The 115,557-nt window shown below is 39.3% G+C and overlaps 4 protein-coding genes across 8 annotated transcripts in view; 1 reads left to right on the top strand and 3 right to left on the bottom strand.

Moving 5' to 3' along the window:
• Positions 1-39,482: 39,482 nt before the first annotated feature.
• On the bottom strand, positions 39,483-97,691 carry crppa (CDP-L-ribitol pyrophosphorylase A). Of its 4 annotated transcripts, none has more exons than XM_086312273.1 (10): positions 97,296-97,691; positions 95,073-95,346; positions 88,514-88,663; positions 82,019-82,123; positions 80,874-80,919; positions 78,810-78,907; positions 69,601-69,678; positions 69,411-69,503; positions 62,108-62,233; positions 39,483-40,176 (listed from the first exon to the last, which is right to left on the bottom strand). In XM_086312273.1, the coding sequence occupies exons 1-10, from the start codon at positions 97,529-97,531 to the stop codon at positions 40,081-40,083; spliced, it is 1,302 nt and encodes a 433-aa protein (XP_086168399.1). In that variant the 5' UTR covers positions 97,532-97,691; the 3' UTR covers positions 39,483-40,080. The 4 variants fall into 4 exon arrangements, 3 of the variants coding, with proteins under 3 accessions (XP_086168399.1, XP_086168397.1, XP_086168398.1); XM_086312271.1 differs by lacking the exon at positions 39,483-40,176 and adding an exon at positions 58,585-61,935; XR_015131559.1 differs by lacking the exon at positions 39,483-40,176 and adding an exon at positions 67,345-67,518 and having other exon boundaries at positions 62,122-62,233.
• Positions 97,692-98,529: 838 nt separating this feature from the next.
• On the bottom strand, positions 98,530-101,219 carry sostdc1a (sclerostin domain containing 1a). Its single transcript, XM_086310060.1, has 2 exons — positions 100,920-101,219; positions 98,530-99,575 (listed from the first exon to the last, which is right to left on the bottom strand). Exons 1-2 carry the CDS (start codon positions 101,122-101,124, stop codon positions 99,130-99,132), a joined length of 651 nt encoding a protein of 216 aa, XP_086166186.1. The 5' UTR covers positions 101,125-101,219; the 3' UTR covers positions 98,530-99,129.
• A 7,030-nt stretch (positions 101,220-108,249) lies between these two features.
• Positions 108,250-110,438, top strand: lrrc72 (leucine rich repeat containing 72). 2 transcript variants are annotated; one of them, XM_086312269.1, is made up of 7 exons: positions 108,250-108,297; positions 108,391-108,464; positions 108,565-108,634; positions 108,711-108,792; positions 109,505-109,618; positions 109,745-109,834; positions 109,917-110,438. In XM_086312269.1, the coding sequence occupies exons 1-7, from the start codon at positions 108,283-108,285 to the stop codon at positions 110,009-110,011; spliced, it is 540 nt and encodes a 179-aa protein (XP_086168395.1). In that variant the 5' UTR covers positions 108,250-108,282; the 3' UTR covers positions 110,012-110,438. The 2 variants fall into 2 exon arrangements, with proteins under 2 accessions (XP_086168395.1, XP_086168394.1); XM_086312268.1 differs by lacking the exon at positions 108,250-108,297 and having other exon boundaries at positions 108,344-108,464.
• Positions 110,439-111,446: 1,008 nt separating this feature from the next.
• ankmy2a (ankyrin repeat and MYND domain containing 2a) overlaps positions 111,447-115,557 on the bottom strand; it is a 6,454-nt gene continuing 2,343 nt past the window's right edge. The window contains exons 5-10 of the mRNA XM_086312267.1: positions 115,452-115,557; positions 114,854-115,068; positions 113,623-113,758; positions 113,303-113,431; positions 112,974-113,103; positions 111,447-112,374 (exon numbers count right to left, since the gene is read on the bottom strand). The exon at positions 115,452-115,557 is cut by the window's right edge and continues 55 nt beyond it. Of these exons, the coding sequence (XP_086168393.1) occupies positions 112,235-112,374; positions 112,974-113,103; positions 113,303-113,431; positions 113,623-113,758; positions 114,854-115,068; positions 115,452-115,557 (856 nt within the window). The 3' untranslated portion in view covers positions 111,447-112,234. The remainder of the gene's footprint in view (positions 112,375-112,973; positions 113,104-113,302; positions 113,432-113,622; positions 113,759-114,853; positions 115,069-115,451) is intronic.

Genomic DNA, 115,557 nt, shown 5'->3' with positions numbered 1-115,557 from the left:
CGGGTGGCCATCTTTTTTTCCTACAAGAAAACAGCCTTAATGGTTCATGGGTGGGGCTGGGGGAGGGAGAGGGAGGTCGTATGAGGGGAAGGGAGAGAGTGTGAAGAGAGATCGAAGGAGAGGTGTCAGGGGTTAACTCAGCGTGTCACCCCATCTTTGTCAAAAGTTGGTGGTAGCGGGCAGGATGCTTGTAGCATCCATTAAAGGTCACTTTAAACCATCACTATCACGATCATGTGATGTTAAGAGAGCTATTTTGTCACTGCGACGCAGACTTGCAACTTATTGGCAACAAATATGAAAAGTTTGGTTCCAAAATAAGTGTTTGAGTGAAAGGAAGGCTAACGTTTTGCCCATGCTAGACTTAGAATGACCACGGTTCCTTTTTAATGTAGTGTAACCAATCATTTTGTGAATGTGACTTTTTTTTGGAAATGGTGTTTATCTCATTTTGAAATGAAACACATCATTAAACCGATATGGATACATTTCGACTTTTGATACGAGGTCATGAAGGTCACGAATCTGCTTCCTGAAATAACAAACTTTATTCCACAATTTTTTTATCACCAATAATTGCCGTGGCAAATGTGGAAATGCTATTGTATACAATTTTAGATGCCAACACATTGTTTTTGTATAAACTATGCTTGTAACAAATTCTCTCTCTATATATATATATATACATTTATTTTTATTTATATATATATACATACATTTATTTTTATTTATATATATATATATACATACATACACATATATATATATATATATATATATATATATATATATATATATATATATATATATATATATATATATATATATATATATATATATATATATATATATGTATATATATATATATATATATATATATGTGTGTGTGTATGTATAATATTAGTATGTGGAGAGTATTCGAGTGTAGAAAAGGAAATGAACAGAAGGAAAGTTGTTCATAAATTCTTTGCTCCTAACATTAGTGTCTCTCTTTAAATTTGTTTGGCTATAAAAGAAAAGTCATTCTTTGTGAGAAGTAGGGGAAAAATAGCAGCTGGAAAACAGCTGTGAATGTGTCACTGGTTTCTTTTATTTTCTCTAATTATTCATATCCAGAGCTCAACTAAAGCTCAAATAAAATCAAATAAAATTCATTTATTTTTCTCCTGTCAACCTCATTTAAGACAGAAAGTCTTGGAAGAAAAAGATGAGACATAATAATGATTTGTAGCTGTATGGTATTGACCTAATGGGGGAATTATAAAAATGGTTCTATGCAATTAAATTTTCTTAGTCATGTAATTTAAAATGTAACATCTATTATGTAATGTAATCATATAATAGAATTAAATTGTAACTTAAGGGTTTTACATTTTCGGTGAAATACAGGTGAATAATCATCTGATAGATATCTCCTTTCCTTCCTACTTCTGTTTTCTAAAACTCAAAAGCACACTTGCACACTGCCCGCAGTATAAATGAAAAGAATACACAGTATAAATTAAATCAATATAATCTATAAAACAAAATTAAAAGTCAAAGCTGCTTCAGAGCTTTCATGGCTCGGCCAGGTTTTAGAGGGAGACGGTCATGATGACTCCACGCTCTGGGGATCCAGTCAGGCTGTGCCATGGGGCTCTGTGAGCCGCCTGAGAAAGGAAATTAATTCCTCTTTGAGGGAAAATTACTTTAACAGATAGCATGGCGGAGGCAGGCTGTAACTTTGCCGCTGTCGCTCCCCCCCAGTCCCTCCAAAGCCTCTGAAGGCAGCAGAGGCAGCGCAGCAGAGGAAAGGCACCTTAGGTGAGTGAGTGTCAAACTCTTCTACTGTTTATCTTACAAATTAAGGCTATTAGCAGGTTAGCCCAGGCTATATATTTGCTCAGGGTCTTGAGCAGGTATTAATACACACGTGTTTCCAATCCTATTGCTGGTCTCGCTGCACCGATGGCCTGTGGTGTGGGTGTTTTCAGTCGGTCCGAGTCTTTGGCCCTTGTGAGCTTTATGAGGCAAAATGTTCTAGTGTGTGAATAAGTGCGAGAGTGTTGGTGTGTAAAATAGGGATACACTCATAGTTAAAGCCGACATCTTTTATTGTTAAAAAAGAAGGATCAAAGAGTCTTATTGCCCTCATAAAAGCAATTAAATATTTCAGACATTTATATATATTTAATTAGCTTTTCTTTTTTTAAATTAAATGTAATCCCTGACACTGGTTACATATTGTGCCTTTAAGAGCACCGAACCCTAAAAGTAAACGTCATTAGTTTGTATTCAGTGAAGATTTTCAGTGTTGCATGATGGTTTAAATGCATTTTCAAATGTGTTTCAACTCTGAAATTAAAAAAAAAACCCCAACTCTTATTTGGAAATAAAAATGGCCCCATTTGATGATATTCTGAATACTGGCACAAACCGTGGTGCTGTAAATCCACCGCTACCTGTGTTGGCCTCCAAAAGCACATGTTTGTCTGACTTTTAATGTGATGACATGTGACATGACGTTTTAAGGTGAGTGTGTGTGTGTGTAAAGCATAAAAAGTTCAAAAGAAGAGGCTACCAAGAGGCTGTGTTTGCAATGATCTTAAAGCGGGGCTCGGGACAGCATGTTTTCTCTACAGTAGACAGAAACTGAAGGTAAAAGACCTGCTGCTCAACCTGTGGCTGTCAGTCAGTCCCACAGGCAGGACAGATTACAGCAACCACAGCTCAGTGCCACCGTCACCAAAACAAACATGCAACTACCACTTTACTCCTTTTCTTACACTAATTTAAGGAGTGTGTGATGGTGTTTAAAGTTAACATCGTCATTTGCTGCTAAATTACCAAACTTTGTCTAATTGCTGAAATGTTACCAGCCAGCAACAGTGAAAGTTCTGGCTTTAGCCAAAAGATAAAACAGTGAAAAAGTATATCTGCATTTCTTTAACATGTTATTAAAACTTCTAAGGGTTCTTTTTTTCTTCTTTTTCTTTTCTTGTAGGCAAAATACAAAACAGAGCAAAAATTAGAAGAAAAGAATAGAAGGAAGTTGTGTAGTTGGATTTAAAAGCCCCTGAGAGCCTGGAAGAGAAAAATCTCAACTGGAAATGCAAATAGGCCAATACAGAGGTACACGGATAAGCACACAAGCAATGATATGATCAAAAGCAAACAGAGCTAACAACAAAAATCCAACAGAGCCATAAAAGAAATAATGTGTTGAAAGTTTGTTATACGCATTAAAGAAATGAAAAAATGAGAGAAGGGTAACTGTATGTTTTCATATTTCCTTTATTCAGCATGTAAATTAGCCTTATATGGCACCTGGAAGTGAACAAAGATGTTTATATATTTGTTAATATGTAACAAATATGTCGTTATGGGGCTCACGTGTTCAAACACGAATTAGAAAAACACAGACGTAATAATGTAAAATATCTTTTTTAGGAAAAGTTATAATTGCTGCCTGTATGTCCACATGCAGCAACTTTAGAGTGTGTTACAAAACACTATATATTTATATACTGCATTTAAAAAGAAATCTGCTGGCACACCAGCTTACCAGACTTTATGATAAAACTAAATCCTTTCAGTTATTCTTGCTGCCACTTGCTGCACTCAAATCCCCAAATTTAACGGGCCCGGATGTGTAATATGCTTCACTACAGAAAAGCTTTGATGCCAGCTCTCTCGGCTTCGGAGTCTAATATGAGCATTTAAAAAGGCCCAGTGTATGCGTAATCAGTACTAAAGATTTTCCTCTTGTTTTAGTCTCCGGCTAATATGGAAACACTTCAGAGTGTATAACACTCAGTGAGCCTCTAAAGCGTGCAGCCAAGTACAGACGTGATAACTGAAGTGTCTTTGTAAATAAGTAGAAACCTGCAGAAGTTAGAACACTGATTTCTCCTGACCCAAGATGGAGTGAGTACAGTGATTTTTTTTTAAATAAATTGTATTATTATCTCTTTTAAAACAATTGCAAGCATTAAATGTGTTAGAAGACAAGCAATTTTCATGATTGTAATCAATAGAAAATCACTTTAAAATTAGTAGCAGCAAGTAGTTTTTACTCATTTTTGTCCGGCTCCTTAACTTGAACATATTTTTAGGACTCAGATTCTTAATAAGGAGACAATACTTAAATGTGCTACAGCTTCGTTGACAAATACCATATCACACTGAGCTGATTTTGTGAGTAATAACAGAACAGGGACAGTGGCTGTGTCGGGATGAATGTATGCGGGTGGTGTGGAAGCTGTCGTCGCTGCTCATTTCCTTTCAAGCTTCAGCCGCAGATTTACAGCAGTTGTCAGGAATATTGTCCGTATGCAGGATCGCGGGATGTCAGTGATATATGATGAAGAGAGACAGTAAAAGTTGTCTCCGTTTACAGCTCAATTGCATAAAGGGAACGGCAGCCCTCTCGGGGAGTGACAGTGAGACAGCATAAAGAAAAACCTGTGACGGCTTTAAAATCATTTTGTCATTTTCATCTGACTAACTCTGGCTTGAGATGGGCAAAGTACATTTGTGCTTTTACTCGCATGAGATTCGACACATTTCTGTTTACATGATGGGGAAAGAATGTTTTGTTTAAACTCTGAGAAGGAAGGTTTTTCTGCTTAAAATGCACTTGTTAAACATAAACCTTTTTACTTTCAAAGTATTTTTTTTAATATTACTGCTGCCGGGAACATTCGCACACTCCACTTTTTCCTGTTACTTTTGTTTTGTTTGAAAAAATGATTTGGCTCCTTTGACAAAAATGTACAAAATTAATCTGATAGATTCAAAACACAAGCTAAAAACAGGCTCATTTTCTCCCCCCGAAAAGGTGTTATTTCAAACATAACACAGCGCTGATGATAATGCCTCTGCCAAAAATGTGTCTCTAGAGTCTGTTATGCTCCTCTAATGGTGTCATCTAACTCACTTGCTGCTCTTAGGTGGCCATTTTCTGTGTCTGTAATGGCCGTGGACAGCCGGGGTGAGATCATCATCTATAATGGGGGGGTTGGTTGGAAATGCCTGGTGTGATGGTTCCCCTTTGCCTCCAGCTTGAAGGAATTGGAGCCTGAGTAGACGTGTGTGATGCTGTGCAGGGCCCCCGCACCCAGTCAGACCACACCTCAAACAGCCCGGGGTCGCCACACTAAAACCTCCATTTAGATCTGGACCCAGTACAACCGCCAAAACCAAAAGCGGCACCGGCTTCAGCCAGCCGCAGTGCTAAGCTCGTTTCCTCCCAGACTAAATTTGTAAACGCCCTCCTTCATTTCACCCCCTTCACACTCCTCACCATCTCCAAACGAGTGGGAATGGTTGCCAGGCGGGGAACAACTCCAGACTTCTCAATTTGTGAACCGGCCCATTAGTGATTTTTTATTTGTTCGATTTGATCGCCTGCCCACCTACCGCCCAACCAAAACCACCCTGCACACTACACTTCCTGCTCCACACTATAGCACATAATGCTGCAGGCCTGGTCCAGTCGCTGTGGAAGAGCTCTGGTCGTATTGCATCACTCCAGCATCCCTCTGATGGTCCAGCTTCAACATGCTGTTTCAATAAGGCAAATCATTCAGAAGAGTGAAGTCAACCTTTTATGATTTAACGGCTTCCTTCTCCCTTTGGGTTCTTGGGGGTTTCTGGACGATTCCCAGAGAATTTGTTCCGTCGACTTACCATACGGGGGACCGACTTGTTTTCTGACTAATGCAAGTCAACGTGTTAGGGCTGGTAAATCTCATTAACACCTAATCCAGTGCCATCGGTCTGATTTCTGCTCAGCATCATCATTATTTTCATAGTGGATCAATGATAGTTTCATTTACAACACTGTCTCTTAGAAGCTACGTTCATACAGGACTGATTTGCAACAGCTTTAGAAAAAAACTATTACATAACGCAGAAATGTTGTTCAATGAGTTGCAAAAATGTTGGTGTTGAACTTGTTTATGGGTGATGGATTTCATTTGCTTTCTTTCAAAATACCCTCCAGTGAAACATCCTTCACTACTCAGCTTTTGTACTTTTGTGCTCAGGCACTGGCACCTCTTGGATATAATTAGAAGGATAGTGTGGTTTAACAGGGAAAAATGTCCACAGCAACTTCAGCCAAAAAGATGATCTTTTCCTAACTTTAGTCTAATCTTTATTACCAAATCAGAAATGGATGGGTATGTATGCATTGGTAATGTCATCCAGTGAATCAACTCCCAGGTTGGTTATACTTGTACTTTAACCTGGTGCTCTAAAAGCAGGCTTAGATCACATTTTGAAGCTAATGATAATAAAGTGTAAAGTACGGCAACATTGCATTTGAATTTGAACCAATTTTTTTTCACTTCCAGTTGTGTAAGTAAGGTCAACATCAATTTTCATTTTGTCTTTATTTCAGCTGTTAAAGCATTTTTTTTGTTCTGTCCCGAGTAAACCTCTTGTGTAGGGTGTGTGGGTGTGGCTGTGATTGGCTGATGTCTTACCCTCCTGTTAGCTTTGTTGCACCTGTTAAGGTGGGACAAATAACACCAATATCATCATTAATACACTTTCTTCACATTATTTTTCTTTCTTCACATTTCAGTCTGACCAGATGTCTAATCAATCAAAATAACTGGAAACAGCTGTTTGAGTTTGAAGAGGAATTAGCTGCATTTTATTTTATACAGCCTGACAGTGCCCCACGTTCTTGTTTTGGTGGATATTTATCAATGAAAATAGCACAACGTTAGGAACAGAGAAATTACAACAAGAAAGTAAAAAAAGTGAGACTTATTTCATTAATATATTTGTACATTGTGATTAAAATATGTCTCTTTGAAAATCCTTTCATCTTTAGCATGTATCTTTGTAACATATGTCTGACATATTGTTCCTTGCATGAGTTGTTCTTTTTATCTTTCTTTGTCTTTTTTGTCGAATAATTAGATTTTGGTAAGTTTGTTTGTTGCAAAGGTACTACGTAATGGATGTCTGTGGGATTAAATGCCATTTTGCCATGTTTTTACAGCCGCACACTCTACTGGTGGTCTGAATAGTAAGAGCTCCGCATGTCTTTGCATTGTGATCAAAGCAAATTTGTTGGTTTAAGCTTTTGATCATGAGCATCTGCAACACTTTCAAGTGGTTTTAGTCTAGAAATAGAAAAATGCATGTAGAATAGCAAGATAGACTGCAACCATAGCATCAGTCTTAAAATCCAAACTGAATACGTTGCTAACATAGTTCAGTCACTTCTTGTGCTGTGATTATCAGCCGTATTATATTCACTTACACGTACGTGTCTTGTAGTTGTATTATCGGTGTGTTTGACTTTATATCCAGTGTGTAGACCACACTGTGTCTGATCCATCCTTACTACCAAATCTCTCCACACTGTGACCTGAGGACCTATAGGTCCTGCAGCCTTCCTGTCCATAAGGTCACAGGAAGTGCAGCAGGAGAACAGTGACCTCCACTGGTGGGTTATGAAAGTGATCTGCATACATATGAGTGTGATTTTCATGTTGAAACATGGCAATACAAAGATAAATGAATGTGTTTTTTCAACAACAAGACAACCAGCACTGTCTTAGTTTCCTGTGTTTGTGTAAACATGTGTTGCTTATACTGAGCTTTTCAATGTGAACCCAGTAGCAGTAAGCACTCACACTCCATGGGTGGCTGGCTTTTTTTCTCTCTCTGTAGCCTTTCCCCTTTTCTGCACTTTCAGGTGGCGTCTGGGCTGGTTCTACCTTGTGGTCTAACTGAGGGCAGAAAATATTATTTGGTGCAACTCTGGCCAAAACTAATCTATTTTTCCTCGTTGGGAGAAGAACGTTCCAGTTAAGTGAACAGTCACCTGAGATTTTTCCAACTACAGAGTCTCCCTCAGTTGATTTGAATTCAGTAAAATAAAGCCTTTAAAACCGAGCACTGTGATCTAAGCCCTGCTTCAGAGTCCTTTGAAAAACTCGCTTGTTTGTTTGATTTTGACAGAACAATCTAACCAAACGGACTCTGCAGCCACACATATGATATCTAATCAATGCATGTTGCTTGGCCAATATGATCAAGCCCTTTTTGGTAGCACCAAGTTACCCATGAACACCTTGGTTAGTGGTGTAGCATGGTTCAGTCAGTTCATGCAAACTTACCTCAGGCTCCCATAACAGAACCAACTACATCACTCTGATCCAGAGACTCCCGAGACTCGGGCAACTGGTGGGATTTTTTTTGTCTTTCTGTTCCTTTCCTGATGACAGACTAAAATATCTTACATGGTGGGTGTCACTCCTGAACCTACGGCATTTAGTTCATTTTAATCAAACTCTGGTTCATTTGTGCAGTAATCGCACTCGCACTGATTCCTAAGAATTGTTTATTTCTGCCAATGATTCATCATGAACTACAGTAAGGTTGATGCTCCCGTCACAAAACTCGCATCACCTCAAAAACGTTTTTCTTTTCCACTGAAGCAGATGTTGTTTTCAAACTCCATTGCATTATATTTCACACCTCAAACTTTCTGTAAACAATTAAACAAATTAAAGTAAACTGCAATAATTTACAGGTTGCAATAAAATAAACTGCTACCTCTTTTAAATAACAGGAAATAAAAACATTGTTATGGTGTAATATTTTACGTGTAGTTTTTTTTTTCTTTACTGTGTAATAATATTCCACATTACTATCAATTTTTTCAAAAAATGTCTCTCTGTGCAAAATAGGTTTAAAAACATAAACAACTGTGGGATACTGTTTGTCCGTGATTTGGACAGCCCAGCCCAGCCCCCCACTTTGGGAACCAATGGCTTAATTTAACAGTTCATTGTGGAGGTGGAGGCCTCTGACTCTGGTGTGGTTAGGCCCACACGGTAAGTTACATTCCTGCTCTTTCCTTTCACAACATCGGACTTCTGCTGAGCAAAGCAAAAATATTGGGACCTGCAAGCTGTCAGCTGTGGAGCGGAGGCATTGGTCAAATGTTGAAATCGTTCCTATCTGCAATCCGCCAGACAACTAAACTCCAGACAGGCAAGGTGGTCTCTGTTTTTTGGTCACTTCAGGTTTAACCTTACCTACTCCCCTGGTTCTTGCAGAATTAGACCTGATGCCCTCTTATGAAAGTTTTGTCCAGAGGCTAAACTTTTGGAACCTAAAGCAATCCTACCACCATTCCCACTGTCGCCAAAGTGCTTGCTCTGAGGGGGTCATCTGATTGTTGGGGTCTTCTGTTTTCTCTGTGTTCATTTAGTGTTTTTACCTTAAAATAAAAAAATGCCTTGAGGCAACTGCTGTTTATAAAAATAAACTTGGACAAATCTTCTAAGTCGGCTCATCTTTTGGTCTAAATAAACTTTCAACCTCCACTAAAACGAGTAACTTCCTAGTTCAACATGTTTACCAGTTACATAGACATTAGAGGACTTCAGTTAATTTCTTAGGTGTGGAGAGTCTTTCCTTTAGCCTTTAGAGCTATTCTGAGTTTGACCTCTGGGTTTCATCCTACAAATAATGGCGAGGACCTGGACGCTGCTTTATAATGTGTTTTTTTCCTAAATCCTTCTGTTTGGAGTTCACAGTTACCCTGGATCAAGTGCGCCAAACATACTACTACTACTTTGCCACCAGACCCTTTGAGACCTCCCTGGGCTACTGGAAAATACTCACCTGCAATCCTGAGCTGGCATGTTATGTTTTCACTTACCTGAAACTCAACAGCCTCCATACCCTCCACTGCTTCCTGTATTTCCTGAAAAAACTCCCTATTCTGCCTGTTCTGGGAAAAGAAAGAAAGAAAAAAGCTCAAGTACTCAAATCAAAATCGCTGCTAAAAAAAACCCTCAGTACTACTCTGGCCATAATTAATCCATTTCTCATCTCTGCTGTCTGGAAGAAGACCATTTCTGTTCTGTTAAAAGAGGCTCACCTGAGATCCCCCCCCCCCCCCTCCCCCTGATCTGAATTACAATAAAAGAAACCTTTTTGAAAGTCTGTGGTCTGGCTCATGCTTCAGAGTCCTTTGCAAAAGTTACCTGTATTGGTAGTGACACACATGGATCCAAATAGACATTAAAGAATATCAACTTGGACCATTCTTTTATGTTTATATAGAAAGGGGCTCTAATTTTAAGCTAGGTCTTGATATTTACACTTAACTCATTTCTAATCCAAATTAATAGACAGAAAATGCGGCATCGGCTAGTGAGCTCTGGTATTTTTTGTTGTGCACTATGCACGCTTCTCTAGAGAGAACAATATTTCGATTTCTGGCCCTGAGGAGTGGTGGAAAATATTCAGATCATTTACTTAAGTAAAAACACACCACCACTCATCTCAGATTCAACCTTGATAGCAACAAAATTAAAGTTCCTACAGGCACAATAGCCCCTGATAGTATTACAGTTCATTATTTTATCATTTAGACTGTTATTTTTCATGTACAGTTAACTGAATAAGATATTTCAACACAATAACACAGCAATATATGACCCACAATTGAGATTCTTATTCCCCTAGAATTAAATGGAATTTTATTACTTTTGTCAAATTCTGATATAATTATATTTACCTACAGATAGTTATCAGTAGCTACACTAGAATAAAGGGGTAACAATTCAAGTTTTTACAGGAAAGAATAAATAATTGTACTGCATTTCATTTTAAGAAGTCATTAACCAGGTGTTTTACAGGAAAGAAGAAACAAATTACCCCAAAGTTATTATCAGAGTGCAATCGGATAGTCAAAAATCATGCATTCCAAAATAATGCATAATTACAGAGGAAGAGTAGGAAGCTAAATCGATCCATAAGACAAAAACGACCTTATCTACAATGTGACGGGGAAATATTGTCGATTTTTACACTGAAACATATGGAAGTTATGACTTAAGTTACTTACATTACTTTTTTTTTTCTTTCCTATAAAACATCTGACATTTCTCATGCTATAAAGTTATTGACAGTCTCATTTGTGTCTGCAAAATCTGAATTGTTACCACTTTATTTGAGTATATCTACCAGTATTAAGTATAGGTATTTGTATGTAAATATATTTTAATATATTAGTCATGGACCGTACTTTAAACTACTACTGAAATGTGCAATTATCCATGAAAATGACTAAGCTGGCTGACGTTTCTTTTGTCTTTCGTTTATGTTTTCAGTTTTTTTGAATTGCTTTCCTTGTTTTTCTTTACACTGAATGGCCCAGCACATAATTTCATTGTATTTTGGGTATAACGATCATTAAAGCGTCTGGACTTCTTTAAGTTGCTTGAAGACGTTTCACCTCTCATCCAGGAAGCTTCTTCAGTTCTGATCCTGAATGGAACTGTTGAAATATTCTTGTCTGTATCCTACGTTCATTATTTATATAGATACCTGCCACTGTAGGCAACATGTCCAGTGTCTGTTGAAGACACTGAAGTTTAGATAGACTGAAACATTATAATTACTACATATTTTAGCATGTGAGAGCTTGTCGTCTCTGTCACAATAATATCAGTGAAATTAAAATGTGATCATAAGCCTAATCTTAAACCCATATTTTAAAAGTAAACGTTGGCTTATTCCACTATATATTTGATGTATTGGATTAGATCTTTTATAATACAATATTTATGTGAAGGTTGCCAATCACTAAAAGTGCAAATTGTTAGATGATTGTGAAGAGATATAAAACGTTCCTCCTCTGGCATCTCCTCTCCGTGTTCTGACTGAGCTGAAATTCCTCACTCTGCTCAGTTTACATCACAGATTGTTTTCTGCTGAAGGCATGTTTAAAAATTCAACACCGTTTGCTTGACATTTATCTGCCTGCAAATAAATAGCGTGTCTCCCCAGCAGCTCTTGAGTCAAGGGTTATTGCTGCTCGGTGTCAGTCTGATTTAACTCTTGCCCAATAGAAACCCCGTGACCTCTGCATATTTTGCACTCAGAGGGGTCACTGGCTGAGCCTCCCGGGAGCCGTTCTGCTCTCGGTCTCCTCTCACGCTGGGAAGTGGAGTTCCCAAGCATTTCCCCTGACTGTGGTCCAGAACAATCCCAAGTCGTCGCCCAATCAAGAGACTGGAGAAACAGCCTTTTAGCTTTGTGGACATGACGCATGGCCAGGACAATAGGAGGATACAGAGGCATGCTGTAAGGGTGCAAATACCAGCAGGGTTAAATAGGTTGTCATACAGCGTAGCATCGATTTCCTGAATTTTATGTGGTGACACTTTAAGCCAGCTGAGGTCCTCTTCATGTTTTGCCCTATTAAAAATGATGACCCATAAAAGAAACCCTGATAATATATAAAATGTGTTGCCCGTGGATCGTTTCCATGGGGAGTCACGCTATAAACTGACCAGAGCTGAGCCTTTCTGTTGCCTGCGTGTCGTGACATCTGTTGAAATCATAGCCCTGTATTCAACAGGACCCTGTCCTCGTCCTGTTTGCAGTTGCTGTGGAAACAGGGTAGTGTGCAGGAGGTAGTGCAGGGTTTGGTCCAAGCTCGCTGGGACTGAAGAGGAGGCGGCGGTTTGGACGGGATGGACTGCATTCAGTTCCAGGGCTTTCCAGAACCTCCCAGGGGCTTCATTAAAACAAAAGGAGGAGGCGGAGGAGGAGGAGGGACTTCCTGTTGGAATGCAAGAGACCAACCATGACCGCATAGGAACTGCAATGTTTAATGTGCACTGAAGGACTACACTCAACAGTAATATGGTATATATCTCTAAAGATAATGATACCTACTCTGAGCACAAACCTGCTGTAATACAGAAGTATAACAACTTTGACCTCTAGTGAGGAATAGTAAGGATTACATAATTATCAATTACACCTATTTCATCTAAATTTAAAGTCATACATAAACTAAATGCTGTGTTGGATATATATGTTGGCTCATAATCGTCTGTCTTTCTCCTTTTAAAGTAATCTCCTGGCACCTCATGCAGACTCATACGTCACCTTTTTTCACCTTTGAAGGCAGGGCTGATTAATAAACTTTTTGTCGTACAATATTTGCAAATTATTTAGCAGTTATTTTATTGTATGCTCACACACTGTTCACATGCTTTTTTTGTTGATTTAAAGCTGCTTCATCATAGCCGCTCTTAAAACTTAAAAAGGACCATTCTTTATTTGTTGTGTCACAAACCACAATCAGCTAATCGTTTCTTTACAATCTCTGTGAGTCTTTGGAAGAATTCAGTCATCAGCTTGAAGATAGTACACTGAACAGCAAATATTTATTTCAGTGTAGTTGTTATAGCAGTAACATGATACTAATTATCCTCTATAACGTTTGTCATTTTATAAACAAGAGTCATCGTTTGTCTAATGAAATGCTGTTAACATTGCATGGCCTTTGTTTACACTTTGTTTGCTTGAGAGATAAAAAGTCTGCCTCAGTGGCATCTGAGCCTAATAAATTCTGGTATTTTGCAGACAGGGAGCCAGGTCCAAAAATGAAACCAGCCATTGGAACACAATCCTGTTTGGGCCCAAGTCTTGGAAAGAGTTTTGTAGAATTCAAGTGAAATGTGACAGTACACTAAGTTTTCCACTAAGCCCTTGGCAACACTTTCTAATCCTGGGGCATTAAATTCTGCCATCCTGTTAGATGCTCCTGGTGTTGTAGGGAAACTAAGAAGATGTTAAGTAGTGCTCTGCCAAATGTAGACACTCATTGATACTGGGTCTATTTACATTAAGCCTTGATTTTACTCTGTTGTGGACTCGGACACAGACAGCTGGATGGCTGAGTAGTGATTCCTGTTATACTTCTTTGAAGTCCATTGTCTGGTGCAGCCTGCACGGTTGTTAGAGGGGTGGATGTGGGCTAAGATAAATGTTGGTGAGTTAAGCGACCATGATTTGTGTTTTGCACTTCATTTCACTGCTTTTTGCTTTTGTCATCACTTGCAGTTTATGTTTAGGTATCACAAAATACTTGGTTAGTTTGATTGGTTGAGTTAAAGTGTGGCCCTTCACAACATTAAACCTACAGGATGAAAAATAATCAGTACCCATCAAATTTAAATGGGATGCCTAGGGATCCTTTAAAGTACAAGCGTCCATAAGTGACAAGCAGAGAGTGAGTTACCTACCTCACTACAGCTCGCTTTTTGTTCACTACAGTGTGAGAATGAATGAGAACAGGCAGGGTGCGGTCACCTTGTTCCAGCGATTTCCTATAATTTATGTTCCAGTGCATTTGGTATCACAACATAGGGCTGCACAGAGGGGAACACACACATTTTAACAGTTTCTCTTTCTGCTTTTTTTCCACCTTCCACTGTGAGCTGGTTCAACTTAGACAGGTGCAACAGCCTGTAGCTGCAAGCCTTCACCAACCATAATTACCCGTTATACACTTTACATGCATTCTGAGGGTGTTCATGCTTTGTTGTCCTGCAGTATTGACCATGTCAGCTTGATAGCTTGATGAGTAGCTTGAGGGGGACAAAAAGGGATTTCATGTTGCTGTTTTCCAAAACAAAATGAGCCAGAAAGTGAGAGGCAGAAACATCAATACAGAGCATTATTTCATGATTCACTGGTGATGATAACTACATATACTCCCTGCAGATATTTTGTAGGACATTTGAGACAGAAAATGTTGCGTGCTTGTGCAAAATGTGATTACACAAAGCTTAAAATGACTCCATACTAAGCTAGAAAATGGTGAAAAGGAGAGGAGAGACAGAAAGGGAGAGAAGAAGAGAACAACACCTGGGGTTTGACAGTTGCGTTACTGCAGTTCATCATCCGGCAGGAAACAATGGGGATGTTGTCGGTCTGAAGCAACAGACTCACTCAGGAACCAGAGTGGGAAGCCTGCCACTTTGGATCCCAGATAGTTTTCCATAAAATTGATTTACGTCTCTATTTTTAAAGCTGCAATGTCAAGAAAGTGTAACAAGAAAAATAAAACGGTTCACAAGTCACACTGAAATTAAAAGCAGTACCATACCATACCATACCAACTTTATTTCTAAAGCACTTTAACATAAAACCAGAGTTTCACAAAGTGCTGTACATGTTAATAGCATACGTAAAGAAAATTAAAATGAGATACAATAAAATAAATAGATACAATAAATTGAAACATGTTAAAACAAATTGAGTCAACCCCTCTAATCAATGCCAAAGGCTTCAGCGAATAAATATGTTTTAAGAAGACTTTTAAATTCAGAGAGAGAAGAGGCCTGCCTAACATGCAAGGGCAGATCATTCCACAACTTTGGAGCAGCTACAGCAAAAGCACGATCACCTTTAAGCAGTGGGTGTAAAATGCCTCGGCCACCGTGACCTGACAATGTTCCTGCAAACCACTGCAAAACCATCAAGGCCTAAAAAAAAAAAATCCCATCACTGTGACAGAATTGGACATTTGGATAAAGACTGGTCTTGAACAAAAACTCACTGTTACTGTAATTTTGGATGTTCTGTGAAATGAATAAATAAACTCTGAATAAATAAACTCTTTAGTTTAAAATTCATTATGTGTGTTTGCTGCATGCTTCACAGCTATTTGCCAAGTATACAAACAGCTGCATACAATGAATTCCCTTTGAGGTAACTGTTTATTTTTACTTGTCCATCACCAGATAACTTTCTCAGCAATTTGTCCAAAATTCCGCTACATTCTACAAAGACCAAATTATTACAGTGCAAACACAGAGAGGAGGTACAGATTACATGTTGGTGTACACGACACATGCAAGATAGACTTGACTAATACTGTGAGGATAATGTGCTAATACACCATAAGACACCATGTGGATGAAAAAGCGTGCTAAATGCAATGTGAAAACAAATGTTCACCTGACTTTGCATGTGAAGTGAAGTACACTCTCACTGTTTCCATGGAAATTAAGAAGAGACATAGCAGCTGGTTGCTGATGCACATGCATCTTCATTAATTGATCATGAGCATGTGTGTGACTGGCTCTATAAAAGCAGAAGGTTTGGCATTTTGCTGGTCTGGAGCATTCAGGTGTATGGCTTTTTGCTTCTCGTCAATCTGGGAAAGGTTTAAATTTCCAAGAATTTGAAGTCTAGAAGGGAAAAAAGATTATTCACGAGTGGAAAACATTCAAGACAGTTGCCAGTCTTCCCAAGAGTGGATGTCCCTGATACTTCACCCCAAGGTCAGACTGTGCAATCCTCAGAGAAACTGCAAAAAACCCAGAGCTACAGCTCAGATTCTACAGGCCTCACTTGGCATGCTAAATGTTAAAGTTCATGACATAAAGCCCTTTTCTCTCTAAGAAGAACATAGCAATACATCTTAGATTTGCAAAGTGACATCTGAGCAAACCAAAAGACTTCTGGAACAATGTCCTTTGGGCACACAACACCAAACTGGAGATATCTGGACATAAAGCACAGCGTCACATCTGGTGAAAGCTATCAGTATATTAGCTGATAGGCTGCCTATCAACACAAACACCTCATATGATGATGATGGTGATGACGACTGGGGCACATTGCAGTCACTGAGTCAATCATGAACGTATTCTAGAGTCTAATCTGAGATGATATGTTTGACAGCCAAAGATTTATAAGTGAATAATGAGCATTAATACAGCAGCAAACAGAACAGCTGAAAAAGAAAAGAGTCAAGTCAGTGCAGTTTGACTCGACCGTTGTGTGAATGCCTGCAAAACTCAGTTAAGTGAGAGGCTGTCATGCAGAAAACCATAGTTGAAGTTAGTCCTCCCTTTTTTCAAATGTTGCTCTGACCCAACTTAATTATCACAGACATTTTGACTTGAAATGGACGGATGGGGAACTACAACCCTTTACTAAAAACATAATATCATAATCAGTTTGCTATCCAATCTTGAGTGTGGGCAACACAGAGACAGGTTACCTACCCCACAAAAAATGGGCACTCTACATCAGCTGATGGCTCAAATGATCTGCATCCAGTTAATGGACACTATTTAAGGCACCTACCAGCCGTTTCTGCTCATTTGCAGGCCGCTTTGCACCGCTACCCCAGCTCCTCATGTTTATGCTGTGTCCGACTTAACAGATGTCATCACTGTCGTCACCGAGGCCCGCTATGTTGCCGTAGATTGAAACAATCTTCTTTTGACTATCAAACTTTAAGGGCTTGGTTGGCGCGGACGGCTGGCATACAAAACGCACAACTCCAACACCCGAGAGCTAGGTTCGCCTCACTTGTGTGGTTAGATTCATGCAACAAAGTCACTATAAATTTTCTAGTTTATGTCTCCATTCCTATTGATTACTTACCCTGTCATTTACAGATATATGTTATCGTGGAAAATGGCCAAAAAGAAGTCCAACAATACAACAACAAAGAAACACAAAAAGTCAGATAGTTAGACAAACGTCAAAGTTAACCAAACATATCTGAAAGCAAAAAACAAAGGCGGACAGTTAAATTATTACCCAAACTATCCAATGTAAACATCCATCCTAGTTTACAGACCAACTTCCTGCTTCACGATCATGTATTATAATAAGGAATGACCGTACTGACAAGTGCAGTTGCTTTTGTTCTGTCTCCAAATGTGGTTAAAATGTGGTTTAGATATTCTAGCTAAACTTGGATTCATTACAACATACCTGATTGTCTGTTTGTGTTTCTTTTCCTGCTAAACCATGTTTCCAAAACTATGAAAACACAACATACGACCCAGTTTATAATGAACCAAAAACTATTATTATAGACAGTCTATTAGGAAAATTGCTAAAATTTTCACCCCTGAACCAGAGTGTGAAAGTTAAATGAACATTAGAAATATCACAAAGTGCAGCTGTTTGTGTGATCACAGGCTCCATTTTCTCTCCTAATGAAGTGTGTTACACAACCATGCCATGTTTATCTTCCACCTGATTGATCCTTTATAAAGCGCTGATTACATCCGACTAATTAGGGAGCGCTGAGTGGGAGGCAGATCGCACACATTCACACTCAAACTTGCAGGAACACACACAAAGTTTAAAGACAAAAGCACAAGTGCATGTGCAAACGCACACCGGCGCGCAGATTTATGAATTAACAAATAATGAAAAGTGCACAAGCGCTCACTCACACGTTGCATGGATATATTTGCACTGATTCCCTGCCTCAATCTCACACCCACACAAACACTAACATACACATTCCTTGATTCTAGTTCTCCTGGGATGTGTTTACATGCCACCATCACTTCGTGGTCTGGCGTGAGGCATCGAAAGTGATCAGAAGTGGGACCAACAAAAAGCCGGGCCAAGCCAGAGAGTAAATAAGTAATAAATCTATCCCACATCAGCGGAACGTTTCACTGTAAACACGCTCTTAAAAGCGAGCGTGTTGTGGCATCCCGTGCTGATGGGAAGATGGCCGACATTCCTGCTGCTCTCCACAAGAAAGAGCAGGCATAGAAAAAGAGCTGTGAGTTTACGGGGGTTTTGGCCAGTTTCTCCAGAGCATCTGGCCGCTTTAATCACAACAAAGCACAATCAGTCAACGTCAGAGAGATTGAGAGGAGGAGTGATGAGGGGGTTTGGTCCGGGACTTACAACGTGTGAGAAAGAAGGAGAGAGGAAGACAGGCTGTTGTGCCAGAAACTGTGTTGCAGCAAAAAATGTTTTCCTCTGGGATCCCTGCGATTATATTATAATGAGGGAAATTAATGTTCAGCCCACTGTAAACTGAAAGCTTCCACACATAACCAATGGATATGTGTGGTTTATAATAATATCAGAAAGGAGCATGTTTGCGATTTGTTCTGAGGAATCGATTCATCATTTTAATCACAGTTTGTGAAATGTACTCAAAATATTTTTTACTGTTTGAAAAGGGGCATGTTCTGTTTTTTTCTTCGTTTTTTTCCATGGTGACAAAATCAAAGCTCTGGGGAAACGTAAGGGGTAAACAAAATTTTGCACAATGATTTTTCCTGTTTAAAAATGAAAACCACTGATAATTCAGCTGAATTAAACATATTCTATTGAAACAGCACTATTAGTGTTTGCCGCTTCTGTCACATTAGTGAATGGTCGCCTTTTAACATAACCACCAGACAAAAGGAACAATTAGCCTTAGTTTGGAGCCACTTGATGAATCCAAGTCAATTATCCAGCTTTCTTGTGACCGTCTTTTGGTCTCTATCAACTCCTGAGAAAGACTTCTGACTCTTTAGTTGTGTCATATGACAGCTAGTGCCAAATTATTTAGTCTGCTGTGTGGCATGATGGATATCAGCTCATTTGACTCAACGTCGTATGAAAATGTTATGCAAAACATTTGCTATTTATTTAAACCCTAAATCACACGTTAACCATCTTAGTCGTGAAAATCCCCAGAACGTGAGCAAGGTTGAAGCTTTAACCAATGAACTAAATGTATTCAGTTAATTATACATCATTTATACTGGATCTGATAGCCTATCAACTTGTCAGGAATAGCCAGCTCTAGAGCTAAGTCACATATCTGAGAGCTGTTCGCCATTACGAGGATGTATTTCCCAGCTGGTTAGCAAGTGGTTCCTGTAAATCTGACTGCTGCACCAAAAACCTCCTTACGATTGTTTCGGTCGCTGGCAGGTTGCCATAGTCACCTGCAGTTTGCATGGAAAATACTGATTTTTCTGCAAACTCTCATCAATGACGGGTAATGTTCATGCCTTCAAAATAAAAGTTGTGCCTAAGCATTGATGTCAACTGTTTTCAAAAGTTGCAGCTTGTACTTTGTACTAAAAGTCTGTGTTTCTGGCTTGTGTAGCAGTGGCTGCTAGCGACCAAAGCTGTCCCGAGGAGGTTTTTACCAACTGGTTTGGGAATACAAATTTCCATAATGACCGGTGTCAATGACCAGTCTCTAGGCCTGCGTAGTTGTGGCCTTACTAGTCCTAAGCTGACCTTATGTTGACATACAAGTTCAAGGTCACATGACTGCAAAATCTCAAAAGTGGTTTTGTACATCCTTTTGTCCTTTGTTTTTTCTGGTTTAAGGCTTGAACTGGCCAATGTGCATCAATAATCATAAGGTTTGGTAGGTCTTGGAGGCACCTTGTGTGAGGTTGATCGCACACTTCTGAAAGTGGAAACAGAAATATATCATTGTGTACAGCCAGGCTGCTGAGACAAAGATTAAAAAGCTCATTCAATCAAGAACTTTACATGTAGATTGAAGTGAAAATGATTGATTCATTTAAGAAGCGATTAAAAAGAAATATAGACAGAAAGGTTTAAAAAAATGAAGTAATAAAGAAAATGAGCTCGTAATATTAGGCTATTAACCTACGTATTATATAAAGTTTGATCAAATACAGGACACAAGTCCAAAGTAAAGCAAAAAGAGATAAATAATAACAAATGATTGAGGGAAAAGAAAAGCCTTTATTCACAATATTATTTACTGTATATTTTTTTTCTGTAGTTTGTTTGTCTATTGTTGAATCATGCAGCCTTTGCAAGGAAAGATAAAAAACTCAGCTGACTATAAAAATGTTCTGTTATTCTGTTACGGGTCCGATGTTATTATTCATTTCTTATTTTTATTCTTTACAGTCTCCTCAAAATTCAGTTTTGCTGATTAAACAAGTGATGTTAAAAGAAACCCACAAACAGTTCAATGTTGTCCTTAAAATTGTATTACAGTGTTGCTGCTATTTAATATTTTAAACAATATCATACCATTTAATTTTTGTTGTGTTTCTTTTTTTGAATTCACTTGTACCAAAGCATATTTGCACCACTGAGTACATTTTATTTTATGACATTTCTTTGTAACTGTGAGTGAGACTGTTTAGCAAAATAAGAAAATCTTGACTTAATCTGTATATATACACTTGTTTAATTCTGCCTTTTGGAAATGTTCTGGCTGCGTTTTGCCTCTGTGCTGTAGACAGATTCAAGGGGTCACATATAAGCATAGCGATCATTTTACTGGTCAACATCAGGTCCATTTAATAGAGATGGAAAGAAGCTGGGATTTCTGGGGGAGTTGAAAACTGATCCCTCTCCCACTTGTAAAAGTTGCACACTTAACTGGACGCATGCAAGGAGGTGAAATTGATCGTAGAAGAGTGGGTGTGAAATATATGCGCAGCGCTCAGCCACCTGGAGGTGCACACACATGTGAGTGTGTGCGTGCGCATGCATAAAAACGTGAGTGACATCTAAGACACCTTGCAGGCTACACACACACACCGCTGAGAGCTGGAGGTGAAGCGAGGAGCAATAACCCCAATAACTTCTACGGCTCAAATTAGAGGTGCACTTTTAAAGGGGCCTCCCACGCAGCTATCACCACGTTCACTACTGAAGACCCTAATTATCAGCTTCGTGAGCCCTGAGTTCACTCCAGATACTGAACCTCATATGTCAACAGACAGGCGACCCCACGCCCCCACCCTTAAGAATGGGAACACTATCATAAAAGGCCTTGATGACATAAAACAAAGCGACTGACTTTGACGTGGGAGGAGATTTTAGCTCATTTGGGGTTTTTCAGAAAAGGGAACCAGCTCTGAATTGATCTCGTGCTTTACGGCCTCCCCCCCCCCCCCCCCCCCCACTAGGTTCCCTGGATTTATTTCTGCGTCTGTAGAGAAGGACATAAATCATCCTCGGACTCTCTTTCTTCTGCTCCCTCTTTCTTTTTTGCCCCCCTTCTTTCTCTCTGAAGCGAGGGATGTGGCTGTCTGCAGCACAGAGTCCGGCTCTCTCCCCTCCGGAAGAATTAGGCCCGCAGACATTACCACATTGTATTTTGCAGTGCATAGTTTTTCAAAAGGGGGAACCAGTCTTGGCTCCACCACAGTCCCAGTCCTGCGGGCCCCATGGGCCTCTTTCCCTCACTCTCTAATTAGATTAGCCGGGTCCCCAATCTGGCAACCCAGGGCTCCAATCTGGCAATCCGGCTACCTTTGCGGCGGAGCAATATCTGCTCTTAAGAGGAGGAAATGACCTAAATGTTGGTCAGTATGGTATTCTGTTACACCCAATGGTGTGCTGACAAAACAACTTGGGTAATGAAGACGTTAGAGGGCAAGGGAGAGAGAAGGGAAAAGAAAAAGGATTTACAGCCGAGCTCTATGAAAAGTGCTGGGCCAACCGAAGGCTTGTGGTTGGGACAGCCATTTTGGGAGGAGAGCTGGCAGCTGAGGGAGCCATCACAGGTCGGGTGTGTTCCAAAATAGCCAATTAGGTGCTTAGAAGCTGTTGCATATCAATAAATACCACCAGAGCATGTCGCTACTTGGAGGTGAACAGTCAATTCGCATGTGAAAAGCAAAAGTGGATCTTTTAGACAGGACGAATACTGAAGTCACTGAAATATTACCTTTCTGTCTGTCTTTTCTGTCTGCTCTTGCGCAAGTGCTTCAGCATCTTCAAGTGCCTGACCAGAAGGCCATAAAATATCACAGCAGCATCGGAAAGGAAGTCGTCAAGCCAAATGATGAAGCCAAAGTTAAAGCCAAGGGTATGAACAATTTAGGAGCCTGAAAGTCTTACAGGACACTGTATTTCTGTCAGTACGAATGCTTAACTCACTGCCAAAGGAGATGATTAAGAAATGTAAAGAAAACACGAAGTGAGTCTGTGCATAAAAAGAGGGGGGAAAACTGTTAAAAGCGAACGAGGACAGTCAAACAGCACAGAGCTTCCCGCAGCGAAACACATGTGCGGACAAGACTAATCCAGCAGTGCACTAAATTCCACAGACAGCCATCTAGATGGGACGTGACAGTATAAAACAGAAGAGAACGTCTGGAGATTTCACTGACAGGAAGTGAGTGCTGTGAATGATTTGGCCTCATAAATCATTTTTTGGGGAGAGATGCAGGGAGCTTCCAAAACCGGGAGTCTTTTTCATGCACAACTGATTAGTTGATCCCTCAAAAGGTGCTGCGCAGAACGGTGTTGTGTGTGCATGTTGCAGCTCCCACGCTATAACACAAATCAAGATGTTATGGCAGGTCGCGATGACTAACTTGCTGTTGTTGTGTTTGAGGTTTTCGTTGTGGAGAAAATAGTTAGAGTCATTCACCGTGGCCCGGAGGGAGCCGAGGGAGTCCTGAGTCGGAGAGACATGTTCATGGGAAAGATCAAGGGGGAATTTGTCTCTACGGTGTACTTAGTCTGTGAATGCATGTGTGTGTGTATGTGTGTGGGAGTGCAGCTGAGTTTGAAATTATGGCCGCAGTAATTCAGATAAATTTGAAAACAAATCATTTGTTCTTTGTTTGGGACAGCCATTCACAACAAGCTTCTGTTTTAGCTTCTTTTTAAAAAATTCTCTCTCTATAAAAGTTTCATATTGTGGTGGGTTTTGTTTTGTTTTAAGCGCAGAAAAAAAACTATATTTAGACACAAATGAACAACCCTGAGACGGACGGGTAAAAGCTTGTCGTTTGCCAGGTAGCACAGATTACAAGGAGAAGAAAGAGCCAGTTTTACAGGCAAATGTTAATCAGGACAATTCAAAAAGACATTGCCGTACAGCTCAGAGTAGATAGGATGCATCCAGATAGGATGATGAATGGAAATATACTGCTCTTTATGGTTGATGACATTGTGAACACTGGAAAGGCAGAAGTCTGAATGCTTTTAGTGGGAAGTTACCAAAACGACACTGCACCTTTACCAATCTAATTTCATTTGGATAGGTTTTGAAGAAAAAGAAATCAGTATATGTGTCTTTACATCTTTTATTGGGGTTACAAAAATAAGCACCTGATGGTCTGAAAGAGAAAAATAAAACCTATCTCCTCCTTTCATGGAGTTTTTAACACTATGACTATGTCACATTATGTCATATGTATTCCTTTTCTTCCAGATGTTATTACTGCAGCCACTGCTTTCATTCAGGCTTTCCTGTAGGACCAAATCTTGAAAGCTGCTATTTTGGGGCAATTTAAATTGGAAGGCCTTACAAAAATTAGCAGTTCTTGTCAAAAGTAGGAAAACTCTTTATTCCTAGTAGAGTAGGGATAGCGGGTGTCTGCTTCATCCGGTCTGGGTGAGGGGAGAATGGAGAGAGAAGCACTGAGGCACAATAAACAAACACTGGGCACACTGATTGGGCCAACCACAGATCAGAAACATGCCGTTTCTGAGGTGGAGAGCTATGGAAAGCAAGAACCAAGAAGAAAAAAAACACAAACAGCAGAACAGAGAGAAGACACAAAGTTAATGATACGGTAGTGTGCATCATTGGAGGTCCCCTGGAAACTGAGGTTAGGAAAGAAAGATTTACTCCTAGTCTTAAAAGTAAACACATCAAAAGAGCTGATTCAACAGGAAACAAGCAGGCCTGCAATCTCATGGTTTGTTTCAGATCAAACATGAAGTGAAGTTTTCTTTTGGTACAAATTCCACGCAAAGGCGCAGTGATGACACAAATATGGCTGTATTTTTGTTGCTCTGGGTGACAACGGCAGAAGTGAATAGAGATCTTGAGTTCCCTCAGACCTCTCTCTCTCTTGCCACGTCCTTCAGCTCTCTTGGTGGAGACCAAGGGTTTCCCAAGACAGCAAAGAGGTGTAATCTCACCAGCGTGTCCTGAGCCAAAATGGGGCCTCATCTCCCTAAGATATCCCTGAAACACCTGACCTAGGAGGCGCACAAGAGGCAGCCAAATCAGATACCTGAACCACCTCAAGTAGCTTCTTTTGACGTGGAGGAGTAGCAGGTTCTACTCTGAATCCTTCCCAAATGACTGAGCGCCTCATACCCTATGAAGAAATCTAATTTAGCCTGCTTGTATCAGCAATTTCATTCTTTCCATCACTCCCAGAGTGCCAAAGGTGAAAGTTGGAACGTAGATCAACCAGTAAATCAGCAGCTTCGCTTTCATGCTCAGCTCTCTGTTCACCACAACAGACCGGTACGGCATCTGTATCACTGCTGACTCTACATCAATCCATGTGTTAGTCTCGTGCTCCACTCTCCACTGACTCATGAACAAAACTCCAAGATAACAAACTCGTCCACCAGGTGGGCACTCTGGCCTTATCCAAGTGAAAACTGTGACCTCGGACTCGGAGGTGGTTTTGCTCCCATCTGTTTCACACTCCGCTGAAAACCACTCCAGCACAAGCTGGAGGTCATGGCTCAATAAAGTTAACAGAACCATATTCATCTGCAAAAAAGGAGAAATGATCTCTCGAACCCACCAAACCCAATACCCTCCACCCACAGGATACACCTAGAAGTTATGCCCAAGGTCATGAATAAAATGTTAAAATTTATTTCAAAAAACTATTGTGAAACAATAGCTTGATGCTATGAGATTTTCTCATAGACTATGGGGTTTTTATGATGCTACTGATAATAAGAAATTGAGGACTATATAACTGCTGCCAGTTGCCGGCAGCTGGATCTGCTGGATTCAGTTTTGCTTTGTTATAAGAGAAAAAAGGGAGAATTTGAATAAAAGAGAGCAAAATTGTAGGACACTCTGAAAGTTTGCTATTGTTACTTAATTCCAGTTACTTAATTCTTTCCATCACTGGAAAGAAGTAGGTCAGCTTTAGCTGTTAGGGCTGAACATTTGGTTCCAAAATGGTACAAAAGAAATTCAGTGACTCTGTTTGCATGAATAACACAAAAAAGCAAACACTATGCCCTCTGTCGCCAATCAGAACATAGTTCTGCTGGAGGTTTCTTCCTCTTAATAGGAAGTTTTATCTTCTCACGCTCACCTAGAGCTTGCTCTCAGGAGGTTGTGTGATTGTTATTGTTGTGTCTTTACAAAGCCCCCCGAGGCAACTATTGTAATAAACGACACTGAATTGGATTGAATTGTGTCCAGTCTGAACACACTGTAAGAACAAAGTGCTCTTTTTGGAATAACCTGGTACTTTGAGCTATTTACAAATTCAACGGGGCCTCTCAATTTAGCAGTTGAGTGATTATGAGGATTCTAAAACCAACAAAGTGAAGCTAATATGGTTTCTTTTTCTAGTTCCTGTTAGTTTTCTTACTACAGCATTTTCACCAAGTTGAGCTGTTTCAGAGACATTAGGATATGTTGATTTAAAAATAATTATTGTTATATAACCACAATCAACATAACTCTGCTCCAGGATGTTCCTAATTATAAAAATATTGTGACGGTAAAAGATTTTTGCACATTTGCTGCCTGTCATAATTAGTTACTTGCTAAAAGATGAATGGGTTCACCTTTTTTAGTCCCTCTTAAGGCTGAATTGTTAAAAGGTTAATAGTTGTGCTTGTTGGATTCAAATTACCCACTGCTAATTAAACAGGCAATCCAACATTTATTAATATGGCCATGTGGATTATTACAGTGTGTGTTCACATGTGTGTGTGTGTGTGTGTGTGTGAGAGAGCTGTAATGGATGGACGTCCTGTCTCACCCACTGAAGGTGGGCTTGATTGAATGCCGTCGGAGGAGTTGAGGAGCAAAGAAAACAACCCAGGAGATGAATGCAGAAAGGAGCCACCGAGCCCTGCTGATATTTCATCATCTGAATCATGAACAGAGCTGCAACATGGCTGTCAGCATGATGGAGATCCTATCGAAGGGTGGGGGGGCTGAGCTCGCATCACAAAAGTCAAATCCACAGCTGCTTCCAACTAGCTCGGCTCTGCTTCAGCTTCAGATCCATTCACTGAACTTTACTGGCATCGAAAGCAACAAGAAATCACGTAACTCCAGATAAAGCATCTTTTTGTGCTAACTCTAATTCTGTTCTAATATGAGCTTGTATCAGCAAGTGTTTCAGTAGCTGAACCATAAACAATCAGTTTCTTCCTTCATTCTTTCTTTCTGTCCTCACTGTCTTTCCCCCCTTATTCCTTGTTCCCTCTTCTTTCTTCCCATCATTTCCTTCCCTTTATTCTTTTGTTCTTTCTTTGTCTTTTCTTCTTTCCTTCATTGCTTTTATCTGTCCCTTCTTCCCAGTTACTTTTTTCATTCTTCTTTCTTTCTTCCCCTCTTTCCTTCATTCTTTCCTATCATCATACTTTGTTACTTTCCTTTGTTGTTTTTTTCACTGTTGCTCTTAGCGGCCACCCTCATATGTTTTTTTCCTTCATTTTTTTTAATTTTGTCTTCACTTCCAAATGTTATTGCTTTTCTTTCTTGCCTGCTCCACCAAACTATTAGTATTTCGTGTTTTTTCTTTCTTTCTCTGTTCCCACTTTCCTCGCATTTTTTAATCATCTTTCTTTTGTTTCTCTCTTTTGTGTCTCTTTTTCGTCCCGTCAAGCGTTTTTTTGTTCAATAAATGTTTAGGCTTTATTGTTCTGCCCTGGCTTGTTTCTTTAGATCATTGCTTCCTTTCCTTTGTTCTTTGTTTTACATTTATTTCCTTCTTTTTCGTTTTTTCAGAAATCTCTTTATTCATTTTTCTTTTATTTATTTTTTGCTCCTTGGATTTGGCGCCACACCCCTGCTTTCTTTTCTGCCAAAATCTTGTTTTTGATTCATTTCCTTCCATCCTTTCCTTGTTATTTCTTCCTTCTTTCTGTCTTTTTATGGTTCATTAAACCTTTCTTCCTCTGCCTATAGTTTCTTTCTGTTTACTCTGCTTGCTTATTATTATTTTCACTACCCAAGCCTTTGCTGTCCGATCACTATTTCCTTTTCCACCCTTCAATTGCTCACTTCACTCATTTTAATCCCTAATCCTCTCATCTCTCTTCTAAATAAATAGTTTTCACATTCTTTCATCTGTCACATTTCACCTGCTCACCATTCTGGACATCCTTGTTTATAACATCAGACCCAGAAGAAACCCTACAGAGATGTACACAGAAGATGAGTCATTCCCTCCTCTGATGGAGCACCCATTAACCCACAGCACCCTCCGCCTCCAAACACAAATAATCAGTGCTGATGTGCGATTGCGTCCTCCCACTGCCATAATTGAAGATAATTGTTGGACCTAATTTGGACCAATTCTCCCTATTGCTAAACTCTTTCTTACATCTAATCCCTCTTTCTGGCACTCGTAGTATGCACAATGTTTGGATGTCAGACCTGCTGACTGATAGAGTCTGCAAAGAGCACAAGTAAACACTGGATAATGCCAGTTTTTTTGCTTAGTTTAGTTAGAAATGACAGGATCTAAAGATTGTGAAGATTAATATAATCTATTCACGAGTATATGCAAATATGAAATGGAGAAATGGCATCCTAAGAAGCAAATGAAGTTGCACTCCCTTTGTTTGTGCCGTAATCTGAGCCTCTCTATGTTTTGGTAGCTGGTCTGGCCGCCCATGCATGCAAATAACCTTCGCCATGTTTATTAAGAGACTGAAGAGCAACTTTCTACTGGGTCAAATAAATAAATCAGTCAATGCATGTGCACCATTTCTCTTTCTGAGTGTCTGCTGCTTTGTTTTTGTATGGCCGTGGTATGTGATGAGCAGAGGAGATTCAGATGATGGGATTACATTACTATACATGAAATATGAGCTTCACAACAAATATTATTTGGTCTGTCAGCCAGGCGGACACCGAAGGTTTGTGATTTGTAACAAATCACAGCCTTTGAAGGTACTGATCTGTGCTGGTGTGGACTAATGGTTGGGGATGGATTTTAAGCATACTGGCACAGGTCTACACACACTTTCTGGCTGTAAATGAAATAGAAAACAAAGTGTGGTTGATATGGATGTTTCTTTTGCCCTGATGTGCTAGTGCACTTATGTCAGAATGTTGCACAAAAGCAAAAGGCACTCGTCTTTGCCCTTGATGTTTGAACCAATACCAGTATCGGGTCATGGAATTTAGTATTTGTGCTTTTTTTCAAATAAAAACCTGTAATTTTTCTCTCACATCTGTGAGGTCACTGTCACTGTGTTTCAATATACACAATATAAAATAGGAATGTTAAATGATTAATTTTTATGGTTATTTACTAAGGTTTTGGATAGAAAATGTTTGTTTGCTGAAGTGGCGTGCTGACTAGAAATGTCAGTGCAGTCAGCTAAAAATGTTACGTTAAAATGTCAAACAACACAGTGAAAAAGCCTCATTTCTCTGACAAGCTCTCCAACTACCTAATTAATGATCAAAAGAACATATCAATGAAGCTGTTGATGTCTCATTAAAAGTTTCATCATCATCCTTGGGTTCGATTTCTTATATGTTGGTGATATGCTAAAGTTAGCTGCAGGTCCTTCTAGTAAATTTGGCTTCCAGGTCATCAAATACGGAAGATTCTCAGCTTTTAGATACACGTGTGTTTGACAACAGCTTCGAGCTAAATAGCCAGATATTCCCTCCAGGAGTTGGTTGAGGCCAAAACTGAAGCCAAATAGAAAGTAAATACTGAATTTCATCCACTGGACATAAAAAAAACCCACACAAACAAGTGAACCAGGTGAATTTTGTTTATAGTTGTGGTTGGTTTTATGGGTGCTCTACAAACGTTATGCTGCTTTAGAAACACAGGTGGAGTCAGTTCATCTCAATGTCAAGCGCAAAACATAGGATATGCTTTTTTTCAGCTTCAAATAGTTGACATTAGTGGTACATGATGTGTCGCAAACATTAGCAAATCAGTTTGTGCGCTTGATTTAAATATTCTCCTCCCCATCTGAGCCTTGAGAAGGAACTCCTATAAAATACATATGCAACAGGGTCAGTTACAAAAGTAGCAGAGCTGCTACCTCTCACACACAATCTTGGCCTTGTGCTTTTTTTGTTAAAACAGATAAGACTTCTTTTTTTCTTTTTTTTACACCAACGCCTAGTTTATGCTTGTAAATACGGTTTTGTGGCCAAGACATATTTCTGCCCTCTAGTAGTCAAAAATCCCTTTAAAACAGCTTTAAGTACAGACTGGAAATAAAGTTTAGTATTACCTTTTTGAAAGACTTTTCCTGTAAAACATGGTTCAAAAAATTGTTTTTAATTTAGCACAAAACAATCACAGTCAAGTTGCTTATGTTGGAGTTCAGGATTTCACATTCAAAACACACCAAAAAAGGCTAATATCATCTCTCTTTCCATTCTTCACCTAATGTCAAAGAAACAATACCAAATAGAACAAACATCAATTTACAAAGAACATTCAAGTACATTTTATTCCTAGCATTTTACAAAAAGTGTTTTTCCACTCTGCCATCACACACATTAAACTGCAGGCTTTGAGTGAATGCTCCAGTAATAATACTGTAGGACATGACTCAGAACTACTTGTGAATCCAATTTTGACTTTGGCTCTGCATTACCTCTGTGGCTAAGAAAAAAACCTTAATTTGAGCATACTAAGTAAAACGCTCCCTTCATCTGCAGCGAGCTGTGGCAGATCTTCACAATATTGCCACTCAGCACCAGGTGCAGTGGTTCACCACAGCACCGCCATGCACCCCCAGACCTGTCCACATTCGTGCACCCTGGGTAGCTACTCGAGGCTGCATCGAGCAGAGCATCAGATGAAGCCTCACAGTGACTGACTGAATCTCCATTTCCACCAGGTTGTTTCAGACGTAGCTGTCAGCGAGATCCCACGTCCTGCTGAGTCTCATTTTTAAGGCGAGCCTCAGCTGTGTGTGGAGCAGTGACAGCTCGGAGGGGGAGAAATGTGGAATTCATCTAGCCCTCAGGAACAGTCATCTTGGAGGGATGGAGAAAATATGTAGGAGGGGGTACGGGGGCTGGAGAAGACAGCACAATAAAAGAAATACAATAGAGCGAAACCTGCCAAATTCTACTGTACGGTAACTAAAGACGCAAGACTGAGTGGAAGTTATTCCCCCGCAATGCTGATCGCTGTCACCACTTTTTAATGCTGCAGCATTTGCTTGTTTGCATTCCAGGACAAAGAGGATTAAGATACAGATAATAAATTTCCTGTGAAAGTGCTGAAGAAGATTAGAAAACATTAAAAGACTTAACTCGATTTTTTTATAGTGACCAACAGATCCAAAGATTTCCCTCTGTTCTGCTTACTGAAGTCTTTAAACTAAATTACCAAAAAAATAAATTAACTTAGACTAAACTCAGACTAAATAAATTAGTATTATCTTTTCTGTTAAAGGTTTTGATGATCCTGTAAACGTCTACTCTTCACTCATATTTAAGGGTTTGTTTTTTTATTGCTACATCCATGTTTTTAAAAGGATTTCTTGGCCTCAAGAAAACAATGTATGTGCAATTTTTACAATTAGGAACTCAACAGAGATCAAAATATGTCTTGAAGTGAAACTGTGGCACTGAACAAAAGCAAAAATAAACTCAGAAAGGTGATTTTATCATACACAGGAGAAAAATACAATGAAACAAAATTGCCTAACCAACTTTTTTTTTTAACAGTAATATGCTTTATTATGATATCAGCTGAATCACAGGTATGTTAAACACAAGACAGCATTCATTAAACATTTTCAGAGTGAATTTTAACAAATGAAATACAGATTTTTCTGTTATATGAGACATTGCTGGACATTGGGTGCACAGATATAGGCAATTTGCACAACACCCTAACTGAAAGCTGAATTTGCATCTTGTGCTTTAAAAAATGGGAAAAACTTAAACCAGGATGTCCAAAAGACTTGAAAACAGCTTTGAAAGTGCAACATAAATGCACAGCAATAGTGTCACTGAATTCCCCCGTTCTGGAATTTCCCAAGATGACTCTTTGATGTCTGTAAGCCTCCCCTCAGAGCACCAAAATCACAGCTTAGCTTCCCGGTTTCTTTATAAACTCTCTCCATGATGTTTACGCTGCAGTGTCTCAGGGGTGGATTGTTTCAACATCCGTCTGTTACCGTAGTCTGATGACTCTTTAAGGGAAGCATAATCTGAGTATTATAGCACCTTTTATTGCAGCTTGAATGTGACACAACAAACTTGCATGCAGTTGTTTGCATTTGGCGGTTTGAGCAGGGAGCATTTGTTTTAAATCCACCATGAAATTGAAACATAATATCCAGCAGATGGCACTATTGTCCACAGATGTTCCTCTTAGGGTTCAGGTGCTCTAATGCGAAGTGACTTCATGTGCCTCTAATGTTGGTGTTGCATGAACTAATGGGAAGAAATCAAAGTGCTGCAGCTGCTGCTTTAGGGTTTTTACTACAGCAAAAACAAACACATGTTGAATCCAACAAATCAGAGTTTGCTTTACAGTCCAGGATGCCAGACATTGTGGGTTTGCAGTGACTTAACAAGGTCCAGTTCTTGAACACATTCATGCCTGCATTATTTTACTTGGCATCTCATCTCACGGAGCTTCCTGACCTGTCCAAACCCCTCATATTCTCGGTCTGCTCTTTTGACCTCCTCGCTCTGTTTGTTTTCGAGTATCCAGGAAGGAGAGCTTTTTTTGTACTTTTTCCTCTCTGTCTCCGTGGCCTGTGCTTGGATTTGCAGAAATACAATTGTCACTTTTACTCTAATCCAGATTTGGGAATCCTTTGACTGGGATGAACTGAGACACCTGGAACCTAAATTTACAGACGTCCTATTTGCTGTCACACACTGTACAAGCGTTAAGGGGGAAAAAAATCTGGTTGTTCAGACGGGTACAAGGCAATAATCAGAGCTGTGGTTGGCTCAGCTGGCTGACCTACAGACAGCCAAACTGTGGGATCTGGATTTGGTCTTCCTCTCTGTAGCACCAGCAGTGGCGCTATCTAAACAGCTCCAGCCAAGGTTTGTGTCTCTGGTTAGCATTAAGTTAACTGGACAAGGACAGAGCACATTACAGCAGCTAAAACAACCAGAACTCATCCAGTCTGGCAGCACCTACAACCGTAACACTGTAGGTTAGTCACAGGCTGAAGAAATTAAAGAACTGGATATGTTTTCTTCTCATTTTAAAAAATAAGATGCAAAGGAAATGTTAAATGGATCAAACTATTACAATCTCGATTCAAAGAAGTGTTTTTAGCCTTTCAGTAAAGATTTGAAAGTAGAGAGGGGAGAGCTAATGAGGATAGCTTTTCTGTCCACTTAGTAAAACATCTTTATGAGTTTCAGTTCAAATATCAGCATTAAAATATTGAATATAAACCAGTCAGAGAGACTTAACACAACTGGGACTTAGGTCATATACTAAATGCTAAATTGCTGCTGCTGTTGTTAACTTGTTCTGTTTTTCTGCCTTATCCTTTGTCTGCATCTTGTTTTGCTAGTAGTAATTCATCTCTATGTAATTGTGTTTGACTGTAGTGAAACATATTTTTCATTGGCCTGTTCTTCTTCTTATTTGCAGTTATTTAATGGGCCGTTATCAGAATCAGAATCAGAATCAGAATACTTTATTGATCCCTGGGGGAAATTATTTTTTGTTACAGTGCTCCATTTTAAACCAACATTAAGACAAGACAGACAATACACTAACTAAGAATAGTACAATATATACATATATATACATACATACATACATAAGTCACTCATAAATAAATAGTTGGAAAAGAAACATGTGTAGCTGTAGCAGCAAACAGTGTGTTAAGTGGATGCGTTGTACAGGGAGATGGCCACAGGCAGGAATGATTTCCTGTGTCGTTCAGTGGTGCTTTTCGGTAATCTCAGTCTCTCACTGAACGTGCTCCTGTGACTGACCAGCATGTCATGGAGTGGGTGGGTGGTTATGTTTTATATAGTCCATTTAATTAAAAGGGACAGTGGTCATCAAATAACACCCTGAATTAGCCTGCAGGGTTTTTAACTACTATTGTAAAAAGATACACTTAAAGGGCATTTATTCAAGTATTTACACAGGACAGATTCACCAAGTAAACGGTGTAAAAGAATATGCAACAGCTCTCCAACACCATAATAGATTTTATCTGATAAATGACCAAAGTACAGTACAGAAATGCCACAAAAATGTGCAGTTGCAAGTTTAAATAACTAGAAAATCCTCTTTCACTATCACAAAAGTACAGGTTTGTAACAAGCCTGACCAAAAAATCCAGCATTTCTTAGTGAAGGAGGTACAATCTGCCTTTCTGCAGACAGAAAAGTAAATCCAGTGTCTCCCTCTAGTGATGGAAGTATGTCTAAACACCCAGACTGAACTGGTCTTCAAGTTTAATCGCTCTGTCCACCAGGTGTCAGCATACTCAAACAAATTCAGTATTTACACATTAGTTATTCTGTCATCCCATCCAGCTTGGCCTTCTCTCTCCTGCAGTTTCAGTCATTCAGACTGATTTTTCACACTCGGCCTCACCCACCTTCCTCCCACTGTAAGATCAGAGCCCCCCTTTTTTTCCACATGTTTCACCACAGCTGAATCATGTGGCCTTTCTCAATAGTTTGATCCTATTGTGTGTCTCTGTTTCAAAAGAACAAAGAAAGTATCCTTTTTGTTTAGGGACTGAACTGAAATTAGGACAGCATGTCTCCTGTGAAGGTGGGAAGTGGTGGCTGTATTAGGAGGAGCCAAAGCTGTCAGTTGTTGAAGTTGATGTAAATGTTTCACCAGCTTCACATCAAAGCATCATTACAGAAAATGCATGTTTTACATTTTCTGTAACAAAAACTGAAGAACTTGATCAAAGGTAACTGATTTTTACAACTAGGGAGAGACTAACATGGTAATAATCATGTAATAAAGTATTTAAAAAAAACTATAAATAAAATACTATTTATAGTACGCACAGCCCTTTATGAGGAAGTGTAGCCCAGGTTATTTGTTACAACTGAAATATACGTTCCCATGAACACATCACATGCAAGCAATTAAAAAACAAGACAGCTTTAAAAACACACACTTGCGTGTGTGTGTGTGTGTGTGTGTGTGTGTGTGTTTGTGTGTGTGTGTGTGTGTGTGTGTGTGTGTGTGTGTGTGTGTGTGTGTGTGTGTGTGTGTGTGTGTGGTTATGTCTGTTAAAAACATGAAGATTGTGGGCTGCAGATTTCACCAACAAACAAGACAACAACAAAAAATACTCACCCAAACAACACAAGTGAAACAGGAAACCATATGTTCTAACCACATTTTTTAAATTAGTTTAAATTAGAACTAGGTTCAGATTATTGTAAGAAAGTGGCATTTGGCTGTGATGGTAAACTTTGGGGTAAAAAGCCTGGCAATACTTTTTGTTTGTCTGGCACACAGCAGCAACGCATGGGTGAAGAACCTTTAGTCAACATTTGAAAACTGCTCATTCAAAATGACAACAAAGTCAAAGCTGCACCTATCCAGGCCCCCGGCAGATAACCTGCCAGGTCTGAAACGCTGAGATAAGTGAAGATAGAGAGTTCTTGAATACTCAGGAGTGCACCATTACTCTACTCACCCAGCACTTAGAGGGATTTCAATTCTACTTCTGCCGCTTCTCTGGATGCAGATTTTGTCTTCATGGAGTTTGATGGTTTCAGCTTTTCAGTGAAAAAGGCTGCCTTCTCCTGCTGGTGGATATTAAGTTGATTGATGAGTGGAAGCTGGAGTGAACCAACAGAATAGAGTTAAGAGATTTAAAACTAGAACAATGAGCCATTAAAAAAGTAAAAAAAATCTCCAAGAGGCTCAACGGTCCAAAAGAAAAAAAGAAAAAAGGTAAAAATTCTTTGAGGATTAACATTTAAGAAAAAAGAGGGGTTGGTACCTCAGTTTACATGTATTATACATCTTTAGACAAAGGTTTAAACAAGTTAGTGCAGCCATGCAACACTTTAACAATCTTTAATTGGCATAAGGAGAGAAACTCTGTGAACGGGTTCTTTCTGTTCATACATAAAATAATGCTAATCAGGCCCAGATCTCAACACATTAATAATGCATGATCTCTCTGCATCTTTAAAAACATTCTCCTCCACCAAAACACCAAAAAGTGAGTATCTGCCAGAAGATTTGTGTTCATCCCATAATATGAGCTCCAGAGACAAGTCTGGGTTTTCGTACTTTTTGCACTTTACATATTGTAGCTTGCAGCTCTCATCACATGTCACTGCGGGTTACGGTTGCCACTGAACTGAAATATAAGTATATGTTTTGAGGAGTTCATTACAGGGATCTGAACGCAAAGACGGGGCTTCTCTCGCCTCAGGCGACTCTCTATCAACAGCTGGAATTCCAGCAAGCTGTAGAGGAAGGAGAAGTGCAGGAAACTGGAGATGCCCTGGAAGTGTGAGAAGTGTATGCAAAACGGCCAGGTCTTTGTGACGACCTTAGGAATGTTCCGGCTTCGACAGTCTTTAAAGGCTCTTTGATGTCCAAGGTTGTTTTTCCTTCTCGCCACTCTGGTGACAGAGAATGAGCCTGAGAATGACTCACATTTTATATACACATGAACATCCTCTGTGCTTTAGCACATGCACATGAAAACTTTAATGACTCATTTGTTAAATAATCTATTAAATAATATAAACTGTGGTTACTGTGTTTAATATTTTCCATTTAACATTCATTAGTAATGTTTTTGTGCTGTTGCTTGGGGTCCACCGCATTAGGTGCCCTTCCAAACCAACTAGTCTTAAGTGGAGGTGGGTTTAAAGTCCAATGAGGAGTATGCACTAATAACCACGATCCGAGAAGATGCAGCACCTGTTTTGTGTCTAGTTTAGAGAAAAGTCCATGCACGTGGAAAAATTAATTAATTCAGGATGGTTAAACTAAATGCAGATATTAAAGAAGCACAAGATCAGATTTTGCATGGTTGGATCTTAACACGGTTCCAAGTAGACCTTCAACATGCAACAAGAACAAATGGGAGTGAGAAGAACATTTTTTTGAGCATGCAATTTATTGAAAACAACCCTTAAACTGAAACAGGGTGTTTTACAGTTGTTCAAAAATTTAGGGCCACACCTCCAAACCCCCCCGTAAACCCCCCAAAACAGAAACCAAAGTTCCAAACATCAACTCAGTAACTCCACCATTATTGTTGATCACTTCAAAATTTGCTGCAGCATGCTTGATGCGAGCGTTTCTATGAGGTGACTGGGAACATTTCTCCAAGTGGTGAAGACGGCCGCACGAAGGGCTTCTAATGTCTGGAGCTGTTGTCCATTTTTCAAAACTTCCCTTGCCATCCATCCCCAAAGGTTCTCAGTTGGATTTAGATCAGGGGAACACACAGGATGGTCCAAAAGTTTGATGTTATTCTCCTGGAAGAAGTCCCTTGTCCTGCGGGCAGTGTGTACTGTAGCGTTGTCTTGCTGAAAAATGCAGTCATTACCACACAGGTGATGGCCCTCAGTCATGAGGGATGCTCTCTGCAACATCTGGGCATCGCCAGTGGTTGTTTGACGCACCTGCTCCATTGTTCCACTGAAAGAAAAAGCACCCCAGACCATCACGGCGCCCCCTCCACTGTGGCACATCTCAGGTGGGATCTGCTTGTCATGCCAGTAATGGTGGAAAGCATCAGGACCATCAAGGTTAATTTTTTTCTCATCAGAGAATAAAACTTTTTGCCACCTTTCAATGTCCCATGTTTGCTGCTCTCTTGCAAAGTCCAAACAGTCAGTTCTGTGGCGTTCAAGGAGGCGAGGCCTTTGAAGACATTTTTTGTTTTGAAGCCCTTCAGTCTCAGATGTCGTCTGATGGCTATGGGGCTGCGGTCGGCACCAGTAACAGCCTTAATTTGGGTCAAGGATCGTCCAGTGTCTTGACAGACAGCTAATTGGATCCTCCGGCTCATTGCTGGTGAAATTCTTTGGGTCTTCTGCTTGACTTTTTAGTTCTGTAACCCTCAGGATCATTAAAGAAATTCCAAATGACTGTCTTACTGCGTCCCACCTCAGCAGCGATGGTGCGCTGCGAGAGACCCTGCTTATGCAGTTCAACAACCCAACTGTGTTCAAAAAGGGAAAGATTATTTGCCTTTACCACCAGAACGTCGTGACAGTGTGACTACCTGGCAGAAAGTGACAATGAATCCACATTTTTATACAGATTTGGCCTTTTAAAGACATGTGGTCTTAACTTTCGATCAGCTGTAAAACAGCCTGTTTCAGGTTAAGTGTTGTTTTCAATAAATTGCATGCTCAAAATTTTTCTTTGTCTCATTCCAATTTCTTCTTGTTGCATGTTGAAGCTCTACTTCAAGCCTTTTTAAGATCCAACCATACAAAATATGATTTTTTGCCATTTTTCAAATGGTCTTAAACGTTTGATCGGGACTGTATTATAGACAGTAACTGTATTAGATGTACAAATGTTAAAACTGGACTGTGAAAAGGTGAAGTAAGTAGCCTGGCATTTTTCTTTCTTTCTCTTGTTTATCTGTGGGAAGGAAAGGCAGTAGGATGCACTATAGAAGACATCCTGCTGGGAATTTTTGGGTTCTGGCTTTCATGTGGCTATGACTTTACATACCAGCTGCCTGAATGTTTCTTTTAATTGTGCACCATCCTGATGTGAAATTAGCCTCCTTCAGAATACTAACACACTCTGATCCACTATAAATATTGGTCTTTTGAATGGTTTGAGAAACATTACACAGAAAAATGAAGGTGACGACTTAACCTCCAAATTTCCCCGATATCAATCTGATGAAGCATCTTGGAAAACATGCTGGAAAAACATGTCTGATCCATGGAAGTCATACCTAGCATCTCAGAGGATTTAAAGGATCTGGTGGTTACTTTTTGTTGCTTCATATCAAAAGTCATCTTCTGAGGATTTGGAGTCCATGGCCTAACAAATCTGACCTATTACAAGGGCTGTGAGGTGGGGCCACAGGTGGTTTTAATGCTGAAGCTGTTCACTATAAAGGCCGGTGTTTCTGGTTAATCTTGTTAAGGTATGATTTCAAATGGATTTAAGAACAAAGCAAAGATGGAATGAAAATGGAGCAAAGTCAGGGAACATTTTTATGGTGTTTCAGGATAGAAGCCCAGCATGAACACTGCAGCACAAACAAACCCCCAAGATAGGGATCCCAGTACATCTTAAGAGGCTGTGACTCTATTACTGTTCTGTCCAAGAGACAAAATTCAAATTGAATGGCTTTGGAGAGAAGAGGACCTTCACAGATGCACAAAGCAATCTGTCTGAACACAGAAATCAAGACATAAAGATTTTACCAGCTACAGTATTAACATTACCTTAACTTTTCAACCATTTTGAGCTAAAGAGAAAATCCAAAGGATCCTGTAAGATCTTTTTTTTATTTTATTTTACAGCCAGTAAAACAATACATCCAGGCAGCCTGTATGATACTTAGATGATGAAAGGTTAAATATAAAGAAATACCAATCTGCTGTCATTGATATCTACTCTGTTCTTTATTCCCTGCTGTCAGTTTTCTGTATATATCCATGGAAGAGCAGGGAAGCTCCAGAACAAAGCTGCACTGCATAATAATAACATACTTTTAATGAATGCTAATTATTCCAAAGTCTCTCCAAGAAGAACATGGGATTCCACCAGCTCACCAGAGTTGGCTCACTGAAGGAAACACGAGCTTCTTCTGCACTAAGCGGCTTCACCGGAGGGCGTCACTGATGCATGTGGTCGCAGGCAGACTTCACGGACTTCAATTACCAATCAAGTTTCTCTGAAAACAGTATTAGTAATATCTACTCTCAAATGTTATTTTTTTTCCTGACATCTTTGAATGACTTATGTTCAAGAAAGACTCACAGAACAACACAGATTTGACATATTCATTGTTTTATTCAAGTACAAAAATATTAGCAGCTCCGTGTTCATGTTTCAGTCATAAAAAGCTTCATCCAGTGGTAAAGGCAGCGAATTTGACACCCAGCTTTTTTGGCATACGCGCTGCAGTTCACATTTCCACAGTAATAATTCAAAGCGATGTGGCCTGTTATTGCATATCTGTGACAACCGCAGCAAAATAACTCTTAAAGCGATTAAAAAGCAGAACTGAACTGATCCGACAACAAGAATCATCTGCAGCCAAAGCGCCACATATCTTAATCATCAGTGCGACAGAGCGACACTGTTTGTCTGGGGAACACAAACTCTGAAAAATAAAAAATAAGCCAACTGATGACATGGTTCTTTTTTACTATGATGAACCACAACAGTTTTTTTTTTATATACACATGCACACACGCACACACAGATAAACAGGCCAACAACAGAGAAAAAAGTCTCTTTTTCAGTCTGCTTCTTGATGATCTATACACTTACACATTTAACCTTACAGTAATTGATTCAAGGTTACAAAGAAAAGTCTCAGACGATCTCATCCCAGGAGTGTTCATGAGTCACAGCGTGGTTTCCAGTTGTGCTGATTCCTTCATGCCTGCAGAAGCTGTCCCACCAGGGCAGGGCTCCTCTCCCGAATTAAGGCTGACGCGATCTCGGCGACCCGCGACGCTGACCTCTCCCAGTGCTTGGTGCCAGAGAGACAACAGGAGGAGAAAAACAAAAGACAGTGAGGTCATTTTTTAAAGAACATTCAATTAAAACAAGACAACAACACACTGCTAGTGTGAATAAAGTCCCAACATAACAGTTCAAATAACCATTTGTTCACTTTTATGTCTCTTCTCAGGAGACATGAGTGTGTTTAAGTCATCACAGGGTTTGTAACCTCAAAACTTCAGCCAGAAGCATCCAGTGAGCATTAGCAGCCAATTCAAAACAGTTGGAAACAATGTTCAAGCACACCCATGTTGTTCCACTTGCAGTAATGACAAAAGAAAGAAACAGATCTGTTAGTTGGATTTGTAACATCAGTGGCTTGGCTGTGCTCTGCTCTACACAGACACGAGTGACAAATTCGATGTTTAAAATTTACACGCACGCTATCCACAAGAATTCCCCTAACGAGAGAAAAATCTAAACACGGCATGAAGTGCGTGGTATTCTGAATTCACCACTTTAATTTGATATTAACAATCGCAAATTCTGGTGGTGGATTTTCTCGACTAGCGTGTCAGTTTCACAGCTTGTTCAATCAACAGCCGAAAGCAATTTTCAAAAAAGGGCGAAAAGATCAGAACGGAACAGAAGTAAACCAGTTTCTTTTTTCAGAAATGTGGTCAAGCTCTCTTAATGTGAACCGATAAGATCTCCTTTGATATTTATGGTGCATGATATTGGACAGATCTGCAGTAAACCACACGTTCAGACAAAAGGAGACCAGTTTGGCCCTTTAAGGCGGGCTCCACTGTTGTGGTTGTTTTGCTTTCGTGATTCCTCTCGTCTGTATCTGTTTCTTTTTTCTATGCAGACCGCCTGCGCAATGCACTTTAAATGGTTCTCACTCCCCTGATTTCATTCCTTTTAGGCTGCATTGACTCCCTACTTTGATTTAGTTTCTTGATGACGTCAGTGAGTGACCTGTTTTCCATTTTTTCAAAGGGAATGGAGTTCAAGGAGCTTCGCTTTTTTAAAACCATGGCTTGTTTCCTTACACAGATTTATGCTTCATGCTCAACCTGCCCTTTTTCATATAGAAACTGTGGACTTCATTATGGCTTTTGATGTAGCTGATGTAGCATTAAGCATTAAAGACAAATGTGCAACAACACGCAGCAAAGAGTATACTCAGAACACAAAACAGCACACACAGAGAGAGAAAAAGAAAAGCAAAGGTCTGGAAAAGATTAAATTTTTGTAATGCAGTAAAATGTTTTCTACTCAAACACCAAAAAACATTCATGTTTTTTGTTTGCTACAGCACCTGCAGCTTATGGCTAAAAACCACCTCCTTCATATTGCGCAGCTCGCCCTCGTGCTGACAAATCAGCACTGAACTGTTGAGGCTGGGGGTGGAGGCACACGTCAAGACCCCAAAGGATCCAGTGTTTCCCAGCAGATAATTAGACTGTAATGAGATCTTTCAGCTCCTCACTTTAGGGACTGCCACTGCCTTAGTTTCACCAACATTATCTCAAGCGTCACCTCCTGTCACACTAATGCTTTGCATTAATCTTCTCTGTTGTCTTCCTCTTTTCTTTGCATGAAGCTTTTTTGAATTTTTTAACTATTGCCACCATCTATAAACCATGCATCATCCTCTACCTTGACTACCTCTTCTCCTTGCATCTTCACCTTTCCAACTGTACTTTGTCTTGCTTCTACTTTTGTTCCTCTTCTCTCCATTGCATACCTTCAACCTACATACACCATGTTACCATGAGTTGAACAAAGAACAAGATGGCTGCTAGGGTGCAGACACACGGCTTGGCAGGTCCTGTGCGTTTGCCAAAAAACCCACCTAAAAAAACCATCTAAAAACCCCTGGATCTTGACATCAACTTGTCTTTTTGTTTTTATACATTTTTATCTTCTGTGGAGTTCGACATGTCCAAGAAAGCTGGATAATTATACCACTTTCCCAGCCAAATGGAGTCAACATCTTTTGTTCACAAGATTCTTGGATTTTGGTCATGCCAGACCACCCCCAGGTAAACATGAACAATCAGATATACCACAACTGTCGCTGGAGATTCTGAAACTTGTTCTGATGCTGCTTTTGGCTGGTGATATAGAACTAAATCCTGGACCTAATTCAAACATCAGTGATTTGGACTGGCTACAACTAATTAGCCTAGTTAGCCTAGGCCTGCCTGGGCCTCCATTTCAGCTTCCTGGGCCTCCATTTCAGCTTCCTGGGCCTCCATTTCAGCTAGCTGGGCTTTCACCTCAGTTACTCGGGCCTCCACCTCGGCTGCCAGGGCTTACACTTCAGCTGCCAGGGCTTACACCTCGGCTGCCAGGGCTTACACCTCGGCTGCCAGGGCTTACACTTCAGCTGCCTGGGCCTCCACCTCGGCTGCCTGGGCTTACACCTCAGCTGCCTGGGCCTCCATTTCAGCTGCCTGGGCCTCCATTTCAGCTGCCTGGGCCTCCATTTCAGCTAGCTGGGCTTTCACCTCAGTTGCTCGGGCCTCCACCTCGGCTGCCAGGGCTTACGCCTCAGCTGCCTGGGCCTCCACCTCGGCTGCCTGGGCCTCCACCTCGGCTGCCTGGGCTTCCATCTCAGCTGCCTGGGCCTCCACCTCAGCTGCCTGGGCCTCCACCTCAGCTAGCTGGGCCTACACTTCAGCTGCCTGGGCTTCCACCTCAGCTGCTCGGACCTCCACCTAGGCTGTCTGGGTCTCCACCTCGGCTGCCTGGGCCCCCATCTCAGCTGCCTGGGCCCCCACCTGCTGTACCCAAACTACAGTCTCCGGTAAAGGGTTTCTCATCATTAAATGCTCATAGTATTGTCAACAAAAGGACAAGAAATCCTGCTATTAAAATTTACAGAGGAACAAAGATCTGCAAGACATTTAATCAGGCTAAAGTAATCTGGGACACTAAAAATAAACCAAAGGGGCTTCTATGTGGACACATTAACATTCGCAGTATGTTACCAAAGCATGAGCAACTGGAACATATTCTAAGCAATTCCAATATTTCTATTTTGGGTATCTCTGAATCTTGGCTCACAAGTTCTTCTCCTGAGTCTGCGGTTGTCTTTCCAGAGTACACAGTATTCAGAAGGGATAGAATTGGAACAAGAGGAGGAGGAATACTTGTGTAGATGTCGAAATAGAACATATTTCTGTTAAAATCACTCTTTCCCCAGAAATGTCATTTACGTTGATCTGTTTATATCGCCCTCCTTCAGCAAAGAATATTTTTTATGAACAACTACAGATATTACTTAAATATCATGCTATAAATAATAAGTCTAATGAAATAATTGTAATGGGAGATTTTAATGTCAACTGGGACTGTGAAAAGGACAGAAAAACACTCAAGGACATAATGGAGACTTTGAACTTTACTCAACACATTGAACAACCCACAAGAATAACAAGACACTCTAAAACTAAAATAGATCTGGTTTTCAGTAATAAGCCCGAGCGAATTATTAAATCTTATAATTTTATCACTGGTATTTCAGACCACAATTTTATATTATTTTCTAGAAAACTTATAAAATCACAGGTTAAGAATGACTTTCAAAGTTCATCTAATAGGAGATCCTTTTATGAATTCATACCAAGAAGTCAGCGACAAAATGTAGCAGAAGCATTAGCATCAGTTAACTGGGAGCCTTTATTGTGTAGTGATGATCCACAATTCTGCAGCAGTCACTTCACTGACATTGTCAAGGATGTTATATCAACATACTCCATTAGAGCTCGACAAAAAATAAAGACAACATCTAATTTGCCCTGGTTAAACAAAGAGTGCAAGAATTTAATGAAAACAAGAGATCAATTACTAAAGCAGTTCCTGAAAACAGGTCTAACTCTGGATAGACAGAGATTTACTTCAATGCGGAATAAAGTAACAAGAAGTTTGAGACAGGCCAAAGCAAAATTTTTTATAAATATAATTGAAAGAGCCAAAGGTAATGGTAAAATTATCTGGCAACACTTAAATAAATTACTTGGCCGTCATTCAAACAAAAGTAAAAACACAATTGAACTTTATGTAAATAACTCTATTGTTAGAGAGCCTCTATCTATTGCCAGTAACTTAAACACTTTCTTTATTTCATCTGTTAAGGAGATCAGTCAGAGCTTTGACTCAGTCATATGCTCTGATAATGTGAATGATGTTGGTCAAAATTTGTTCACCATCACTCATATTTCAGACACTGAAGTTGCTAAACTAATTACAGGTTTAAAACAATCAAAAGCACTTGATGTATATGGTATTAACACAAACTTCCTAAAGGAACATATGGATTTTCTTGTACGTCCAACAACTCATGTTTTGAATATGTCTTTCAAACACTCCATTGTTCCAACAGATTGGAAAATTGCTGCAGTTACACCAATTTTCAAAGCAGGTGTGAAGACTGACATGGCTAATTATCGCCCCATAAGCATACTCCCGGTCGTATCTAAAATAGCTGAGAAGTGGGTGGTTAAACTCCTCACTGCTCACCTAGAAAACACCCAACCCTCATTACATCCATTGCAGTTTGGCTTTCGGGCACATCACTCCACAGATACTGCCCTGTGTATGTTAGTGGAGAACTTGAAGAGCTTGCTGGACAAGAGTCCCTGTGTTGGAGCTGTATTTTTAGATCTGAGGAAGGCTTTCGACTCTGTAAACCATCAGATATTGTTATCCAGATTGACTCGGTTTAATATCTCCAGTCAGGCTCTTCAGTGGTTTGCCTCATATCTCTCACACAGGAAACAGTGTGTGGTGTTGGATGGGGTTAAATCTCCATATTTAGACTGTGATACAGGGGTTCCTCAAGGATCTGTTCTTGGGCCCTTATTGTTCTCTCTATTTATCAATAACTTACCTGAAGTCTGTCCAAATATATTTACTCAAATGTATGCAGATGATGCAGTTATATATACGCAAGCAAATAGTGTCCAGCAGGTGGCAAAAGATCTTACAGCTGCTTTAGCATTAATGCATAGCTGGCTGGAGGACTCATGCCTAATGTTGAACACCTCAAAAACTGTCGGTATGTATTTTTCAAAACGCCCCTTAAACTTGAAGCAGTCAAACATATTCCTGGATGGAGTAGAGCTTGAATTAGCTCCAGAATTTAAATATCTTGGGGTCATTCTAGACCCAACATTGTCCTTCAAGAGTCACATAAATAAAGTGTCCCAGGTACTTAAATTAAATAATCGAAATTTTAATCATATACGTAATAATTTAAATATGAATGTTGCAAAAACTTATTTTTACTCAATGATCATCTCTCATATGGACTATTGTTTGACGTCCTGGTCACTTGCTTGTCCAACAAGACTTAAAACTATTGAAAACATTTATAAAAGAAGTTTAAAACTACTTGACAAAAAACCGACTTCCCACCACCACTGTCATGTGTTAAAAAAACATAAATTACTGAACTTCAATAACTTAGTGAAACTTAAAAGAGTGAGTTTAATATATAAAGTCTTACACTCCCTTGCTCCACCACCACTAAAGCAGTTCATTAGGCATAAAGAAAGCTCAGACAGGACCACTCGAGCTACAATCCGAGGAGACTTGTTTATACCCCACAGACGGACAGCATTTGGGCAGAACGTCCTTTCTGTCCAGGGTGGCCATCTGTGGAACAGTCTTCCTCAACCCATTAGAGAATGCTCGACATTCAATTTGTTTAAGGCAAAGGTTAAAAACTGGTTATGGACAAATCAAGTGTGTGATCATGTATAAGTTGTATAGTTTTAATGTTTTATTTGGGAACAGAATGGTGTGTATGTGTAAGTTTGGTGATGGAGTTTTTATTATGAATGAATGATGAATTTTTATGAATTATTATGTCTATTTTTATGCTTAAGGACAACAGATGGAAATTAGCCCTTGGCTATAATCTGGTATGTTTACATTCATGTAATTTTTTTTTTTTTTTTACATTTATGTTCATTAAACTGCACTGTCCTAAATAAATAAATAAACCCCTCCATGTTCTCTTCCACCTGCTCAGATCACAATGTTGTCTATGAACATCATAGTCCACAGAAACTCCTACCTGTCCTCAACTGTTCACCTGTCCATCACCATCGCAAAGGAGCTCAGAGCAGATCCCTGATCGAATCCTACTCCCACTTTAAACCCATCTGTCACTCCTACTGCACACTTCACCACTGTCTTACTGTGACTTCCTTGTGCAGTATCACAGTTCCTCACTTGGCACCCTATTATCTGTGCAATTGATTCTGACCATCTCTATACCTCTCAAATACATATCAGATCCATCTATCACTGCTTATCTGGGTTTAGGGGCAGCAGTCTAAGCAGAGACATCCAGACCTTCCGCTTTCCGGCCACCTCCTCCAGCACATTTAGGGGGACACAAAGGCACTTCTGAGCCAGCTGAAAGCATATCCTGGGGGTGTCTCAGGTCCTCTTCCTGGAAAGGACACGACTGGAACATCTCAAATACTCGGAGGTGCCCAGGAAGCTCTGAGTCCCAAATGGCCAGCTCCTCATCCCATCTCTGAGCCCAGACACCCATAGGAGGAGGCTAATTTCCAATGCTTGTATCCACAATCGTATTCTTTCTGACACTACCGCGAGGTGAGTGTAGGAGCAGAGCTCAACCAATGAATCGACTGTTTTGCGTTCGTGCTCAGGTCTTTCTTCACCGCTACAGAGTCCACATCATTGCTGACACTGCACCAATCCATCAGTCGATCTCCTGCTTCACTTTCCTCTCACTCATGAACAAGACCCGGTGATACTTAAACTCCTCCAGCTGTGGCAGTAAATTTGTTTTTGGCCTGAAGTGGGCACATCGAACTCACAGAGATTGCAATAAGAAGACATTGTGAGATATCGCCTGGATGTTCCCAAGAAAATATCAGAGACTATACTGGGTCCAGATGTTCTTCTTAATCCTGGTACTCAACTCATGCATAGTGCAGAGGGAATTTTCTGCCTTGGCAGAGGTATGCAACCCTTGTTATAATAAGTAATCACTAGCTCAGCCCTTCAACCTTTAGTTACTGTCTGTAAAGCTTTCCAAAACATTGCACATATTTGCAATGTTTGCGGTGGAAGACATACCACCAAAAGCTATATAATCCACTCAACATATTGTCACTTAGAAACCCACCATGCTTTGTTCAGGAAGTCTTTATCATTATTCCCACTTTCGCTTGTCTTGTTTAAGATCCAAAAACAAACCTATCAAAGTGCAATACTATCAGACAAAAAGAATGGTCAAACCTACAATGCAGAATCCAGGTTTTAGTAATGGCAAATTATCCCTTACAACAGATTTGAATCAGACTTGCAGTATTTCAGCAAAATAACACCAACCAGGCTGACAGCTATTCTCCTGGGTCTGCAGCCGCTTTCATCAGCCAACTCTCAAAATGAAGGGTTTCTTAGAAAGGAATAAAAACATTTAGGAGGGCTTTTCACAAAGCTTTTAATTTTCTAACACCCACATAGAGGAAAATAAAAATATATTAAAAATATATCCTGCTAAAATGACAAATCATCTGTGATTTGTGATCTGGAACATCCTGTTTAGCACATATTTGGACCTGGCTTCTAAATACATTTAGTATTACAGATTGGTGTCGGCAGTTTAACGCATCTGGAGCAGAAAATAAGCTTTCTGTCACTCTGTCCTTTCTTGACCTTAAAGCCTAGCTCCACTAGCCAGCTTGTGCAGGGCCTGGATGGGAGTGCAACGAGGTGTGAGAGCGATGAGCGTGGAATTGGGCCTGACCGTGGTTAAAGGGAGCAAGAAAACCTGGGATCCAGAGCTCCTAGAGCACTCCTCAATAATCAGAACCAGCAGGAGGAGGAATCAGATGACATTGATTTTCCACACCAAGAAACTGAAGGGGGAACTGAGGTATTGGAGTACAGATCACCAATTTTAGCTTCATTGATTAAAGTAACATAGGTGAAATGGAAGAAAATAAATAAATAATATATGGAATTAAAATATGATGAATGGGCTCCAGAGCCATTCTGTCATATGCCACCGCTTCTTAGTATGCCTTTTGATTTTTCTGAGGAATAAGATCAAGGGTGCCATTTTTCTTTATCGTGTACCCAAGCCATTCTTCTGTGGTTTAATCAATGGTACAATGAAACGAGGAGATTGGGCAGTACATCTGTAAGCAGTCAACAGAATGTGGCTGATAGCACAAAGTTACTCATATAGACTAAGGAATATGCACTGGTTCATCAGTGCGAGAAACCGAAAGTTTTGGTAAATGTGATTGCGTCTTTTCATTGTTTATTAGATGAAAGCATTCCTTCAGTTGTTATCTAAAACCAATTACATGTTCACACGGAAGGTTTTTGAAATGCTACATGTGTTTGGATGATCTGAAATACTGTGGGTATGATAAATGTGATGAGCACGATTATCAGCTGATTACCACCCAAGTGTACGGGACGAGGACCCTGGGAAAGTAGCAAGAATGCCGGGTGTCTCTTTGCAAATGGAAGACAGCTACGGCTATTAAACCACAACTAATCGCTCAATTATAGAAGTCTGTCTTCTAATAGACAAGCAAAAAAAACCCCAAACATTTTAATTTGAACACAAAAACACACAGAAAAAAATCAAGTCAAGATCACCAAGGAGGATCAAAGTTTTAAGCCTGCCTAAGACCCAGTGCTGAATTATTTCCACTCCAGATATGCAGCCTTTGAAATATGAATCACGCTTCATAAAACATCATTATTAAATCCAGTAGTTTTCTTGCACAGTGGAACACAAATACGACTTTAGCTCTTCACTGACTCGTGGCACAGCTTTAAGTAGTCACAACTGCCACTCAGGCTTCAAATGCGGTTGAGGAAAAGGCATAAGAAAAAGGGTAGAATTACTTACTACAACAACAAACTCCAAGCCCTCAGAGACATTTGCATATTAAACTGCTTTCAGGCTGAAATCTATATGACTTAAGTGTGAGGAACTTGCAAACTGATGGAAGAGCCGCAGTTTACTCCAGCAAGTAGATTTTCTTGACATACAAGAGCTGGTATGTCTGTTTAGCTGCCGCTGGCGGGGGTGCCACAGCTCGTGTCTCCTCTTTCCACTGTGGACCATACAGGATGAATAAAGCAGCTCACTGGCTCATTGTTATGGGCACGCAAACATCCATGAGAGGGATTACATGTGTTGGGACAGATGCCTACAGAAGACTGAACACATGCACAGACCGCATAGACACTTTAGTGTGCATGAGCCTATGCATGCGCCCACATACACACACACTAGGAGGTGGAATGTGATCCTGGAGGATTTGCATGTCTCCAGATCTTCATCATCATCAGAACCCATGTCCTCCAGCGTTGACTGAGATGGTTTTCCACTGTTTCAGACCCGGCCTCTCCAGTCGTATGTAGATGAATAAACCAGTTAACTCGAAGCTGAATTTTTCTCACTGTGGCAGAGCTGAGATAAACAGACTGGGAGTGGGCATTTGGACTGACATGAGATGAAACCTCAAGCCAAAGCATAACTGAGCCCCCATGAGACGAAACCCACAAGCAAATTAGTTTGATTGATGGTCCTTTATGAGCTAATAGGCACTCCTCACCTGTTTACAATGTGGAATTAATCATCAGATGTTCCAAAGGCAGAAAATCCACATGTGCCAAAGTCTAAGTGCAGACAGCAGGAGGGTATTTTATTTTATTTTAAAAGGGCTGGATTTTACGAGATTCACTTTATTATTATTATTCGTGAGGGAACCTCACTTTCCACTTCATAATGATTAACTGCCACAAATCCTCACTTAAAGCCAAAAGTATCATCATTTATTCACATTAGTGGAAGGACGATCGCTAGTGTATGTCATATTAAATAGGAAAGCAACACATTTACATTTTGAAACACTTTTTCCCCCCAACACTGTCTGCTACATCCATTAGTGACACGTCCAATCTCTCGGTGGCCAAAATGGCATTCATGTAGTTTTTCTTCACAGATTTTATATTTTAGAACAGAGAGAAAACAATATATGAACTGGTATCAAGGGGAAAATACCACTGGATACAAACCACAGCTGGAGAGAGTTGTGGAGAGCTTAAGGGTTTTCTTTTAATTTTAAGGCTTGTGCTACAAAAACGCGGATTTCAGCTGCGGCAAGCAGGCCCATTAGAAAATTAAGTTACAGCTTTGTTTTGACACATAAACAATGCGATCTACTGTATAATCCTATGACGGTGCAGTAACTAAAGGGAAAATGTTCCCAATCATTCCCATGTGTACAAATGCAACACATGCAACAGGCCTGTTATTCCACACGGCAACCGCAAGTTTACAGAATGGAACTTCAATCATTAACTTCTATTTTTGCTTACTGTTTGAAGGAAAGATTTTGACAAGTCGTGAGGTGACAGGTCTTTGAAATACATGGGGAAGAATGGGGGAGGAGAGCATCAGTGGACCACACAATAAGCGATCCTCAAACTCTCTACTTCTAAATGCCACTGATGCAATCAACCTTTCCATCTTAAAGAGCACGCAGCGGCACTTCTGCCACACAAGAAGGGCCAGCTTTGATGCAGAAAGGTTTCAGGCAATTAGGGCTTTTAGCTGTGATAATTTGCACATCTCTGTCATTCTCATGAGAACCTGGGCCCTCTGGTCCACTCATATTCCCTTTATAAAATGCCAAGAACCAGGTCCTAATATAAAAACAGCTTATGGAAAGGCTTGGCACTGACCCCAAGCTAAGAGAACTGGAAAGAGTTGTTAGAGTCACACTAGCTACCATAGCTAAAGTGGCCAAGAACATCAGGAGAGTTTTTATCACCTCTTTTCATCATCCTAATATTTTACTGTCTCTGCATTTTTCTCTGTGACATAAAAGTGCTGTAGTACAAACGGCTGTAGGATCCACTTGAGGGCAGTATCATTACTGGCATTGTGGCCAGACAGCGTTCTCCACTCTGGGAGTCTTAAAAGTCAAAACCATCACCTAATGTGAGCCTCGGTGAGCAATGCTCTTTAATAGAAGTCATTTCTCAGGAAAACTCTTCCCAAACGACCTGCCTTACTGAATCCCAGTGATATAATACTGCTAAAAACACCCAGTGCTTTTAACACAGAGAGGATAGTGTTTCAGGGCTTCTGACAGCTCGTCCCTGAGTGGGTATTGTGGTCCTCTTGCTCTCCCTCCTCTCCGTGTATCATTGAAGACAGGCAGTAGCTAGGGGCTAAACTGAGAAAGGAGAGGGGGATAACAGGTTCAATTACTGGTCAGTCTGATTAGAGCCCTGAATGTTACACCACCAATGTCCTGTAGAGATTCATTGATGTAATCAGGAGCTGTGGCAGAATGACTAACTCCCTCTACTGAAAGCAGCACCAAGCAATACACCAGTACAATACATTTTATCTTATTTTTTATTCTTTGGTGTCAAGTTAATTTTGGAAACTTTGGGATTTCTTTTCGGATATAATTTGACAAAAGTTTCTGTGGATTGGTTTAGTGGATTTGTTTAGCAGCATATAATTAGCGACACATTGAGCCAATAGACTGGTGGGTTATTGGGATTAAAAAAAGTAGATGTAGATGAGAATATTAAAACAGTTAAAACAGTAATAGTGAAGAACTGTGTTACAGAATTTGCATGAAGATTACAGAGCAGTTCAAGAAAAGAAATGTAATGGGAATGTGCACAAAGCAGGAAGAAAACTGAAACGTTTTGCCAAAATGGTAAACTTATATTCAGCTCTAGCTGGAGCATTAAGAGTACTTTTAGTCCAGGCATCAGTATTAAAATGTAGTTTTAGTGTAGTTTTAGGCTACACGTCATACTTTTTTTCTTCCATTTAAACTACTCCCTTTGTTTGATCAACATAACCCACAACAGTAATTTTAACGTGTTGTCGCCTCTTGGCCAGGACTCCCTTGCAAAAGAGGTTTTTAATCTCAATGGGACTTTTCCTGGTTAAATAAAGGTTAATAAACAGAGAGTATTAAAAGTCCTGGCATCGTTTTTGCATTCTGTGCTTAAAAAAACAACATAAATCAATTATGAAGATTAATTTATTTTCTTGCACATAACATTTCAGATCCATGGTAAATTTGTGCTCTACAGGAAGTTAGAAATAATACATGGAAGTGATAGAAGAAAGAGCAAGGAAAGGAAATGTATATAATTGTGATCTGTACCAAGACGTGCAGTTTTATGTGAAAGCTAATGTTCAGTTTTGCTGCTTGGAGAAAAGATAGTAAATCTAACTGAAAGACAAAAACAAAATATGCAACGACAGGAGATAAGAAGAAAGGAAATAAAACTAAAAATAAAAGTATTTCATATCAGTAAACATACTTTCCAGATATGATAATGACGGGGATACTGACCGCAGCACATTATGGGACAAACGAACAGAGGCTCTATCTTCAATCTACTGAGATGGAATGAATAAAAGATGACCAATAACTGCCAAACTTCAGTCAGGCACTTGGATTAAAGTGACAGGAGACAGAGAAGAAAGAAAACGCTCACACACATACATCCAAATATTAGATTTAGATCCAAACAGTGCTAATATTTACTGCTGAGCTTCAGGTCTAAACAACTTTCAGAGTATATATCAGGCTTACACTGAAAGTTCAGCCATAAATTTAAAAGCCGTCTGTATCCAAGCTAAGAGACTGGGACCTAAAGCTGACAGAGATGACAGTGACATAAGTATTATTTCGTACTTCTCAGAGATGAAGCGTCTCTAGGGAGTGTGTTTTTATTGAATTTTGCTGAGGTATTTAGTGTTGCTGCCTGAATGTCTGTATTTTAGATATTCCCATCATTCCCATTCTGCCTCACTTCATCTGAAAGGGACTATAATGTAGGAAAATGAATAAGTCTGTATCCCGCCCTACTTTTGTGAGGCTTCCTCAGACTTTCCAAAAGTCCAAAAGAGCTGACAGGTTAAAAAAAAGAACTTTTGTCCTGATAACTGCCTTTTGAGATCACATTGAGAGAACAACTGCTGCCACACAACCTTTTCACGGTACACTGGAAAAGCTCTTTCAACAAGGGTTTCCAAAATATCCTGTCTAGGGGCATCCGTCGGGCAAACAAAGCAGTTTGTTAGTCATGTTCCATGTGCGACTTCTCCTTCTGTGTACCCTCCAGAGAAAAGGAAAACTCTGCTAAGAATGGGACACTGAGGTGGTCTGTATTTCCACCGGAGCCCTTCAGTGAGAACTTTTTGAACAAGCTCTGGTGAGAGATGACTTTGTTTGAATTGAACTCACCGAAAGACAGACCTCAAAACAGTGTGCAAGAACAATGGATCCTTAGTTGAGGAGGTATGAATGCATGAAGGCATGGGTGGGGAGTTATGAACTGGGACATACCAAATCCTCCGTGCGCTGAGAGAGAAGAACAAGCGCACACACACTCGCCACAGAAGCCTCATTTACTGATCACATTGTATCACTTACAGAAACCCAGGGAGGCTAAATACACTCCATATCGCAGGTCATCTGAGGTCAGCTGCAGGTGCAGGCAGATTTTAGAAAACAAGACATTTATTACTACCTGGGTTTTCAGCAGCATCCTGGCCAAGACTCGGTGCCCTCACTTCCATCGCTAATGCTAAACATGCAAACATAGGTGCAACACAATGTTTTTATACTCCTGTCAAAATACCAGTGTGCTGCAGACTAAACAACAGGGGGATGCTACCCATGTGGTTTGAGAGATGAAGAGTGAACAGAATTGCTACAAGAAACTGTTAAGAAAAATGTTTTTACACAAGGCTTCGTGAGAAAACTCTTGGAAAAACTCATTTTGCAGTTTTAACCAGGCAAATTCAACATGTCAGCTGTGGAAAATCGTCGGTTGGGCACATAGACTGTATATAGAGGATGGCTGCAGATCCAGAGACATAACATCATAGTTTGTGGATTTGCATTTTGATGCTTCAAATGGCCACTGTCATCTTGAGGCTTTGTAGCCAGAAGTGGCCGTATTTTGGTGAGTGGGTTCAGTGCTAGCACCAAGAAAACTGCATCAATTGACTTCATGGGTGCACACAGAGCTAGGCAATAAAACAATAACATAATTATCATGCAAAGGTCTTAGCAATATAAACATAAGTTGTACAATGTTGCAGTATATTTATCATATTTAACTTCTGACAGGAAAAAAATTAACCTTATGTTTATATATCAAATTAGGTTTAAAGGGGAACCTTTAGGGTTAACAGAAATAGTGATTTGATTTATATTGGGATACATATCGATATCAGTTTACATGAGAAAAAGTATTTTTTATTTTTCGGAGGAAAGCAATATGGATTTTAATCCTCGTTTCTAATTTTCCATAAGGACTGATGAGGACGGCCACATTTTTACCAACCTCTTGGGGCTTTCTGCTCTACTTTTTTGGTCTGAACTTGTTACGTGCTGTTCTACAGCTATTTTCAACCATAAACAGCCACGCAAGCACGTGTGCCAAGGTCTCTGCAAATAAAAGCACGAGTAGAGTAAGAAGGTGAGTGGCACAAAAACAAACCTTGATGAGGTCCGTTAACTGAAAGCATAATTTCAGCAGAGCTGCACTTCCCTACCACATAACTGGAAGTAAACTGAAACCAGGACTACCGTGGGTGGTCAGAAAGGCCTAAAAACCAATTGGCAAAACAAATATACATGTATGTTCGGCTCTTTCTCTGCGTGACTGAATGTTTACAAACTCATTGTGAAGAACTGGCTTAAACCGATCTTCCATAAGAATAAACTCTCTGTTTCAAATATATTCCCTCTTGGAATGTCATTTTCCAATTGTCTGCAAGATTCTCCCTGATTCAAGACACATCAACCCAAACACAACGCTGCTGGTCTTTTTAATCTATGAAATCAAAGCTGAGTAAACACCGCTTTGGTATGTCTAATTCTTTGAGCCAAACTCCAGCGGTCAAGTTTCACACATACCAACACACATCTGGAGCACTCAGCGTGGAAGATCAAGCTTGATATTCTGCACATGTCAAGGCAGTGAATGGCTCGACCCTAACTCTACAAATACATTACTAAGAGGGGAGTGATCCCAGGCTTCTGTCTTTATGGAGATGTCAGGATTCAACTGAGGGAGCCAAGTGCTCTCATCCACTTTTCCAGAAGGATCTTAAAGTAAAAACGACATAATTGTCAGAAGAAAGCCAAGTACTTAGACAACAACAGGGGAAAAATTATGTGAAGGGGCAGGGTGGATACTGAACTTTTACTCTCTGAACCCACTGAAAGACCTGCCAAATGTGTCTCAGAAACATTTTGGTAACAATAAACAGATTTGTGTAATGCCACGTCATTTCTTATCTGTGTTGTTTTCTGCACTGTTTGGATTAAGTTATATGATGTTACTTAGTGTTTATTATTTTAACTCACAATTTATCTCTTATTTTCAACTGGACTAAAATATCAGAGGAGACTACTGCATGCAATCGTAGGTTATAATTGAATACATTTATTAACGTTCCAACAGAAAAATTAACACCAGACACCAGTCACATCTAACAGAAAGGTTAGCAGTGAGCGGAGACAGCAACCATCCTTGATTTCTCTTGACCCTAACAGCAGGCAAACACAGAGATGTCACGAAAAGAGCTTCACTTGTTTGTTTCTAATGTCTGGTGATCCACTTGCTTCTTCTTTTTTTAAACATCAGCTGTAGTTGCCATCCAGTTATTTCAGTAGGACTACTATTAGGCTGGTATTTGTACTAAAAAGTACCAGTAAGAACCAAAGTAGTTATAATAAAATTTGGTATATATTGTGATTTACTGATCTCTTAACTTTTCATCAAGTCAATTAGTCCTGGGTAGTATTATGGCATCTAGCATAGCAGGATTTTTAGAAAACAATTTTATCTTTAAAACCTTAAAAAAAAAAAAACTTAGACACTGTTACTAATGGGCGAAAGTAGGAACGTTTGTGTAGTAAAACAACCCTGCACATTCCTGGCTACATTTACTTCATTTTTTTGACAAGCATAAATACCCTTGTTTGCATCGATCATCAATCATAATAGTTCCTAAACGCTTTGGCTTGATACCAGAGCCACTGCCGCCCCTCAGATTTATCTGAGGGGCGGCAGTGGCTCTGGCGGAATTTACCGGCAGTCATTCTTAAATGATTTTTTCTTTAAAAAATCATTTAAGAACGCAAAGATTTTGTGATATGTGGTTAGTAGAGATATCCAGTTCACTGAACTTGTTTCCTTTTATCCAATGCTCTGCATCGCCATGAAAAACCATTCTTTTATTCGGCACAGAATAACTGTTGGATTTAGGATGTGAAATAGTCAGGAGTGAGCTGAAAACACAGAGACAGCAGCCTTCCCTAATCTCCCCCCGACTTCAGCAGGAGTACAACTCCACGGGCGTCACAGCAAGATTTTCACTTGGTCGTGTACGGTTTCACCTGTCTGCCTTTCAGACCCAGATCTGAACAGGTAGAGGAGAATAGGCCTATAGAGTCCTCTTCTTTTCCTCTTCCCTCCCCTCCCTCTTCTCCTTTCTCTCCCTCTCTTTTCTTCCTGGCCGGCTAATCTCTTCTCAGGTTTAGGGTTCCCGGTTCGGGCTCTTTGAGGAGGAGGAAATATGGGGTTGGGTAAACATCAGGGCTCTCACTGCAGGGATTACAACACCCATATATCACTGAGACAACTCCCTTTTCAACAAATGACAAGTCACCAGGACCCTGTGCGAGAAAGGATCCAATGACACTTCCTATCAACACAGCAGACACCGATAGCATATACCGTCACCGTTTTCACAACATCGTGTTAGTTTATGAGGATCCGGTGTCTTCGCATTCTCAGCCAACGTCTTCCGATCGGTTTGAGGTTTTCACACATTGTTGCACCTGATGTTTGGCTTGTGGGCATCTTCAAAGAGGCAACAGCACAAACGGAAAAGAGCTCTAGAGAAGCTCTTTGATCCTTTCAGAGAGAGTGCTGTTCATTGCCCAAAGACTCCATTTCACTCTCTCCTGTTGACAAAGCGAAGTACCATGCATGGCAACGTGCTGCTGGATGCATTGTGCTTCAGCGGCTGGGTGTTATAAAGTAAAACCACAATCGGGCCTCATTTAAGAAAAACACACTTTTTATCCAAAAAGACATCACCGAAGGTCAATGAGGTGGATCAGTTTTCCAACCTCACTGGGACGAGCACAATTCCATGTGCTCATGCATTTTAGCTGTCAGAAGGTTAAAATTCAATTAGCCAAACAGCTTTTCTTTTCCAAAGCAGCGGGTGCGTCCAATAATTCCTCAGTGCGATGCATAATGAGAAGTGAGGGACACTTAAATGCACTCCCCAGTTGTGCTTTTCACTTGTGTGCAGTTGACAACGAGCAGTCATGTCAGAGTAAAGGATGAAATCATTTAGGGAGGAACAAAAGGCACCCAAAATTTATGGACGATTAACAATGATGCGTGTAAAAAATTGGAAAATAGACACTGTGGTGATGCTACACATGTTTTTACTATTGATGGCAAATTGAGAATAAAGCTACAACATCTTAAATTTATAAAGCGTTGTTACGTTTTTTGTAAAGTGTTTATATAAATATTTTCACTGGAATGTGGCTCTAATATTCACATTTCTCACAGAACAGTATTCTGGTCAGCAGTATACAGCACCACGTTACTTTGTAGTAACATCCTAAAGGTTAAACTCCACTGAAGAGAAATTATAACTAAACACATTCTCATAATGTACCTGTTCAGTTTTTCTATAATGAATCCTTGATATTTTCATTATTATTTTTAATTTTCAAAACCAGCATTAGTGTTTTAACACTATGTCCTTACAGATTGTTTACTTTAAAGGATTTTTTTGATACTCAATGATAATGCATTGAGGAAATTAATGACTGGTTGCGCCACAATTTTCTCCAACTAAACAAAAACAAAACTGAAGTAATAGTCTTTGGCGCCAAAGAAAAACGATTACAGGTCACCAGAGAACTTCAATCCATACATCTAAAAACCACAAACCAGGCGAGAAATTTGGGTGTAGTGATGGATGCAGACCTAAACTTAGAAAAACACATTAAGACAATAACAAAATCAGCTTACTATCACCTCAAGAATATTTCAAGGATAAAAGATCTGATGTCTCAACAGGACCTGGAAAAACTAGTCCATGCATTCATTTTTAGTAGGCTTGATTACTGTAACAGCATCTTTACAGGTCTACCTAAAAAATCAGTCAGACAACTACAGCTCATTCAGAACTCTGCTGCTCGAGTCCTCACTAAGACCAAAAAAGTGGACCACATCAGTCCAGCTCTGAGGTCTTTACACTGGCTGCCTGTCCGTCAGAGGATAGACTTTAAAGTTCTGATGCTGGTCTATAAAGCTCTGAATGGTTTAGGACCAAAATACATCAGTGACCTCCTGACCCAGTATGAACCTTCCAGATCCCTCAGGTCATCTGGATCCGGTCTTTTATCAGTTCCCAGAGTCAGAACCAGACACGGAGAAGCTGCATTCAGCTTTTATGCTCCTTATATCTGGAACAAACTCCCAGAAAGCCTCAGATCAGCTGAAACACTCAGTTTATTTAAATCCAGGCTGAAGACTCACCTGTTCTCAGCTGCATTTGAATAAAGCACCAAATCCACACTTTTAAGCTTAAATTTCAAAACTTACACTAACTACTGATCTTATCTATTTCTGATTTTATCTGTTTTGATTTTATATACTGTTTTGTTTGTTTGTTAAGCTTAAATTTCCAAACTTACATTAACTACTGATCTTATCTATTTCTGATTTTATCTGTTTTGATTTTATATACTGTTTTGTTTGTTTGTTTGTTTGTTTGTTTGTTTGTTTGTTTGTTTGTTTGTTTGTTTGTTAAGTGGGTTTAGAGCTCTGGGTAGCTCCCCAGCTGGGTCTAGACTGGGTCTAGAGAGTATTTTAAATTCAGGGAATTTAAAATAGAAAGTAGCTCGTCCACAGAAGGACTGGTAGCTCCCCTTACGATAAGGGTTCAGATCGCGCGAACAGGTGTGAAATGTGTGTGTTTAGTTAGTTTGTTTGTTTGCTTGTTTTAATCAATTTTAAATCATGCTTTTTATTTGTTTTTGTTTCTAATGTCTCTGTAAAGCACTTTGAATCACCTTGTTGTTGAATTGTGCTATACAAATAAATTTGCCTTGCCTTGCCTTACTAATTGCAGTATTAGCCTGGCTAATTATCAAGTAAGTAAAACTCAAATTTTTGCATAGAATAAAGAAACGTGTTGACCTATGAACTTAGACTTTGCACTTTGAGCTTTAGAGTTTAGTCATATTTCTACTATTAGGTAAGCTAAGCTAACCTACTCCTGGCTGTAGTTTTAGACTGAACACACCCCTTGTGCTGATCTTCTTTCAGTAAGACAACAAGGAGGCAAAATTAAAATGAAGTAAATTAGTGGTTTTTAGACACCAAAATGAGCCCAAACCTTAAAACAACAGGTCAGCAAAAAAGCATCAGCAGTTTTGTAGTTTTTTCCCCTCCGTGTATATATGATTTTTTTTACACAATAATTTATTCTGGTTGATTTGCTGTCCCCTAGAGCAGCTATCCATCTTCTCCAGGAACACCTCAGTGCTGATGATACAGGAGTATAATCCTTCATCATTACTGTTACACACATTAACAGTAGTCATAGTTCAAATTGTGACAGATTGTGTATCTGATTTGTACAACATGACCTCATAATACTGCACAGGAAAGCACCAATTGTGAGATTTTGGGTTGAAATCAATACGGATGTGTAAAAATAACAATTTGGACAGTGGCTGAAGAAATACTAATTTTGTTCATCTTAAAGATAATAAAGGACGAGACAAGTCTTTTGGGTCCTTATGTGATTTACTTTGGACATTTAATCAGCACATCAGCCCTACTTGCAATAAGCTGATTATTGGTTACTGGCAATAGTTTAATAAGCAAGATAACCTCCATCCAATCTTAGGATCCAGGACAGCCAGGCATTCTCTTAGCGAGATAGAATTTAGACCACTGAGTTGTTTTGTACAGAATGGAGGGAACTCTTTAGAAATTGCATGGTAGTGGTGAAATTTCTACACATACACAGAGTCATAAAAAGCAAAAAATGCACACTAACTATGTTTAATAATAGAGAGCAAGCTATCAAGTGTCACAGGGAAGATATATGTATAAAGCTGTAGACAGAGGCATAACTTAATGTTTGCAGTCTGCACTGGCTTCCCTTACAAAGACATTCTGAGAAATCCAAACAGGAAAACTTGACCTTTCTTTGCAAGGAACAGAAAATGCAATCCAGACCATGTTGTCATGGGGAAAACACAACATGTTCGTCTTCATGCGACCAAACTGTAGACATCATAATTCTCTGGATGACAAACTTCTGAAAATCATGGCAAAGATACTAACAATAGTTACATGTTCACTCATGTGAATTCATGCCACCCCAGCTTCTTTTTTAATGGCTCTGTTTATTTAAAGACTAATAATCCACGTGGAGCTAATGAATCTTTCACTAATATTAAAATCAAATTAACAGCAATGTTAATAGTGGTGTCTGCTTTCAGTCAAAGACATGCAGCAAACTTAGGTATAAAAGCAATATTCATATAAGGTGTACGGCTGATGGAGCGTGTGTTGGCAGGCATCGCCGCAAGTATGAATAAGGACATCTGGGAAGAATTATCCTCATTATAACAAAAAGCTATCAGTGATTTATAGGAGGTTGTATTCTGTTGTTCCACTATCTCATAACGATAAGAACTTTATCATGGCGAAATGCGCATTATCTCTGTCACTCCCTTTCCCTTTCCTCTTTTCTCTCTAAGGAGTTAAACAGGATGACTAATTAACAACTTTACTCTTCGCAATTCTCAGGAAAACCATGATATCCAACATCCGATAGTAGAATCAATCTCACATGTGGGGCAGCGACATTTTGCATGCCTCACTACCGAGAAAACAAAACATCTCTTTTTAATTAAACAACAGTGCGGTGTCAAGACCTGATGCGACATACCATCTCACTGACCACGAACAAAACCAGCTCACCCATCACATTTTTCTTCTTCTTCTTTTTCCTCTCACCAATGTGAACAAACCCGACATGCTCAAACATCCTCTTGCCTGAGGCAAAGAGGTTTTTACCATTTATTTGTGAAGTGATGCAGCTGCCAATTTGTCAGGAACATGAATCACAACGAATGTCATATTTAAGGCCAATAACGCCATGAATATTCATTTATATTGTCTTAGGTTTGCTTTACACATCTGGCCCAAAAACAGTGATTTGATTTGATGGCTTTAGTAGCATGAATCTTGATATTTCTCACTGTGGGGGAAGAATAATTTCTCCTTATATAATCCTGCAATAAGTAAGAAGTCAGATATGGATTTCAGATCAAGTCTGACAGTCACATCCATCCTAATGACTCCAGTACACATTTGGAGGGCCTTACATAGGATCCCCACATCAGGTTAACTGTTGTGACTTGGCCTACATGTACTTCATTCGAACTGCACAGTGCTTTGGACCTAAAGCACCTCTGCATATTTTTCATCCCTGTCATTCAGTTCAAAAAACAACTCATATAACAGAGGATTTAAAGTTTCTATCCATCCTCTTAGTCGCACTACTGGGCACATTTATTCCAATGCAAATGAGGATGTGTGTGCATCCTAAAATGTACAGATGGCTGATATAAGACAGCAACATTACCTGAAAGACAAAAAGTCAGACAAGACATTGGAACTACACAGTTAAAAATTACTTTTCCACTGCTTTAAATTTGGCCTTTCTTAGTTGTGCATTTCTCAATAACTCTTAAGTTCACTTTAAAAAGAAATAAAAGGAAGGAATGGAGAAGATGGAGAAAAGACAACACTCTTACCTTTGACTGTTTAAGCTGGATGCCATAGATGAGAATATTTCTGTGCTTGGCTGTTGAGGCCAACTCCGTGATTGCCGTGGGTGCTCTCTCGCTGACAGGGAGCTCATCAGTCCTGCTGAAGTGCACCTATCAAAACAAAGACCACCGCACCCAATCAGAAAACAACTGCCAATAAAGAATAGCAATTACGCCCCATTTTGGAGCAATTACAGGACATTGTTCAAGCAGTAGTTTAAACATGTTGCAGCTCAATAGGCTTATTTGTTTAGGGCTATGTTTGGGGAAGTTCGAGGAAGCATGAGCGTCTGCTTAGAGTAAACAGAGGTTGGTTGATACACAATCCTGTCTGAGGATATAATGACTCTAATTGAGTTGTAAATCTTATGGACCTCTGGGGTTTATTTTCCTCAATTAGGGTAGCATAATCCAGATACAATGGTTCAGGTTACTGTGTCATCTCTATGAGCAGCTAAACTTTAGTCGATTTCCATAACCATACTGCTGACAGCAACTTAAATGGAGATTTATTCCTTTCAATTATTCTGTCACATATCGTAAAAAACTGCGGCAGTGAGATGCAATAGTCAGGAGAATAGTTTCAAAAATGTCAAGACATCTGCTTTAAACGTACAATTATTGCACTCTCCTTGAATATCAATCAAATGTTGGTTGTCATCAGCTGAAGTTCCAACTTGAAAACTGATTATTCAGCACATTCGCAGGGGTAGGACACCAAATTGTCTTATTCGGGCCAAGAATCCTCAACGGTGAGCGAGCTCATGAAGAATGAGAGTATTTGTCCTTATTAGACTGGATTTTACCAGAAATTAAAAAAAACTTGAACATAGACACTATTGTTATTGGGCACCTTCCATAATGACTTAGAGGGGATGCTAAGCTGATGTAAAATATACTTGAAGAGCCCCCAACAACCTGACAATCAATCAAGTACAAGCTGCTTGAGTGATAATTATACAATAATAATATTATTGATATTAATGGTAATAAACTTCAGGCAAATGTTTATCATAGATTGGTGATTTCTTATAGCGTAAACTCAACAGAAACATTTTTTTTCTTTGAAATGTCTTGCTCAAGGCCATAACATCTTAGACTAAGTAAAACAAAGTGACCTCCATTATCCGGTCTCCTTTACTCCCCTTGAGGCTACCACCATCACATGGATAACACCAACACTTGAAACTCTATGATCCCTCAGTGATCACTACCATGTGATCAAGCCTGGGATAAATAACGGGGTGCATATGCAATCTAATAATAGCCCCAGGCAAACCCCCCCCCCCCCCCCCCAAAAAACCCAGACACTCTGGTGCAGGATCAAATCGCTTAGGAGGACTGCCTCATGTTTTGCCATATTCTCAACTTTCCAGGCTGAGTTTATGCACATTTGAATGTTGACGAAATTAGGTTAGGCATAGATGGGGGGAAAAATGACAGATGTGATTTACTTTAATAGAATACGCTTTAATTCTCCCTTTTGGTTTTCCCCTGCAAATTTCTAAAGGCATTTTTTATATTCCAATCAATGAATCAATCCTTTAAATAGCAATTTGGTAACAAAAAATAATCTGAAATCCAGCGTGGTTTTATAATTCACAGTCTCACTGTAGATCAGAGCATCACTGCATGTTACATAAGGAAGTACTAGGTCTATATAGACTGATAGAATACAATTACAGGAGCAATCAAATTCTAATAACTTCTATCTTCTTCATGTAATAAGAAAAGGACACCACTCATTAATACAGCAGCATAGAAGACAACAACAAAAGACAAAAAAGTGACAACAGAAATATGCAGCAACCAGGCTCCTTTAAGCTGCCAACAGAACTCTGATCTACTGAACCACAAACTCTGATGTTTGGAGCCCAGTCAGCAAATTGGGCTGTTGTTTGTGTTCTGCAGGTCCTTCTCATTGGGCGACAGTGCTGGAGCAACAGAGTGTCACTCCACAACACAAAAGATGGACTAGTTTGGGATTCAACAATTTCAATCCTTAACTCTAGTTTTTGTCCATAGTTGTGTTTTTTGTCTTTTTTTTTTTAACCATTTTTGTGCAAAGGGGGGGGGGGGGGGTGCTAACATATCATCTAATGCTAGAAGCTTGCAAATTGCATTCAGCAGTAAAAAAAAAAAAAAAAAAACAGATGCAGAAAGGCAGACAAGTAACAAACTGATAAAACACTAGAATTTCTCTTTCAAATCCCAGACTGCTTGGACAGGCTATATCACACAGTAAGCTTTGTGTCTTAATTGTTTAATTAAAATTCAACCTAAAACTACCTAGGAGGCACAAACAGCACAAATATGGTGGCGAAATCTAGTTCAGCGATTTCACCACCAAGAAACAATACTGCTGTTTATGGATGGATGGAGTTACTAAAAATATCCGCCTCAGTAGAGTTGTTGGAAGGTGAAAGCTATCCATAGAGTCTCCAAAAGTTGATTCTGTTCATCTGGACGTAGCGTTTTCAGTGGGAGAGACGTTTAGTCACTCAACCAAGTGACTTCTTCAGTCTCAGCTGACTGCAGGTTTCCCCAATCTTATAAACGGTACATTTGCATAATGACTGAAACCAGCACCACTGAAGGAACAAAGGGCTGGGAGGTCAGTTCCTTCATCATAATTATGAAAATTCTCATGACCATTGATCAACAACCACTGATCAATGGCCATGAGAACCATTCACAGAGAGCTGGGCAATGGCTGCAATCACATCACTGTATGATGGCGAAAGATGTACCCTTAGGCCCCCTCCTCAATTCAAAGATGGTCTTTCCCTTTTCACGTAAATGGCCTCCTTGACTCCGCGCTCAAAACAGCGTTCCTCCCTGTTTATAAGATTGGGGAAACTTGCAGTCCGCTGGGACTTTAACTACACTTGGATTTAACATTTAACTACACTTGGATGAGTAGTTAAATGTTTCTCCCACTAAAAACGCTACGTCCAGATGAACAAAATCAACTTTTGGAGATTTACTTACCTGGATGAATGAGCATGCATCAAGACCTATCCATAGAGTCCTGAGTTCAATTCCACCTGAGTTCAAACCTGCCTTTCTGTGTGCAGTTTGCATGTGGGTTCTCTCCGAGTACTTCAGCTTTCTCCCACAGTCCAAGGACATGCAGTTAGTGGGGGTACGTTAATTGGAAGCTCTAAATTGCCCATAGGTGTGAATGGAGGTGTGAATATGAGTGCGAATGGTTGTCTTTGTCTATGTGTTAGCCCTGAGACAGACTGGCAACCTGTCCAGGCTGTACCCTGCCTCTCACCCCAAGACAGCTGGGATAGGTTCCAGCCCCCCCCCTGAGAAGGATAAGTGGCAGAGAATGGATGCATCTAAAAATGTTTTAATTGCTTTAAAGTTTGGCATTTAAACAGTGCAGTCTACAAGCATTGAACCTCTTTATGAGATAGCCTCAAGTGGCCTCCCAAGGAACTACAGTTAATTAATTGGCTTAATTTTTCATCCCTGGAGGTTGCAGTTTGGTGCGCAACAATCTTTATATGGGTGGTATACGTCAAAGTAACATCCACATAAATCTCAGGACCCAAGGCTTCGCAGCAGAACATTGCATTGTAACAAGATGATCGATGTTATTCACTTCGCCTGTCAGCAGTTTCATTGTTGTGGCTGATCGGAATAAATGTTAGAACAGAATAAGATTAGGATGAACTAGCAACATTTACCAGTGAGAGTTTTGTGGGAACCTGGTTTGTTCTGATGTGGAAGGGAGTCAATCCCATTAAACCCCACAGCTTCAAACCGAGTGTTTACACATCTGAATCTATGTGCTTCAATCTTTATTGAAAACTAACACAAGTAAGAACAGGGGCTTTAGCGGAGCAATTCTGCATGACATCTGGCTTGTTTTGTCACAGAAATCAGCCTCTGTGGGTTTATGTTGTTCTCATTACCTGGCATTGTTTTTGATGCTGGCTCTTTGTTTTAGATGAAGAGTTACATTTTCCAAATTAAAAAAAGTAAACAAGCCTTTCACAAACATTTAAATGTTTCCCAGAGCAGATTAAAGCAGTTTGTTCTTTTTTTCCCTCAGTGAGCTCTCAGGTTAGTGTAGCTCTGGTGGGATCAGCCACAGTTTGAAGGAAAGCGAGCCGTAAGAGAGGTCGTGCAGAGGTGCTTTCAAGGGAGGTGTAGAGTTTCCAAATAGCTACAGAGCTCCAGAAGGGACGTGAGGTGGACCACAGGTTAGATTTTTACAAGCAGAAAAAAAAAAGAAAAGGTTTTCAATGCTATGCAGTACATGTACCTCAATGAAACTTAATCTGTGCAGCACCAGTTGTGTGGGGAAATGACACTGAGACATTATATGCACAGACATACAGTAGTTTATATACTGTATGACTTTAAGGACATGTTATAGATTTATGAGCTTTTATTTATATATTAAAGAGACAAACTTGTAACCCTTTAGGTGGCTTCTCTAACAAACACACAACTGCAAATAACACACCTTTAGTCCTCAAATGGTATTAATAGCTCGTTTAAGAAAGAAAAAAAAGAGTACATACTGAATACACTACATATAAAAAAGAAAAAATGTTTGCTTAAAGAAACGTCAAACCTGTGTGCTTTGAATTACAAGTGAGTTGAACTGTATGTAGATATCCAAGAAAAGAGAGTGGCGATGTATAGAAGGCTTGAGTAGTATCAATTATAACAGTTTAAACTCCCAACGGTATGAATTTCAGTACTTGAAAAAACAGAACCCCCTAATGTTAATGTATCACAGTTGATGTATGCAGTTTTTGTGAGTTTGAGACTTTACATCATTGGTATCATTTCTTGGATGTAGCAAATATGATACAAATTAAAACATATATGAAAATTAATATTTAATTGGGTTTAAAAAAAACTTGTTAAGATGCTACGTTTGAATGCTTCAGTTTAAAAAAAATGCTATTTTCTGTCAATTTCATGATTCAGGCTTTATTAAAATGGTGTGGAAAAACTGTATTGTGGCACTGGAGCAGTTTCCACTGGTCCGACAGGAAGCTGAGCTCAGTGAGCTGGGAAAAAGTGAGACTGCGAGTAGTTATTTGTAAAAGGAAAATGATTCAGTCCCATTTGGATCAATTTTGGATTGAATCATGATGATAACAGTAAGTCAACACAACACAAAGCTATGCTGCAATAGGCTCAGGCTCCTGTGGGTCTTAACATGTTGCACAGAGCATTTGTTCAGCACTCACCTCTTTCCATTCACTGCGTGTGTATATATAACACTAATCCACGCTGTTAACTTTTGTCTTCTCGTTCGAATAGTATGTTTTTTGTCCTCATCTCTCTATGCACTCTTTCCACCCCTTTCTTTTTCCCTTTACCTCTCAATCCAGCCATAGTAGACCGCTGGCAGAGGTCCCCTCCTGTTAAAAAGAAACTGAACTAAGTATACCTAGAAGCCTTTTTATTGTACTAATGCACTGGTTATAACATTTGTATGATATAGCCTCTATCTTTCATTCTCTCCATCCATCTGTCCAATTTAGTAGCCTAACATGGATGTCACTGGACAAGTTCTGACAGTTTGTTGGTCTGGGGCTTTCAGGTATATATTATAACAATATGCCAAAATCTTCCCAGGAGTAGATGTCTCAGCATATTCTCCCCAAGGTCAGATCATACAATGTTCTGAGAAAATGCTAAAAATCTCAAGAGCTACATTTCAGACACTAGAAACCTTGGTTTGCATGTTAAATTATAAAGTTCATGACAGAACAATTAGAAAAAAAGACAAGTACGAACAAGTATGCCTTTTTTGGAAGGGTTGCTAAGCCTCTTTTCTCAGAAAAGAACATGGTAGCACAACTAAGGTTTGCAAAGCTGCGTCGAAACAAAGCACAAGATTTCTGGAACAATGTCCTTTGGACAGACAAGACCAAAGTGGAGATGATGCACAAAGCCACATTTGGAGAAAAGTCAGCATATCAGCACAAACACGTCTTGGGGACCTTAAACTCTGTTTACCAAATTATTTAACAAACAAACGTGAGGCCATCTGTCCAAGCTAAGGTTTGGCATTCCAACAGTACAGTGATCCCAAGCACAACAGCAATCTACAACACAATGGCTGATTTCAGTCCATCACACTGAAGTCCAGACTTCATCCAGATTGAAATGCTGTGATAGGAACTTAAGAGAGCTGTGCATGAATTAATAAAAAAAAAAAAAGTGGGACAAATTCCTCCAAAATAATATGAGAGACTGATAAAGTCAGTCAGAAAATGATTACTTCTAGGTGTTGCTGTTAAAGTTGGTTCTAAAAGTTACTGAATCATGGTTGTTCCAAATGTCATTAGACCTTCTTCATGCCTCGCTGGCTTACAACATCTGAGGCAGCAGAGATGGGAGAAGGAAACTATTGTCTAGTTTCAGTGAAGCAAAAAATCATACAGGCAGCAGAATTGACTGTGTAAATAATGCTTGACATTGATAAAATAAAAATAACTTGTTAAACCAACTAGGATTTTTTTAAGTTATGCCCATTTATTTTATATGTCTATTGCAATAACTAAGCCAGTGTGCACACTTCTTATGGATACTTCCTGTGGATGCTTTCAAGGCAGGACTGTACATAACAGAATCAAGAGCAGGTTTTCCAGGTTCTGTTAACTAGATTCCTGAACTGTATTTTGTTTTTTAGGTACACAGTTTGTAGGAGTTAAAAAGTTGAGAATGGCAATGATGACTTAAAAAATGATGCGTTTTCCCCACATAACTGCATGCAAGAGCTGCTGTGCTGTCCCTGTAATTGCCAGCAATACATTCTTTGTCTTTTAATGGTTTACAAATCTGACAACAACAAGAATACACGAGGTCCCAGCAAGGAATGGAAACAGAGTTGTGGGGGACGTAGAGTAGATTTGTATGTGAAATCACAGTAAGGATGGCTGCATCTGTCAGTGAGTGCACCACTTGGGTCCTGACTGAAATATGTTAATAAGTTCATGCCCTGAAATTTGGCATGAACACTCGTGGGCTCTAGAGGATGATTGTTACTGACATTTTCCTTTAAAACCACCGAAGCCTTTGACTTGGGTGGTTTTAGTCAAATGTGTCAACAACATTTGGATGATTTTTCATTAAATTTTAGAGGCTTTAATTTCTCCTTGGGTTTTTCATTACATCTCAGTTTTTACACCCCCCATAACTTGTCTTCCAGTCCAGGAACCTAGAAAAATGCCACACTAAGATGATGGACATGGATTAGCACTCTAACTGTGAGATGTACGGTTATAGAATCTACATCTCAACTCACCCAAATAACAACCACCGGGTGGAGAAGAGCTCGATTTTCTGCCTCTAAAGCCACAAGTATCGCCTCCACTTCAGACAAGCATGAGTGACTGACCTAAAGACCAAAGACAAAAACAAAAAAATTCATGACTACTTACAGCGGCATATTTTACTTTCACAGAGAAGTTGTAGAAAATAGAATAAGAACTTACAGAAACTTGGATGAAGTTCCACTCCTTTAACAGACACCTGGCGTTGTCTCCCATTAGATCTGGGACGATGTCCAACTCCTGTGAATGAGAGATACCCTCATGTTAAATATTCAGCTGATGTATCTTGCTTGACTGATAAGATTTAAGGTAGGTCCACCAGTGCCAAGGTCCTAATGCATTTCATATAGAATGACTGATCGACTCCAACGCTCAAAGGTCAAGAGGCTTCTGGTTTTTGTTTCAGCCACTATTTCAGTCATCTGTTGCGAGAGTACATCCACCTGCTTTTCTGCCATGAATCATTCTATGATTACAGAAAAAGGTTATTAAAAAAAGGAAAAGATTTGTGCCTAAAGATCACATAACTGAGTGGCTTATTTCCATCAACTGCAGTCAGAAACTTATTAGAACAAATGAGACAGGGTAAAAAAGAAACTATTTCTGGGCTTCTTATACTTCTGAACTGGCAGAAAAATTCTGTCATACGCAAAAAACGGGAACAGCAATCATACGTAAGCCAACTTAAATTTCATTATGCTGCAAATTGAGTTGAAGCCGACATGCAGCCAAGAACTGTAAAAGCCTTTTTACTTAGAGAAATGAGACATTTACGTTCTGATCTTTTAATTTTGGCTCTGGCACACAAATAAATTGAGGCAACTGGATAGCCCACAATGTCCATTTTGAATTCATTTTTGTTGTTTTCCCTTAAAAATATAACCTGTTACTATAGTGTCAAACATTCAGGAAATAAACACAGAAATAAACATTCAAAATCTATGTGTGGCATTGAGATGTCACTGTTCTCCTCATTAAAGTAACTGAAAGTAAATGAGAATGTGAAATGGTTATGGGAACCATATGCTCAATGGTTAATTGTTCTTGAAAGATAACTGCCCCCAGCTTCAGGAGGAAAATCTTTTTGGTCCGACATGCCGATTTGCAGGGTTCTAAAAAAAAAAATCTGACATGATCTAAAACAGGTTGGCCATGAAATCGCAGAGTAGACGTGTTTATTTTAGTTTAGGCCTAGAGAGCCAAGAAGCCACAGAACCCCAAACACCAAAAAGACCAGTTAAACAAACCGGAGACATACGGTTAATACGGAATTTAAAAGTGTTAAGAAACTATTCTCATTTTTATACAAATAATAAGGCATATCACACACACACACATATATATATATATATATATATATATATATATATATATATATATATATATATATATATACACACACACACACACACACACACACACACACACACACAGTGGGGCAAAAAAGTATTTAGTCAGCCACTGATTGTGCAAATTCCTCCACCTAAAATGATGACAGAGGTCAGTAATTTGCACCAGAGGTACACTTCAACTGTGAGAGACAGAATGTGAAAAAAAAATCCATGAATCCACATGGTAGGATTTGTAAAGAATTTATTTGTAAATCAGGGTGGAAAATAAGTATTTGGTCAATAACAAAAATACAACTCAATACTTTGTAACATAACCTTTGTTGGCAATAACAGAGGTCAAACGTTTACTATAGGTCTTTACCAGGTTTGCACACACAGTAGCTGGTATTTTGGCCCATTCCTCCATGCAGATCTTCTCGAGAGCAGTGATGTTTTGGGGCTGTCGCCGAGCAACACGGACTTTCAACTCCTGCCACAGATTTTCTATGGGGTTGAGGTCTGGAGACTGGCTAGGCCACTCCAGGACTTTCAAATGCTTCTTACGGAGCCACTCCTTTGTTGCCCGGGCGGTGTGTTTTGGATCATTGTCATGTTGGAAGACCCAGCCTCGTTTCATCTTCAAAGTTCCCACTGATGGAAGGAGGTTTTGGCTCAAAATCTCACGATACATGGCCCCATTCATTCTGTCCTTAACACGGATCAGTCGTCCTGTCCCCTTGGCAGAAAAACAGCCCCATAGCATGATGTTTCCACCCCCATGCTTCACAGTAGGTATGGTGTTCTTGGGATGCAACTCAGTATTCTTCTTCCTCCAAACACGACGAGTTGAGTTTATACCAAAAAGTTCTACTTTGGTTTCATCTGACCACATGACATTCTCCCAATCCTCTGCTGTATCATCCATGTGCTCTCTGGCAAACTTCAGACGGGCCTGGACATGCACTGGCTTCAGCAGCGGAACACGTCTGGCACTGCGGGATTTGATTCCCTGCCGTTGTAGTGTGTTACTGATGGTGACCTTTGTTACTTTGGTCCCAGCTCTCTGCAGGTCATTCACCAGGTCCCCCCGTGTGGTTCTGGGATCTTTGCTCACCGTTCTCATGATCATTTTGACCCCACGGGATGAGATCTTGCGTGGAGCCCCAGATCGAGGGAGATTATCAGTGGTCTTGTATGTCTTCCATTTTCTGATGATTGCTCCCACAGTTGATTTTTTCACACCAAGCTGCTTGCCTATTGTAGATTCACTCTTCCCAGTCTGGTGCAGGTCTACAATACTTTTCCTGGTGTCCTTCGAAAGCTCTTTGGTCTTGGCCATGGCGGAGTTTGGAGTCTGACTGTTTGAGGCTGTGGACAGGTGTCTTTTATACAGATGATGAGTTCAAACAGGTGCCATTCATACAGGTAACGAGTGGGGGACAGAAAAGCTTCTTACAGAAGACGTTACAGGTCTGTGAGAGCCAGAGATTTTCCTTGTTTGAGGTGACCAAATACTTATTTTCCACCCTGATTTACGAATAAATTCTTTACAAATCCTACCATGTGAATTCATGGATTTTTTTTTCACATTCCGTCTCTCACAGTTGAAGTGTACCTCTGGTGCAAATTACTGACCTCTGTCATCATTTTAAGTGGGGGAACTTGCACAATCGGTGGCTGACTAAATACTTTTTTGCCCCACTGTATGTGTATATATATATATATATATATATATATATATATATAAACACAACTAGCTGAGATGCACTGTGTATTCTGACACCTTTCTATCAGAACTAATTTCCGCAATTTGAGCTACAGTATCTAGTCTGTTGGATCAGACCACATGCTTCACTTCCGATATGCATCAGTGAGCCTTGGCTGCCCATGAGCCTGTCACTGGTTCACCACTATTCCTTTAAACAACAAGATGGTGACCACAGAATTGCTCAGTTCCAAGATTTAAAAGAGGAATCCAACTTTTATGAATAAAACGGACTCCATCTTGAATTAATACCTGAATTGGGTTTTTTTCTCTAAGGTACAAAAAGAACAAGGTACTCAGACTTACAATGTGAATTCTTTTACAAAGCTTTTACTTTGTAACATTATTGACTGGTTATTTTTACTGTCTTTATGATACTTATGTCCAATTCTTACATAATTTTTTGTGTAAGAATAATACATTATTTATTATTTGTCTCATATGTCCAAAGTGACTTGTATCGCATACTCTTATCATTTTCTTTTCTTAAACAAAGTTTATGTGCTTTAAGTCCAGATTCCAGCATGAAAGGTAATTATTATATCAGACACAGGTACTTACATATACATATACATATTTAAGCTTGTGTTTGCATCAAGATGAAACATTAACAACATCTGCAAGCTACAAATACTGCTGACAGTATGAATATGGTACGTTTATTAAAGCTACCAGACACTTTGGCCCTAAAATATATTCAAAGATCAATCATCTAGTCTAAAAAAAACAACTTGTTGGCAAATTGCAAGCAAAGCTTAGAACCCATTATTTAAAACTATCTGTGGCTGACAGCCAAAAAAAGCACATTTGCTGGCACACTGTCTGTCCAATCATACTACTTGTTTTCTGTCTAAATGACAAATTCTCTTGAGTTGAAAGTAATTATCAAAAACCTTCACTAAGCTGATATGGATCTGAGGATTCCCTTTGATGTGCACAGCATATTAAAATAACAACATGTGTCAAGATTAAACGATACCAGGGGGAAGAAAGAGGAGATAATTTGATTTGAAAAAAAAAAGTTTAATGTGTTTTTTCCTCCCATAAAACATCTACTTGTCTGTGTCAGTCTTTGTTTCGATTTTACTCCAATCAAATACTGAAAATGTGTTTTTAATAAAACAAGAAAGCAATTGTCGGGTATTTAATGACACTGTTCAATGCAGAGTAATTTTCTTGGAAGAGGTTAAGGTTTTTATCACAATGTTAACTTTTTTCAGTGTATTTAGATGTGGTCACTTGAAGGAAACAAACACTGGATATACTAGACACAAAAATATTTGTTTCATATTTAGTAAAGTAGGTTAACCTCCTAGGACCTGGTGTCCACATATGTGGACATCACATTTTGGGTTGTCTAGACCAAAATACAAAATTTTGCTCTACAAGGGCCTGATATCCACTTACGAGGACGTTATACTACCACTGTTCTATCAAAATTTAAAACGAACATCCTCATATGTGGATCTAATTTTTCTCGGAAACAAAAATCAGGTAAAAAAAAAAAAAAAAGAAAAAGTAATTCTTTGCTTTTACATTCATCAGGTCCCAATCAGCCCAAATAGCAAAGAGAAAAAAAAATGCATGCCATGAAAGAGTTTGGGTCTTAAGAGGTTAAACAAAGGCATGTGTGCGCTGCATATCATGTCAATGACAGTATTAAGTATTTATAATGACAAAACCGCTACATTGTTTGGCCAAAATAACCACACTAGTGTTCACCAATCCAATGTCACAAACGTGGGTAAATGTTAGTATGGAAAACAATATCTGGGAATTTAAGAGCAAGTGCTTCTATTAAGGTTTTAAACATATTCACACATTGGTGGTGGTACGGTATTTTTAGGAGTTAACATGAGAGAATCTTCTTTTATACATTTTTTTAGAAATTTAAAAAGGAATATTTCACTCCATAACTGAATGCACATAATTGTCCTGTGTCCCTCAATAAAACATATACATTGTATGCAGACTGTTTTGGTATGAGCTACCCAGTTTTGCATCTGTAGAGATATCAATCCTTTTCCTGAATTTAATTTTGAAAAACTCAGCAACAATGTCTCTTTTCAGAGCTCGTGGCTCATAAAAATCTGAAAATTGCAATGAGCAAGTTCATGGGAGAATTATTTTTCATACTACCTACAGCCACCACAGCTAGATAAGACTGTGGCTCAGGTGTGGGGTACACTGCAAGTGTTTACATTCTATCACACTGTCACAACCACAAGCTTCTCGTCATGGTTAGGTGCACGCTTCATTCTTCACTCTTTGGTTTCCACATGAGATTACTCACATCAAGGTTTACCACAAGGTACCACTGAGCTCCATTATATTTAAGAGATGCTCAGTTTTGGACATCTCTACAGCCAGTAAAACTGGGCAACTAACACTTAAAACAAATCTAGAAAGACAGATAGCACCACAGGCCAGTGGAAAATCAGTAAATGTGATTTTGAGGTGAACCGGCCCTTTAAACTGCATCAAATTGATCTCTTAGATAATATCCTGCTGAAAGAATCTCTAATCATATTTTTACTTGCACGGTCTTTGTCTCTTGTGCACACATGCTGCCAAATCATCCACCTGCACACACATATCCCACTTATCCCTGTATTAGATTCAGGCAATGGCACTGGGACAAAGCTAATTCTTCATCTTCCGCTTCTTCCACTTGCCTTTCATCTCCCCCATTTTTCTTCCTCCCTCACATACTCCCTGAAAAGGATGTATCTGGTTCCGAACACGTGTTCCGGAAAAAAACACAGCCTCACCGGCCACCTAAGTACAGACTGGAATAGGTCTAATCAGCCGATCCAAGGAGGAGAAAACATGACCCCAAATCCATCTCTGGGGCCCATTCCAGCACCAGACAGCAAGATCCGCTCGTTCTGACACCAGCTAAGGAGGGACTTGGAGCAAGTTTAAAGGAGGATGAACAGTTTGGATCACTGACAAATATGGAATCATGACTTGCAGCTTGCTGTGCCACTGCACTCCATTGTCTGCAGTAATGCCCAGCGAATATCTATACCACATCAAAAAATACAGGAAAAACATTACTAAACATGTATAGATGTGTAATAACTGATGGATGTGAAATTTCAGTGTATAATAAACACTATGAAAATACATTTGATGTAAATACGCACGATTCATAGTGTAAGAGAACTGATGAGTCAACTCTTCTTCTTCAACTGCTTAAAGCACGCATGGATTATTTTATCCTAAAAAACTACTATTTTTTTCATTCCCAGCTGCTGCAACTCAAACAATGTGGGATTGTAGAGCCATAATTATTTGCTTATGTGGCAGAGATGGAAATCATCTCAAACCCTGCGATGTAATACCAATACAGTACTTCACTCATGATACAGTATAATTGGGATTTTTAACATTCTGTGATATTCGAGTATTGAAAAAACATATATTTCTACTTGTCAATATCCGTTTTATCCAATAAGATACATTTATTTCACTTCAGTTATTTTTTTGCTACAAAATGATATTGTGAACCATATCAGTCTGATATCAGTGTGTGTCTGAAAGGGGTAAAGCTGGCAATTACCTGTAGCCTGTTTATGATAATATTGCAATTAATTGTGATACATTTTTGAAAGTCACAAATTTGTTGTAGTCTAGTCCAATCATCTTTCCCCTGGCCTTCTTCAGTTCAATCAGCGTTCACACTGTGTACTTAAAATCTCACTGCGCGTCTGCCATTTTTTTGCCCTCAGCACCCGTTTTGCTCTATAGTTATGTAACTAGAATACCATATTATATTTTACAAGTATTCATACTTTTTAAAATTATACGTTTTTTTCCATCTTTCTCTTGCTTTAAACAAAATATATTTTATACTAAATTCTTTGTAGATTTGGAATCATAGTGTATTTTGGTTTCATGTAATTGAATGTTGTAAATTTGTTTGTGTATTGGGAATGTAAAAGCCACAAGAGACAAGGGTTGAAAATTAGCAGCAGCTCTAAACTGTGCAGAAACTAATGACCGCAGATCAGTTTCATGCTCAAAACTGGAATATGTGAAAGTGCATTGCCTCTTTTAAATAAATAAATGAATTGAAACCTACTTTGCTGCATCAATTTTTCCCGCAACACTATTTTGTGCTATATTAACAAAAAAGACAAGGTATGGTACGCAGACAATGTAGACTATTTTTAAATTGAGTTAATTAACTCTTGCTTGCTAAGAAGACATTTACATTTCTAATTTATTAGGCAACAATGATTTGTTTTCAAATCAACAGTCGTCCATTGCAATTGTTAATTTAAGGTGTTTGTTGGGATCAAATAAGTCAGCTATTTAACTGACCACTTTGTTAGATATATCTGTTCAATTGTTTGTTCAATTGTTCAATTTTATTGGGTGACATATCTAGTCATCCAATAAAATGGAAGCCAGTCGGTGTAGTTAGTTCAATAAAACATGTGGACATGGTCAAATCGGCCCACCAAAGTTCAAATTGAGCTTGAGTCTGGCATAGTTGATGGTATCAGAGCGGCTGCCCTGAGTATCTGAGGAACAGTTGATCTACTGAGATTTTCCTACAGATCCATCTCTGGAGAAAATGGTCAGAAAAAGCCACTTCTCTGGATAAAAATACAATATTGAGGCCAGAAGTCAGAGGAGAATGACCAGACTACTTCAAGCTAATGGGAAGGCAACAGTAACTCAAATAACCACTCATTACAACCGAGGCATCCAAAATATCATTTGTGAAGCAATTGGATTAAAGCAGCAGAAGACCACACCAGGTGGGACTTCTGTCAGCTAAGAGCAGAAAACTTCTAATAATTGAAGAATGGAAAAACTCTGCTTGTTCTGATGAGTCTTGATTTCTAGTGGTAGGGTCAGAATTTGATGTAAACAGCATGAAAGCATGGATCTATCCTCAATTGGATCAACAGCTCAGGCATAGGGATATTTTCTAAGTACAATTTGTGTCCCTTAGTTCCACCTGAGCACTGCTTAAATGACACAGCTGAGCATCGTCGCTGTCCGTGTCCATCCCTTTATGACCAAGGTGTACCCATCTCCTGATGGTTGCTTCCAGCAGAATAATGGACAAAGCTCAAAAAGTCTCCAACTGGTTTCTTGAACATGACAATAAGTTCTCTGTACTCAAATGGTCTCCACAGTCACCAGATCTCACTGGTGGAGAAGCAGTTTCTCATTAGTAATGTGAAGCTGACAAATAATTTGCATTACTGTCAGACCTGCCGACAGACCAATAACAGTCATCAGTGGCTATATGCAGACAACACATCCCGATAATTAATAATAAATAGGTTACTGTTTATAGGCAAGAAAAAGCAGCGAATAACCGACGATACAGTTCGAAATATTTGGCTTTTTTAACAGTTAGGTAAGGCTAATCAACTTTTTACTTTTTATCCCTGAATATCACTGCTGGCGAAGACAAGCAATAAGTTGAGTTCACCGTCAAAGTCTTCAAAAATTCATCTGAACTCATTGAATTGTTTTGTACAATAAACAAACTAAAATTGTTTTATGCTCATTTGCAAACTATGCCTATTAGTACAACAATGTTTAAAATGTTTAAAATGGTTGACTGTAGGTTTATTACAGTTGTTTCCTACTGGATATCCCTCTAACTGGATACTAAGAACAGTTTATTTTGATTAAAAGTAATTTGCCACATTTGTTTATTTGCCTTCTTTTCAAAATCCAGGTTGTTTGAGTTACCTGTTACGTGGCTTCCTCTAAGGAAACCCAACGGTTGTTGAGGTAAGAGGAGAGTAATTCATATTTGGAGCCTCTATGTGGTCTGTGCTGTCAGATGTCCCAGATTGTCACTCTTTTCTGTTTTGCACATGGACACTTTACTCATTGTCTATCAGGAACAATTTTACAAATTAAATAAAGGATGTTTGCTATATGGACTGAAGGCAACGTGGGAATTTGATGTGCCCACAAAGTGACTACAAGTTAAGGAGAAGGGGCATCTGCTCTCCTGCGTGCAGAGTCAGAGGAGGAGGCTGGGGCTGTGGGGAGGAAAGTTGCAGGGTGTGGAAGTCCCAGACAGGCTCCATTAGAGGTGTGACCACAAATGGCAAGTTTCACCACTGGGCCACCCAAGTGGAGCTCGCATAGAGTTTATGGGGAGATTTGAGGTATATGACAGGAGACGGATACGGGTGAGATAGAGGAAAACATAATGGTAAACTGGTGAGGCTCTACAGTTTTGTTGTCATCACAAACAACACTTGAATTAGCTGTTACTGCCCCGTACGTACCATATCCAGAGCTCCAACAGCCTTCCGAAGAGCATCTGCCAGGTTCACAGCTTCTGCCAATCCACCTGTGATAACGCATGCTGATCGTGATAAAGTCTCTGAAAGAGAAGACGTGTGATTTTAAAAACTCCTCCACATAAACAAAAAATGGCAAAACTCTGAACGACAAATAAATCAATCTTGGCACATTACAAGAGGTGCACTTGAAAAATTAACATGACTGCACCACAACCTGGCTTGCCTGGAAAACAATTAGAATTTGAGATTGAATATAAATTATCAAAACAGCATTGACTTAATAGTAGCTACAAAAAAAACAATCAGTACAGTTATCAGTGATGTGTAGTAAAATATACATCACTGATCATTTTTTCTCGAGAGTTATTTCTGTAAATTTACATCTTTGTTGTCAGTTTGTGTGGGAAAACGTAGCTTATAGACACCCAGACCCTCAGCTACCCTCCATCACCCACTGGACATGGATAAGCAGCAGTTACAAATAGGCGGCAGTCAGAGAGAGACTCGCCCCCAGCTTTTGGCCATTCCTGTGGGGAAATGTGGACTGACAAGCAAATCGACAGCTTTAGGTTTCACAATCAAACAAGTCTTCACTACAACAAACCAAGCCCTCACTTTTGCAGATATTGCACCAATTTCTCATCTCCTTCCCTCATTTGTAAAGAAAAGCAGAAGATACCTGAAATCCTCTACTTGAGTTGTCTGAATCAAACTGCACTAAAATAAGGTAGGATCCATACACTTTGCCATAGTTTCAAAACAAGAAAATAAACTTACTCAAAGTCAAAGTTCTTTCCTCAGTATGAAAATGAAAGATACACTTGCAAACTTGTTCTACTTTAAAAGCTTATCAGGAGAGGCGAGCACCAAATGTAATACATAGCTAATTATGACATTACACGGTGACACAATACTGCGCTTCTTCAGGTGACACTTTATGTTTGGTAGTAATATGCAGTGCTCCCTTATTCGCAAGGGTCTGCCAGCCCGGGGCAAACAACATATTACTTACATTGCACGCTCAAAATGCTAAAAATAGCTATAAAAATAGCACTGTAGACAAAGCCTGATTCCTACTTTTCATAGTTATGACAATTAATTTATAGAAAAAAGTATTTGTGAAGTTTTATTATTTTTCCTGAATTCATTAAAGTTAAAGCTAACAAATACTGAACAGCAGCAAGTCCAACATGACTACCTCAATTTGACTTTTATCTTAATTTTAGTGATGGCAAACAGCGTCACCTACTGTGTTGTGGGCCCTTTGAGGATTCAAAGGAGGACTACAAATCAAAATTAAAAGTCCATAGATAGAAATAACACAATTTCACTGTGACATTCATCCCATTGCACACTACTGCTGCAGCAAAAAAAAAGTAAGACTAAATATATTGTTGTTATTTGAAAGCCTTCTGTAGAGTAGCCATAAATGTTCAAACAAACACACACACACTCTGTGGTGGCTCTATGCAATCACACAGAAATGCAAACACAAATTGAAGCTCTCGTCAGTTTCTTGTACTGACAGATATGAGAACTTTTTTCCACGTCCTTTCTAAAAATCAAACAATGAATTCATTCACTTCAGAGGCTCTGAGAATAATCACTTATGTCATCATCAAACAGGTACTTGTTGGTCCAGGTGCTGGCGGGGTGAAATATAGTGCTGTGTTTATTTCCATTTCTCTGATTATGATAGTCTCCCTTGTCCTGACTTGCTTTCTATAGTACTCACTGACTGTGTAAATCCACAGTGTTCATCCCAGGCTAAACAATACTACAAAGAATTTCTTCCTTTGAAAACAATAGCCTATTTTAATTCAATGTCACCTATTCACAACTCCAGACCACACAAAAAGAATGTAGACACTCCTACACTGCTTATTTCTGACCATTTAACCTGTGTGAGAAGACCTAGTGGAATCAACCATTCATGTCTACCTGTCAGCATACACATTTTATATAAGTAAGAGGATGAAAAACTATTGTACTTTGTACTGTACATACAGGAAGTTCTATGAAAGCATATCCACAAAAGAAACTCACCTTTGATAATGGACTCTGCGGCAGCCAAATCCCGTTTGTAGGTCACCTGAAGGACAAAATAACTTGGGTTTATCCAGTCAGTTTACCCAAATGAGAGAAAGGAACGTTTTATTTATGGAGATCTGTGCACATTGTTTCAGTTTTATGTGCAGAGATTTTCAGATATCTGCTCCCAGAAACTCGCTGGAATCTTATCTGTGAGCTACACTGACAATTGAGCTGATTATGTTGCTTTTTAAAGGTTTTCTCAGATTATTAGAAATATTCTCTGAGTAAAATTAATGTGTTCATCAAATACAAAACAAGCCATACATGTGTTTTTCCAAAAACAACAACAACCCGTTTAGCTTCAATCAATGATTTGGACCTCAGATTTGGACTTTCCTCCAGTTTTTATGTCATGATGCACTTTCACATCTCTAAAGATTATTCAAATGAGACAATATGATAGTAACTCTGTAACTTCCAGTGGAATAAGCAGCATTTTAAGTATTTAGAAAATTTATTTGACTGAAGAAGATAGCACTTCTGTTAGTTTGCCATAGAATATGTTCCTACTTTGAAAGTAAAACTGAGGTGCTCAAACAACACCACAAATGTATCCCTTGTGCAAAAACAATATCATCTGAGACTACACTCTGTTTTGTAATGCATTATCTCACAGTTTCATAACACATGTACGATTCTTGATTTAGTTTTTGACTCCATAAATATTCAAACTACCTGCTAAAAAAAGGGTTAGCGATCCATCGTAACTCTGACTCAGTGGGTCACTGTTGTGCTGCTTTGAGCACCGCAAAGTAAATTCAACCTGTTATAATGGAGCAGAGCCTTCAGCATGTAAAACCAAATTGCCTTCATATCAAGTTAACATTACGTCTAACTAAAAAAACACACGTCATTAAGAATGGATCACACAGAAAACTGAGAAGAAAACATTAATACAGTAGTTAGCCTAATTTCTATATGCTTATCCTGGATGTCACAGTCAATTTATGTGTGTTTCCTTTTTTGCCAGCACCCACAAACTTTCAATTCATGATTTATCTTTACTCATTTGATAAATCAGTGGCGTGCAGTTGTGCTAGCCAAAATGTCACAAAATCCTCGATCCCAAACCCAAAGCAGGCCCCTGGCGAGCTCACCTTCCACAGTGTTGGCGGACCCTCAATGAGCTTGGCATTGGTGCCACAGTACTGCAGAGCCAGATGGAGACACTCTGTGCCAAACTCGAAGTCTGACTCACTGCACTGCAGAGGGGACACAAGAGAGAGCAGATGCTGTGGACGGTCGCTGACACCAGTGTATTTCCATCAAACTCAGCGGAATGAAGGTACCACCACAGTGTATGCTCTGCTTCACATAAAATATGTTCTTACTAGCAGATTTTTACAAAAGTTTGAAAATGTTCTGTTTTGTAATCCTCCTTTTACCACAATCTGAGTTGAGTAACAGGACGATTACTCATATTTAAAGAGCCAGTAAAGGACAAGCAGAAACCTCAGGGTTGAAAAATGAATCCAACACATAAATGTCAAAAACTGCAATTCCTCCAGCTGGACACTTGAGGCTGCCTGACTTAGTTCCCATAAACTACCAGGTTAAAATGCCCAACTTTAGAGCAGAAATAAGCAGGTTTACAGGTAGGTATGGGTAGTTTCCTACTTCATAACATTTCATTAAGAATATTTCAGTGAGTAAATTATAACTCACCAGTCTGAATGTTGTTAAGGTCTCTATTTTTGTTAGATAAGGGTGTGGACCACTTTGATTAACAGTCGTACCCACAACTCTCAGCCTGTGTTTGTGGTGCTGGGGCCTTTGGAAGCTTTCTTAATTGAATTAATATAGTGCGCTTTGAAGTAGAGAGCATCCAAATAGTATGTGCTCGAATCTTGCACCAATTAGCAGGTACTGCCAGCAGCAAAATATGGTCATCTCTACCTTAAAAAAAAAAAACCACGGCATTGTTAAAACACACACTTATCCAGTCCTTTGATGAAGTCATCATGGCTACATCCATCTTTTAGACATAATCTATAGTAGAGGGGCTAAAAATATTAGATTCATGCCTTTGTTGTGAAATCTCAGACAGTGACTGCCAAAACCGTTTTCACCATGCCAGCTAATATCAGAATTATACCAGACAAGAGCCATTTTCAAGCAGTCTTTGTGAAAAGCAGCCCATGCAGAAAGCAAACAGCATTACTTTTCTTCATTGATCCAATCTTCAACACCTACAGTAAAACAAATGTTGCCTAAATCAAAACAAAAAGCTTGAAGAGCAACCACTGAGTGGCTTAATCAATCACTTGTTGTATTGTTTGGAGTTTTAAATCATATGTGCTGCCAGAGAGAAATATCTTGTCTTGGGACATCAAAAACACATCCAAACTGTTTATCCTCTGAGGAACGTGAAGAATTAATTAACTCAGTAAATTTCACATCAGCCAGAAAATTTGATTTTTGGCTTCTACTATTGTTCCCAGTATTTGTGGACATGTGGTCATTATACCTTGAGATGCTTGTCCATGGCCTATGGGGAACCTAAACTTGATTATACCAATTACCAAAATCATAATAAACAACCCCCTGGAGACATTTCATTTCCAACCCAAATTTCCTAGAGATTTTACATGTAGTTGTTGAGAAAGTTCATTGTGCACCAAATTCTTAAACTAGCGAACTAAATGATGACTTCTACGATTTCTACGCTAAGCAGAAGCACCAAATGTGAAACAGTTCTTATAGATACTTCTTGCGTTGACTCTTTTTATTGGTTTGAAAGATTTTAGTTAACTTAGTGCACCTGTGTTTAAGAATTATCTTACATTTTTATTACTAAAAGACTTCAGGTACAATCTAATTTATTATGTACTGCTGGTATGATGTGCAAATTGCTAAATAAGGTACTTCTTTCCTCTGGGCGCTCCTCAGATAAGTTGGCTTTGTGCAACACAGGTTAGACGTTCAGCTGAAAAGATTTCCATATCTGGAGCCTTTTATTTCACTCTCCATACTGTGACAATGTTTACACAGTAAAGGTTTCATAAAACAAAGCTGCCGTCACCACATTTTTCAACGGATGCTTCACAGGACGTTGTTTTCTTTGGCTAATGCGCTCTTGGAATTGTAACCCTCTTATCTTTCTGAAATAAGATTTAAAATGTGCAACACTGGTTTCATCAGGTTCATAAGACATTTTCCCACATTGTTGTGGGAGATGTGAAATGTTTTATTTGCTGCTGAAGATGTGGTGTACAGAGGTTTTAGAGGAGCTTTTTTTGGTTATTTTGTCGAGGTTAAAAGGTAGCAGGCTCTGAGGTTTTCGCCTGAAAGAAATTCCTATAACAATAAATAAATTGTTAAAGGAATGACCAAAATTGTACGTCTCACAACTGTATCTTTTTTACACTGCAGTGTAAGGACTTCAAAGACTGGTGGATCTTAAAAGTAACCTAGTGAATCGGGTTTTTTGGTTTGAGTTTTATAGTTTAGGGATTTTTTGTTTGCAATTCAACTTAGCTTCCAGAGAGATTATCCCTCTTTCAGTTTAGTTTTCATTGTTTTGAAAGACTTTAGCTTTAGTTTTACTCTTATATGTTACAGCGTGAGTTTTAGTTTAGGTTGGAGTATACGCTACATGGAAAAAAGCATTGGCCATCTACACATTACGCCTACAGAAGCTGCTTGACAATGGAAACCCATGCCTTGAAGGTCCCTGCACACAGTTTTATGCTGATGTTAATACCAGTGTAGGATAGGATCTCTGCAATTACAGTGTTACCAAAGTCTTTTATTCCCTGTATGCTTCAGCACTCAGTCACTCTGTAACTCTATGTGGTCTGTCACTTCACTTACACAATATATTACAGTACCACACTCAGATTTCATGAACTCTGTAGACCAGTGGTTCCCAAACTTTTTTTGCTAGGCCCCCCTTGGTTTTACAATAAAAATGTTCGCGCCCCCTCACCTTTCAAACTCCATTGTGGTTTATTTCACACCTCAACCATTTAGTAAACAATTAAGCAGATACAAGTAAACTGCAATAAATTAGAGGTAGTAATAAAATACATTACTAACTCTTACAATACGTCCACACCTACATGGGTATTTTTAAAAACGCAGCTGTTTGGGTCTTTCGTCCACACGTAAACGGCGTTTCGAATCACTGAAAACTGAGATTTTTTAAAACTCATTTTTTGCGTTTACGTGTGGACGAGTTCATCACGCAACGTCAAAGGTATGTGCCTTTTTTCACGTCACGCTGTGCGCCACGTTATTGTTTACATGAGATGAATTGCAGAATGGCAGATAGAGACAAAATACTGTTAATCTGACTATCTGCAGGTTTTATATACACATGCAGTTACTGTTCCTCCAGACTGCATGGCTAGGTCACTGAATGTATACACCTGCAGCAATGGGACTGAAAAGACCTGAATTCAGAGATTAATAGGTGCTGTAATTTTGTCCATGTAGTGTAGTTTTCAGCGGCACAATTTAAGTGTCTGAAAACATGGATTACATTAAAAATGACCGACTCACAGTAATGTAAAGGTCACAGTTGCAATAAAGATAATCACTAAAGCCTCCTCAGGATGGTTTTCTTGTTTTGACTAAATTGACCGAGACTAAAACTCAAGTCATTGTCTATACATACATTTAATTTTAATTAGCTATCTTAAGAACACAGTACTGTTTTACTTAGTTTTTATTATTTCAGTTTAAAAAATAAAAAGTTTAGCTTTAATTAGGCAAAAAAGACCTTGGGTTATAGCAAAGAGTTGCTTAAGAACACATCCAGCAGATACGAACCAACATTAAACAGCACTGAATAACAATATCAACTCCAAGGAAAATACTTCCATATTTAGCTGCTAAATTCTTCACTAACTGTGTCTGCTTGCTGTTTGGGTCAAAGCAGGTAAAGTGCAATGGGTTTATATGAGATTTTTTGCTGTCTGTTGCTGGAAACTATGCTGATTAGAGCAATTAGACTAATGTTCTAGTGTTTTTATGTCCTTGTTACTCTGTGTCATTTCCCTCCCTAAACTCATTAGAGTTAATTTTACCAATGAATATTTTATTTGTGCTTTGCTGGCTCCGTTTCTGAAGATCACATGCAAGTTTGGATTGAGGCGATGAGGTTTTCTCTACTACAAAGACAAATTCAGGCTACCTGAGATTATAGCAGGGTAATATTTTATCAAGCTATAAAAGAGAGGGGAGTCTTTTATATCTGGGACCATGGAACTGCAGAGAGAAATTACAGCAGAAATATGCTCTTGGTTTTGTGGTAATTTAACCTTTAGCATTTTCTCCTGGTACAAAGGCTCTTGCTGGGGACTGGATAAAGTGTCCTCCCTTTTGTCTTTTCAGCCCTGAGTTCTTCTGCTTTCAATAGATGTCACGCTACAAATGAGCAGCTCTAGAGATTTTTCATGTGCATGTCCTAGAGTCTTAACCTGACAGATACCTTACACTTTCCCTTCTTTTGAAAAGTTTGAAAAGGAGGCGAGGGGGACGCAATCTTACTTGACCTCCTTCTCCAGTGTGCCTTGAAAATACTGCAGAAAAGTGAGCTCATTTTCTGAGAAGGCCAAAGCCAACAGGCCTCTCAGAGCAATCTGAAGATCCATGTGTGCCAGGAGTAAAAATAACTGCAGACACACGGCGCTCCAATTTAAGGCATACTTAACGTCTTAGCTCAAAGTTTGCCGTGCCCTTGAAAAAAGTGGCTATCGGAAGAACCATCTAATGAAGTAAAGGTTGAAATAGCAAACTGGAAGCGTCTGAAAAATAAATAAGGTCAACTTCATCGACTTAAGTTTCACATTTCGTTGGCCCACTACGTTTTAGCAATAAACTTCTGCTTTCAGAGAACAATTAACGCATTTACAGTTTACGTCAGCGTATAATTCTTTCCATTTTTCAGGTACACATAGTAAAACACCCTATACATGCGAGAACATTAATCTGAATCCACCTAGACGTTCCGTGTAATTTCAGTCCTATGTTACCATTTTTCCAACTTAGCCTTTGTTCACTTTTGTTCCACAAACTAATCTTCTGCACTGTGGCAGAATATAATCGTGTGTGATTTCTTTCCTAGATGCAGATGAGGCCAAGAGAAAGTGATAGCACCCATGCCACAAGCTCTTCAGAGTGAAACCCTGCAGGTTCTGGCATATCAGCTGAACCATGAAGGACTATAAGGGTCCGTTATGATGTATGGGAATCATAAAGCCCTTTGTCATCCAACTCATGTAAGCTTTAGTGCATAAATCTCAATCTGTCATTTTAGAAGATTTCCCAGATGGTTTTTAGTAATTATTTGACACCACAAATAAGTCACACATGCCTGCAGGACTTAACCATCTATCCTGTGATATGTTTATACAAAATTTATACAAAAATGTACTTTTACTTTTTTCATCTCAGGCAACAAGCTCCGACTGCGAGCATAGAAGGACCACTACTTTCTATTTACATGCAGCAGCAAATCAAAAGGAAGTTTCTTAAAAGATAGGGGAATCCACTGGAAAATCAATGAGGTTGGGCTAAGGAAATTTCTATTGTTATTTATAAAGTTGCGACAATTCTGTGGCATCAAGTAATATTTTCTCTGGTTGAAAATACCATTGTACTAACAGCTAAAATTAATCTTTAGCAAAACAGTCTAAGGACCTTGGAAAGAAAAGTGTCTAGACTTCTTCAGATTTCTTGAAGACGTTTCATCTCTCATCCAAGAAGCTTCTTCAGCTCTAAGAGCAATTGGTAAAGAGTCCCAGATTTTAAGCCCTATGGGAGTGTCCCCCGAGAGGGTCATGGACCCCCTATTGATCCTCTACCACACACAAGCCAAGGTCTGAAGATCACAATCAACCAGGGTTTCAAGTGAACCCATTGTGAAGTCTAGCCCCACCCTATCATGTGATTTCCTGAGGTCAACAGGCCCAGGATGTGAGTGGACATTAAGGGGTCTGAGCAGGGATCTCAAAACTGGATTATAGATGGCAGACAGTTGGTGCCGTAAACCACCGCCTCTGTTCAAAGATGGCCGTTCACAGTGGACATAGATGGCTTCTTTCACTCGTCTTTCAAACCATATTTCTTCTCTGTCCAAAATGTGAACGTTGTGTATGAAGTACAAGGTGGAAAAACAAAGACCAAAACTGGAAGAGATAAACTGTGGTTAAACATCAATATTTAAACTGATGTGTACCCTCAGTCACCTTTGAAAGTGGGGTGAGGAGCCAGCCTTCACAGAAAAGAGCCAAATATGGTGAAAAAGGCACACAGTTACAGACGCTCTGTCCTGAAAGGAATTACAAAACAAACTACAAGAAAAAGAAAAGCTCAAATCCAGCTTGTTTTTCCACCTCCCACACTTGACCAATCAATGTGTGAAGTGGGTGTTACAGAAATGGTCGCACACAGACCTGTGTTTACAGCAAGACTTGACAGCCAAGTATTTCGTATTTTCCTTTTTGTAAACTGAAATCTTAGCTAAATACAGAATGTCAGGTTTCTTTTTATCGTGCATATAACTGCATCAAACCAGAAAGACCCAAAACAAGATGCCTCAAACAGCCCATTTGTTTGTTAAAGATACATCAGAGTATAGGTCCTACCCTCTGATAGGCCTGAGAGATGACATCATATGTAAATCCTTGAGGCATCTCGCTGGCTCTGTACTTGGCTCTCTCCAAAGAGTGGTCTAGGTAGCCCTCGGATGTGGTGGCGATTACTGTGGAAACAAGAGGTCGGATAGCTCCCGCTGCCTGTTTGGACAAAAGACAAAGCATTTAGGTTAACGTATTTGTGCTCAATAGTTCACAAGGACAGAATGTATAAGAGAAAAAAGAGAACAAGAAAAGCTCTGTAAACAATGAAGTCAGTCCCAAACTATCTTCAAAAGAACATGAAATAATTTCATGCTATAAAAGCAGTGTTATCTTGAGCTCTGGAATGTAATTTCACAGTTAGCATGCATATGTATGGAACATTTCTGCATACATATATACCTGACTGCCATAAAGCTCGCTGTAAAAACTATCACAGATGCTTCTAACAATTTTTAACTCATTCACTGCCATTGACGTCTATAGCCGTCAATGGCAGTGAATGAGTCAATGGGTTTAACTCATTCACTGCCAATGGCTGGCAGTGAATGAGTTAATAGTTTTTGAAGGGAGACTAGAGAAAAAACAAAAAGCCTTTTACGAGAAAGCATACTGGGAGCACACTGATACATATCTATCAACATATTCATGCAAAAATACACAGAAAAATTTAAATATCTAGACAGGAAAATCCTCAATAAGACAAGGATCACATTTGCTTCCAAACGCATAAGTAAGGCACAATTAAATCCAAATATTTAAGGTAAATGTCGTGAATAAGTACATTCACATGTACACATACTTAGACACACTCAAGGGAACCAAAAATATTCACACAAGGCAGTGTGCAATGAGCTGATGGTGCCACAAATCAGTCTGACCAAATACTGTGTGACTATACAGTTCTACAGAACAGAGAGAGGAACAGACAGAAACACTTAAAAGAGGAAAACCAGAGTTTTTCTAGCACATGCAGTTACCTTCCATCAAAGCAAAAGTCTATAGTGAGTTAATGTCAACGCTTTAGTATAACTTTTGCCCTTTATGATCAAAGTGTGACCTTTAAAACAATATTACTAAACATGTACATGAATCATGAAATATTACTATACAAGTAGTAAACTGGCCTTCACTTCAGATATTTTTTCATCAAATAATTCTGATTATTTTTCAGCCAAGAGTGAAAATTTCGAGGACAGAACATTTCCTTGATCACATGAGCTGGCAGCTTCACAGTAACAATAAATCCATCGTAACCAGAACAGCCAGAGTACGCACTACACACTCTGCACTTCCTCCCTTGGATATTTAAAATAATAACAACTTCTGAGATAATATTTTCATCTCTCTGTGGCAGATTGAAGACAGACTCCAGGAGTAGGCATTCAGCAAGCCTGTGTGGAAGAAACAAATGAAAGGAAAGCAAACATGTGTTTCTGCATGTTACACACGCTGTTAGAATCAAAATTAATCTGTTACGTTTTAGTAGAGACAGGCTTTCTATCATGAGCGTGGACACAGGCAGGATAATGAAGACCAGATCGCCCGCTGTGAATGCACGTCACATAGCACGCATGGACTCTCAGAAACACCACAAATGTTTGACCTGTGTAAAGGAGCGCTTGCTTTTTTCATAACCTGTGTGACCTCTCTCAGTTTGGGTTCTTCAATCATGACTCATAATGGAGCTAATCTGTGAGTTTCTTCATCAACGAGGCCGTGGCTTCGGCCTAAATGTTTTCTGCATGTTACCAGTGACATAAACACCACCGCCAAGAGCAATGGAGCTGTCGGTCTCATAAACAGTTTATGAGAAGATGGATTCATCTGGTTTTAAAGGGGTGAGTGAAAGGTGCAATCAAAAACACTTTGGTTTTTCTTTGACGGGAGAACTTGAACTTCTTGTATTTTAGTGTGTGGCTAACTTTCTTGTACTCCTCACAGAAAAATAAAACAGCAGGATGTCTGATGTGTTTACACCATGTGCTTTAATTGGCCTTCTCTGGTTTTCTGCTAAAGCACAAGAAAAAATGAAGTATGCACTAAAGTTGCAATTTCATTTAGGTACGCTTTCCAAGCGTGAGGAACGAGTGGCTTTCGTGGTTTTTCCTCTTTTTGCAGGAGGATTAAGATCTTTCTCTCTCCTGTGATGAAAACAGAGGTTTCCTGAATACGTACCAGATTTTTCATGATATGACAATTTCTGAGATTTAAATACACAACTATGCACCAGCAAAGTGAAACTTGCCGAAAGAAATCTGTGTGTTTTACCTTACTATAAAGATTATTTAATTTATTCTGACTTTATTCTGCCTTTTACTATATATATATATATATATATATATAAATAATTTCTATTATACAACATTAATATTAACCATTGCAGTAATGGACAGGATTACATTTGAGAAGGTTGGAAGTTGTTTGTTGTGGACGCTGGGATTTGTAATGAGTTATGGGATGTGTCGTTCCTTTACTGTTAAACATAAATATGTCTTTTTTAAGTCATAAGTCACCTTGCAGTTGTTTTTTGTTGTTGTTTTGGTTTAAGACTTAAAATTCATAGATTTATAAATTTTTTATGTTTCAGTGAAGAAAATCAATGGGAAATTCACCTCATTCATTGGGGAATTCAATTCAGCTAGAGCCACTAATAGTCGTTCTTCTTCTAGGGCCCTGTGCTTCGTACGTCGCTTACTACATCCAAGATCAAATGAAACATCCAAGACCAAACCATCGCGCTAACCGTGAGCGCGCTAATCCGGTTCCCCGAACACACCTGCTGTTGACGATTAGTACAGCTGGATGAAGTAATGTGCGATCACTGGGTGCCGTAAAAGGGGATACGCATCGATAGCAGAAACAGTGATCGGCAACCCTCTGATTGGTCGGCGAAAATGTCGAAGGAGTGCGCTCGGCTCGGTATTTTTCGGCAGCAGAGCAAGAACTCCTGAGTGAGGGATTTCAGGAGTTTCAGAGTTAAATCAGAACGCAAGGGAACACTGCAAAGGCTGCAAAAGCAAGGAGAGAGGGCTGGCAGAAAGTTGCTGACAAATTAAACTCGTAAGTAATTTAATAATAATAATAATAATAATAATATATTGGATTTATATAGCGCTTTTCAAGGCACCCAAAGCGCTTTACAATGCCACTATTCAGTCACTCTCACATTCACACACTGGTGGAGGCAGCTACAGGTGTAGCCACAGCTGCCCTGGGGCAGACTGACAGAAGCGAGGCTGCCATATCGCGCCATCGGCCCCTCTGGCCAACACCAGTAGGCGGTAGGGTAGATTTATTATATTACACTATATTATCCAATATTATATTACATTATATTATATTGTTATATTATATCCTCTTTCACATTAGAGCCACAACAGGACCCACTAGAACATGGGAACAAGTAAAAGTGAAATATAAGAATATTCTATAGAATGGTAATATTTATCACTTATATTGCTTTTCGTCTCTTGGAAAGAGACCCTGAAATAATCTGTTTGTTTGTTCATAACAGCAACCAAGAAAAGGGCAGAGCAAAAAAAGACAGGTGGTGGTCCTGCACCCCCTCGTCAACAAGTTGGTTAAGTAAATAATACCCTCACGGGGAAATCGATATCTCTCAATGAGCACACTGTCGCGCTGAGCTAAAGGATCCTGTCTATCCCGCAACATACGCTGGATTCTGAGGACTCTCCTTATCAATCTTGCACCTTCCGCAATGGGTGGCTCGCGTAAACGGACAGGACATGGCTGCGACAGGCTTCCCAAATCCACCTTCGCTTTTATAGCCGTGGTCTCTCATCTTGATTACACGAAGTAATTTACAATTACTACTCTGAAATATGAATTACATCTGTAATAATCACATACATGTAATAGAATGTTAATAGTACATTTCCCTTTTTTAGGAAATGACCTGTATGTATCTGTGTGACATCAATAAAAGGATCAGGTGCTGCATTATCTTTAGTTACATTGATGTTATTTATTTATGGTGAAACAGTGGTGGAATATCGCTGTTGCTTTCGTATAAATGAAGCGGACATACCTGCGTGGCCGCGATCTAATCCTGTTTACATAAAGTAAACCTGCTCCCGAGCAGGTTTACGCTTACGGCTCTGTTGCTATGACAGCAAGTCCCGGATGAGCTTCGGGGAACCGAACGATCCAGGATCACGCGAAATCGTCAACAATCTAATCCAGCTAACTTACTTAGCGCGGTACGAAGAACAGGCCCTAGGTGTGTTGTTTACGACAACAGAGAACACGTTTGTAATGAAAATAACTGTGTATGCTCAGCAGACACTGGGTTTCACCGCAAACCCAGTGTCTGCTGAGCACATAGCAGACACACCAGTGGTGTCCAATCCTGCCTTCAACCTGCCATCGCTGTTAGATACACTCTGCTGTTTTGTATGCGTTTACAGTCATGTGGTACTTAACCTTCACATCTAATGACATCTGTCCTAATGATGCCACTATTATTCAAATCAAATCAAAATGTATTTCCATAGCACATAATAATACAACAAAGTTGACCAAAGTGCTTCACAGTCGGTCAGAGCAATAGCATAAGACAGAATACAAAAGAAACAGTTAAAAGGAGGGCAGGAAACAATATGACAATTGTTTGAAACAAAAACTAGCCACGAAATAACATACTAGTTTGAATCAAAAGCCCGACTAAAATAATACGTTTTAAGACGCAATTTAAAAGACTCGGAAGAACGAATATAAGGAGGGAGGTTATTTCAGAGTCTGGGAGCTATGACTGCAAAGGCCCGATCACCTCTGGACTTCAGACGAGACCTTGGTTGCGTCAGGAGCTTTTGATTGGAAGATCTAAGTGCCTTGTTAGGGATATACAAATGAAGGAGTTCGCATAGATAGCTGGGAGCCAAATTGTTTAAAATTTTAAAGGTAAGCAAAAGAATTTTGAAATTGATACGATAATCAACGGGGGGCCAATGTAGGTTGGCTAAAACTGGTGTGATGTGGGCAGAATTTCTAGTACCAGCTAAGAGACGCACAGCTGCGTTTTGAACTAACTGGAGCTGGTGAATAGAGGAAGATGGGAGGCCCGAGTAGAGAGAATTAGTAGTCTAATTTGGAAGTGATAAGAGCATGAATGAGCTTTTCAAGGTCCTTCAAAGGAAGTTATGGCTTTGCTTTAGATATCTGACGCAGCTGGTAGAAACTGCTTTTTACCACAGAGGAGATTTGTTTCTCGAGTTTAAAAGAGCTGTCCAACCTTACACTGCTATTAATGTAATGGCAGTGTAAGACTCAAAAGTGGTGGTGGCAGGACGGGTAGAGAAGATGGAAACACCATAGAAAAATGAGGAAGTTTTGTTTTAGAACCTAGCTTTAAGTAATGACTCCTTCCTAGTTGACGGTAGCACCTTCAGATATCCTGTTTTTGTCATTGTTTTTTTGACGTGATTTATGTTTGACTGATGTTTATTTTTAAATATAACATTGTTTATATGTTGGTTTTATGTATTATACTTTCCCAGTGGCTCTTGTTTGTGTTTAGCTGATTATTCAGGACGTGCAGTTTAGGTTTGTGGTTCTATGTTTGGGTTAGTATTTACTTTACTATTCTTAACAGTTGCTGTTTCCATTCTGTTCCTCCAGTCTTGTCTCTGTTTTCTTTTGCCTTTTAGTGTTCCACTGCCTTGCTGTTTCCATGTTTAGTTGTTTTATTTCCTGTTTTATTTTGATAGTGGTTTGTTTGTATCTTGTGTACATCTACTGTATTGTGTTTAACCTTCCCCCTGCTCGTTGTCTAGATTGCTTTCAGCTGTGTTTAGTTCCCCATCTGTTTCTCCTTCCCTCGTTACCTCTCATGTATATATTGTTACAGTCTTCCTGCCGAGCTGTGTGCTCCCTAGCTCTGTATTCTTTTCCCTATAGATAAGCGAGTCAAGTTAGGCCGAGTACCTTTCCTGTATACTTTGCCAGGTTTTCTCCTGCAGAGGCTCGGTGGTGGACAGAGTCATTCCACTGACTGATCTGTGCAGGGTTTGCATTATACCTCAAGTAAGCCTGAGCGTCATCTCTCTCTACCTCCTCGGAATGACACCTCCAGGTTTCCATTTGTTGTTTGCTTTGATGCCCAGACCACCTCACTTACACTTCACTTATCTATGCCTCCATGCCACGACTTATACCTCTGATTCCTCAGATGTCATGTTTATTATTTTTTACTTTTGTAAATTAAAGTATTACTGGCATCACAACCAATGTTGTCTTCCCTCTTTTTTACTGGCTATGAGCCAGCTTGTGTACATATTAACATTTGAAGATATTTTAAGAACAATCATTACAAGGCAGAAGCAAAAGAGGAACATACACACAGAGGATGATTACATGACCATGTAACAGATTACTCCAGGAAAGGTCAGATTTGAGGTGCTGGAAATAAGACAATCTAAGGATGAAAACTCTGTTCCAAACAACACACAAAATAAGCAGCAAATGTAACAACATGTTGGGTGGATTTCAGGTCAGGTTCCAATACGTGATTAATCTTTTAAATATTAATCATTTTAGTCACACTAACCCCTTGTTCCTTGGCAGCCATTGCTATCTTGCACAGAAAATCCTCCTCCACAAAAGGCCGAACAGCATCATGTATGATGACAACCTTCGGTCTGCCCACTGCTGGCCTCTCCTCCTCACCCAGAGCCAGGACACCATTACATATCGACCTGTGACGCGTCGAGCCTCCTGGCACCGCACGAACCTTTCTGTGCTTAAACCGCTGGATGATGTCCATCATCAGGTCCATGTTTTCTTTGGCAACAGCGACCACAATGCTTTGGATCCATGGCATACTGCAAGAAAAAGAAACATCAGCTCAGAAATGCCTGATTTGTAAACTGAGCCCTCAGATGGAGAATTGGGACTGCAAGTACTCAAATATTTAGTATTTTTTAGGCTGTGTAATGTGGAAAAAGTCAGGAAAGATTTGAAAAGTTCCCAAAACACTGGATGACATTTTCTGACCACTTAAACATGTATAATATAAATATGTATAATATTTATATGACAATTAACACGCTAAAAATGCTTGTTTTAATTTTATTTTAGCTTAAAGTACTCTTATTATTTAGTAAAACATATGCATTTGGGTAAAAAATAGTATAGTTGTTTCTCTTGCAAACAGTTTACATTAAATTCACATACTTGACTTAAATAGGAAAGTAGCCCCAAGAGACCGTTAGCTTAGCATGGAGAAGTGAAGTGGGGGGACTAGTGGATGTCCACTAGTTCAAAAATCTGCCAGCCAGCACCTTTGTTTTATAACTATAATGTATCATCTCATCTTTTATAGAAAATTAAAAGCTTTGGATCTTAATGTTAAACCAAGCTAATAAGGTACTACCTGCAGCTGTAGCTGATTGTAAAATGCATGAAAAACATGAACAAAATAAAAGTTCTGGGTTCAAATAAGCCACTTTTTACCAGCAAACTGGCAGCCCCTGACCCCTGGCAGCCTCCCTGTAACCTCGAGGAGGGGCACACAGGCTGTGTCTTTTCTGCTTGTTAATTTTCTGACAGGCACATAAACTGACAACAAGCTAGGAGACACATCAGATTTCAAAAACCAGCTGTCTTGGTATTGTTGTAATGGAGGTCAAACAATGATCACAACACAGAGTAGCTCCATCTTTTCATCACTTTAGTTATTGAGCCAAAAATCTGTAGAAAATATGTTTGTTTGCTGAACAAAAATACCCTAATGCTTTGACAATCATAAATTGAGTAAAATAAAAAAATTGAGTGAGCAGATTTTACTCCTACAAAGGTTAATAAGTCACAAAAATGTCTCTGGTGTATCAGAATGAGGCACCAAATTGGACAAAGCATGTGAAAGGGTACAAACACTTAATGGACTGTTATAGGTTGAAAAAGAAAGGTAGAATTAACATGCTAGAAAAGCTGAAGGAGCATGACAGAGAAAAAGTTATCAATTGACCCCCTCTGCCAGTTGTGCAAAATTTAGCTAATCCCAATATGCATGCAAAGAAAAATCTACTGGAACAAAAAAAAATATTATGCAACTTATTTCCAAGTAATTATTTTCCTCATACTGCATCAGTACATAGGGCTGTTCAATATAACGATATATATCGGATGACGACATAAAAACTTCTATTGTAAAAATAGAAGTTCTACAGTACACCTGATCTTAGGGTTCAGTCGCCTGCAAAGCATAACATGTATGTATGCCACATCTGCACATCAAATAGAGGACTGCGTAAAACAAGTGACCAGATTTAGATTTTTTCAGTACAGCTCCTTTTCAAATGGATAGGGATGACTGCTGTATTAGGGCTGAAAATGCATGAGTGGGAATGAGATATTTTTCTATTTTAAATTATTTTCATAACTAATGGAAGCCAGGAAATGTACTGAAAATAGAAATGATCCACAATTTTTGTGCATATGTCACAAAATAGGAGAATATGCCCACCATATTTGCTGAAGCCAAAGCAAATACTCAAATTGCCAAAGCTGTTTTCTTTTGAATTAGAAACCAGGATTCCCCCCAATTTCAGTATTTATATATATTTTTAATATGATTATTAATGAGCAATCAGATATTGACTGTACTGTGCACTGCGGGGGCCCAACGATTAAATATTGCCCATGGGCCACCCGAGCCACTAATCCGGCCATGGTGGTAGTAGCTGAGGCATTTTTCCTTCTGTTTCCGTGTCTCCCTAATAACTAACGGGGATTGAATCTTGTCGCCTCTCCTATCGTAGACGTTTCCTACCTCTCGAAAGCCTGAATAGTGTAGCTTATGAGCGGTCTGCCAAGAAACGTGCAGAACTGTTTTGGTGTCTGTAGTCCCGTCCTTTCTCCGGTGCCTCCGGCAGGAAGAACCACCGATACAGGGAAGTCCACGCAGCGTTCTGCCGAGTGGTGGTCGCTCTTCCCGGCCTCGCACATTGTGAAAATCCGGGGATGAGCGGGCCTGTGCGGTTCACAGTTATCACCCCGCGTGTTCATATTACTGACCTCAATATGTTTACAGATAGGGGTGTGAGGGGTTTCACTGTAGGTTACTTTCCAAAGCTATCCATTCCCTTCTGATGGGCGGGGTGGGTAAGATACCGAAAACGTGGATGGAAAAGGGGGAACCACCGCTGTGAAGCGGGCAGATTATCGATGGCGAACACTTCCGGTGAACGCTTCAAAATAAATATAAAAGCGTTTGAAAGTTGTAAATGTAAAATTTATGAACTTACAACAGCTCGTAGAGTATTTATTTTGATTTTAAAAAGTTAACTACACTTCACAACAGAGGATTAAAGGTAACAGTTTGTGAACTTCGCTTTGTGAAGTTTATGTGACTTGAAGAAAAGTAAGAAAACAGTGTTTTCCCTTTAATATGTGGTCCTTAAAGAGGAAAACGCAGGATGTAAAAGAGAGAACTTTTAGAAATACTTACATTTGTGCACCTATAATGTACTTTTTATTCTATGCATTCATTTGTACGTATGTCTTTCTGGTTTCCAAAAAAGTCCAGGGGATTTTTATTTTTGATTAACACAATTAGCCCGGTAATTCCCTAATGTTAACAATACTCAAACTATTTAATTGAGTCCAGAAGCATCATAATCAGTTTCATCTACTGTTCTTTCATTTATTGTTTGTATTAGTATAATTTAAACGTTACGGTGTTTAATTTCCCATTTTAGTAAAGTAGTAATTCCAAAAAAGAATTATGGGAAATATTTGCTCCTGTCCGCAGGACCACTGGTCAGGACTGGGAGGTCCTAATTCCTGAGATGTTTCAAGACCATTTACACTGCAGATAGGTGGAAATGTGTTTATGGCAGAAATCATGCTATATGCCAGTGCTGAATCCATCCAGCTTTCTTACCTGAAAAATATAAATTTATTGGTGCATTTTATGTCCGAGGCTTTTTAAGTTTTAATGAGAGCCCTCTTGAAGATGAAACACATCAAACCAAAAATTCCTACTAGAAACAACACATATGATTAAAAAAAAAAAAGGATATTTATTTCATACAATGTTATTTTTACACGACTGATTGATGACAAAGCTTTTTCCAGAGGATTCACCCACATGCTGACTGCACTTAAGCCACACTTATCAGGTTCGCTGCCAAATAAAATATATTACATCATAAATCTTACATGGTAAAATTTTATACAAATGGACATACTTTATAAAGCATGAATTTTATATATGTACATCTATTTACACAATATTATTTTAAGATGTTGGGTAGTGTTTATTGGTGTTGGCGCTTCGTTAGTTAAAGATCTCCATCTGCATATCAAATGACTATATGAACACATGCACAGGGCTAGAGGACAGTCTATGCATGGTTCATGGCTGGAGAACATTCTGCAGACAAGTCCTGGTCATATTAGCTTTAAGCATGTGGATTAAAATGTCAAGAAAAGTTCTCAGAGTCCTGCTTGGAGTTCTTCATCATGGTGAGGAACCAGTTCACATAAATCAAGTCCCAGTCACACACATATAATCCACAACTGCTGTTTCTGGATGTCGTGTCTTAACATCACTGAGACAAAACTTCTTGAGGTTTAGAGTCACTCTGCATGTTCAGTGTCTCTCAGGGTTCAGTCTCGTGCCAGTTTTCACTCAGCCTGTTCTTCCCCGACCTTCTCTTGCTCTTAGATTTGTGTTTGTGGAGAAGCCTCGGTGGCGACAGGGCCGACTCCTCAAACTTGTTTCCGGATTCATTGTGTTGTCTCGAGTACCTCTTGCACTTGCAGGAGGTGACCACTGTAATCTTGTAAGTTCTTGTGCTGCCATCCTGGCACTGCAGCTGGATGCGCTGGGTACGGGTCTTGTCATTGACGCACCGCCAGTCCTGGTTGCTGCTCCGTCGATTCCAGAACCTTCTGCCATGGGTTCCGCCAATCCAGTTTTCCAGCATCTGAGCTGGGAGACACTCGCCTGCACACACCAACTCCTTGATGGGGTTGATGCTGGTGCAGTGACCATCAGAGATGTACTTAGTGGACCTCAGTTCTCTGCATCCAATTTGACTTTGCTCTGTAGGCAGAAACAAAGACGTGTGAGAATATGAAGAAATATATGTAGGCAGCTAGACAGAAACTGGGCTGCAACAAATTATTTGACTATTAGTTACTTCACAGATTTCTTTGTGTACTCTTTTTGAAAGTGAAAAATAAAAGCAGAAGATTCTCACAGTTGCAAAGCTCCAATCAAGTGCTATACTTAGAGTTTTTGCTTTCCTTGCAGAACAATTTTGCATCTCTAGTTTTTGGTCTGATTGAAGATTACCCCCATTGTACTAGTCATAAGTCCTTTTGCAGCCTCTGGCAAGTCACACGATACAAGAGGAGCACCCTGACATTTCTACTTCAGTAATTACAGCACTGTGAAACAGAAAAACTCTCTTCTTTAAATCTGGGAAGCGGGTCTACTTCTGTACAGCAACATTATTCTCCCGTAGGCTACAAACAGTGTCCCACTGCTCTCCCCTCTGTCACTGTAACCCAAGCTTGAGTCCATTGAAACAACTCCATATACAATGCCCTCCCTTCTCAGTGACAGTGTTTGATGAATGAAGGAAGGCTCCAGCCTGATCTCTCCCTCCTTTTGCCACTTCACCCCCTCCCCCTGTTTAGTAATCCGCCACAATGGTATGGGAGAACACTTTCATCCAGTCCGCTGCTCGGCCTGATAGAGCCTTGCATCCCTGTCTGGACCCCAGCCAATCAGGTGTGTGTTACACTGAGCAATATATCACTGGGGAGGGGGGAGGGGGGGGTGGTTGGTGTGCTCAAATTCACTGCATTCACTGCCCATCTTTCCCTTTTATAACACCCCTAAATTTGCTCCATGTCTTTCCAGTCTAGACACTCCGATAAGCTTCCAGTCATGTCTGCAAACTGGTGATGATTTAGTGTAAAATAATCCCTTTTAAGAATGTAGGAATGTGTAAATGGGAACAGTATGGTGATGATGGGATTAAGTGCCTGATTAAAAGACATTTGATCTTTGTGGTTTAAAAAGCATTATAACCTGATCTTCATAAACTGGTTTTAGTTGTAGTTGCAAACATCTTTTCATAGAGAAGATTAACTAGATAAATTAAAAACGTTCAAGCTTCTAAAGATGCAAAAACAGTCTACAATGTGCTAAAGGCACACATGGTAGGATATATTCGCATATCATGCGAAACACCTCCAAACATCAGAAATTTACAATAAGCAATTTAAAAAAAAACAACACATTCTGCAACAAAGCAGAACCTTTTTCTCTAAAGTAAGTTTAAAGCAGAATAAACTTCATTGCAAACTCCAAAAATACCAAAGCAGAGGAGCATCCTCTGGTCCTCTGAAACAAGATGCGTCCCTTCACTCCACTCACCGCTTCTGTCGTGCGCCGCGCTGCCCGCTCCTCTCCCGCCGGTTCGTGGACGGTTCATGGAGACGTTGCTTTGGACCTCCGGCACCGGGGCGCTCACGTGAGAGAACAGGAGCTCCGTTGCGTCGTTCTTGAAGGCTTGGCAACTCCTCAGCAGGATGCAAAACAAGAAGAGGGAATGGCAAGACTCGTGCGCGCTGAGATGCATGGCTGCGTTTGGGGACAGAGAGAGTGTGTAACGTTGGAAACGAGAAGCAGTCGCCTCTTATAAGCGAACCGATGCTGAGGGACACATGTGAGGGCAGTGGGTTTTATATAGCCCGCCCGCCTCTCGCTTTGGCAGCTTCTCAGGTGCGTTTCATCGAGAAGATTTGATTGGTCGCCAAAAGTATACCCCAGTAAGACAACCCCGCCCAGTTTTTTATTTTTCATTTTGGAGAGCTAAACAGTATGCAGAAAGGGTGATGAGCATGATGGGATTATGTGAGCAGTTGGCACATCAACAGGTTTTGCTGGTTCACTTAAACATTCAGATTCAGTTTGGGCTAAATTAACAAACAGCAGTAAACAGAAATATAATGCTCCCAAGTTTCCACAGCTCTGACCTTTATCGGCATAAAAACTAATTTCTGACTCAGCCAAATAAGAACAGCAATTACAGGCACAGTGTGGGTAAAACTATCTTTGGGATTTCATTAAAGAAATTTCATCATGATTCAGAATAATTCTTTATAATCTCATTTGTCATACCAGAATCAAGTGAATGGAAACAAGATTACAAGTTTGCATGTATTCTTTGGAGACGGCGTACCAAAATCAAATATCAGAGAGCTTAACCTTTAATTTAATCTGCTACAGGAGGGCAGAAAAGCCAAGAAATGCTGATTAGATTGGAAGTCCATTGCAGCTTTTTGTCTGAATTTGAGTTAGCTGAATGCAATAGTTTAGCTATACATCTTAAATACAGAGAATAAGTCAAAACAGATAAATCATATAAAACTTTTCCATTCTCGAGAAAAGGCAGCTGAGTAGTCAGTCCTTTTTTATTAGAGATCAGGAATGATTCTGACTTCCAAAACGTTCTTAAATCAGATTTGTTCCTCTGCTTAAGAAAAAAAAAAAAAGGGCTCTATTGTGTGCCAGTGTTTTGAAGTAATAGTTTCACTGAGGTGTCATACAATAAGACTGACTGCTACTGGGTTCCCATAATAAACAGATTAGCTTTTAGTGACTCCTGCTGTTGATATTATAAAAAAGCAAAGCTGGTTTGTTTCAGTGTATCCTTTAAGTGGCATGAAGGGGCATAAGGTGCTTAAAAAGGTGTATGGGCCACTTTAAAGGTGTATGGGCCACTTTAAGTCCAAAGAGGAGGACAAAGTATTGATTTAAATAAACATTTTTGACCAATCAAAGTCAATTATTTGCTGCTTATTCGTACAGTTATAGTTTCTAAATCAGTGGTTGCATTTTATTCCAGATTACTTCAACTCTGAATACCATGACTGATTTCTGTTTGCTCTAATTAAATATTATTTACTAGATAATTATTTCTCAGCAACACAAATATTAAAATATTCCAGACCTGCACTGGATATACAACATAACAGAGCAGTGAAAACCCAAATTGGTTAAATGCGCTTAAGTGTGAGCATCATTACATAAGTTCTAAAACACATATAAATAGTGTACCGTTAGTAATTGCTTATGTTGGCGGAAATGCATCCTGGAAAGCAATCGGCAGCAATGGTCCTTGTTGGGTGAAAGTCTTATACCTTAAATTCTGAGGCTTTTTTTTTATGTCAGCTGAAAAAGATGTAGAAATAATTCATGAAACTCTTAATGCACCTGTACAGCTTATATGGTGCTTCCTGGGGTCATTGGTTGTTCCAGATCTTTTATCATCACACAGTGTTTGGGAAGCTTCATGGCTCCCCAGAACCAACCAAAACCTCTGCCACCACACTGCCCAGCTTAACAGCCCCTGCCTGCTGGCCCCTGTGGATGGCTGGCTCATTAACAACAATCCTCCTCATGAAACAAATGAGCGCCATGTCTGACCTTGAAGTTGTTTTACCAACTTTGACTGTAATTGCTTCTCCAGGTCAACTTTCAGCTCCCAATATGGTGCCATTACTGCGGTCATGGCAGCTGATATTGGCTTTCCCAAGCTCTTTGGAAAGTGGTGGATTTCTTCAGTGCAGAGCCTCTTCCCAATGTAAGTGATATCTGCTAAAGCCATCGGGACTTCACTTCAGGCCAAACCTGCTGATTCTTACCAAGTACAAAAAAGTACCTTACACGAAGTGGTCTGTATAAGGATGGAAGAAGAGAAAAAGCAACAGTTTTGATAGTAGCTATGGGAGGCTCAGGAACGTCTGTGTTTTCAACACAAACACATAAATGGTGGATTCCAGTTGATTCCAACTGCGCCAGCAGGGCGCAGCTCATCTAGTCATGAAAAGACTCTTTGGTAGAGGTTCATGGGAAGATGGCCTGTGATTTCCTCAAAGTTGCTAATTACTCCTAAATGTGATGATTACAAGTGAACACAATGGCAATGTAAATATTAGCTTATAAACATCATTACTGATTTGACAAATTAATAATTATACCTGATCACATGGTACTACAGCGAAAGTTTTAGGGTCATCAAATTTTAGGCTCATCCTGGGAAGATCATAAATGTCTGTGCTAAATCTGTTCGCCTCTGCATATTAAATGAGGGTTACAGGAAAGCTGGAGCCTATCCCAGCTGTCATAGGGCAAGTTGCACGGTATACCACCTTCACATAGAGACAGATAACCATTCACACCTAGAGCAAATTTAGGGTCACTGATTTACTCAACCTACATATCTTTATACAAGGAGGAAGTTCAAATAACTGGAGGTAACACAGGCTGGCTGGGCTCCACACATAAAGGCTCAGTCTGGATTTGAACCCAGAACCTTCTTGCTGTGAGGCAACAGTGCAAACCATCACACCATCTCCATGCTATTTCATGGCACTCATACAACCTCAATTGTGAACTTAATGGTGGCACGAGAGAAGCAGGAGTCAGCAAAGCAAAGTCAGTATAATTCACAATGTGGCATCCATCCATCTATCCATGTGCGTGTGAATTTGATTTCCTAAATTACAGTGAAATTTAAAACATGAGACAAATCCAAACTGCATGCGGCTGAAAAATATATACTCTGTCCAGAATAGGTAGAGTCTATAAAGTGGACCTCATAATAATGAGGTCTGTGTATGTGCAGAGTCCCTGTGAGCCAGAATCTCGAGATTCAAACTGCTCTAAACTCTCAGTTTTACCCTAAAAAAAAATTGCTCTTGGCTATTTATCATGTCAAAGAGTGGATGTCCCTTATATGATAACCTCAGGCACACAGCCTCACCCACCTGCTGTTCAAACCTTCTTTTTTGTGAGGAGTAGCCAAAGCAGGCTTAAAGGAACGGTGGGCTTAAAAAAACATGAGCTAAAACAGCTGGCTTCAAACTGTGCATGAACTTAAGGACTGAACCAACATTCAGTATAAGCTACATAAGAATGGTGACTCATGCTCGTCTAATGAAGTCCAAGAATAAAAATAGAGTTGAGCTGGAAATGAAAATAATGGATTAATTATAATAATATGCTCTTTGACTCTAAATAAAGGTAAATATGACTGAACTATGAACAATTTTACAGCATGTTCTTCAAAATAAAAGAAAAATCTAACCTCTCTGACTTTCTGTGTTCCAGACCAATCGCAGAAAGTTTAAAAAAAAAAAATGCATCACTCATGACTAAACCTGATAATTATAAGTGCAGATGAAAGTGCTCGTCTTCAGTAGTGATACTAGAAAATTAACTGCAAACGTCTGCAAGGCTGACGGGTTAAAGACACCGGGTTAAGCTGTACCTCCTGCTCAGTTTGTCACATTAGACATACTCCACGTTGGGACTTGCCTTGAATTCAGTGATGAAAGCTGATACTGTGTGTGGGTAATTTGCTGTATCCTCCCTCTGCCGACCCCTCAGTTCCTGTCAGTTACACGTCTAATGATTCAAGTGCCCAGACTAACTGGAGTCTTTGTATGTTCGCTGTACAAAACAACAAGAGATATAATTACTTTTGTGGGGAACACTCAATCCAGGCTTGTCTTACAGATATGAAAAGCGGTGTCATGCACAGGCACTAATTGTTGCTCATGTGAATGAAAGTTGATATGCAAGATCTCTTACCTGTTTGCTTTTATTATAACACAAACACTTTTTAGGGCTGGTCTCCCTTTTCAGGAGAGACAGCCTGAGGATGTCATTCTTCTGCTGAGTGAGATGGAAGAAATACTCAGATGGACTACGATGTTAAAAATCAAAATTTTCCAAATTTGTTTAAAAATTAATAAGAATTGTCAGAAATTTAGGAAAGAAGTGGGTTAGGATGGGCAAATTAAAGAATGTAAGAAGGCAGAAAGGCAGAAACAAAAGGGAAAGAGAAAGAAGAACGATAAAATGGAAAGGAAAAAGGAAATTAAGAAGGAAAAACAAATAGAAACAACATTAGCAGGATGAAACGAATATCAAGAGACTTGAGAAAAACAAATTAAGTAAAGTAAGGAAAAATAGAAATGGGAAAGATAAAAGGAGAAAACAATGAAGGAAAGAAACAAGACAAAATAAGGGAGGAAAGTAAGAAAAAAGTTTGAGTGAAAAGAAAAATTTAATTGTGCAGGAGAGAAAGAAACGTTCATAATGAAATGGTTTTCCCAGTTTGTGAGAAAGACGTTGACTGGCCTGCTCAACACCTTTCAGGATTTTCTAACATGATCAATGCTACTGACTACATACAATTCTCAAGACAGATTAATATGACTTTGGAGATGGACATTAAATTGGAAGCTTCATTCATGAGTGGTGTTTTTGCAGTGTAGTACCACACCTGCATAAATGTAATTCCTTTCTATCCCTTCCGCAGGTGATTGGTTTCTGTCATTAAGCTTGACACTGAGCTTCTGTTATTGTTTCCTCTCTCTTTTGTTTTTCCTCAAACAGGAACACCGGGGGCTCATTCACTCTACTTCCGAGAGAAAATAAAGGACAACGTGGCCAACTCTTCTCAGAGGACTATTTACACTTTGACGCCCCTCTGAGCTTCTTATGGGAGTGGGTGAAAGCCGAAGGGTAAACATGATAGGCTCTACCTTTTGTGTCCTCACCATATAAAAGAAAAAAAAAAGGTGAGAGCGACTCCCTCTCTGCACACGCTCTAACTCAGCAGCAGGAACACGCTTCCCCCAACCCTCATGGGAAATGAAAGGTGGCCGGGTTAACAGCATATTGACAAGCAGGAGTGTGTGCATGACCAGGAAGTGCCCGTATGCAGTAATGAGAGGTGAGGCGAGGGCAACCGGAGGGGTACAAAAGGTATGCACAACACCTGGAACAAAGCCAAGAAGGAAGGGTCAATGTGGCAACACAGTTTGGAAAAGTTCTCAGCAGAAGCTGAACAAAACGTGGCTGGTGTCTCAGTCACTGCTGTTCTCTCCCGAGTTTACCTGTCTGGTATTTACACTGTTATTATTAGCAAGCACTTGGCGACACTGGGAAGAAAAAAAATTCCCTTTCAAAAGGAAGAAACAACCGGAAGACCCAGGCTCAGGGAGGGGCAGTCATCTGCCATGACCGGCTGGGAAGACAGCATAAAACACACACTTTGGAAGACGGCAAGAGATGAATAATAACTAATGATTAAATGAAATGATGTTGAAATGAAAAGAGTTGAGTGAGCACTCAGTCCATCATGGGAACTCCCAGCAGCCTAGGCCTAATGCAGTGTAACTAACGGAGGATTCAGGGTCACCTGATCCAGCCCTAAATTTCAACATCATAATCCCAGATTACACAAAAAGATAAAAGAGAATGTGACAAACGAAATTTATGGAGGAACACTGGCAGGTCCTCCGAGGTGCTTAGAACAACAAGATTTCATGGTGTCATAGTGGAATCCAATACAGAGTTTAGCCAGTTTGCTTTTTACACTTTTGAAATGTTATAGTGAAAAGGAAAGGTAGAAAACGCCAATGTAAGGCAAATAAATGTGTTGTTATTTGTGAGTTTTAGAAATGCTGCTAGCTGTCTTAAGTTACCATTTATAACAAGCTGTTTTTGCATTTCAAGCATTTGTGGTAAACAAAGCTAGTCAGCTTCTGTATGTATAATACAAACAAAAGAGGGGGAGTGGTATCACTCTTGTCATCATCATGCTTCCCACTGACAGTTTTCATTTTTATGCAACCACTTTACAATCAGCCTGTTCCAGCTGATAAAGAAGATTATGAAATGTGATTGAACACCCATCAAATTGACCGCAAGCTGAGGCTATTTACAGTATATCAGTACTTTGATTAATCAAAAGCGATTAAGTCAATTAAGATTAGATTGAGAATAGATGTGACCAAACACAAGTTCCTCAAGAGCCATAATTTCAGTTTTATGTATGGAAGTCTATGAAGGACTTAAATAAAATAATAATGTAAATATTTGTAAATGAAAATGATTATTAAAACTTTACATAGACATATTTTCTATTTAAAATATTTATGTAATGTTGAAGATGTAACAGTGTAGCCTGATTTTACATTTATGCAAGTAAAACTATTTCCAACAATGTGAAGACGAGTGAGCCATGACAAAGAAAGAAATGTAGAACAAGTAACTTAGCAAATTTTCCCGTTGTCAGTTTCACAAATGGGTTTTAGTGCTCTGTTTCATGCCCAGTCACATTAAATAACAGTTAACTGTCTGAGAGCATAAGAGACAGTTTCTACTTATGACTAACAGACACTAAACATAGTATCTGGGGTCAAAAAGCCATCCTTGTTGCACACATAGTTCATGCAAGCACGTTAATAAAAACAAACAGTCAAATTTCAGATAAAGTAAATGGGAAAAAAGTACTTTAAACATGACTTTCCACATATGGAGACTTAAACTGTTGTTACTTAAATGTGAATCACTGCACTAAGTGGCTGAAATGCAGCTGGCGATAATAGAAAAATCTGACTAATCATTTAGGTTGCTGCATGTACTGTGTTAACCTAAATGAATTCTACTGACTTTGCCACTCAGGTCTGGTGAAGCATTGCCCTCTGCTGGATCTCTGGCTGTCCTGCAGATGTTACAAACATAAACTCTTTAACCTGTGCAAAAATGAACAAAAAGTGCGTAAATCTCCCACAGCCCTATGAGAGAAAAACCAACAACATCACATATCACAATCACATATTTTTTTTGAAATAGAAGAGCAACTTTTGTGTTTGTTGTGATTTCAACAGGTGTATCCTGGCAACAGGTGTGCCTTGGTCAGGAAATATAGCAGAAGATGGAGGTGGGCAAGGTGAATCGGCTTTAACCTCAACACCACTCACAACCATTTCACAGCCATGAATGTATGTTTTACCCCTTTTTTTCCTTTTCCTACTACCCACAGGTCATCGAAGACTCTCTCCAGAAGCGTGGAATAAGAAGGGACTGCGATGTTTGTCAACTCAGCCTTGCCACAAAGTAAGAAAAGCATTTACTTTTCTAAAATATATGTATATCTTTAACTTACAGAGGAAAATTTTCCAGAGATTATTTAGACGGTTTGTATTGTGTTAAACAGAAAACTCACCAGTGTTCCTGATTTATCAAGATTTCACTTTCTGAGGACGTTGTGGCTGAACAACAACAAGGTAATCTACTTACAGCTTTTTTTTTGCATACAGGATGGAACAGACGATTAAATTTATTTCTCTCTAATTCTTACAGATTAGAGAGCTGAGCTGCCGTTCCGTCAACTGTTGCTTGACTGAGCTTTACCTTCAAAATAACAACATCAAGTCTGTCTCAGGTTAACCTCTCATTCTCCCCTGAATGAAAAAAGAGACAAACAAAAAACAACAACAACAACAAAAAGAAACACAAACTCGTAATTTTTACTGGGTCAAAAGAAAGTCTAATGGTAGATTTTTTTAAAATATGCGTATAATATATTTTTCTATTTTTACTCACAGTTTGCAACATATTTAGTTAGGTACTTTAATTTTTAGGTGTTGAAACAAGTGCTGCAGTCTTTCTTTTAAGAAAGAGCATCACCTGAATTACAAGAAAAAATCATGTATATAAGGTCCTTATTAAACTAAATTCTGAAACTCCCTGAAATACTGGGGGAGGCTACAACACATTTGTGGCAAACACTTTTGTACTTTTATTTTGAAATAATACATAGTTTCCTCTGTTATAACACAGTCCCATCTTTTTAATGATTTAACATTTAACAATTTATTTTCTTTCATATATACTTACTTATGTATTTTTAGATTAGTTATTTGATTTTTTTTTTAAAGTTACTACACAAATCAGATGAATATAAAGTGGTGAAAAAAACATTTTACTCTAATGTGCTGGAATTAATGCTTAAATTATTTTTAATTATTAAAAGTAATTTTTCACCTCGACGTGCACATTTGTGCATATAGATATGCTGTAGGGACCTGAAGAAAAAGTTCTAGAAAAGAAGACATATGTAGTCATGACTTTTTAAAACTTTCTCTCCCACACAGGTGCTCTAAGTCATCTGACCTGCCTGCAAATCCTGTTTCTTCACAACAACTTGATCAGAGGGTTGGAGGACACAATGCACGAGCTCAGGAGGATGCAGCAGCTCCAAAATGCCAGTGAGTCCTGAACCATCAACCACACCCATCACCGATCAACAACCTGGCCTGAGAAATTCTGTTCATGCTTTAAAGATCCATTTGCAAATGTGGATGTTTGACTATACTGTGTATTTTAAAATGCAGCTTTTTTCCTCAATCCCATCTCTCATGAACTTGGCTATCGCCAACATGTAATCCATCGCCTGCCCTCACTCCAGATCTTAGATGGAAAAGGTAAAGATGTTGAAATGTTCTGACATATCGGACACGCGGTTTGTCATTACAAACACAGGAACTGTCTCTGTTGTGTTATTAGAAGTGGAGCCAGCAGAGAGGAAGACGTCGTTCCAGATTTACAGTCAGGATTGTCACCGCATCCTCCAGTCTGTGGCTTTTGGAAGATGCCAGTGATAGCTTCCTAACTTCCTATGCAAGTTCAGTCATTACACAGTGCAAAGTTTCTCCTCCATTCTCATTATTTCTGTGATATGTTCAAAATAGAGCAAAAGGTGCACTGCAAACGTAAATTTGAATAGCCTAAAGTACCAGTAAACCAAAACAGTGAAGGATTGAGACAAAAAAAGAGCTACAACTGAAGATTTCCCCCAAGACCAATAACAATCACAGGAAGAAGTTGACCGTAAAAATAAATCTGAAATACCCCAAAATGTTATTTGACACAAAGTGAGCCACAGATGACCCCAGAGATGAAAAGAAATTAAAACAAATGTCAAACAGAATAAAATGCAAAATGAAATGATAGATGCAAACTGGCAGTAACAGTTTGTACAGTCATCTTAAGTGTGCACTAAACAAGAGAGTTTAATGGGTTAATGGACAGGAGAATGTGGTTTATGTCTGCTGAACAGGATATACTCAGACTTGATTTCAAATCAGTAGGAAGCGTCGCATTTTAACCAGTTCTTTCCTGGACAACATACTCGGAACTACAGATTCCTTGTAAAAGATATTTCCATGCTCTTTCACATGCGTCACTTCTGGATGTTAAATACCACCAATGGAAACCATACAGTAAAGTTACAGCAGCACAAACAATGTGAGTCACATATATACTTGATGTTTTCATGCTTGGTCCTAATTAGCAAAGTTAAAGCTAACAATTACAGAATAAAAACTGATTTATAGTCCAGTTATCACTCAGAATATATCATAAATACATATTTCCACTTTATTCTGACCAAAAAAACTCAAAGTAATACACTTGATAAATAATACCAGCACTCAAAGAACTTCTCAAATTCACCCGTTCACAAATTTGCACATCAATACAGCTCATTATTCTATTCCTTGAATGTCTTTACCCCATCATGGACTCATACCTAGATCCATGCATTAGGGGGAATTTGAGTTTTAGTATCTTGCTCAAGGACACTTTGGCATGCATACTGGATAAATCGAAACACCTTCTGATTAGCAGAACCGCTCTGCCTCCTCGTCCATCGCTGACATTTATGCTTATGCCAAAATGATTTTCCACGTCTTTACTAAACTATGAAAAGGTGTCAAGTCCCAGAATGCATCTTGGTAACTTTTAATGTTTATAGGTAAAGGTTTAAAGTGTTAATTGGCATTTTGAACAATAAAGGAAAGCTATGCTGAATATGTTTGTCAAGGCCTCAGGAAGACTCGAAACAAATCAATAGGGCACATCGAGCACAGCTGGAAACACAAAAGTAATGTGCAGTTTGTGATGATTTGTGATCAGGGGCAAGTGTGTTTCACAGGATTTACATGCTATCGATTGCACTAAACACACCCTGATAATTTCAGGAGTGAGTGAACAAACATAAATAAATACACTTAAAAAATGAGAATCTACAGCATATTTCAGTGAAGTTGGTCTCTGTTTAATGTATTTGAAGTCACCAGCTCTCAGAACAATCACAGCATTAATGAACTTGATATTTTGACTTCAGCTTCTCTAATAATTCATGGTGCACAACAAATGAAAGAACATCAAAACTAAAACAGTGAGATCTTTCAAGACAAACTGACACTTGCCATCCTGACATGATGTCCTTGTTCAACAGTGGATGCTGGAGTAAATGTTTCCATTTAGTCGGAATTTGGAAAATCCTGAGAATTAAAGTCACATCTCATCATTCACGAAAAATAAACTGATGGCATTTATATTTAAAAATATACATTTTTGGTCAACATTTTTCAGCCATGCCTTTCACTCACAGCTCCCATAATGTTTTCAGTACAAAAGACGTCCCAGAAATACATCAAATAACTGCAAAGAAACAACTCTGATTGGTTACTTCATTCCCAGTTTGCTACAGTTTAAGGCAGAATTGCTTTCCATAATGGATGTGAGCCATTACGAATCCCTCCCAGTGACGTCTACCAAAAACACTTTAGCCTATGCAGTGTTCACATTCAGATATAACAATTCCATATGAAAAGTTAACTTAGAAAAAGGACACAAAGACTGTGGCATTCCTCGGATGTGTCTTGCCGTTATGGTGAGAGTCTTAGATTGTTAATAAATATGAGTCCTTCTTCGAGTCTTTATCTGGCGTTTATTCTTATGGCCAGTTTGCTCTCTATCTGTGGTGTGTGGATAGACCCTAGAGAAGATGGTCATTGTCTTCAACTGTCAGATGTTCATCAGTTGCCAGCAGCTGGGGTGCTTGCAGGGTCTGATGTTACCGTTTCTGCTGCAGTGTTTGAAGGGGTGACCTCACTGCTAGTGTCTACTGAAAGCTCCTGCATGGAGTCTGTGGCATCCTGCACAGCTTTACTCTCCTCTGAAAGACAAACAAGACAAGTCATTCAAACCTATTTTAATCACATGCAGCTTTGTGTTTTATCCCTGATCAACTCTTGATGACCATCAGTTAAAATTCTATATTAAACTGATCATATTTTAATATAGTCTTTCACAGCATGCTTTTACTGTGAGTTTATTTAAATATGGGAGAAAATTCAAATGAGCTCTTAATTAGTGATGTTATTTTGTATGCCTCCCTTTTTTAAATTTTCTTTTTTTAAGAATGTAAAAAGAAAAGCATAATTTTTTTTAAAATTTGAAAAGATTTTTTGTTGTAAATCCATAAGCAGAAAATTAGAGCTTTTAAGGGTTTTCTCAAAAGTGAAATTTAAAGAAAAATATTGAAACATGATGGCTCTATTCACACTGATCCTGAAGCAGACGATTTTAAGTAAAAAGTCAGATATTGATGTTAAAATGACCTTAAAATGGAACTGATTCTACTTTAATAGAACGCTGTCATTACACACATTTTGTAACATTTAACACAGAAGCTACATTTAGTAGCTTCTGTGGGACAAATGTTTGCGTTACTATTTTGTGTGACTTATTTTAGCTTTCTAATGAAGAAAATACCTTTGTTCTGTTGCATCCTCAGTTTGGCTGCTTCTGCTTCTTGTTTCTCTCTCTGCTCTTGGAGCTTCTTGCAAACTTTCTTGTGGGTGAACCAGTGCATCTTTTGGCAAGCTTGGCCACAGTAGATCACCTGGTGAGAAAAAAAAAACAACAACTTTATTTGTACACCATTTATGTCAAAAAAGGTAAACAATCCAAGCAGTCAGTTAAAGAAAGGACTCTCAGAAAAGGTCATAATTAAAAATTTCACATCAAATTAAAACAAAGAAACAACAACAGGCTTCATTGTTGAGGTAAAACCGACAATCTGTTGTAGCTCTGACGCTCACCATTTTACAGATGGAGCATCTCTTCTCGGCTCCTTTCTCTCCACAGGTCGTGCAGAACTCTGCGTCCATGAAGCCGACCTGACCGGTGATGGCCTGAGTCAGCACTGACAGAGCTGTGGGGTCGTTACCCTGCAATGATGTTAGAAAGAAAGACACAAATCAACCACCACACACAGCTAATTACAAAATACATTAAGCTTGAATGAAACCTATTCAAAACAAAGTTCTGACTTTTTTTTTTTTTCATGAAAAGATACACATTGCTTAATTTAGCCTTTTGATCCATTTAGCTTTCCAGTGAGTTGGATTTGCAAACTCACAATCTCTACAGGAGCGATACTCCGCACCAGCTGCTGCAGCAGAGTAGCATCACAATATGGGAATTTGCGAATGCATTCTCTGATAAACTTCTCTTGATACACGGGGAAACCATCAGAGTCCCGACCCTTCAGCAAGCTGGAAAACAAGGATTAGAGGCATTTATAACTGTACAGTGGATGTCATCTCAAAAATAACTTAAAATAATAAAATTCACTGCATTTTGGAATTTTTGGTTTTAACAGACATAGCTCCACTCAGGATCAGGCTTGAGTGTTAGGCTACGTTCACACTGCAGGCGAAAGCGCATCAAATCCGATTTTTTTGACCCTATGCGACCCATATCCGATCATGGTGTGACAGTGTGAACGGCACAAATCCGATATTTTCAAATCCAATCTGGGTCACTTTCGTATGTGGTACTGAATCTGATACATATCCGATGTTTCAGAAAGCGACTGCTGTGTGAACGGTCATGTCGCATTAAATCCGTCTTTTATGTCACTGACACAAGACAGACGCCAATTATCAGCGCCGGAGAAGCGCCCGAGAAGAAATTGCGAATGCTTCCTGGCCATCCGGTGAGACTGCTGGGAAGACAACGTTGGAGAAACGTGAACATTTTATTTGTACTGCATAACCTGCAGATTCTGACAGAAATCTGCAACTATCCTTTGAAGCACCGCTCCTCTAAAACAGCAATAAGGATCATTATTAGGTTATCTACATTATTATGTAAATAACAAAATAACTTAAAGCAAAAATTGGGAAACATGAAGTCCGAAGTCTTTATATTAAGGGCCAGCAGTCAAACAATATTGTTTGCTCTGGGTCTAAACAGAGCGCGTTGTGTGTGACGTCTTCTTTTGCGCATGCGGGCCGCTTTGAGGGTTCACACTAGAGCGCGTTTGCTGTCGCATTTTATTTGTAGTGTGAACGAGCAGACAAAAAAATCGGATTTGACCAAAAAAAAATCGGAATTGAGCATTAAGACCTGCAGTGTGAACGTAGCCTTAGAGTGGGTAGAATAACCAACAATTCTGTCACCATCAGTGTTGTTACGCTCCATATTGGTCACAACACTGACAAAAACAAATGCCCTACCATGAAAAGCTGCTTAGAAGCATTAAAAAAATTAATTAAGAACACATTCTAACCTGTGCTATCATTACATTTATTTAACACACACAAAAAGCACAGAAAGTAAACACTAGATTATTGTAGGTCACACACCTCTTAAGGAGACCGTCTAGCTTGTCCTCACGGTCTTTGAGGAAGGAGGCACATTTTCCCAGCACACAGCTGATGTAGTGCATCTTCATGGCCAACACCTCGTTCATGTCCTGCTGCTTGATGCACTTCTCACAGATAAGCTCCATCACCCGGCGACATTTGTCCAGCGCCTCCACCTCCGCCAGTAAAGGATTCTCCTTCACCAGCATCACCATCTGGAAAACAAATCAAACACCGAGGTTCTTCTTAGTAAAAGAAATGCAGTTTACATGTCTTTGCTCATAATCTGTGATGTAAAAATCTGTTTTCAGTTCCGTTCATAGCTCCAAGTGCACCACAGGACATCCCTGCTGTTGACCAGTCAATCAGAGCTAAACCAGTATCTGGCTGTTTTTAACTATACCCCATTGCTCAGTGACAAAATGTATTTGAAAGTTTGCTGCACAATGCCCATAACCAGAAGAAATCAGAGTAATATTTGCAAATGAATAAATAAAGACTGCAACAGCACTTTAATCTGTATCAGTGGGTAATAACAATAGCTGCATCAATTATATATTTTTATATCATGACCTTTTAGAAACCAGGGAAGCTTTACCTTGACAGGGTTCAGGTTGGTGCTCATGATGACCTTATGCAAAGGTCCAGCAAGTTTGGGTGGTAGCTTGGGTTCCTTCTCCAAACCCTGAGGCTTAGTGTAGTAA

The sequence above is a fragment of the Aulonocara sp. 'chitande type north' Nkhata Bay genome, linkage group LG11, assembly GCF_057382095.1.
Source record: "Aulonocara sp. 'chitande type north' Nkhata Bay isolate Kocher_YH1m ecotype deep benthic linkage group LG11, A_spYH_male_GT1.1, whole genome shotgun sequence".
Classification (NCBI taxonomy): Eukaryota; Metazoa; Chordata; class Actinopteri; order Cichliformes; family Cichlidae; genus Aulonocara; species Aulonocara sp. 'chitande type north' Nkhata Bay.
This window is presented reverse-complemented; position numbering and strand designations above follow the sequence as displayed.

Excerpts from the sequence above, each read along its gene's own strand:
- sostdc1a (XM_086310060.1), bottom strand. The coding sequence starts at position 101,124 with ATGCATCTCAGCGCGCACGAGTCTTGCCATTCCCTCTTCTTGTTTTGC. Across the intron at positions 99,576-100,919 it reads CGCGGCGCACGACAGAAGCG|AGCAAAGTCAAATTGGATGC; the intron begins GTGAGTGGAGTG and ends TTCTGCCTACAG.
- crppa (XM_086312271.1), bottom strand. The coding sequence starts at position 97,531 with ATGAACACGCGGGGTGATAACTGTGAACCGCACAGGCCCGCTCATCCC. Across the intron at positions 78,908-80,873 it reads CGCAGAGTCCATTATCAAAG|AGACTTTATCACGATCAGCA; the intron begins GTGAGTTTCTTT and ends CTTCTCTTTCAG. Across the intron at positions 62,234-69,410 it reads ACCCGGTGGTTGTTATTTGG|GTGCACTTCAGCAGGACTGA; the intron begins GTGAGTTGAGAT and ends TTGTTTTGATAG.
- lrrc72 (XM_086312268.1), top strand. The coding sequence starts at position 108,352 with ATGTTTTACCCCTTTTTTTCCTTTTCCTACTACCCACAGGTCATCGAA. Across the intron at positions 108,465-108,564 it reads CAACTCAGCCTTGCCACAAA|AAAACTCACCAGTGTTCCTG; the intron begins GTAAGAAAAGCA and ends TGTGTTAAACAG. Across the intron at positions 108,635-108,710 it reads TGTGGCTGAACAACAACAAG|ATTAGAGAGCTGAGCTGCCG; the intron begins GTAATCTACTTA and ends TAATTCTTACAG.